This window comes from Sceloporus occidentalis, unplaced genomic scaffold (genome assembly GCF_023333645.1).
Source record: "Sceloporus occidentalis isolate IW3139 unplaced genomic scaffold, rSceOcc1.0.p SCAF_53, whole genome shotgun sequence".
Classification (NCBI taxonomy): Eukaryota; Metazoa; Chordata; class Lepidosauria; order Squamata; family Phrynosomatidae; genus Sceloporus; species Sceloporus occidentalis.
In genome coordinates, this window is record NW_028317033.1 from 6257458 (window position 1) to 6401636 (window position 144179).

The 144179-nt window shown below is 40.6% G+C and overlaps 5 protein-coding genes across 10 annotated transcripts in view; 1 reads left to right on the forward strand and 4 right to left on the reverse strand.

Annotated features, from left to right (window-relative positions):
• Positions 1 to 43155: 43155 nt before the first annotated feature.
• LOC149288293 (potassium voltage-gated channel subfamily E member 4-like) lies at positions 43156 to 43632 on the reverse strand. The gene has a single exon (XM_089492021.1). The coding sequence runs from the start codon at positions 43630 to 43632 to the stop codon at positions 43156 to 43158; it is 477 nt and encodes a 158-aa protein (XP_089348147.1).
• Positions 43633 to 59710: 16078 nt separating this feature from the next.
• LOC149288294 (fatty acid CoA ligase Acsl3-like) lies at positions 59711 to 91959 on the reverse strand. Of its 6 annotated transcripts, none has more exons than XM_089492036.1 (15): positions 91609 to 91959; positions 90209 to 90386; positions 81855 to 81964; positions 78513 to 78649; positions 74153 to 74163; positions 73297 to 73447; positions 69454 to 69577; positions 68265 to 68336; positions 67146 to 67285; positions 66290 to 66462; positions 65588 to 65662; positions 64831 to 65022; positions 63217 to 63331; positions 62666 to 62823; positions 59711 to 59868 (listed from the first exon to the last, which is right to left on the reverse strand). In XM_089492036.1, the coding sequence occupies exons 1-15, from the start codon at positions 91957 to 91959 to the stop codon at positions 59711 to 59713; spliced, it is 2145 nt and encodes a 714-aa protein (XP_089348162.1). The 6 variants fall into 6 exon arrangements, with proteins under 6 accessions (XP_089348162.1, XP_089348163.1, XP_089348160.1 ...); XM_089492037.1 differs by lacking the exon at positions 74153 to 74163 and adding an exon at positions 77039 to 77049; XM_089492034.1 differs by lacking the exon at positions 74153 to 74163 and adding an exon at positions 77579 to 77603 and having other exon boundaries at positions 73297 to 73439.
• Positions 91960 to 105123: 13164 nt separating this feature from the next.
• On the reverse strand, positions 105124 to 113449 carry LOC149288295 (diacylglycerol O-acyltransferase 2-like). Its single transcript, XM_089492040.1, has 7 exons — positions 113383 to 113449; positions 111877 to 111984; positions 110325 to 110395; positions 109562 to 109766; positions 107679 to 107853; positions 106259 to 106461; positions 105124 to 105278 (listed from the first exon to the last, which is right to left on the reverse strand). The coding sequence occupies exons 1-7, from the start codon at positions 113444 to 113446 to the stop codon at positions 105124 to 105126; spliced, it is 981 nt and encodes a 326-aa protein (XP_089348166.1). The 5' UTR covers positions 113447 to 113449.
• Positions 113450 to 124336: 10887 nt separating this feature from the next.
• On the reverse strand, positions 124337 to 128734 carry LOC149288296 (2-acylglycerol O-acyltransferase 1). Its single transcript, XM_089492032.1, has 6 exons — positions 128641 to 128734; positions 126606 to 126784; positions 125959 to 126163; positions 125528 to 125702; positions 124750 to 124949; positions 124337 to 124491 (listed from the first exon to the last, which is right to left on the reverse strand). Exons 1-6 carry the CDS (start codon positions 128732 to 128734, stop codon positions 124337 to 124339), a joined length of 1008 nt encoding a protein of 335 aa, XP_089348158.1.
• A 5818-nt stretch (positions 128735 to 134552) lies between these two features.
• LOC149288297 (phenylalanine--tRNA ligase beta subunit-like) overlaps positions 134553 to 144179 on the forward strand; it is a 21789-nt gene continuing 12162 nt past the window's right edge. Inside the window, exons 1-13 of the mRNA XM_089492078.1 lie at positions 134553 to 134610; positions 135291 to 135346; positions 135564 to 135718; positions 135948 to 136020; positions 136611 to 136726; positions 137568 to 137718; positions 138029 to 138137; positions 138743 to 138813; positions 138905 to 138966; positions 140072 to 140123; positions 140970 to 141031; positions 141510 to 141717; positions 143965 to 144045. Of these exons, the coding sequence (XP_089348204.1) occupies positions 134553 to 134610; positions 135291 to 135346; positions 135564 to 135718; positions 135948 to 136020; positions 136611 to 136726; positions 137568 to 137718; positions 138029 to 138137; positions 138743 to 138813; positions 138905 to 138966; positions 140072 to 140123; positions 140970 to 141031; positions 141510 to 141717; positions 143965 to 144045 (1254 nt within the window). The remainder of the gene's footprint in view (positions 134611 to 135290; positions 135347 to 135563; positions 135719 to 135947; positions 136021 to 136610; positions 136727 to 137567; positions 137719 to 138028; positions 138138 to 138742; positions 138814 to 138904; positions 138967 to 140071; positions 140124 to 140969; positions 141032 to 141509; positions 141718 to 143964; positions 144046 to 144179) is intronic.

Sequence of the window (144179 nt, forward strand, 5' to 3'; positions counted from 1 at the left end):
CTCATCTTTTATAAGTATAATTAAGAGAAGAATCACTAGGATATAATGCCTTTGGTAGTAAGGATGGCGGCTGTGGAGGGGCCTGAATGTAGCTTGACAGCGCACAGCTGTGTCTAGGACCAGAAGATACACGTTCTTCTTCCTTGTTGCTAAGAAGAATCACGGAGACAATGCAGTGGAGCCGGAAGCCTACTCTTTGTGAAGGCTCCATCGTTAAGGATTGATAAGTGGCTTCTTCACAGACACAGTCGCCATGGTAATAGCTGCTCCCTTAAGCCTCTGGCCTATGTTTCCAGGCATTTTTTATTGACATGTTAACTTGGCTGTACAGAGCATCTCCGAAAGGAACAATCCTGTGATGAAGAGGTGAATAGGTTAGAACTGAAAGGAAAAGCAATTTACTTTTTTAATTTCATTTTTTTAATTTACTCTGACATTGCTGTCTTAGATATTTTGCCTAAACCCATAAGAAGAGGTACACTACAGTGAGGGAGTTTAAACACACATGGGATAGGCATATGGCTATCCTGAAGCTAAGACGAGCCGAGAAACTGATTAAGGTTTGAGTCTTTAATGAATAGATCCACTTTACTTGCTTCACTATAATTTTGATACAAAACAGAATTTATGGTTCCTTAAGTCCCGGTAGGTTTTCAGGTACTGATGCCGCAAAGTAACCCCAAACCATGGTTCTGCTACTACCCACACTTTATCATTGGTTTCAGGTTCTCATTGTAGAATGCAAAATTTGTTTTTTGCAAAATCTAATGGCACCTATGTCACCCTAAGAGTTCTACTTTTCACTCTTCTAAGAAGGCTCCATTTGTGTGATTTTTCACAAACTTGTGAAAAAAACCAGGTCTGTTTACCAAGGTCTAATCTTTTAATCTAATTACACCAAAACTATAAAACTCCATCAATGGGCTTATTTTAATCGTGGGGCAATGATTTTCTCATGTCTAAAGACCATGGTTGATTACCTAGCACATCAAACAACAACCAACCTTGGTGCACTTTGTTCTCTCCTGTACTTGCGCTACTTTGACTCCTGCTACATATAACTACAAACCACAAAATGGTCAGTGCAAAATCAACAAGAAAAATCTAGAAACAAAATCATACAGGGGCAAATATTTATTTTTAAATGAGGGTATTAAGTAGCTGCCTATTGAGCATACACAGTAGAACCATCTATGCTGAAATATGAATCAATAGAAAAATTAAAGATCTACAGAAGAACAGATGATGTTGTGACAGACTGTTACATTGCTGCATTATGTATGGACGAGAGGATGCTTTTTGGCAGCCACATCATATATTTCTATTATAAACTAGATAAATAAGATATTAACTACCATTCAAAAACAAGCAACTATAAAGAACAGTCCCGGGAATGAAGACAGGTGGCAGGAATACATAATGTGGTAAAAACAATTACTCTTCCAGGGTACTACGTTAAGATCATCTGTAGAGCATCTTGTTCCTTCTGAAAGGTAGCAGATAAGGAACATATTAGCTCACTGAAACCTTTTTTATTCTAAAGAACATTTAGCATCAATTTCCATTTATTTTTGTTTAGAATTACATTTTCTTTTAAGAAAAATGGAATCCAGACTTGTTTCCACAGTCCAAATGCTTGGTACACAGTTTTAGTGTACTAAGTATGGTCAATGTTTTAAAGGATAAAAAACATGTGTCCATTTTTCATTTCAGGGGAAGATTAACAATACAGCAAATGAGGCAATTGCCCCAGAGCCCATGATGGCAAGGGACCCCCACTTGCTGCTTGCTTGCTGCAATGTAATTGAGGTATAAGTCCTCCAGGAAGTGGTGAATATTGTCACTATATATTTGCACCAAATGTATGCAGACAACACTCAGGTGTTTCAGTCGCACTCATTGCTAAAAGGTCTATAAAACCAAGCACATAGACAGCCATCTCCACCGACAAACACTGGCAGTAGACAGGGTCGTACTGAAGAGCTCAGTGACTTTAAACATGACACTTTTATAGGATACCACCTTTGGCACAAATGAGTTAAAATGTCTGCCCTGCTAGGCCTGTCACATTCACTGTTGTGAAGTGGAAGCATTTAGGAGTAAAAGAAGCTCAGCCAAAGTGGTAGACCTCGCGGCGCCTCTGTAGCATCATTAACTACAGAGTTTCGAACTGCCTCTGTAAGTAGCACAAGCACTTTATGTCAAGAGCTTCATGAAAAGGGTGCACATGGCCGAGCAGCTACATACAAGCCAACATCACCATGTACGATGCCTAGTCAGCTAGAGAGGCTGAAAAGGCACAGATTCCCAGATACACTCTCCAAAATCGTATGTAAAGTCTCCAACAAAGGGGAGGGGGGTTTGGTCCATATTAATGCCTATGGTTTTAAAGTGGGGTGTCCAACAAGCTCATATAGGTGTGATGGTCAGGTGTCCACATACTTCTGGTCATTTATTGTGCATACATAATTATTCCGGAGGGGTTCCTTGTAACAGTATTGCCCCAGTGCCCCACCTCAACGTGATGCTCCACTGTTCCATCTTGTAGCTTGTCAGAACTGCTTGCATTGAGCTATGGAAACACTGTATTGTATAAAATAATAATAGTGCTTTCAGATTGTACTTAATTTGATCAAGGTTATCTAGGTTTACTGCACAATTAGTCTAACAAAAACTCACTAGGACAAACTAAAGTATATTTGCTAAATTATTTTTCATAGATATTATGTTTATATAGTAAGGGAAGGCAAAGAGAGGATGTGCTCTATATTGCTGTTTCCATAGTGACATCAATTATCTGTCAATAAGTATTCTCAAAGCCAACATAAAAAGGCAGTTTACTGTTCACAAGTAACCTGAAAGTTTTGGCTTAAAATTATAACAATTATTACTTTATATAATTACTATTGGACTTGGCGGTAGAACTGGATGGAAAAGAGAACCGAAACAAAGGGCCTTGGTTTCTGGGACAGGGATGTAGAAATGGGAGAACTGCTGCTGGGCGGTTCGAGTGTGCCCCTCGCCCTATAGCATGATGGGCAGCTACGCATGTTATGGCCCTGGATTGTACGCTGCCAGATTTAATATTAATTCAGTAGAATTGCATAGATTTCCATTTTAAGTCAGCATGGTAGAATAACTGGTCCGTACCAGTTTCTGTAGAATTGTGCAGCTCTCAGTGTGTTATTACTGAACTCATAGGAAGTGATGTGGTCTGTTTAAAGAGGAACTCCTAGCATTTTTGGGGAGCGTCTTTATTTTGTCAGCAGGGTACACAGCAGTGTTTGCAGCATGTACCGTTATTAGTATTAGCTGATGTAGTAGAGCTATGCCAGTACTTACATATTTAGTGGACCATTTGTACATATACTATACATAAACCATTTGTACAAACATTGCGCTACTGGTGTATGCACATCCCGTATACACAGCACAGCAGGGCCCTGTTTATCTGAGGGTTCTCTCATATTCCAGATCTACTTTTCCACTGTGATTCTGTATTTCCACTGTAAAATCTGTATTAATTCCATATTAAAATAGGAGAAAAATTTATTATTTACAGATAGAAAACACTAACTATTTTTAGATTTTCTTTTTCTGCAACCAAAGCGATAAGCCCCTAATATTTTTAACTCACTTTGTGACCTGTTCTCACATTCTTACTATTTCTACAGCAGGAGTAATAATTTAATTTGCTTAACCCAATTAACCTGCTAGGCATGGATAGCCCGTCCAGCCACAAGCTAGAAGACCATTATGGGATCATCAGTCCAGAGCAGACAGAGAGCCAATAGTTGCATTTTATTGCCATTAGGTGCCATTACATGAATAAGCGCATGAGATAAGACTAAACCTCTTATTTCCTTTGCGTCACTGTGTGTTTTGATTCCAGTCCATTAGTTGTGGCCTTGACTTTTAGTGTTGTTTGCAGCAGACTCTCCAGAGACTCTACAAATTCTTACACCTCCCATATTATCAACAGCCAACATGGGATCAGCAAGTGATAAATCACCTACTAATGCTTATTCTTAACCCTCATGTTAATTCTCTCATGTATAAGGTAATAGGCAGGAAAAAACACATCCAAAGTATAATGGATTTATAGACTCAGATGTAGATGACACATGGATCCATTTAAACTGGTGCCTAGAATCCCCATTTATAGGGATGGATAGGAATGGACAGAAACTACAGGATGGGCCTGGACAGCTGTTGTGTTCACAGGTATTTTCCAATCCCATTCGTAATTAAGTGAACGGTCTAGTTCCCAAAATCACTTTTGTATTTTTTAATGCATGTTGGGGGTCTACAGTAGTGTGCACCTATGCATGGTACTACTCTCTCCAGCAGGACAGGACACAGAGCGTTTGACATAAAGTCAGTTTTATTTTTACTCTGCAGCCAAGATCACGATCAAAAACACATCTTTTCACACATAGGAGGGAATACAACTCACTTCTGTAAGTGTTCTATAGGCGATCCATCACGTAGCATCCAGTCCTCTCCCTTAGGCTCAAAACGGCAGCACCTTTTAAAACCCAAGCAAATTAAAACCCAGGCAAATTAGGAAATGGATCATTGATACAAAAATTAAACAGATACAATCGGAAACATATTTTGATGCAAAATATATAATTCAATTAAATTTCTTCACGATTACATCAGACGGCTGCTCAAAAAATTACAAATATTATAACACCCAACACAAGATTATAGGCATGGACAAAGTAGGGAGTGTTACCTATCAACTCTCCTTGGGAAGTCATTTCTTGAAGAAATCTATGCATTATTTTTAATAAAAGGAAGGAAGTGAAGCAAAAATAAACCGCATTGCATGCAAGTGACTATTAGAATGCTCAAATAAATTTGTCCAATAAGTTCTATATTTCTATATTTTCTAATGCTTTATATGAATTCAGAGCCTAAGTGGTGCCGCCAGCATATTTTGCACTTTTTGCATTGCACTGACCTCTAGTGTATAAAGAAAGTTACACATAATAGTACCGGTAAATCCTATCTACATTGATATTAGTGCTGATAAGTACGTACCATTCAATTATATACTGTATATTATATATTTTCATTTTCTAAAGAGAAATAATATTTTGAAAGGGAAATTATGTTATGTCTCCTTCAAGGCAACTAATTCAGTATAGTAACACTATATTTGGAAAACAGTGAGCAATCTCCATTACAAAAAATTAAATTCTTCACAAAATTTGATCCATGCAAAATTTAAAGGGACACTGTATAATGCATATGCTAGGTGTGTGACCGTTTTGCAAATGCATGGGGGGGGATTCCCTTTCCCTTTCCCCAGATACATCCCTGCACATGATCTGCTCAGCCCACTCTATTTCTGGCTCTGCTGAACACTCCAGGCAGGGGTCTGTCCTGACCCCTGTGTGAATGTGTAAAGTCTTCCAAATAAATTCAATTGGAAGCACATTTCTGCCACTGCTTATGCTGCCAATCAGTAACCGTCACATACTCCCATTCATTTTATTGGAATTACTTCCACTGATTGCCTACTTGGACAGTGGCAATAAAGGTTGGATTATAGGGAAAAAAGACTCTTTTTCCAGAATGGCTGCAAATTTTGTTTGTGGTTTATTTATTTTCATTTTGGAAGAATGCATATTAACCCCATTCAGGACCAGGACTTTTATTTTTTTACCATGTTTGTGCTAAAGGACCAGAGCAGTTTTTGTGTTGTTTGCTATGCCTTTATTCAACTTTATTTTGGAAAACCCTCATATGCCTGGTATTTTCATTTGGTAGTCTCTAAACAAGTATTTTTTCATAGATTTTGTAGGGTCATGTGCATTTTAATTTTTAAACTTGGAATTTTGACCATTTACTTTACTGGGTCCGTGTCTCATTTTGAGACACACTAAGGTTTTCAAATGAACCCTATAAAACAATATATTCCCTAAAAGCACACCCCTTGTATATTTCAAGACACCATACTTACCTTTCTAGGTGGCCCACTGCAACCACAAACAGGAGCACAGAATTTCAAGGTTTTTGTTCTACTTTTTCACATGCCAGGCTTATTTGGGGATATATGCTTCACATTGGGTTACCTGGAATAAAGTAAGAAAACACAAAAAATAATCTCCTACCTGGCATGTAGATACCACATATGTGTGGTATGTCAGCATTACACACAAGAGACCACGAAATAGTTTTCAGCATTTTTACATTTAAACCAGGAAGATGCACCTCATGTTTTGGAAGGGGTTAATACTACACATAAGCATAAAATAACCACAGAAATATATTTCCTGAAAGCACTTCTCTTGAGGATTTCAAAGACACACCACCTATCTTTGTATATTCACCACAAACACAAATATAATGGGAAAAGAGAATTTTGGATGGTTATCTGTACCTTTTCACATATCAGGTACATTTTTGGACAAAAGGTGCATGCTGAGATATCGGTAACTAGAAATAAACACAAAAAAAATCCCCTGCTCCTCCCGAGAACGTAGGTATCAAATATGCATGGTATGTCAGTGTTACACGGTCACAAGACACCCCCAAAGAGGTTTAATTCTATTTACAGCTGAACCAGGAAGGTGCACCTATTGATTTTGTGGGTAAAACTACCCCTCCCCAAACTATATATTCCTTGACGACACAAGGCCCTCAAAATCACCCCACTTACCAGTCTATGTTTACCGGCATGACCACAAATTTCATGGGAATATAGGAGAATACAGGATTTTCCTTCTACCTTTTCACATTTCTTGTATGTATCTGGATCATGATTTTTCTTCATGCACATGCAGCAAATGTTTTTTGTGTTGAAATTCATTCCCAGGGTTTTGAGGCAGTTTCTTATGTATTTGGTGTCTCTCAGCTCCCTGGGTTTGGGGGTAATTGTGTCTCTCCTTCCCCTGGTTTGGGGACATTTTATTAATGCTGTTTTTGGTATCTCTGCTTCCTTGGGTTTGGGGCTAAATTTTCAACTGTATTTTTTAGTGCCTCAGAACCAACTAGCACACAAAAAACTAACCTAATAGCTTAATGAACACCTAAGGGTTAGCTTAGCTGTTAGCGGATAGCGTAATGGGTAACACCAGGGTTCTGTTAGTAGATAGTGATAGGTACAGTTACGGTATAGTGTTAGTTATAGGGATGATGATCAGAGTAGGTGACTGGCTATTGACCAAGAGTGATCAATGATTAGTGACCTAAATGATCATTAATATATAGAATTAATTGCATAGCATTTCATTAGGTTAAATAAACGTTTACAAATAAATTGTAAAAAAACCAAACATATTGCTATCAGATAACTTGTAACTGAAAGGACCAAGAACAATTGGGTTGTGTTTCTTTAGAAGACCTCCATTTGTTAGGGTACCCCCCAAAAAATGTATGTTTAAGAAATTAGATATAGAGAATGAATAACATTTATAATGTACAGATACCCATGCTTAACCCCTTAAGGACCGGGCTCATTTTTCGTTTTGTACCCTGTGGGACCGAGGCTGTTTTGACACTTTTGTGGTGCTTGTGTTCAGCTGTAATTTTCTCCTCACCCATTTAGTGTACCCACATAAGTTATATATTTTTTTTTTCAGGACAAGATGGGCTTTCTTCAGATACCATTATTTTGATTGTATCATCTTATTTACTATAAAAAAAATAAAAAAAACATGGTGAAAATTTGAAAAAAAACACATTTTATGACTTTTATTTGAAAAATCTTTTACTCACCTAAAAAAGCAAGTAAAAAAACTAGCTAAATAGATTCTACTACTTGTCCTGAGTTTAGAAATACCCAATGTTTTTATGTTTTTTTGCTGTTTTTTGTAAGTTATAGGGCAATAAGTACAAGCAGCGTTTTATGATTTCCAAATCTTTTTTAACAAATCTGGTCATTCTGCCTCCATCTTCTCTTTGGAATATCTTTGAAGCCGGTTAACTCAATTTAACCCATTCAAACCATATATTTTTGAAAACTAGACACCCCAGGGTATTCCAAATGCTGTTATTTTAACCCTTTCCATGCACAAATTATAGAACTACACTTTGTCAAACTTTGTAATAGTAATTTTTTTTATTTTTTTTTTCACACAAATTGTAGTTTAGTTATAGATATACAGGTGCTGGTATATGTCACTGTCAAACAACCCCCCAATATGTGTTCAGGAACATCTCCTGAGTACAGCGATACCCCACATGCATGGGTTTGTCAGATTGTTTGGCTGGTAAAAGGCTACTTTTGGGGCATGCGTAATCCAGGTGGTCATTTGGTCATTCTGCCTCCATCTTCTCTTTGGAATATCTTTGAAGCAGGTTAACTCAATTTAACCAATTCAAACCATATATTTTTGGAAACTAGACACCCCAGGGTATTCCAAATGCTGTTATTTTAACCCTTTCCATGCACCAATTATAGAAGTACACTTTGTCAAACTTTGTAATAGTAATTTTTTTTATTTTTTTTTTCACACAAATTGTACTTTAGTTATAGATATACAGGTTCTGGTATATGTCACTGTCAAACAACACCCCAATGTGTGTTCAGGAACATCTCCTGACTGCAGTGATACCCGACATGCATGGGTTTGTCGGGTTGTTTGAGATTTAAAATGCCACATTTGGGAAGTGCGCTTTTTTTCTCCATTTTGGTCAGTCTGTACCTATGCCCTATCTTTGAGCTCGGCCACTCCAATTTACCCCACCAGCCATTTTTTTTTATATATTAGACACCCCTTGGGTATTTGAAGTGCTTTTATTTTAACTCTTTGTTGAGATTTTTGAGAAATTTTAGCACTTGCTCAAAATAATAAACTTTATTTTTTATTTTATTTTTTTAATACTTTTTTTATATTTTTTTTACACATTTTGCTGGTACTGGATGGTTCATCAAGTGACATCACTGCATAATTATTTTTAAATGTTAGCACATGTATTTTTTTTTTCCATTTTTTTTTTGTTTTTATTTTATTTTTTTGAATATTTTACTAATCACATAGTGATTAGAAAGCTGGGTTCCATTGACTTGCTTGGTTGAATGCAGTACCTGCAGCCAGAGTTCTCTAGAGGGTCTGGAGACCGTCTAGCGAACTCTTTCTTCTTTATTGTTTTTTTTCCCGGGCCGCCGCCATCTTGCTGATGACGAAGATCACCGGCAGCTGTGGCTGTGACCGCTCTCCGGAGCGGTCACAGCCCATCCAAAGGTAAGTGTTTGGTGTCGCTGGATGCCTCCTGATCGAGGCATTCCAGCGACACCATTTAAGTTTTAAAACGGCTGTTGACGCCCCGGGGAGGGGCCAGACATGGCCCCCGATGCCGATCTCGGCATTACTGAATGCCTCGACATCGAGGCATTACAGTAACGCCGTTTAAGCAAAGAAAGTGATCGTTGATCACTTTCTAAGCTTATTGAATTTTTTGACGGTTCAGGACCGTCAAAGGTCATTTAGTGACCTTCTTGTAATGACGGTCCTGAACCGGCAAAGGTCGCGAAGGGGTTAAAAGGTAGATATACATGTCATCACAGAGATGCCGGCATGCACTGAAAGATTTTTGACGTACAAAGTTCCCATGAAAATGGTCTCCAACTCACATATGTCTAGTTATATGTTGAAGGGCAGTATCTTCTTAACTCTTAAATTAACCTTAATTACATAAGTAGTAAGGATTTCAAAATTGCTATATTACCATATCGATATACGATAGTTTAAAAAGCCAGCTAACGTACATCCATCAGCATGGAACTCAGATGTCTGGTAGCGGCCCTCACAAGCAGTTTAGACATCTACAGTGTATCTGCGCAATGGCGGATCCTTTGAAAGTGAACATCGCAAGAAACTATTTTACTTTTAATATAAAGATTATATCCAGTAATATAAAGATTACTGTAAAGAAATTCCCTTTATAATTTTTGTTATATATTTGGAACATGGTTGAGGACACAGCTAGAGGCAGAGCTATTACTAAAACCGCAGATTTTTTATTGAACCCTTATCCTGAATGTTAAGGCTTAAAAACGTCTTCGAAATGTGACAAAATCAAATGGGATGACAGGTACATTTTCCATGTTGTTACTTTGTGTCGGTAACAAGGTTACCTTGGTCATAGTAATGTTGTAACATGCCACATTATGATCTAAATAAAAGCCACGTTGCCCTCACAAGTAAACTGCAAAGTGTCACTGTGCACTGCGAGTGTCTACAAACCAAGGGATTTATGCTTTGAAAAATCACTATTATAGGCTGGATGAACTAAGAATACTAAGAATACTGTATTAAACACTATATACTACACAATGAGGATTTCTAATTTTTTTGTATTTAAGTGCTATGCAAAAACCAAAAACTTGCAAGATAAGTGTTGAGTTTAAACATGTATGCGCACCCTCACTTTTCTACTTGTTTTATTGGATATTATTTTGGTGTGTTTGGCGGGTACCCACACCAGATTTCATACCATGTCAATGGGCAGTTGTTTGACCAACGCCACTTACCATTTAGCATTAGAAGCCATCTAACTGCTATATATCTGATGGCATCTCCACTCCTCCAGTGTATTTCTCCATGACTTGGCTTGCACCTACCAATGAATTGCTTCACTAGTGATTAAGCGTATGGATATAAATACCGTATATAATCTGGGAAATTACATTGTTGTAGTTTATAAAAACATTTAAAATGTTTCCACTTAAACAATAATGCTTAAAGCTCATCCTAGCTAAACTCTATGGGGCAGGGACCTTCTTTGTAAATGTACTTGTATCCACTGGACCATGATTAAAGTTTCTGCAGACTGTTGTGCTTATAAAATGACTGCAGTTATTGTACCTTACCTTTTATTATACTGTAAACTGCAAAGCATTAGGTACATGGTCCTCATATAAAGCCAAGACAAGGAGTTCTTGGATTCTCCGGCAGCATTGTTGGTCCCTATATGTCGAAAGCGTCACATCATCTACTTCAATGGACACCTGGTGTTGATTTCTTACACTCCTCTCATATAATAAAGCGTGTTCTTTAACTAGTTATCTTCTGCCATCAGTGTTATTTGTAAAATAGTAATCCATATAAATGTTTAAATTACTAAAATAAAACCTTTATTATAAATAGATGAAGATAAACTATTAATATCAATTTTAATGTATATATTTGAATGAATTATAACAGTGTATATGATTGTGGAATATAATATTTCAAAATATTAAAATATCTTAAAAGAATGTATGCAAAAAATATGTGCATATTAATGAATTTTTAGGATTATATATTTTCCATTTAACATAAATTATTAATTATTCAATGTTGCAAATTTATGTTACACCAACATAATAAAATATCCTCTCTCATAATAAATTACCTAAAAACAATAGAAAGAGAGTACAAAATAGTTAAAATAATATTTATAAAAACATTATTTTAATTAATTTGTACTCTCTAGCTGTTTCACCTGTTCTGTTGAACATAACACTTTCTTAACTTAATTTGGCTTTAGAAAAATCACCAGTAGTACAATTGAATTCCCAAACCCTACCCAAAAGTAATTATTTTTTGCTTGTCATGTGGCACAAAAGCAGGAACAAATGGCGATTAAATGTTTTTGTATTTTTTATATGGTTACACCATCAGAGGAAAGAATAAACTGGCAGATCTGCTAAGCTTTATTTGCTCAGATTGAAGTGTTCAAATAATATTTTACACAAATTGAACAGCTCTATTAACTGCTTTATGAATGGGCTACCATTTTACCCCACAATTTCTTAGTAGTAGCACAACCTCAACTTCTAATTTACTGTACCACGCATCTGATACATGGCTTGGCATACATTTTGATACATGTATAAATGTAATTTATCATTTAATCTGAATAAAACATAAAGCAAATGTAAGAAATCCAGAAAAATAAATGATTTTTTCCACAGTTTTTTAGATACTAATTTCCACACATTAAGTAACTGAAATATTACCCCAAAGTATATTGATTAACTTATATGCATACAATGTCCATGTATTCTGGGAATAATAGTGAAAATACGCACATCAGCCTTTTCAAGATGTAAAGTTTTTTTAAATTTGGTATGCAGGTACTATAACCTCTAGAGTGCTTACAGAATTTAAAAGTTTTGAAGCTTTGCAGACCTTCCAATCAGGGGGAGAGGACATCTCCAGAATTTCTGCCATTTTGGAGGTTATTGTAGTGCGAATTGGCGGGGTTCTCCTTAAGAATGTACTTTCTTGAGCTACCCGCATTATTTTGCCAGAATGAGAATGTATCAAGGGAGGTAAAGCCCAAGAGGCTGCCAGATAATACTTTTCAATATTAGGCAACCCTAACCATTGCAGACTTGGGGGACTCCAGAATATCAACTCTCACCCTCGCTTTACCCTGGATTATGACAAATTGGTGGAAAGTATTTTGAATTAATTGCAGGACTATACACTCAGTAGGGGAAGGGGAATTGTCCTAAATATATAGAGAAACATTGGAAGTACAAGAATCTTAATAGCGGCCACCAAGCCAAGTTATGATAATTTGTACCTACTCCACTTACAAATCTCTGCCTTAAACTGGCACATTGTTAATTTTAACTATACCATCAATATAATTACTTATACCAAGATATTTAATGTAACATGTACATCATTAGAAAGATAATTTGTTTTCAGGTGCTCTCCCAGATGGTCCCAACTCATTACATGATGTTGTGGGCCACAGTGATATAAACAACTTTACATATGTATCTTATTGATGTTATTATTACCTTAATTTCTCTAAATATACTTTATAATCAGTGTTCCCTCTAAGCTGTGCGCTTGTGCGCGCGCACATAGCTTTTTTAGAGAGCGCACATGTCCAAAAATTGCGCACAACATTTTTGCTCTGTGAAACTTTTTGCACAAGATACATTTTTCACACCAAGTAAGAAAAATTAGATGGAACATTGTTTATAATGCATTGTTTCTCCCTATTCTGAATTGAAAAAATGGTCTGGAACCCCACACATGTGCCGTATGCACACTAATGGCTATTATTTTGTTTTTTCCAGGGCCGGTTATGGGGCTGTGCGGGTGGCCCGGAATTCTAAGTGTTCTTTCAATGTGCATGTGTTTGAGAATTCCATAAACCCAGGTTCCATCTTCCTGTTCATTTCATGTGTTATCGATTAGTGCTATACGGTTTCCCTCAAAGGAAATAGACATAGAAACTTTGATTTTATATTAGATATTTATAAAAAACATATAACACACCCTATCTCATCACTAAAAACGTCAATGTTATGCAAACAACCCAATGTTTTCTACTGAAGCCACTAGGAGGCAGTGACATACAATCCTTGAAGAGGACCAGTTACATTCCCAGACCCTTCGTTCTACAGCTGACTATTTCTAACCATTTATGTTCCCATTGGTGGCAGGGCCAATTTTCATATTTTTGCTGTAGTTCCATTTCAGTGCCAACCATAGTAACAGCTTACACTATAACTAGGGAAACCAGCAAAACAGGACAAGTTACTCATAGATACGTAGTTTAATGTCACCAACAGGTTCACTAAAAAAGAATACATATTAAAGTATTCTGTGAGCACATTAATAGAAATTCTTCCAAAAACCAGGGAGTTGTTGGTCATGTAAGGGACATGAACGTGTGAGGTAACCTTAGGAGTGGAACTGCCGCAGAAATGCTGGCGTATGAGAGGAGGCACCTTATTAAAACAGCTCTTACCAGTTATTGAAGGTTGGCAGTGAGGGAATTTTAAGGCAAGACAGGAGGCTTCCTATTTTGCATATCTTCCTTTACTCTCACCAACAGCAGCAAAGAAAGAGTTAATAACACAAGTGAAAACAACCAATAGAAACAGTACACAGGTGGTATATAAACCCCTTAACTATCTTCCTCTTCCTCTTTCTTTGCTGCTCACCAAAGTTGCAGGTCAGGCCTCTTCCTATCTACAGTTATTGCTGATTTATTGAATAATATCCGTTTATTATTCATTACATATTGCTTTTTTCACCTAATTCTAGATAATTAGGTGGGTATGCACATTTATATACAGTATAGATTTTTGATATATATATATATATATATGTGTATATGTAGATTTTTTTTACTTGTCTTTCATTATTTATATTCATTATTTCTTTGCATCTGTGCATTTTGGGGGGATTTTTTCCCCGTCTCTCTTCCCTATCCGGGACCCCTTTTTTCTATGAGTTCTCTGTGCCTCACTGGAGTGGTTACAGGGTGAGCCCTGCATTATTTTCAATATTTGTTGGGAATTTTCTGGTTTTGCACATTATATACAGGCTGAGTCCATGTGGTGTTGCACATTTATATACAGGCTGAGTCCATGTGGTGTTGCACATTATATACAGGCTGAGTCCATGTGGTTTTGCACATTTATATACAGGCTGAGTCCATGTGGTTTTTGCACATTATATACAGGTTGAGTCCATGTGGTTTGCACATTATATACAGGCTGTGTCCCTGTGGCCTTGTACATTATATACAGGCTGTGGCCCTGTGGCCTTGCACATTATATACAGGCTGTGGCCTTGCACATTATATACTGGCTGTGTCCCTGTGGTCTTGCACATTATATACAGGCTGAGTACCTGTGGCCTTGCACATTTATATATAGGCTGAGTCCCTGTGGCCTTGCGCATTATATACAGGCTGAGTCCCTGTGGCCTTGCACAATATGAGGGCTGAGTCCCTGTGGCCTTGCACAATATGAGGGCTGAGTCCCTGTGGCCTTGCACAATATAAGGGCTGAGTCCCTGTGGCCTTGCACAATATGAGGGCTGAGTCCCTGTGGCCTTGCACAATATGAGGGCTGAGTCCCTGTGGCCTTGCACAATATGAGGGCTGAGTCCCTGTGGCCTTGCACAATATGAGGACTGAGTCCCTGTGGCCTTGCACAATATGAGGGCTGAGTCCCTGTGGCCTTGCACAATATGAGGGCTGCGTCCCTGTGGCCTTGCACAATATGAGGGCTGCGTCCCTGTGGCCTTGCACAATATGAGGGCTGCGTCCCTGTGGCCGTGCACAATATAAGGGCTGCGTCCCTGTGGCCGTGCACAATATAAGGGCTGCGTCCCTGTGGCCGTGCACAATATAAGGGCTGCGTCCCTGTGGCCGTGCACAATATAAGGGCTGCGTCCCTGTGGCCGTGCACAATATACGGGCTGCGTCCCTGTGGCCGTGCACAATATACGGGCTGCGTCCCTGTGGCCGTGCACAATATACGGGCTGCGTCCCTGTGGCCGTGCACAATATACGGGCTGCGTCCCTGTGGCCGTGCACAATATACGGGCTGCGTCCCTGTGGCCGTGCACAATATACGGGCTGCGCCTCTGTTCTCATCACCTACCTTATACAGACATAATGTCTCAGGATACTGTGCCATCCCAGGATGCCTTTATGGCCTGGTTAGGGGCAAAGTTTTCTAACTCAGTGGAATCCTTTTTCTCTAAAACGTCTGCCAATTTGCCCCAAGGGCAGCCTCCTGCTCCCTCCAGACCAGAGGCAATACCGTCTGAGTCAGAATCCGAGAAATCTGAAGGAGAGGCGTCCGGCTCCAAACGGCCTTGGAAGGGCAGTAGTGTTTCAGTCGGCAAAGGTACCTGCCAAACGCCCAAAACCCTCTGACACTCCTTTGCATGACCCATTATCTATAGTGGGCGTATGGCACGCGGATTCATCTAGTGAATCAGAGGCTTCAGCAAATCTGGTCTCGCCCAGAGATTTCGACTCGCACTTCGTCCGTGAGTATTTGGTGGATGAGCCCCACCTAGACGATCCCCAGCAGAACTTGGGAGCAGTCACCCAAATCCTATCCCTGGCAGACAGAGCAGTTCTATAGGAGACACCCCTTTATCCCAAGACTATCTGAGATTGGGCACTTTGTGTGGTATGCCTGTTGGGAAATGCAACAGTTTCAATCTCTTCTGTACGTCGCAAAGGCTACTCCTCATGGATCCCAGGTTGGCGGAATGGGGCCCTTAAGACCTAGGTGCAGCCGCTTACTGTTTGGAGACACGTTTGTCAAGGAATCAAACCGCCACGTATCCTAGATGACATCATGGAATAAGGCCAAACTGTCAATGAGGAAGGTCTTTCAGACTGGCCCTCGTCTGGGAGGGCTGGTCGACCGCCGGGCCACCAGCCGTTCATCCTAAGGCTCCCGGTACTTCCCTCAGAACTAGATGTCCTACAGGACTCCGTTCCAACAGAGGGCCTTCAACCCACGCGGAGACAGTAGAGGCACTTCCGGATTTCCCAGGGGACGCTCCGTTTTCGGTGAGCCCGAATGTTTCTTGTCCTTCTTTCCCTTCCCTGGGTTACTGGCCATATATCATCTTTTTCCACGACTGGGTGTGGATTTCGTCGGACCCTTGGATCCCCTTAACGGTACAGGTTTTCCAGATAGTTTTTCAGCTCTTCCCCCTTTCAGGTACGCTGACCGCCCACATCTCGGAGGGCATTACAGATCAGGCCTTAATGGAAGAACTCCGCACCTTACGCGACAAGGGGGCTATCCAGTGGGCAAAAGGATCAATCGGTTTCCTCAGCTCCTTTTTCCTTGTACGCTAATGCACCGGGGACTTCTGCCCAGTGATCAATCTACGGGCTCTCAATGCTTTCGTTTATCGCCACTTCAAAATGGAAGGGATCCGTCTCTTCTGAGACCTTATGTTGGAAGGCGATTGGTTTACACGGTTAGACCTCTCGGACGCTTTCTCTCCGTCCCGATTCACCCAGATTCCGGGCGATTTCTTCGGTTTCGCTGGGGCAGGCAGGTATGGCAGTTCAAGGCCCTTCCCTTCGGCCTAAGTTCAGCCCCTTGGTGCCTTACAAAGCTCCTGAAGCCGGTTATGGCTCTCTTCAGGTCCAGGGGTATCAGGTGTATAGTCTATCTAGGCATTCTGCTTTTCTCTAGCTGCCGGGAGACCCTGCTCGTCCAGACCGCTTTCGTGGTGCAGATCCTTCACCAACTAGGGTTTCTAGTCAATTCTCTCAAATCTGACCTGGTCCCAAGCCGCTTTCTCTTCTTAGGCTTCTTAGACAACATGTCGGCGGTTCGGTATATCAATCGCTTAGGGGTTCTCGGTCCAAGTACCTCAGAGGTAACAAAGGACGTTTTTCGACTTTTGCCTTGCGTGCAGCATACTCTGCAGGCAGGATACCTCCCGGGTGCCGAGGTTCTCTTGGCGGACAGGTTCTCCAGACACTGGCGGGATGCGAGCGACTGGAGACTTCTCAGTCAGGTCTTGCACCTGGACCTATTTGCATCCAGGACGAATCGCCTGACGGTCATTTCGAGGGTCATCCATCACCTGTGTTGGGACGGGGGGTCTTTGGTTCTGGTGACCTGCCCCCCTTCGGTGGCATGCTCAGCCGTGGTTTCCAGCCCTGCTGCGGGTATCTGCCCAGGATCCTCTGGAGATCCCATCTCTGTACTATCCCCTGATGGGCCCGGAGGTCCAGGTTCATCCGCACATCCTGGAAAGACATCTCCTCCTGGTGGTATGGACGATTTCAGGGGACCCCGAACAGTCTTGGGCCTATTGCAGGCGGCTCAGTCCTTGCTCCGCAAATCTTAGGCTCCAGGTACCAGTATGTCATACCGGACAGCTTGGCGAGGCTGGGCTCCTTGGAGTTTGGGACGGCACATGGATCCCCTTGGCTCCCTTAGTCTGCCACCTTTTGCGTGGTATTCGTTTATCCCGTCCTCCAGCGCCACGCTACGGTTCTCTGTGGGAAGTAACTGTCGTGTTAGATTTCCTTCGGGATGGCCAGACAACGATTCGCTCTCCCTCCGACAGTTGTCGGCAAACTTACCCTTCTGTTGTCTCATCATTTTGCAGGGTTTTGGATGTTAGCGCTTTGGATGCTCATGCTGTCTCTCTATTCTTCCCTGATTTGTTCTCATCTGTATCCTAGCCGTTTTTTCTAGGCGACCCAAATATGTGTCGCCAGGTGTGTCAGGACTTATCTGTCACGCACGACGTCGATCCGTCCGGTCTTGACATCTCAACTCCTCTCCTTTGTGAAACCTTTCAAGGCTGTTTTCTTCTCCTACAAGAGCATCGGTGCTCTTTCCGTCAGGGGAGCTGCGGCCTCCTGTGCCCTTCGGGCTGGTGGAGCTTTAGTGGATATTCTGCGAGCGGCAGATTGGTCCCGTGCCTCCACCTTTCGGGCATTTTATTTCGCCCGGTTTCTTCAGGGGCAATGGCGTTGGTTTCCGGCGTTAAAAATGCAAAATAGGAAGCCTCCTGTCTTGCCTTAAAATTTGAAATTATTCTAGCCTTGGTGCCCGAATAATTATAATTTTAATAAAGACAGGAGGCGAGTATTTTCCCTCCCTGCCCTCCCGATGGTTAGGTGTACACTCTGGGTAAGTAGGCCAGGTTTGAATTTGTTTTTTGGGGGGTTTTGTCTGCTCCGTTGCGTTTGCTAATTTGTGATGACTCGTTCTACTGTGTGTTACCATGTTTGTGAAGAATTTGGTTCTGTTATGTCTCTCTCTTTGTTTCAGCTTGATACCATCTCCGTGTCAGCGGTTCTGTTTCCCAGTTGGAGTGCATTGTCGCCTTGCTCTTGACTTTGGTTCCAGTTCGGGTGTTGGGTTCGGTTTTACATTGCTAGATGGTTTGCTACGTTCTTCAGTTCCGGTTCACAGCGGACGAAAGAGGAAGAGGAAGATAGTTAAGGGGTTTATATACCACCTGTGTACTGTTTCTATTGGTTGTTTTCACTTGTGTTATTAACTCTTTCTTTGCTGCTGTTGGTGAGAGTAAAGGAAGATATGCAAAATACTCGCCTCCTGTCTTTATTAAAATTATAATTATTCGGGCACCAAGGCTAGAATAATTTCAAATTATGGTGGAGACTGTCGAATGCTGTCCCGCTACATGCTGAGGTAGAAGTTTCCTAGCTGAATGTGTTCACCGTAGAGAAGGACTGAGCTCATCACAATATTGCTTTGACCTGAAGTCCTTAAAGAGAGGATGTGAGGAGATTAAGTAGATCAAGAAACATGTGGATACATGATTTTGTATTTACATGCCTAGCCATCAAAACTGGATGAGAAACTTATATTATCTACATATAACGGCTATGGATTACTGCTATACAATTTACTCCAGAGAAAGAAGGGTGGATAGCGGTACTGTGAGAACACCTATGGAGTCTACATATTTTATTTATGTTTACTTGGGATCTCTAAAAATTATACATATGATTTCTGACTCTTATATACATATGACTTCAGACTCTTATATAATAACTATAAGCTGCTTATTATCTCTGTTTGCTGGACTTTGCATTAGGAATATCTAATTCTATCGAACTACTAGTATTGAACCATTGATCTGTTTATCGGTATTCCAACGTTCACATTTTTTTGTCTCTGCATTTTGATACATTATGGCAGATGATATATAACTGCTTCACCTACTTTTATTGAAATCTTGTTTAGACATGGTCATATGAAGAATATTCAAACTTTCGAGATTACTAATATTGCATGAGTATTGATTCTCCGTATGAATTTAATGACTCACTTGATTCTAATTAAATTCATTAAAAGCAATTGATTTTTCAATAAAAATTCCCTTTCCCCTTTTTAGTTGATCTGAACAAAATATTAACTCATTTACTCCTTTAAAATGAAATGGAAGAAATGAAGTGACATTCTACTGATAAAATTGTTTATTTGCTTAAAACATACCGGTAGAACTGTGTCTGCTTTAACATGGATATGCAAATTAAATGACAATCACATGTCTATTTATGCCTGGAAAGGTAAATATAACCAAGTTCAATGATATCTGATAAATGATCATGCCCACGGATTTATTTATTTATTTATGTGATCTGGAAGAAATAATGCATTTACTCATTTTGATTAATTTTCTTTGAACTGAACTCTTTATCTATCTTATTGAATATTGAATATCTTGAATAGTGAATATCTATTGAATTGAGAAGATTGAATTAAATAATCTCATTACTACTTGTAATTAGTTGTTGAAGGAGTTGTTGAAATTATTTAAATGTATACCATGGACCCAACAAGATACATTTACAACAAATATATTTATTCATACAAATACATGGGTTCTGATTTAAAAGGTGAAATAAAAATTAGTTAAAAATACTGTATAAATTGTTAGTGCATAGACCCAGGGCCCTACCTGAATTTGATCCTCCCCTGTTCCATCATTTAGATTGTCAGAACAGCTTGCATTCAGCTATGGAAACACAGAATTGTTAATTATAACAATAACAATAATAATAATAGATAAGATTATCTAGATTTACAGCGCAATTAGTCTTACAATAAGTAACTGAAATAAACTAAAGTATATTTGTTAAATTATATTCCAGAGAGATTACGTTTATAAGGGAAGGCAAAATGAGGATGTGCTCTCTTGTCAAACATTTCTTAATCTAGTATTGCTGTTTCCACAGTGACATCAATTATCTGTCAATTATTATTCTCAAAGACAACAAAACACATCATCAGAAAAAGGCAGTTTACTGTTAACAAACTGAAAGTCTGGAAGTTAATTTATAGCAATCATTAGTTTGTATAATTACTCTTGGACTTGGCAGTAGAACTGAATGGATCAGAGATCCTTAATTAAGGCTCTTGCCATCTTGGACAAGGATGGACATCATTTCCGCTTCCACAACCTGAAGGAGGAACAAGAAAATTTCTGTCACCATATAATTTACGGCCCTGGATGGTACTCTTCCAAATTCAGACCTTATTTGCATGCACCTACCCAAAATCCCTTGTGGTTGTGGCAGCACCATGAGATTTCTGTGTTTAATAATGCTTCTAAATTCAGAGGAGAGAGACCTAACGTGCTTAACCCAGGTTCCATTGTACTATCAATACCATGTGTTATGTATTAATGCTATATGCTTGGCCTTCAAATTAAATAGACATAGAAATTATGAGTTTGACATATATTTTTAAAAACAAATATATACCATATAGCAAGTAGCAACCACTATCTATATCTTTAGAAAGCGTATGACACCACTAAAATGCCAACGTTATGGCAAACAATCCAATTTTTTCTACTGAAACCACCAGGAGGCAGTAACATATAATCCTTGGAATGGATCTGTTACGGTCAGGCACTGTTTAATTCCATGACAGCCCCACTTAAGAATAATGTATATTACAGTACTTTAGTATGCCTTCTTCCAAAGGGAAATAAAACACTACTCCCCTCTTCCCCTGCGGTCTGACACTTACTCCCACTGATTAGCATCTTCTGTTCCTAGTGATGTCATGGAGAATTTTTTAGCAAAAAGGAAATACCTTGTTTTCCCCACATCTCCCTCTAGCCTTTCCATAACTTTCCATAGATTTGCATTTGCCATCAGAAAGAGCAATTAAAGATGCCACCAGGGTCTGGGCAGTGACCTTCTGGAGGGTATCACCAGTGCTTCACACAGTAACCAGCAGTGGTGCTGAGTACCAGATTTGTCTCTGGTTGTTGAAAAGGCCTGGATGTACTGGTAGGTCCCAAGGACCATCTTGGCACCCTTTTTCAGACGTATCAGTTCATCTATAGAGATAGCAAAGTGTTAAACTAAACATCTTAAAAACTACCATATTTCCCCATGTATAAAATGTATTTGAAAAATGTGGGGTCTAAAAACTAGGTGAGTCTTATACAGTGGTTGTAGATTGCAGTTATTACTTCCCAGTCCCTCCCTGCAGTCAGACTGACAATCGGCCCCGCCCCTTTCTGATTAAAAGTCCCTCCCTGCAGTCACACTGATGATTGGCCCCGCCCCTTTCCTGATAGCATCCACCTGGCTAAGCAACTCATCTAACAGTAAGCAAAAAATTAATATTTGGGCTGCTGAATGTTAGGGAAGGTGGGGGTTAATTGAGGGGCAGTTATGGTTGATGGGGTCTTAAAGGTTAATTTAGGGGCAGTTATGGTTAATGGGGTCTTTAGGGTTAATTTAGGGGTAGTTATGGTTGATGGGGTCTTTAGGGTTAATTTAGGGGCAGTTAATGGATGGGAGTGATGAAGATGATGAGTATGAATTTTATGATAAATAAAACTTGAGTTTAATAACTATGTAATAATTTTTTTTTTTTTAAATTATGATGACCGTCTTATACATGGGAGCGTCTTATACATGGGCAAATACGGTATATTGATTGACAAACAAAAATCACACACAATATGTAGTCTCAATTGATTAGTTTACTTATCCAAAGAATTATGACGATGATGGTTTCTCTTTAAACCTATGCATATGAACCCCTGGAGCAATAGGTGGAGGGAGGCCATGACCACGAGGCAAAACAAAAAGCAGTAGGGACTGGTGTTTGGACAGACAATATAAGTAAGGATCATACTGTGGGCACTCCTCTTTTGGACAGCCCACAGATTAGACGTACTGCACTCCCACCCTATGTGTGTTGGTCATTTTCTCTCTCTTTCGCCCACATGTAATTTGCAGAATCCCCCAAATGTATTTGCCCATCCCCAAGATAAATTAACTGCAGGAGATGTATCTGGCCAAATGAATTAACCTGAATGTGATGTACTGACATGTAGTCAGACACAGCTGTACCCGTTTAAACTGTCAATCAAGCACATGCATATTCCCCCATTGATTTCATTGGAATTACTTCCTGTCAGTGACTGACAACTTAAGAAGCCAATCAGTGGCAAGAAGCTTTGGATCATAGAGAAAGTTCTTTGCTGAATTGCTGCAAATTCTGTGTCAGGTGTTTTATTTTTTTACTTCCATTCTGAAAGAATACATATTACAGTACTCACAGATGGTTAGGGTTACTCAGAGTATTTTAACCTCTTAAGGACCAAGCTGTTTTTTAATTTTTTGTACCTTTCGTGACCAAGGCTGTTTTAACATTTGTGCGGTGCTCGTGTAATTTTCTTCTTTCTCATTTAGTGAACCCACACAAATTATATATTTTCATTTTTTTTCAGAACAAGAAGTGCTTTAGATACTATTACCACCAAATATGAAGAAATATGAAGAAAATGCACTTTTTATTATTTTTTTTTCTTCTCTACAAAACACTGCTAAACAGATTATACTATTTGTAGAAATTCCCAATGTTTTTATGTTTTATTTTTTTGCAAATTATAGGGCAATAGGTAGGTTTTTATTACCTATTGTTGCCATTTCAAAACCATTATTTCCAAATCTGGTAATCCTATCCCCATGTCCTATTTGGGAGATCATTGAAGCAAACCAATTCAGTTTACCCCATCAAACCATATATTTTTGAAAACTAGACACCCCAAGGTATTGCAAATGCAATAAGCTCCTTTAAATTAGGCACCCACCACCATATAATATATGGTGGACGTTGCAGGAAGTTTAGGTGTTGCTGAATGTCTTCACATTTAGACATTACAGCAACGCCGTTTAGGTGAAGAAAGTGATCTTAGATCACTTTATAAGCTTATTTAATGTGTGTAAAATAGTTTTGCAGGACACAATTTTTAGGTACAGTCCTGTTTGTATATATATGTATACGATAATGGGGGCACATCAATTCTGGCAAAGGAGTTAATGGAATTCTACCATATATGTAAATAATTACCAGTATCGTATTCACCAACAGGTGGAAGTGTATGACAGAAACATTCTTACTAGTCTAGATCGTACTTGATACCACCTGTTTATGATTTTATAAAATGTTCCCAATAAGTTTATACTTGTGCAACTCTATTTATTGACATTATCTAATTTGCCTGCACATGATGGCAAGGCTGTGAAATCTTTGTTATCCTTAAGGCTTTACATAAATTAGGCACACTAAAACAAAGAAATATGTCCTGATTGGAAAGCAAAGACTCTAATCTAATCAAATAATCATTGTGTCCCTAGTTTGAGTACTTGGATACTTAAAAATGGATCTGTCCAGAAGGAAAAAATATTAGTCTGTAATCGAGAAAGTGCGTTACAGGAATTATTGTCTTTAATGACTATGATACCCTTATTAACTCACTCACTGATGCTCAAGTACTCAATATCTAGCATTAAGAACTTTAATTTACTTAAAGCGATAAAAAAATGTTCTATTTGAGTCTTCAATTTATACGAGTAGCCTATAATGTAGTAAATAATCTTTTATTTTATTTTGCTTTAGCCACAATAGGTTAGTCAGGTCTGGAGAGGTTTTGGAGAGCTCCAATTCCAATATGCACCAACCTTCTGTTATTGCTATTGTATTAAATCATAAAAAAATTATCTCGTCATCCGGACTAGAAATATAATATCTAAATAACAATAAAAATTATACCCAGAACTTGCAGTATTAAATATTTTAGGAACTTAGGACACCTCCATTCAAATATTAACCCGACCAGAAGTCGATTATTCGGGATGTTCTGTTCTTTCTGAAAACCACAAGAGACAAAAATAGTTTTTCAGTCTCCTAGCAATAAACGTCCCACTGACAACTTCAGATTTATTACATTACATTAATCTTTGTTGTACATTCTTTGTAAGTTGTGAGGGGCTGGTAGTCCCATTATTTTCTCATACATGTACAGTAAACATTTTATGAGGTTAATCATAGCAAGAAAACATACTTAAGTATATCTTCCTTTCCAAAGTGAAACCAAGAAAGCTTCCAGCATCCCATGGGCCAGAACCTATGTGCATTCCAGGCTTGTCTTTATTAATAAAGACTCACTTGTTGGTGGTGCTGTCAGTGCCTGGAGTATCCAACGGAGTAGACTCTTGTCTACAGTGAATGTTGGGCACATGAGTAAGCCCTGTGAGCCATTAAGGAATGTATGGGTCCTGAGCAGTTGGCTTCTTTGCTGTGCATTAAAGACAGCCCTTGTGGATTCTTACTTGAATAGAATCCATGTGAATAGCGCACAATAAATTTGAATTCCAAAATTGCTTGAAAAGTGACAATTTTAGTAGAATATTTTTAGTAGAACAGTAACAGATTTCCTGCACTTGATGGTGATGGCTTGAAAAAACCCATCACAAAATACTGGGAGACAAATTTATAATGCTCCATCGAACACACTAGAAGACCTTAGCAGACTGGGAAATCAAGGAGTCTCTTTATTAATGAATGTATGTAGAAACAGGACAGGTCCATATTGTCATATAGGTGCTTGTCTGGAGCACTAAGTTGGTAGGGGCATCACCATGAGCATTTCTTCTATCTTGATAAGTGCATTAACAAGCAGGTACCAGATATGTTCTTCATCTAGGACACTAGCCAGAAACCTTGGAGCCAGCCTTGTGTATGAGGTAGATTTCACTGAGCTTATAACAAACTATGTGAAAATGTTTTAATCAATTAAGACTGTGCAGAAGCGTTGTACAGCTAGCCCTATAAGCAAATAAAGTAACGCAATTTATCTGCACCGTCATACCTTCCATTCCAATAGAGAGTGCATGCTCTATATACCAACAAAGATACCTGGAGTTACATAAGCATGAAGATAAACTAGATATATGTTTTTATATTTGTAGAGATATGTAAAAGACAAGCAAGGACATTTTAATTCATTCTACACTAACCAGGATTGGGCGTATAAAACTTTATTTCCTTTCCAGGAGCAACTCAAAATTTTTGTTTTATTTTGCAGCTCGGCAGAAACATGGAAAACATTTAACTTTTCAGTAAGATATTTTTAATATAAGCTTGTTGCTGAGCAGAGAAACAACGAGAAGTCTTTGAGTTAGTAAATACATTCAATAGCACTTAGTCAGTGGCGACTCTAGAAACAATATATAGGGGGGGCACACAAGATACCACAGTCAAACTGGGGGGCATTCATAATTTCCACCATTAAATCATACCACTGAGAATATATATATATATATATATATAATGCCAAAAGTAATGTGCTATGGAATGATACTTTTGTTATTGGACTAACATAATACTCGGTCAGTGGCGTCTCCAGGTTTCATATTTAGGGGGGGCACATGGGGGGCCAGGGACCAAAGTAGGGGGGCCAATTATAAAACGGTACATATACACTATATATATATATATATATATATATATATACACACACACACACACGTTAGACGTGCATTTTTAACTACATAATATGCACTTATCTCTTTGAAGTAAAGACTGTGATTAAAATATGATTTCAAAATAACAGCTAAAGTGACAGTTATTTTTCATTATTTAATATTAGCCCCTGCTGACAATATATATAAATATTAGACCCTGCTGCAGATATATAGAAATATTAGACCCTGCTGCAGATATATATTAATATTAACCCCTGCTGCGGATATATATTAATATTAGCCCCTGCTGCGGATACATACTTATATTATACCCTGCTGCCGATATACATAGAAATTATACCCTGCTGCCAACATATATTAATATTAGCCCCTACTGCCGATATATATTATTAGTCCCTGCAGCCAATATATATAAATATTAGCCCCTGCAGCCAATATTTATTGATAATAGGCCCTGCAGCCGATATATATAAACATTAGTCCCAGCTTCCGATATATATTAATATTAGCCCCTGCAGCCAATATATATTAATATTAGACCCTGCTGCCAATATATTTGCCACACTGACTGCAGATCAGGGGAAGACAGTGAGAGTCAGTGCAGTGTTCCCTCCTTCTGACTGCACCGTGACATTGAGAGGTCCTCTCCCCTGTAATCATCCCCAGAGTCCCTTTGTCCCCTCATTCACTAAACCATAGCGCTCTTTTACTTACACCCTGTAGTTCAGGTATAGATCAAATAAACAACACATGGAAACAGCACATGCAACTGAATGAGATTAAAAAAAACCTTGTATTTGCAGGTATACATAAATAATGTATGGAAACATAGCATTGCAGGTATAAACCAACAGAACACACAAACCCAGCATTGCAGGTATATATCAACTGGAAATCACATGTACACTCAGCACTGAAGGTTTAGATCAAATAATCAACACATGGAAACAGCACTCCAGGTATTGATCAACTGAATAAGACATGCAAATCCTATATTTGCAGGTAAACATTAATAATGTATGGAAATATAGCCGATACAGATGAACAGAATGACACAAAACCCAGCTTTGCAGATATAAATCAATTGGAAATTACATATAAACTCTGCATTAAAGGTATAGATAAACCCCCCTAAATTACAGGCATAGATCACTGGTCACACACCCCAAAGCCAGCCCTGGTGTCCACACTGCCCACATAGAACCTGACCAGCACCTAAGTTACACATTATGTCAACTTTGTCCCCAAACAGCTGAACGTACGCCGTTTTTGTCCCATAAAGACCTCTCCCTCCCAATCTATCCTATCTACCCCCTCTCCCTCCCAATCTATCCTATCTACCCCCTCTCCCTCCCAATCTATCCTATCTACCACATCTCCCTCCCTATCTACCACATCTGCCTCTCTATCTACCACATCTGCCTCCCAATCTATCCTATATACCCCCCTCTCCCTCCCAATCTATCCTATGTACCCCCCTCTCCCTCCCAATCTATCCTATGTACCCCCCTCTCCCTCCCAATCTATCCTATCTACCCCCTCTCCCTCCCAATCAATCCTATCTACCCCCTCTCCCTCCCAATCAATCCTAACTATCCCCTCTCCCTCCCAATGTATCCCATCCACCCCCATCTCCCTCCCAATCTACCCCCTCTCCCTCCCAATCTATCCTTATCTACCCCTTCTCACTTCCTATCTACCTCTTCTCTCTAACCCCCTCCTAACTTTCTAACCCCCCCTTTGAAGTTCACTTACCTTGGGCTTGTCCAGCGGTGAGATCGCGAGGTCTCTGTATCCCTGGTTCTGCCGGCTTCACTGCTGGGCGCCGGATATGACGACATATACCGGCGCTCGGCTTGAAATGCCGGCACTGCGAACCAGGAAGAGGCCTCGCGGTCGCAGAGAAGAGTGAGAGGCGCCGAACGGTTGCTCAGAACTTATTCCTCAGCAACCGCTCGGCGCCTCTCACTCTCTCCTCCGGGTCTATTAAAAAAAAAAAAAAAGCCGGCGTTTCAATTGGGGGGGCACACCGGGGGGCACAGCATGATGTAGGGGGAATTAAATAATTCCAACTGCCAGGAAACAGATAACCAAACAGACACACCAACACGGGCTCTGTCACACCGACACCCAGACACACACACCAGGACAGGCTCTGTCACACTGACACCCAGACACACACACCATTACAGGCTCTGCCACACTGACACCCAGACACACACCAGGACAGGCTCTGCCAAACCAATACCCAAACACACACCAGGACAGGCTCTGCCACACCGACACCCAAACACACACACAGGACAGGCTATGCCATACGGACACAAAAACACACACACCAGGACAGGCTGTGCCGCACCAAGACCTATACGCACACACACCCCAGGACAGGCTCTGGTACACTGATAACCAAAAACACACAAACAGCAGGACACAATCTACGTCACTGACATCTACATCAGGATGGATTTTTCACACTGCATTGTTGTTTATACCCCCTTAGTGTTTCTCACCCTTGTGTATTGATGCCCCAGCCAGCACCCTTTTAGTATAGATTAATGTGGTGCCCTCACACCCTTGTATAATCGCCTCCAGCCACCACTATTTGTATTAATGCCCCCAGCAAGCCCCTCCTTTTATTATTGATTTATGTGATGGCCCATCACATATATGCATTAGACATGCATTTTTATCTACATAATGAGTACTTATCTCTTTGAAGTAAAGACTATTTCAAAATTACAGCTGAACTGGCAGTTTCGTTAATATTAGTTCCTGCTGCTGATATATATATAAATATTAGCCCCAGTTGTCGATATATATTAATATTAGTCCCTGCTGCCTATATATATATATACATATATATAATATATATATACATATATATATATAATATATATATACATATATATAATATATATATACATATATATATATAATTTATATATATATATATATATATATATTAGACCCTGCTGCCGATAGCAGGTATAGAACACATTAACACACAAACCCAGCTTTGCATGCATAGATCAATTGAAATTCACTTGTGATCTCAGCACTGAAGGTATATATCAAATCAACAGAATCAGACATACAAATCCTGTATTTGCAGGTATACAATAACAATATATAAAACGTAGCATTGCAGGTATAGATCAAATAAATACATGAAAACAGCATTGCAGTTATTACCGTATTTGCTCGATTATAAGACAACCCTGATTATAAGACGACCCCCCAAAATCTGAATATTAATTTAGGAAAAAAAGAAAAAGCCTGATTATAAGATGACCCTATAGGAAAAAAGTCTCCTATAGTAAATGTTAATTCATGTAAACTATTTTTTTTAATAAAAGCTATGATTGAGAAAAATATTTTGTTTTTAATTCCTTTTATTTTCCAACCTGCCCCCAGTTATGCACATCTGCCCCCAGGCTTGTCACTCTGCCCCATAAATGCCTTAAACCCCTATATGCCACTGGGCCCCATGATATGCCTTTTAACCCTCTAAATGCCACTGGGCCCCATGATATTCCTTTTAACCCTCTATATGCCACTGTGCCCCATTATATGCCTTTTGACCCCCTATGTGCCACTCTGCTTCCAGACATGCCTTATACCCCTATATGCCACTCTGGCATTTAGGGGTTAAAAGGCATATTATGGGGCAGAGTGGCATATAGGGAGGTATTAGACATTTCAGGAGGCAGAGTGGCATTAAGGGGGTTAAAAGGCATTTCTGGAGGCAGAGTGGCATTAAGGGGGTTAAAAGGCATTTCATAGAGCACTCTGCCTACAGAAATGCCTTATGCCCCCCATTTAACACCCCCCCCCAAAAAAAACTTACCGGTGCTTCTGACTTTCGGTGTGTTGGCCGGGCAGCGTGTAGACTTCCGCTGCAGCCGGAAGGAGGTGCGGCTAGCAGGGGGGTTGTCTGCGTCCATCGCGCAGACCTTCCCCCGCTGTCAGACAGAATTCCCCGGTGAGTGCCATCTTTGCCCTTCCACAATTACACATCTATGATACACACATACTCATTAACTCATGCTCTCCCTCATTCAGACTATTCATCTACATATTAACTCATGCTCTCCCTCATTCAGACAATTCATCCACATATTAACTCATGCTCTTCCTCATTCAGACAATTCATTCACACATTAATGCATACTCTCATGCATTCACACAATACATCCACACATTAATTCATACTCACTCATTAACATGTACCCCCTCTCCCTCCCTTATCACTTTCTACCCCTTCTGCCTCCCTTATCACATTCTACCCCTTCTGCCTCCCTTATCACATTCTACCCCTTCTCCCTCCCTTATCACTTTCTACCCCTTCTCCCTCCCTTATCACTTTCTACCCCTTCTCCCTCCCTTATCACTTTCTAACCCCTCTCCCTCCTCTTTCCCTACTCACCCCCTTTGTATTTCACTCACCTTTAAAGTCCTGCGGCGGGAGAACGAGGCTTCTGTCTTCACTCCTGAGCGCCGGATATGATGTCATATACCAGCACTCAGTATGAAACGCCGGCACTGCGGCGGAGGTAGAGGCCTCGTGGAGGAGAGTGAGGGGGGCCGAGCGGTTGCTATGCGTCCCTCTCTCTCCTCCATGTCCCCCCAAAAAATAAGCCTTTTTAGGCTGCCCAGGACTTAAAGTCCCATTGCGGGACTGTCCTGGACAATCCGCTGGATGGTTCCAAATTCGGCGGGGGGGCAACAGGGGGGGCAAGGAATAACCTAGGGGGGGGCAATTGCCCCCCCTTGCCCCCCTGTAGCGACGCCACTGCACTTAGTTAACTTTGCTAAAAGTCCTGCCATGGCTTTACGCCCTTTACTTTACACCCTTGTCATTAAATTGAGCAGGCCTTGTAGGGAAATACGATTCTCCTTAGTCTGGGCATATCACAGAGTAAAAACATGCTATTGAGTCATACATTTGAAATTGTTGAAATCTGTGTTATGTGTCAACGAGTCATGAAGCAGGATAGACCTTTACTGCTAAAAGCATCCATTATTTCCCTCATCACTGAAGTGAGTCCACTGTGCAGTTGTTGACAGAAGCTAAAATTATAAAGAAAATGACAGCGGCTTCTTAATGAGGCCAAGCAGCTGATGGTCGAAGACCTTGCACTAACCTTGCTTGGGTCCAAGTCTAAACCGATAAGATTTGGTGACCTGATTCAAGCATTAAAGTTTCCTCTAAGCCCCTTCACTGCGATATGGTGAACAAATATTTAGTGGACAATATCTTCTGATTGATGTTTCCAATCCAAAATTTCAATTTATCTCAGGAATAGTTTCTTGAAATCCTGTTATGTCTAAATACGAACATAGATTTTTCTTTTATGTCTTTATTGATTTTACATTTTAAAGTAGCATGCACATATCATGAATGGAATATGTATTAGTTGTAGTAAAAAGTGGCACACACACACACATATTTACGCAGACATGCCCCTTTTTCTCCTGTGTTACAAGACAAAAGCTATATATAAATAGCTATATATAGATATTTCATATAAATACATATGATTTATATTTGGGAAAAAACACCAGTAGTGTTTACATTGTCAGTTTTTTATTACTATGAAGCAAGCTCAGAAAATTCCTTATGCTAAGCAACTCAGTTACTGAATGGAAATAATGAGCTGATCAAATATTACAGCACAGTTTATACAATACGTATGTGTGTGATAAAGGGACCCCTTACGCATTTGAAGATATTACATTACAAATCAGCCATTTCCAATTACAATAGCCATTTACAACATTAAATACGTCTACACTGTATTTCTGATCTATTTCATGTTATTTTAATGGACATAATTTGCTTTTCTTTTCAAAACAAGTGACTTTTAAGTGACCCCAACCTTTTGAACTGTAGTGTGTGTGTGTATATACTGACTCTAACACTATACATATACACAAACACTCTGATAGTTGCGTAGAAACATCCTTGCTTTTGAAAGAAAAGCACATTTTGTCCATTACATGTAAATGACTATTGTAGCTGGAAACGGCTGATCTTTTAATTGAATATCTTAATAGGTGTACAGAGGCCAGTTATCACTCCCATCACTCCTGTGTTCCAATGGCACGTTGTGTTTGCTAATCCAAGTTTAAGTTTAAAAGGCTAATTGATCGTTATGTTACCACAGTTAGAAATTTTCTTGTTTTCCATGACGAACCCAAACTTTTGAACAGTAGTGTACATACATACACACACACTACTCCCCATCCCCCCACACTGCTGTCCCTCCGCCTATTCTTCCCCTTACCTCCCCGTGTGAGCGTCTATGCTGTTGCCTCCCTGCTACCAAGCACTCATGTAATCAGGGCCGGCCCGACAATGGAGCCGAGCGGGGCAACCTTTTCAGGCGGCACTTTTGAAGGGGCGGCACTTTGCCGCCCCAAGCCCTTTTTTTTTTTTATTTTAAAGCGAAAGAGAGAGAAAGAGGCGCCGAGTGGTTTTCGCTTACCAAGCTGTCAGTACCCGCTCGGCGCCCCTCTCTCTATCCTCTGCGGCGAGTTTCTCTGTTCAGTCTCGGTGCCGGCTTGTAATGCTGAGCTTTACAAGCCGGCACCGACACCGAACAGGGAGACTCGCCGCAGGACTGCTGAAAGGTAAGTACAGGGGGGGGAGGGCGGCAGGGACGGAGGGAGAGAAAGGGTAGATAAGGGGGGAGGCGGCGGCATTTTAAAATTCACCCCAGGCGGCATTTTGCCTTGGGCCGGCCCTGCACGTAATGCACGTTACGTGACCCTTCTGGGCTCCTTGATTAGCTTCCCCTACTTTATTGTGATTCACGGACCTGGTCCCTCCACTCATCAGATCTTCATCTGCTCTAAGCTGTATCTCATGCCCTTATTCAAGACGTATCAAGGGCTACTCCTTTCCTATGGAATCTCTTACCCTATTTTCAGACTCTCTTCTAGTCTCCAGTCCAAAAAAAATCTCTTAAAATGAACTTCTTAACTGCGAGGATCTGACTGCACGTTATGGACACACAAGCTTTAAGAAAAAAAAAGATTTACTTTTTAACAGAAGTTTTCTTATTTTCTGAAGTTTAATTGCAATTTAAAATTGTGTATAAAAAAATAGATAAAAGGTATATAAAGATGATATGGTGAGTGTATTCTAATTCTAAACCACTGCAGAAGAAAATGAACAGGGAATAAATTCCTATTAAGGAAATATTAAATATGGCAACGAAACTTTCACCAATACGCAATCCCACAGATAATGCGGAATTTTTACAATTAAAGCAAAACTACTAATTTACTATCTGCATTGCAAATATATAAAAAAGTGAAATTATGTATATAAATATGGAATGTTCTTTTCTACTGTTAGTCGTAATTCAAACACAATGATGCAGAGCCTCCCAAAATCTAGGGGTGGAACCATCACTGCATTTTTAGAAATGGGTATTTAATACCGAGATCTAAAAATACATTGGCATATTATGGTCAGAAATACACAGTTTAATTACAAAGTGCAAAATCCTGATGACTTGAATGCTTTCCCATGTAAATATTGTTACAATGTAGCAGGGAGTTTATTTCTGAGGAATGTAAAATAACGTTTTTGTTGAAAATATAATTTTTTGTGTGTTAGATTTTTTGTGTGGAATGTCTTAGATTGCCAGATGTTTATTTTTAGGGCATGTTGATAACTTTAAAGGCATGTTGATAGCTCAGAAATGAGAAGATATATATTGTAGGTCAAGAAGGTTAGGATTGCTTGCAGATATTCCTTTGCAGTAGAGCTCTGGAATAGGCAACGCCAGCTGGATATGCCTGGCATAAAAACCTAACGTGTGTCCACACTCTTGTGCCAGGGCCACTTCACCACCCAGTCAGACTCCGGAAAACATGGTTTATTTTTTAAAACGGTGAATTGAAGTAAAGCATGTCCTCTTAGCAAATCCATCTTGCTTTATAAAGCTTAGTTAGATCTGTAAGATTCATTGATTTTAATCTCACTGATATAACACTTACAAGGGCCATGATTTCTCCCGGCAGGAGACTGGCCCTTCATTATACATACAGTCGTGTGAAAAAGATAGTACACCCTCTTTGGATTCTATGGTTTTATATATCAAGACATAATAACAATCATCAGTTTCTTAGCAGGTCTAAAAATATAAGGAAGCGAGTTACATCTCACTGGCTCATAAGTAAAATTCCTAAAGTCAATTAACAAGAGCTGGCTGGCTGAGAATGATAAGAGCTACAGCCAAAAGCAGCCAGAGATTGCTTATTGGAAATCTCCAGTTTATTATTACAGGGACACAGTGGATGTTTTTTAATGTTGGCTTTTGTACGTCAACTAAATTGAGAATTTTCCGCTTTAGGATTTTACATTTTTTAATACTGCAATCTGTTCCGTGTTTCAGAATACAAGATGTTCTATAGTGCAAAAAATTTTATATATTGCAAAAAAATATATAGTTTTCAACCTAACAGGTTTTTATGTTTTTATGTGGTTTTGTGAGTGACCTAGCGTTGAAAAAACTAACTGTCTGTCCTCTGGGTTAAGTCATAGTTATCTGGCCACATAAAAACTTGTGCTGCCAGTCTTTAAAAATATTGAGGTCTCACAAGTGAATCCAAAAGATTTATTGGAAAGGATCAGCCTTTTGGTCCCGGCTTGGCCCTTTATCAAAGAACCCACAGCAATTTCCAAAATATTGAATTGCTTCCCATGTAATATACTAAAAACATAGTTCAAAAGTTAATTAAACCTAATACTGATGTAATTTTAAATTTATTACACGAGATCAACATATTGCTTGTGTCTTGGACCAAGAGTGTGCTCTGAAGCTGCTAGTAACATAGTAACAAATTATTTTGAGCAAATTACCTTAAAAATAATAACCGTGGTTTGTCTGATTACATACGTGGCTATTAAAAGGGTTTGGGCGTTGTAGGATTATGTAGATTAAAGGAGATCACATGACTGTGTATATACTGGAAAGATGTGTTGAATATATAAGTAATTTGTAATAATTAGAAATAAATATCTGATCTCAGTGATAGTAAATGCATATTGACCGGTGTGATATTGCTTGAAATATGCATATAGAAGAAAAACAACCCAAATTCCACGTGTGTGAATATAAAAATGTGACAATAATAAATAATAATGAATACTCCCCAAAAAGCAGCTTCCAATAACACTCTTCCTCAAGATGTTAACAACACAATATGACAACCATGGAGCGCATATATATGGGGAGAAAAGAAACAGCAATAATGGTGTAGTATGAACACACAAATGAAAAATAAAAAAGGGGTGTAAGTACCAATCACAATCACGTTGGATAAAGCAAGCTCATCAGAGGTTCAGTAGAATATCAGCAGAATTTAATGGCTTCTAAAATCTATAAAAACAAGGAGACCAAAAATGGTGCAATATCGTCACTGAACAGGAATAGGGAGGTCTGGATACACTTACAGTTGGAAGAGGCACAACTATACATTCTTCCAACTGTAAGTGTATCCAGACCTCCCTATTGCTGTTTCTGTGACGATATTGCACCATTTTTGGTCTCCTTGTTTTTATAGATTTTAGAAGCCATTAAATTCTGCTGATATTCTACTGAATAAATACGTATTTATGGTGTCCTGCCCGGGGCAGAATCTCAGTCTCCCATCTGGACTTACCATTGAGGAGGGTTTTTTCCTCGTGCCACTTGTCTTCTGTGTCGAGCTTGGGACATGAAGTCATATCTAAGAGCTTTCTTCCAGAATGGCAAGCAGGGACCTCCATCGTGTTAATGAGAATGTTACAAGAAACACCTCTGATACTATCAACCAGTCTATTGAGCAGCAGTATACTCGGGAGCCCCATCTCTAAGCAGGGCAATCTGCCCCAAAAATGTGGCACCGCAGCTGCCCCCCAAACCTCCTGCCCTAAACCATAATAATCTATGAATGCCATAAGGACCTATAAATACTTACCCTTTTCTAATCACAATGGAATCTAAGGAAACATTCATGATTATTAATGCATCCAAATGAGTACAAGTAAAAAAAAAAAAAGATTGAATAATATGTTCATCACTAACTCATCTAACGCAAGATGCTTATTGAAAAGCAAATGGTTGATCCATGTAGCCGAGCATAAATAAAGCTATGCTAGGATAAATAAAAAGCTAGAGAGCTAGGATTAAAAAAATATCTGGTTTTGTATTTATTTTGGGGCAAGCAGAATGGAAAATTATATCCAAAACATTTTCCTTCAAAAAAGGTCAGTGGTAATGTGTACGGTTCAAAGCCCACACATCCACAGGCCCTTCATTCTTTCAAATGTATCATTTCCCACACTTTTGCCAGGAAAATGTTTTATAGCATACTACCCTTAAATATTTTTTCCTTTCTTGCTATGTTTTTCACAAGATTAACTGAATTGAAACAATTTAGAAAATATGGTGAGCTTCGAAAAAGAAAAGGGTGTTGGGTAACATTTTTCCACACAATAGTTTAAGGAAACCATATAGTTATAGCAGGACAGGGCTGGCCTTAGCTGGCCTTAGTTGTTGTAGGTTTAGCCAACGACAAATCCTAGAGTGGTATGTCCAGTGGGTTCGCGGATTAATTATGCAGATTGTGAGTTAAAATACCTTTTATCCTGGTATAAATATATAAAATGGGTTTTAAACATGCATATGTGTTGTGTATTGTAATCTGTAAGCACCATTACATAGGTTTATTTAATGCCTTGAACTTTAAAATGTGGGATCTGTCAAACGTAGCAAATATGACTTAATCATTATATTTTCATTTATACATTTAAATTCTAGATTAAAGAAAAAGAGATTAGCTTTTATTGTCTTAAAATCGTATTGGAAACATCAGTTTTCTCAGAGTTAGTGGATGTGTCCTTTTGGCATTTATGATGTAATAAGTTGTGCTTTAAATATTAACATTGTTTCCTTTAACATCCACTAATGTTATTTGCTTGCTTCATGTTGTCATCAGTATTCGTTAGGTGACATTATAACAATCCTGTGCTATTAGTCCAAGGCAATAGGGCTGGTATCGTCCAGACTAGGTGCCTGTACAACTTCAATAGCCCATACTTCAGACATTCTTTCAGAATGATTTCCTTGAGGTTATTATCATAGAGAATACCTGCTCACTGTTAGTTCTTTGGCAAATTATTTATTTAGTGTTTATGACCACTAGGCATGAGCTGGCAAAGCTCAAATATTTCAAAATTAACTTTGTGAAGGATCTGTGGTTTCTGGTGTAAAGCTTTATTTTTAGTTCTTAGAATCAGTGCATTTTTTCTAGATTACAATCTTGACCCTTTCTGTTCTTTCCCAACACCTTACCATAGAACAGTTAACTAACAGGGTCGGACTGGGGATGACTTGACCAATGATGTAAGTGTGGCCACCGGCTGGATACGCGTGGCCGCACATTACATTGTTATACCTTTGCGGTGTGTGGTCGGACTTATCCAGCCGGTGGCTGCACAATGAAGCTCTGTTGGTCAGTGTGCAAGATGGCCAGTCTAGGTTTGTTAACTAATATCTTTAAAAAAATTTATTTGTGCATCTGATATTGTAAGTTCTTTTTTCTCACGAATTGTGACATATCTAAAGACCCAAAACATTTATTTCCATGATTCAAACTGCCTACAGGGACAGCCACTGTTCTTAAATGGTTGTAAATCTGAGAAACATTAAATCAGTTTATTATGAATGAAAAATATTTAATTTGAAAGGACATTTATTATCTCTTAATAGATGTTTTAATTAGTAACATGGTAACATGCCTGTCATTGTTGTCATCATTATTATAATTGTTATCCTCCTGGTTTCTTTAATCTCGTGGGGTAAAAAGCAGCTGTCCAGGGTTCGCCGTACCCCCAGGGGTTGGCAGCTGCCCATTTTGCTGTTTATGCTACACAGAGGTACAAAGGTTGGTCACTCTGCGGTATCTAGTTGCCCAGTCTAGGTTAAATCATTTTTAAACCTCTCTAAAGCTTATGAAACCTAAAAATGATTTAAATGAAGGGACTAAGAAACACGTTTGTCAGCCACGCTGGGGATAAAATCTACGGATCAGTTTTATTACAATATAGCAACTTTATTTTTTCCTAATATATTTTGCTTATCAGTACATCTGCTTTATTTAAAGAGAGGTTACCATTTATGGACTACATTTTACAATGGTATGCTAGTATGCTTTCCTAGTTGACCTCCCTAATCATCTTACTAGTGTGGACATCAGAACCATCTTTTATGCTAACAAAGTACTGCACCAACTGGCTTGCTTATGTAAATTATGTAAAGCAGGTACTGAGAAGGGGAATGTGATACCTGCATGTATCTCGTTACTAGTCTACCAGGGATGTTTGTCCCTGTCAAGTAAAATCTGTACTGCAGAAAGTCTTTTGCTGTGTTAAAGCAGATCTGTCACCAAATGCAGAATTTAAAAGAATTTATGGCACCTAGTAATACTTCCCCCATAGTCTGAGACATTTACTGGCTGAGTGCTGCCCTAGGAGTCTAGGACTGACCAGGCCACCTACTACTCACTTCTGCCGCCACTGCTGGTTCCCAGATATTATGTCATATAATGGTGCGCTGCATGTACAGTGCAGAGAAGTCTCACAAGACTGTGCTAGCTAGGCATACTGTTCTATAGTGTATATGGGCCAATTGGTCAGAGATCTCCCCAAGCTGTTCCCACAAAGTTGGAAGCATAGCATTGTGTAAAATGCCTTTGTAATGTTGCTGCATTAACTTTACCACTCACTGGAACTAAGGGACCCAAATGCAAAAAAACAGCCCCAAAGCTCCTCCACCAAACTATACATTTTAGTAGGTAGCATTCTCCCGGCATTCCCCAAACCCAGTCTGAGTTGAGTTGTTGGGGGAAGGTGCGCCTGGATTGATGTCTATATATATATATATAGGTTTATATACAGTATATAAAGGCTACAATGGTGTAATTTTTTGGTGCAAATGTTTGTGCAGGTTTCTGATATATGTATATTCAGTGTCAGATTAGGAACATCCTGGGCCCCTAGTCACTTACTCACACACATACATTCACATTAACACTTTACCGAGTGGTAGATAACTGAAACAGCCTCCCATCGAAAGCTGTAGAGGCTTATATAGTGTACAGAAATGTAAGCATACGTGGGATAGGCATAAACCTATGCTGAGAAAAGACCACTGATTTTGTCTTATTCTTTACATCAGGAAAAATGGGCAGACTAGATTGGTCAAATGGGTCTAATCTGCCATCAAATTCTATGTTTCTGTGTTTCCTATTTCCCATGAGTGACACCAGCTTTCCATGGTTTAGTTAGAGAGTCTTTAGTTGAAATTGTTACCTTTATTTATCTATTTAGAAAAAATATGTAATGTCATATAAGCATTCAGGACCTTAAATCTTTCTTCTTCAGATGGAATCTTCGCAAAGACTACCAATAAAATCTACAGAGTGATTCAAATTTGATGAGTCCTACATCAGCTAATAAGTTCAAAACCACCTAAGCCTAAAAGCTAAGGATGTATTTTTCCTGCGTCTCATCCTACCTTACAGTAATGTCCGGCGCTAGAGGAGCAGGCTCAGTTGGAGAGATCAAGGATCTCCCTCTTAAAGACAATTAATGCAGACCTCCAATCCTGCTCTCTTGCGCTGCGCACGGCAACTGATGCTGTGCGTCGGGATTTGATGTCATATCCTGGCGCACAACACTGAAGCCGCGCCCACTGCCTTCTGTGCTCACTGCACTGGAAGGACAAGACACAGAACAAGAAGAGCGAAGAGGAGGAGGAAAAGGAGCAATAGCAGGATAAGTGGCAGTGACAGTGGAAAGGTAGGAAAACATTCAGTGAGAGTGGATTAGTAAATGTGGATTAGTAAGTGTATATGAATGAGTGAATGAATGTTTGTGAATGAATGGATGTGTGATAGCATGGATGTGTAAGTGGGGGGGGATAGCATGGCATGTAATCACACTCCTATCATGCCCAGGTATATGTGTATATATATATATATTAATATTGTTATAGAATTTTTTTCTCTCCAATTTTGGTATGTTACTTTTAATTTTTTTATTTTTTTTTGTTTGTTTTTTAAAGTGTGTGGGGGTCATTTTCAGTTTTGACCAAGTGAATGCTGAATTATAGGTTTCGTCCAGAATTTTCATTTCAATGCATCCCTAGTATATACTAAACCAGACACTGAAGTGGTAGGCCTACACAACATCAATGTTTGGCTTAGTATATAGTAATAGGGGTTATGCGGCAGTATTGTCAGTGTCCGGCTCAATTTATAGTTATAGGGATTATGCTGTACCACTGTCAATGTCTGCCTCAGTATATAGTGATAGGTGAAATGCTGTACCACCATCAATGTGTGCTTCAGTATATAGTGATAGGTGTTATACTCTACCACCGTCAATGTCTGCCTCAGTATATAATGATAACAGTGATGCTGTACCCCCGTCAATGTGTGCCTCGATATGTAACAATAGAAGGTTATGCAGTTTTAAAGTGTGTGTGGGGGTGCCACATACAGGATCCGCCCAGGTGCCAAATACTCTAGGTACGCCCCTGGCATTGCCACTAAGCAGCTCAAGTATCCCCTTTACCTTGTGGCACCTGGGGCAGCTGCCCCTCTCGCCTCATTGTTGTGGCCTAAGTGGAGCTACTGCTATTCAGCCTATGGTAGTTTATCCATTAAAGCACCAGGGTCCCCAGAGTCTAGGGGCCCATAACCACATGCCTAATCTGCCATTGTGTATATAACAATATAAAATGTCTGCAGGCACACTGTACATTCAATAAAAAGAAGAGAATTAAAACCGAGCAAATAGTAAAAATGCTAACACTTTTCTTTAGCTTGGATTTTGCTTTCTCTCTTACTTCAAATTGTCTGTATCGTCTGTATTGTGTACACATTGGTAGACAAACTGTGGTACTCCGCCTGCCATCCGCCACAAGTTCCTGTGTACCCATTTCACACAAAGCCTCTGACCTAAATTATTTTCCAGAAACACTTGATAAAGTGATTCAAGTTAAACAAATCATAAACTGTTGTACTGCTTCTGTACATTTCATAACAAATGTATCTGTTTGAACAACTTTTCACACATGCAGGCAGATTATATAAAACAATAAACAATACTTCATAGAAATGTCACAAAGTTTATTTAAATAAACACATTGTTATATACAATTGCCTATGTCTCACACATATTATAGGATTTACCATGTAACTATGTAGCTACGGCTAAAACTTCACAAACAATGATTACCACACACCTACATTGTCACTGCTTTTCCAGATAACCCATTTTCTGGAGAATGGGAGAGTTTTGCTCCATCCTGCTCTTTGACCAACCCCTAATAAATCTACTCCAGGAAGAGTTTGGCTGTCCCTGTAACGTATAGTTAAATCAGTGAGGTTCTTGAAATTCTCCAGATTAAATGATGCATTATACAAGGCCAACTCAGCCCTTCTTGCAGAAGACATCTGCTAGTGTTGGCCCTTCATAATGAATAGTGAATTAAAGGAGTTGAATCCACAACCAGTTTAAAATGTTTGTTTGGGGGGATTATTTTCTATATAAATACTTTTTAAGCTTTTGATAATATGTCAGACCCTTAAAAATATAAATTCTAAAAGGTCGGCAGATGTCCTGATTTTGTAAAAGATAGGCCAATAGACCCTGCATGCCGTCAAGTTAATGTCATGCTGTTAGGATAGAGATTTTTTTATTTTTTTTTACTTCTTTCGGAAAACGACATTAGGAGTAGTTACAGGCGTGTTTCTTTTGGCAGGTCCATTACGGCCTGTGTTTTAGAAGCTATGTAATCTGTGCTGGGGAAGAAACTTTCCATACTGTTTGTACTTAAATTACTGCCTTTTCAACCTTCAAGGGAGCTATCAAGGGAGAAGATTCACAGACTGTGGTCTTTCTAGAGAAAGGCAAATGAACATTACTTTTAATAGCCTCATGCTATGTTTAGTACTGGTACAATGCACTATAGGTCATTTTATATGTACATATTTTTTTTGGTTTAGGATCTCCCAGGTCCTGCCTTAATCCCATTCCACATGCAGTAGTGTCCAAGTATTCATTCTAATGAATTACAAAGAACTAAGAATGTATGCCAGGGACCAGTTGTATATTCCTTTTTCCTATGTTCCAGCTCTAAGTAGATCAAAGCTTTTAAGCATTACCGAAATATTTTCTTGGATTTTATAGTCTGCACAAAGAGTTTTATCCCAAGAAACTAAAAATGTTTTGGACCATACTGTGTGATTTGAAATAATTTCACAGAATGGATATATAAGGTTATGCTGAACATAAAACAGAGCCAACACATGAGCAAGGAAGTTAAAAAGCTGACTGGAGCAAGCCGTTCTTATCTGACATTACTTTCCATGACTCTCTAGCGAGGCGTGCCAAATGTACAGCTGTTACTAAACTCTGACTCCCATAAGCCTTAGACAGTCATGAGAGGCTTGGTTGAAGATGATGAAAAACTACTTAAGAAAGATGAGGCGTAAAGGCACTGATGCAGATGTTACAATATCTATATGTACAATGAGAATAAACATGTGCTATAAGCTAGCTTGTATTATCACACCAGTAAGACTAAACCAATTAAATTCGCCTATTTCACATGATAACTTTGCTTGTTTCTAAGGAAGACAGTTTTTATACTATCTAACACAAAAAACAGTCCTTAAGAAACATTGTTTTATTTTTCCTATCTCAAATTCACATTAACAATTCCCAGTTCCGTTGTACGACATGCACATTCAGTTACAGCCACTGTGCCATGCTTTGGACCCTACATGGAGGGTCATCTGTCCCTTATCTTCTTGGGTCAAGTCCAAAAAGTGTTGTGAGGTCATATGCCTTTAGACTGTTCATTTCCGCACAGAAATACATATATAAACCTACACACACCCTTGCATGGTTGTGTACACTATGTAGTTGTACTGTACCTCAGCAGATGGAGCTTAGTGCACACCTTGGCCCTAAAAGTCAGGGTTAGTATTTCATTTACAGATATCCTATGGATTTCTGAGCCACCTTAATTTCTCAATTTGAGTTCAAAATCGCTAGGAAATCTGTGCCTTGTCCTCATTGCCTTCATGCTCTGGCCCCTCTTGAAGGAGGTTCTCTGTTGCTTCCTCCTGTATGGTAAAGTGTACCTCAGAAGAGGAGGACTCTGAGCTCAGACTACTGCCTTCCAAGTTGCAGGCTGTGCAGGAGAGAGCAGGACCTACACTTTCCTGGAGGACACTGAGTATATTGGTATTCTGTAAAGACCTAGGTACAGACAAGACAAAAGTGGTCTTCCTGTTCTCCATCCACTGCTTCTCCTCATCCTTGTAGAGCAGCATTAGGTTGGATTCCTTCTCCCTCCTTTTCGATCTCATGTACACCAGCATGATTCCCAACAGGAATATACCGTAGAAAGACATCACAATCAGGATGTAGAGGTATTCATGGCTGTCCCCATTCTTTGCTAGAGGGGTTTGTCCGTGATGTGAGATGTCAGCTTGTATAGCCATAGTCTCATTAGCTACTTCCATCCTCAACATTGGAACAGTGGTTGCTTCTGTCCTATTGGTGGATTTCAGTATTCTGGTTATAATTTACTGTGTTCTGAAAAGCAAAGCAAACTATTGTATTATTTCATTCATAGACTCTCAAGATCATTTGTATTATATTGTAGATGAGTTTTATGACATGGATTTATATAGCTTTGTTTTGGAACATGTTATTGGGCTACTACAGTCATTATTAACAGTAGAAATGGTCAATTTGTGCTCCAAGAAGCCTTGGGAGCCCCCTAAGCCTGTGTTATGCCCCTGCACTGATTTAAACCATGAATTTTGCATGGCCATTAGCAGACTCTAGGGTTAGTCTGTAAGACCTGGAATATTCAGATTAGGTTTTTAAAAAATGATTTACTTGCAGAACTTTTATTACTGTTGGAAATTAATTTGGATCAAAATTATAGTGGCAAGTCAAATTGTAAAGCCACTTAACTCATCTCTGATTAAACATTGCTCTAATTCATGGATAATTTCCAAGATCTCCAGAAAATGTCCAAATCTCCATGGGATACAGAGAATTCAAATAGTTACTTATTGCTATACTGCTTTATCTATGTCATCTACTACCTTTTTTCTTTTACCCTTTAGGTGATGGATGCACATTCTTAATTAGAAAGAATTTATATGCTAGAATGTTCTCTTTATAAATAGCATTCAAACTCATATCTCTCCTACTTTAAAGGAATGATATAAACCAGTTGAACTATTAGACCAGTATTTAGAAAACTTGGATAAGCTACCCTAAACGGAGAAATAGTGGTTATTAAAATCTATGGTGAGAAGCTGTTCAGCAAAAGTAAAACAATTTTTTACAAAATTAGTTTTCTTCGAAACAATAGGCATTATGTTAAAAAAAATCACAATAGTAACTTTTTAAACTTTGCACCAAAATCAAATTTTCATATAACATGGAATACGTCATATAACATACACGTAATAAACCTTTTGTGTTGTAGAAGGGCGTGAGATGCTAAAAGGTTCAAAACTTGGAATCAAACATCTTAGCCTGTGGAATGAATGCCTTAAAAACATATATATATTAAGTAAAATCATATCCCTAAACATGTTTTTATTGATCTCACCAGAGCAAAGTCTAGAATATTTACCGTACTACTTCAACCTAACATCTATTAAATATTTGGTATTATTTGTTTTTAGTTTTGTCTCAAGCAGCACTCATTTAAAACAAAAAATACAGCTGTCAAATAATCATCAAATCTTTAGATTGTTTCAAGTGCCCATTGGTTAACGGAGACTGAGTCCATTGATCATAGAATAGGAAAAATAATTCTGCGAGAGCAAACTTACTTGGGAGAAAGCGAAGGCGTACAGAAGTGGTCTTGGTCTAAGTGAAGAATCAAACCGGCTTCTGGCTGATGTTCTAGAATCTGGCTGGGCTGTACTGGGAATAAATAGGCAGCTGTGGACGTCTGTGTGACATGTTACACAAAGAGGAGGGTGCAGGCTAGGGCTTGAAGTAAGACAGGACATCCCACTGAACAGGAGAATGACACTAGAGGATGTGAGCAGACATTGCACGGGGAAAAGAGAACATAGAAAAGACAAAAAGGGGAGCCTGGGGAAGGGAAGAGGATTTCTTTCAATTATAAAGATTCTGGCCATGATATTTAGGGGGAAATAAAGAAAAAATCTAAAATAAAAAAAAGGAATTTTACCAAGTGTATGTTTTATGAATTTGTTGATACATAATTTTTTTAACCTTTAATTTATACAATAATCTAAGTTAGCCCGAAGCAGGCAGATATTTCAATAAATGTGATGACTTCTACATGCCTTGCCACCAGGGGAGAGCTGACACCATCTGCCCCTATCCTCCCAGTCCTAACCGTCTTTCCCCCTGCCTTTGGTCATTCCAAAAATCCCACTTCCTCCCATATTCCTTTAGTTCAGCGATCATATTATTTTACCTATTGTGTAATACACCCTAACTCCCTCTAGATTGTAAGTATGGCCCTTCTCACCTGTTGTGTCTTGAAGTCAAATTGTTATGTTATATACCACTTGTTATGTCCTGTCTACCCATTGTACAGCGCTACGGAATTTGATGACACTTTATAAAACAATACATAATAATAGTAATAAGGGAAGGGCTGTCACTTTTTTGGCACGGGGCAAGTACGTCCAAGAGCTACCCAACCAGCCACCCCATTTAAGCTGCATTTAGACACACATTCTTTATTACTCATGCTCTCATCTAAACACTCATCCACTCAATTACTTTTTACCCTACCTTTCCCTTCTGCTTGCATGTGGTGCAAGCAGCAACACTACTTCTGTGGACCTGCATAAAGTCCTGTTACGTGACCCTGCTGAGCGTATGCCTCCCAGAGAAGGCTGATTCAATGTTAGGGGTCATGCTTGGCTGGCCCTGCTTGAAGAATTTGGTCTGGCTAATGTCCAGCCTACCCCTGTTGGCTAATCTTGACAATAACAAGACCCTATTTTACTAAGGAAGATGGGGTTTACTGTATGCACACTGTATGCATATGGTTACTATCATCAGACAGTCAAAGTTCACTCTGTGAGGTGTCACTGGGTCAAATGAGACTGTGATAAAATTAGCATCTCCATGCAGAGTAGGATTTGGGTCCTTACAGTGTCTTTCTATGTCCATTTTACAATGTCACACTTTATTAAAAATAAATATAAATGTAGTAGGATAACTAAATTTATAAAACTACATATAGTTTATTTTTTTTATTTGCCATTCTCTTTATTATTTGGATCATACCTTGAGATATAATGTCTTACGTACATGCTTACCCATTTCCTTATCCCTTCTCATAAAGGCTGCCTGAACCAATCAACATGGATCAGCAACTTAACAGCTCAGAGATAATTTAATGCAGATAATAATGCAGATTTTCTTGAAAAGGAGATGAAATGAAGATACCTGCTCGTATGGTAGGATGATATTATGGGTTTTTAATGAGCCCTATATCTGAAGTATGTTCAGTCTGTTTCTTATGGTCTGAACTGTATCAGGGATATATAGTAACGCTGCTCCCCACCCAAGCCTCAACGGAAACTAATCTAGTAACTTCTCGTTTAATGCATTTATGTGCAACTAAAGGGAAAAAAAGCTAAAAGCTTAAAAAGTTAATCCTTTGGGGAGAAATATGACTCCACCTCAAAAGTTTTCTGGTACCAAACTGGTTAATTCTTTATTTAGAAAGTTGTATATAACAGAGAGATACAGAGAATTGTATCTGCTAAATTTAGTTTTTGCAAATGAGCGATTTACTATATATATTTATAACAAAATGACATATTTTATCTAGATATCTTTAAGTGGATCTGGTTAAAAACCATGGGTCTTTCCAGTGTAATGTAAAGTTGTTCTCAGTTCTAAGCAACTGTCATTGTATATACCACAATATACGTTTCAGACATACAATATAGTGGAAAATCAATAAATCACATCCCATAGCATTAAGCAAGTGCTTAAAATGTACACATAGATAAGTATTCCAAACGATGGAGTTTACTACAGTGTCTTTCAGCATATTACGTATATATTCTTCATTCAGACTACTGGGGGTAAGGATAATTCAATGAAGTATGTATGTATGTATGTAATTGCATATTTCGTTAGAAAATAGATGTGTAACAGAGGCCCCTCACCCTGATATAGGGGGTTAAAAGGCATATCATGGGGCAGAGTGGCATATAGGAAGGTATAAGGCATTTCTGGAGGCAGAGTGGCAAGCCTGGGGGCAGATGTGTATAACTGGGGGGAGGGCAGGTTGGCAAATAAAAGGAAATAAAAACAAAAAATATATTTCTCAATCATAGCTTTTATTAAATATATAAACATTTTTACATGAATTAATATTTACTAGCAAAACTTTTTATATTCCGGCTTTTTCCTACATTAATATTCAGATTTTGGGGGGTCATCTTATAATCGAGCAAATACGGTGCGTGTGTGTATGTATATATATATATATATATATATATATATATATATATATATATATATAGTCCCGAAATAAATAAATAATGAAAAGGTCTCTTCCGACCATAAAAAAGGTAGAAATGTCCCAACGCGTTTCGCCCCCATTTCAGTAAGTCTGTAGTGGTTTCATCAGGAGGTATCAGTGTGCCACATGGCCAGTCTGGGCCTGGATGCAATATATCTTCTTCTCAAAAGAGACAAAAAATATTTGCAAAAACCCTCATTTGTATTGTAATAATTGATAGTGACAAATTGTTCAGGTCAGATGTCTGCTTTGGAAACTTCTTAACAATCTTAGTGTTCATGTTGTAAGAGGGCACCAGGCATTGCTCAATGCTTGGCCATGTACTAAAAGCAACAGAGCTAGATAATACCAGCTGACTCGAGCAACCAATGTTTATTGCAAATCTGTTCCTGGCCATGGAGTTGTTTTTTTAGGATTCTTAATGTTCTTGACTAGTTAGGAATATGACGCTTCTCGTACAGACTCAGGCTCTCTCTTTATTTATATCAGGCTGGCTCGTGGCTATATCTTAAGGAATACAGCCTCTGTCATGGAAAATATGAGCTGTTTTCAACACAAAAGACCAGATGAAAGCAGCGTACGCAGTCTGAAACAATACGCACACGTCTTTATCCTTCACATTTAACCCTTCAAAGGAAAGAAAGAAGTAAAAATACGTCTGGGACTCACATCGGTTAAAAAAAATAAAATAAAAAAAAAAGCACAGGCCTTTGGCAGCAAGTTCCCATAAAGCATAGGTCAAGTTAAAGTGGTAAACACAGGAAATATGCAACGTCGCTTACACACATATCCTAAATCCATACATACGTATAGAGGGCCGGCCTGCAGGAAAAGGGCCTTGTGCAGCCAACGTGAATGGATGTCTCTCATCAGCCAGCTGCTTGCAAACACCAATGATTGGCTGCTTGAAGCTAGAATACACTTAAATGAAAATTGATGGGAGTGATTTCTGGACACTGGAGAGGGGGGAAATCTCCTGCACAAAAAATAGGTGGGGGAGCAGATTACTCCCCTGCATTTAAAAAGGGGGGTACGACAACATTTTAAGCAACAAAGTGCATAAGATTGTAAGCTTGCGAGCAGGACTCTCTCCACCTAATGTATCGGTTTGTATTAGTCTGTCAATTCTCGTCTTGTCATATCCCTTCAATATATGTATTGTATAAAGCGCTGCGAAAACTGTTGGCGCTATAAAAATAAAAGATAATAATAATTATAATAATATGATAATTACTGGAGAATCCTTTTAAGTCGTTTGTTAACGCTAGTCTAATTTAATCTGTAGCTGAAGAAAGTCTGGTACACAGCATCTTGCCTGAAGGTTCTAAGTATATGGCAATGTTTTGGCCATGACGGAATCTTATTCATACTAATTCTAGAACTATTACTATATCATTTTATTACACCTAGTAGTATCAGTAGAGCGCAGGGGCGGGCTGGGCCGGGGGGCAGGGGGGCAATTGCCCCCCAGGCCGCCCTAAATCCGGGCCGGTGGGCCGGACGGACGACCGGCAGACGAGCATTCAATGCAGCCGCAAAGTCAAAAACTAAGCGGCCGCGAGCAAGATTGAATGCGGCTGTCATGCCAGTAGCGTACCTGGCGGGGGGGGCGGTCCGCCCTGGCTGCCGCTCATCTGAGGGGTGCCACCATGCCGGCACGCCTTCAGAAACGATGTGCGCGGCAACTGTGGCTGTGCGCCGGGACTTGATGTCAAATCCCGGCGCACAACACTGAAGCCACGCCCACCGTCTTCCGCGCTCAGTACACCGGAAAGACAGAAAGAAGAAGAGGAAGAAGAAGAGGTAAAGTGAAGGAGGAGGAAAAGTGAGAGTGAAAGAAGAAAAGGTAGGACAAGATTCAGGGAGAGTGGATTAGTAAGTGTGTGAGAGTGATGGGTGTTATGCTGAATGTAAGTGTGTGAGAGTGATGGGTGTTATGCTGAATGTTTGTGAATGAGGGTTTCAGATAGCATGGATGTGTAAGTGTTGGGGGATAGCTTGGTATAGGGAGTCCATAATCACATTCCTTTCATGCCCAGATTCCAGCATGTAGTGGCTGCCTAGGCATGATAGGAGTGTGATTGCTGTTATAAATTATTTTTTGGTCCAACTTTGGTGTATTAACACTTTTATTGGACAGAATAATTCAATGACAGTATTAATATATATATAATTGCAAACAGCAATCACACTCCTATCATGATAAGTCAGCCAGCACATGCTAGAACCTGGGCATGATAGGATCGTGATTGTTGTTATATATATGTGTGTATATATATATATATATGTTAATATTGTTATTGATTTTTTTGTCTAATTTTGGTGTTACTTTTAATAAAGTATTTTAAAGTTTTTTTGGTTTTTTTTTTTCAGTTTTGGCCAAGTGAATGCTGAATTTTATGTTTCAGTCCAGAATTTTCATTTCGGTGCATCCCTACTATATACTATGCCAGTCACTAAAGTGGTAAGCCTACACCACATCAATGTTTGGCTTAGTATATAGTGATAGGGGTTGTCAGTGTCTGGCTCAATGTATAGGCACACATTGACGGTGGTACCGCGTAATCCCTAAGCATATAATGATAACAATTTTACTGTACCCCTGTCAATGTTAGCCTAACCATAGAAACTATGCAGTTTTAAAGTGTGTGTGGGGGGTGCCACATACAGGATCTGCCACAGGTGCCAAATACTCTAGGTACGCCCCTGCATCATGCGGCTGTCAGACCCAACGGCCATGCCTCAGCTCCTCTTCCCACGTCTTAAAAGGGGTGTGATGAAGAGCTGAGGCATGCGGTGTGTGCACACCGGCCACTTTAATTTCATTAGGCGCTGGTGGAGTGACTGCCGCACGACGGCCGCTTTCAATGTCGCTCGCAGCCGCTTTGATGGTGCAATGGGCCAGTTGACTAGACTTACCCCCCAGACCTTAGGCTGCCAGCCCTCCCCTGGTAGAGCGTATGGCAGAGGTCTGGTTCTACATTTTTGTAAGGGGAATGGTAGTCCAGATTTGTATCATCAGCACACATAGTTCATTTCCATTAACAACAAAATACTCCATTAATGTTTTTCTTCAAGGAGGAAGAGAAATGTTTGACCCCCTCCTTAAAAAAAGAAGAAACATAAATCACAATTTTGAGCTTTACTTTGCGCCTGAAAACTTAATCGCCTCTAATTCGTTCTGCTTTGCACAGACCCAGGCGTGCCGGCACAGCCCATTGTTTCCACCGTTTGATGCAGAATCACAGTACATAGCAGTATATACAGTGTCTAGTCTAGCTACTATGAATAAAATCCCGTCACCCTCAACCAATTCGTTATTTACCATAATGGAAGTTACAAACCATAACAGCTATATTTATTACAGGAAGTGAAAATCCCTCCATTTACGGACCTTTTATAAACACCTTGAAATCCTAGCAAAATAATTGTAAAAAAATACACTGCCGTACTTTGCAATTGCCGTATTTGCTCGAGTATAAGACACTTTTTTCAGAGCAAATGCTCTGAAAAATACCCCTCATCTTATATTGGAGGTTGTCTTATGTTCAGACCTCAAATAGAGGTCTGACTACAAGACTAAGATCCAGATCCCCCGCAGCACTGCAAGGACCCGGATCCTCCTCTCTGCGATGCGTGCGACCTCTACTTCTACAATGGATTTGTGATATAACCTTCTGGTGCTCAGCAGAGCTTGTCTACATGCATTGCGCAAAAGTTCAACGGCTGCCCTCACTAGGCACCAGGGAATCTGGAGCACAGGGAGCAAATCTGGGGATGCATTGGCAACTCTAGGAGAGGCAAAGTGGCATATCAGGGGAACAGAGTGGCATATAGGGGAGGTATAAAGCATATTCAGGGGGCAGATTGGCATATCAGGGAGGCAGGTTGGCAAATAAAAGGAAATAAAAACAAGAAATGTATTTTTCTCAATCATAGTTTTTATTAGACTTGGGCGCTGGCCAACTCTTCGTGTTCATCTTCATGTTCGTCTTCATGGGGGGAAAAATTATTGTATTCCGCTAATATTCGCCTGTTCATGTCTTTGGTTCGGGCGAATATTCGTGTGCATTCTTCGTGTTTGTTTTTTTCTTATTTTTTCCTGTTTTCCCCCCGAAAGGGTTAATTCAGGGTTAACGCTGTACGGACTACGCAGCAGCTTTGGCGCCAGGAGTTTAAATGTCCGTACGACCAACTCTATTGGTCGCCTGCAGTACACCTGTACTTCATTGGTTGATGGCAGACGAGCCTCTGCTGGCGACCAAGAGTCGCTCGTACAGACTTTTAAAACCCTGGCCCAGCAACTTGACCGACAGAGACCACGGGTCTCACTGCTACAACAGTTAAAAGTCCGTACGAATGACCAATAAAGTCGCTTGTACAGACCTTTAACTCTTGGAGCAAGGAGACCAGTGGTTACCCCTATCGGCGAACCTACGGATTTCCCCTCTCGTTATCCCAGCAGCATCGCATGGAGCAGATATCCATAAGTTCGCGTCAGGATTTAAAAAGGCCGTGCGAGTGAGCCTATTGGTCACCTGCAGGTAGAGCCCTGCGTGGGACAGCTTTTTTTAATCCCGCTCCCGCAGTTTTTTTGCCCAATCCCACCCGCTCCCGCAATGTGGGTGTTCCGCTCCCGCCACATTTGTGGCCAATCCCCCCGCTCCCGCCACATTTGTGGCCAATCCCGCCCGCTCCCGCGACATTTGTGGCCAATTACGCCCACCTCCTTACCTGAACTGCAGATTTCCCGCGCAGTCCCGCAAGGCTGCCTTCTCGCTGCTCCCTCACAGTGTCTCTTCACTTGCTCCGCCCACATCATGTGACTCAGTTTTGTTCCTGGGCGGAGCAAAAGGGGAGACACTGTAAGGGAGCAGCGAGAAGGCAGCCTTGCGGGAGTGTGCGGGATTACCGGGACCCGCAGGTACGGTGCCTGACCGCCCGCAGCACCAGCAAGACCGCCCGTGCCCGCAAGTTTTTTTGGCGGGTCCCGTGGGACCCTCGGGACCCGCCTCCCAATGCAGTCCTCTACCTGCAGGGTCCTCCTCTGGCATCAACCAATTGGTCGTTCGTATGGCCCCTTGGTGAACCTACGAATTTCCACTTCCACACCCTTGAGATACTGCGGAGATAAGGTAGGCTAGATGGGGAAGGGAGCAGGGAGATTAGTAAACTTCATGTTGTGTGTCTTCGTCTTTGTGTACGTTTTACCGCCGATATCTTCGTTTCTTCGGGAAGAACATAGAAACGCACTCTTCGTGTTCATTTTCATGTTCGTCCGAAGAGGAACGCACAAGTCTAGTTTTTATTAAATATGAAAAATAGTTTTTTAATGTTGATTAATGGAATAAATTAACTGCAGCAATAGAGTCCAGAGACAGAAAGGGTTAATCTAGCTGATTATTGAAAGAGCCAGTCGGGATGCAGCGTGTCTGTTGCCATCACAAACCCAGCTAACATTTACTGCGCATGTTGTGGATACAAGCTGCAAATGAGCTGCCTTTAAATATTATCTCTAAATGTGACATGCCTCTTCAAAACTAATTTTCAGTTTAATAAATGCTCTTTGCGTCAGGATATAGAAAGCAGATGGCTTTGTTTTTATTTGACGGATATCCTATAGAGCCGCGGGCAGTTAAATCCTAGAGGTTGCTGATCTAGATGGCAGTTGCAAAAGTAACCAAACAGGCACATGTTACATAGCAAATGGCACTGAAACCCGGTGGATACGTTTAAAGAAGTGATCCAAAAGCTAATATAATTATAATATATTTGGATTATAAAAGCGGGTTCCCAACGTTTCACTAAATGCAGGAAGCATACTTAAGTACATTTCTTGCAATGGGGAGCAGATAAATAGTTTTCACTTGTGGGCCACTACCTGAAGCCTATATGTTTTACTTGCAATTCCACATGTATCCACTAGGCTGCCTAGACTAACACGGTCTTATGACCCCAGGCTGGATCATTTATGCGCTGCATTTATTGCAATTTTTTATGCATTCCCTTTCTGTAAATATGCTTTGGGCAGGACAATATATGTCTTATAATGTGCGTTAATACCTTTCACAAATACTTATATATTTTGTCATTCGACTTAAAAAAAATGTTTTGTTAGTAGTTAAGTGGTAGATCTGGAAGGACGATGAGGACGCTTGAGAAAACGCATGGCTGGGTAAGAGCATAAAGAGCTGTGTAAAAACACATGGCAGCAGCTGTAAGAATGGTTGCACTGGGACTAGGCTGATGCAGACGCTGATGCTGGTATGGACTTCATGTCTATAATCTGCCATGCCTGGGAGGTGAAAGCTATACATTAGAGGAAGTAGAAGTTGTAGAGTTGATAGTGTAAACAGATAGTAATCAGAAGCCAGGGTATGATTTACTCCGGAATGTCGTTGACCTGTTGCTGATGTGGGCCAAGCAGAGCACTGGGAACGTGGGGTTATGTGATGATAATCTAACTCTGGGGGCCATTAGGGAGAGTTGACAGGAGAGTTTGCAGAAGAGTTGTATTTTACAGTGCTGTGAAAAGGATTTTTCACAGCACCCCTTCTGATTTCTTTTTTTTTTTTTACTTCCTTGTAACATTTAATTATTTCAGATCATCAAACTGAGTAAACACAAAACACAGCTTTTACGTGATAATTTCATTTATTGAAGATGAAGAGTTACTTGCGTGTGTGCTTTGGATCATTGTCCTGCTGCATAACCCAATTGTGCATGAGCTTTTGGTGATGAACATTCTTGTTCAGGATTTTCTGGTAGAAAGCTGAATTCATGGTTCCATTTATGGTTCCCAATTATGGGAAGCCACCCAGGTCCTAAAGCAGCCCCAGACCATTACACTACCACCACCGGAGGCAAGTGATGCCTGCAGTTAGTCTGGGTTATTTTGTGAACTCCTGGATGAATCGTCAACGCTCTCTTGGAAGGGCCGGTGACTTCAGGTTCGCTGCAGTTCCAAGTTTTCTCCATTTGTACATCATGGCTCTCTCAGAGCCCCAGAGCCTTAGAAATAGGTTTGTAACAATTTCCAGACTGATGGATATTAATAATTTTGTTTCTCATCTGATCTTGAATTTCTTTATTTAGCAGCATCTTGTGCTGCTTTTTGGGACATTTTAGCCTAATCCACTTTGCAAGACGGGTCCTACTAAATTGCTGTTTAGATTCAACAAGGCTGGCAGTAATCACGCCTGGGTCTGTCTAGTGGCATGAAAACCAATTCATTTGGTTAATCAACTGATTTAGTAACTAAGGGGGCAATTATATTTTTACATTGCGCCACAAAGTAGGACAAAAAAAATTTAGCAAGTAATACTTTTTCTCAGCACTGTAGTTCCTTCACTTTGCTACACATTTTAAAAGGGCAAACCCCAGAGAGCCTCTACTGCAGGACAAGCTTGGATGGCCCTTCATAATGTATAGTGAATACATATAGTGAATGTATTATTATTTTTTTTAAACTCCTGACCTTTCTATGAACCTTTTAACCCTTAAAAAAGCTGCTTACTACCTATACTTGTCCCCACAACTTCATGTCAGCCTGCCCTATGGTTGCAGGCTTTATCAGACTTGCATTAAAACTGGGATTTGGGCAGCCAATATTACTGGGTTACTTGAAGTAAAAAAAAAAAAACAAAAAAAAAAACCTCTCTGAATCATTCAAATCATCATATAAGCCCTAAATAAAATTAGTCTACAACACTCATCCTAGGAAATATTGACGGGAAACTCATCTTTTATGGAAGGATTTAACTCGTAGCATGATGTCCTAAAGACTACATATAGGATAACAAGGGTTAAGGATTCCTGTTCACGTCTGCCAAGAAGAATCACCAGGGACCTCCTCTGATATTTTTGTAACTTATAGATTTCTGACGCCGTGTAGAAAGCCGGAGTCGGAAGACTCCCAGCCAATTAAAGCACAATTAGCCCAGAACCTTGGTAACATGTAGGGATGGAAGCAAAAACAAAAAACAGCTAGTTTTTCCATTAGGTAATGTAATACATAAATGTGTGTGCACTACTCCGCATACTACAATGCAATTACTGCAAGGACTATATAATTATATTATATCTATGTACTTATATATATATATATATAACAAAGAATAAACATTACTTGTATTTTGTAACTAAGGGTGTATGATACATTTCTGAATATCAGTTGTACCCTTCGAAAAGTCAAAAGCGGACGGGAAAAAAATACAGACTAAAGTAGGATTGAGGGCATTACAATGAAAATACAGATAAGTGTCTATAAGCGGGAGTTCAGTAACGACTAGAATAGCACTAACAAAAAATCTTCCAAAATGGGCAACGAGCTCAAGCAGGAAATTAACATATCTGAGTGTCAAATCAAACTAAAAATTAACATTTTGCCAAGTAGAAATACAAGGTTACAGACTATGCACACACACACACATATACATATATATATATATATATATATATATATATATATATTACACGGTACTTGTGTTCCGTAAGAATGAGAGCTGTGCCCATGTACAGTTGAAAATTCTAACTACAGCTGAAACAAATATACTCCAAATGTCAACTGCGATCAAATGCGCTGGACACCAAATGTATTCACATATCCAACTGGGCACAAACATTTGCTTTTGCTCCAAAATGTTGGATACATGAATAAATTTGGTGCATCTAATAGCAGTTGGTGTGTGGAGTCTATTTGTTTTTCCTCTGTTTCACATATAGAAGACATGCTCGCCAAGCATAGCTGAACTTGGTCTAAGCTCAAGATGTATTCACCTAAGGTCCTCTAGAAGGGGAATTATTGAAATATCAAGCAATTGCTAATTTTAACATTTCATCATTGTTGTTCTATATGTCTAGTAATAAGCAAAAAGAGTGCTTTAGTGCATCTATTGAGGTCATATAATACACTTGTGTAGCTTTTCAGTATTTTCCAGATTTGTCTGTAGCTGGTACCCTGGGACACAGAGGCCGCATACAATGCTGCCAACTACTCATTCATGTCTCTCCCTTATAGACAAACATTTGTATATGCAGAGTAACATTTTTCTTACTCAAGTGAGCTTATTCATTGATATAAAACAATGCATTTTGAAAAGATGTGTATAGTGATACGTTCTGTATTGCTGTATGAACATGCACATTAGTAGCAATATATGCTGAAACAAAACACGACAACATGATTCGCTCACTTAGTTTATTGGAAAACCACAAACCATTTAAAGTTACAAATAAATAAACTGAAAACCAGAGAACCCAAAAGTGACATTGACTTTCCTTTCAAACCCATCACAGGCAGAGGTGATGACCGGCCATTAATGGTGCTAAACAGTCATCAAGTCTACTGGCGCAGAGGTCCAAATGAGAGAAGAAAATAATCCACATTTAGAAACATTAACAGACACACAGAGGGTTCAAAACGGTTCACATGTAAGCAGATTACAAATATAAGTCGGTACTCTATAAAACAGTTTTATTGGTTTCCTAGAAAGACGCACTGCAAAAATCACCCTCTTCATTTCCAAGTTAGAATGCCATTCCCTAAGCAATGTAAAGGAGCCACACAAAGCAATGTGGGACCTCGACACCAAAGCTGTTAAACGGCAATTTCAGAAACATGTAACGCAGGCAGTTCCACCAGCACAATAATAGCAGATGAATGCCAAGACCGTTTATCGGCCACGGAAGCATAGTTGCTTCATAGAAGCTCTAGAACATCACAGTATCAACAGGATATCATACAGGGAAGAGGATCACTTATACGCAGTATTGCAAATTCTGTCATGCTATACTTTTGTAAGGACACCAGATGTTCAGTCAGAGTTATCGACTTCATTTTTGTAACTGGAGGTACGGATTGATACAAGCGTGTTACAAAGCTTGTAATAAGCAGGTAATCGGAAGGCCAGTCAGCACACTCTGAAACCGGTCATTCTGTTATCTAGAACAAGAGGATTAATACGCGGAACATATTCCGCAGTACCAGCGCTCGTTAGAGGTGTTTTCGGAACTGCTTAAGCTCCGTAGTACAGCAGAGGCCATAGAGCAGCTTCTGTATACGGATGATAACATATTTTGTACTATTATAGCGTATACATTGAATCCAGTTGGATTGGAGTTTATAAGGAGAGACATTAGGCTTTCTAAGTATTGTCTTACTTTGCCCAACAATTTGAGTTCAGCATATTAGTGATAGAGCAGCTATTCACGAAAAACACTGCACAATGATTTAACATTTTACATGCATGACCTCCAAATGAAGTAATTTAAAGGAACATTCTATTCTAGTCTCCAGATATTCTAGTAAAATAACGTATAACGATTGCTAAGCCAGGTTGTAACGTGAAACAGATTATATTAAATAGCTTGCCTCATAGAGAATGATGTTCTAAGCGTGCACCTTCCTGATCTTGATACGTTTGGTTTTGTGAACTGGAAATACATGTTTATGGGGGTTCTATGACTGCCTTATCACAAAACTGGCCTCCACTCTTTATATCCAGCTGAAAAAAATTTAGTGTCACACACCCCTACTTGAACAACCGCTACAAAGCAAGACTTGCCACTGAGGCTCAACCCATATCATGCAAGCATTAGTGAAGTTATACTAACATGCCTATCTTCCATAGTCATGAGCCCAAAGCAAATGGCAATATGAATAATAGAAAAAAAGAACAAAAGATAAAAAGATTCAAGCATGTGTGGAACCGAACAGAACCAAGTTCCCAGATGGCCATTTATTCTCAAAGATCAGCCTTTCTAGGCCAGACAGACTGCGATCTTTGTTCATTCATTCGCAATAGATTGCTTACAAAAATAATAAAAGCAGGCTGTTACTATATAGAATGGCATCAGATGTATTCATTCTAAAACTGGTTGTGTATTTGGACGGGCTTATTTTTCAGTTCCCTGATGTAAACAAAGGTAATTTCTTAAATTACACATATAGTAATGTACAAAGAAGCCTCAAGTAGCAAGAACATGTTTACATACTTTACACCTTTCAATTCTTGTTCAATTGGCCAAGAAAAAGAAGAAAAAAATAAGATTAGGGATTCATTTGCAGTGATTCTGATATTATATATATGTACAGATTTTACACAAAGGCATCTGTTGCTAAGGAGTGAGCTGATTTTAGTGTATTTGTTAAAGTCCTTATTTGAAGAAGCAGTCCGTACTAATGGGAATATATGGGATCCCACGTAACAAAATGTGACTTATTCTACAATTTTATTTAAATAGGAAGAGTCACATAAAAAAAATATTACGTGTCTTAAATTGAACAGCAACGTGGTTGCCATATTAATGCAATGGACCAGAACTCCCTTCGCTCTGCAGTTGACTGCAGTCTAACAGAACAGGAGCCCACCATGTCCATAAAGCACTTTACTTGCCAAAAATCCTTAAATCTTCTGTATGACTTATTGGATATGTTCCAGTCCCCACGCCATTCAATATCTTCTCAGAGAAGCAAGTGTACCTCTAAAATATCTACTCTGAAGAAAATATTAGCGAAGGGAGGATAAGGTGTATAAAGTCAGTTAAAAAGAAATCATTTACTAAATTTAAAATTGGGATTGGTCTTACTGTAACAGGCTGCTGCTTCAAGTTAAAAGATGTTCGGCTTCTCACCCACACGGACGTAACAGACAGATATCCTTAAAGTGAACATCCTTCATGAACCAACAAACTGAGGTTTCACAAAAAGGATTGTAAAAGAACCTGGCCTGTGTGGTAGAGAAGCTATCAAGAGACTGATAAAGACAGCTATACGGAGAATGAAAAACCTTTATACTGAAAGTCAACAACAACAATGATGACGAACAATGGTGTATCCTATATTTCACTAGACAGTTTTTTTCCCCTTATGGGGTTTGGGTATAATAATTCTGGGAATTTCAAGTTTTCCATCTCAGGTCCAGTGAGCTGTTTGAATGTTTCAAGGGCTACTAGACCCCACAGCTGCAAGAGAAGCCTGCAAAGAGAATAAGTTACTAATCATTCCAACTGCTAAATCCAAGATGCATCGGGAGGGCGTGTAGATCTCATTTCCCTCCGTACATCCTCTCTATATCATCTTGGTAATGGCTTTTGAGTTCTTTGCGTTTCAGTTTAAAGGCATCAGTCACCAGTCCTGTCTCTGGAGTCCAGGGTTCTGCTACTAGACGGATCTTTGCTGGAACTTCAAACTTTTCAAGGGTAGCTGGCGAGAAACGAAAGCAGAGAATTAAGACTCGACGCAGGAAACTTCACAGGAGGTGAAGTCTACTATAATCGCCTATAATATAGCTGCCTATTGACACACTATACTGTGTGTGTAATATATAATTGAAATAATGCTATTATATATATTTATATTGTAGACTTTTTACTTAAGTCCATCCAGTACTTCACTTTAGTGAAGTGGCTAACTTTAATTGGTGCCAATTGATGAGCATGGTTGATTAACCCCTTCGTGACAAAGGCTGATTTTACTTTTTGTACCCTTCGTGACAATGGCCTTTTTAACATTTCTGCGCTGCTCGTGTTTAGCTGTAATTTTCTTCTTACCCGTTTACTGAACCCACACACATTAGATATTGTTTTTTTCAGGACAAGGGCTTTCTTTAGATGACATTGTTTTGATTGTATCATATTATTTACTATTAAAGTATAAAATATGGTGAAAAATTTTGAAAAAAATGACTATTTCTAACTTTTAGTTGAAAAATCTTTTACTCATCTATAAAAGGTAATGAAAAAACCTGCTAAATAGATTCTACTATTTGTCCTGAGTTTAGAAATACCCAATGTTTTTATGTTTTTTTGCTTTTTTCTACCCATTATGGGGCAAAAAGTACAGGTAGCGTTTTGCTATTTCAAAGCCATTTTTTCCAAATCTGGTAATTCTTCCCCCCATGTGCCATTTCGGGTATATTTGAAGCCGGCCCACGCAATTTACCCCATCAAGTCATATATTTTTGAAAACTAGACAGCCCAGGGTATTCCAAATGCTAGTATTTTAACCCTTTCCAAGCACTAATTCTACCATCAGCCTTTGTCAAACTTCATGGTAGTAATTTTTTTTGCATTTGTTTTTTCACACACATTTTACTTCAGGTTTGAATAAACAGGTTCTGGTATATGTCAGTATCATAAAACACCCCAATATGTGTTTAGCAACATCTCCTGAGTACAGCGATACCTCACATGAATGATTTTGCCTGGCTGTTTGGGGGCAAAAGGGCCACATTTAGGGCATGCACATTTTCAATGTTGAACTTTGGCATTTGGGGATCCACTGCCCATGCCCTATTTGGTACATCTTTGAGCCGGGCCATTTCAGTGTGCCCAACAAAACCATATATTTTTGAAAACTAGACACCCCAGGGTATTTTAAATGCTGGTATTTTAACTCTTTGCATGCACACATTTTACCACCAGCATTTTTTCAAAGTTTGCAGTAGTATTTTTGTGTGTGTATTTTCCCCCCACACAGCTACTTTATGTATGAATTTACAGCTCCTGGTTTATGCCGCTGTCACACGACACCCCAATATGTGTTCAGCAACATCTCCTGAGTACAGTGATACCCCACATGCATGGGTTTGTCATTTTTGGGGGGAACTAAAAGGCCACATTTGGTACGTGTGCATTTTTCTAATTGGAAATTAGATGTGTTGCCATCCTTCCCCCCATGTTATTTGGGACATTGTTGAACCCCGGCCAATTCATTTTACCCCATCAAATCATAAATTTTTTAAAAGTAGACACCCCATGGGCATTTAATATGCCAGTATTTTAACTCTTTCCATGCGAGAATTGTTTTAAGCTAATATGCTAATTTTAGGACTTGCTCACAAAAATATATTTTTTATATATATATATACATATATATATATATATTTTATTTTTTTTGCCTTGAACTTGAAGGTTCCCCTGACATCAGTGGGAAATTATTTTTACATTTTACCGTTTTTTTTTTTTATTATTATTAATTTTATTTTTTAATTTATTTTTACTAATCACACTGTGATTAGAAAGCTGGGCTCCATTGACATGCAGTACCTGTATTCAACCTGCAAGTGGAGCCAGAGTTCTCTAGAGTTCTCGTTGATCGCCTCCTAAACGCTTTTAAAATGGGCGTCCGCCACCATACAATGTATGGCGGATGTTGACGCCCCGGGGAGGGGTCAGAGATGGCCCCTAGTGCCGATCATGGCGTTGCTGAATGCCTCGAGGTCAAGGCATTACAGCAACGCCGTTTGGGTGCAGAAAGCGAAAGTAGATCGCTTTCTGCACCCGTTTAAAAACGTGCCGGTCCTGGCACGTCATTTGTCCTTAACGACTTGATTTTCCGTGACGTGCCCGGACCGGCAATTGTCATCAAGGGGTTAAATAAATTGAAATTTAAAAACATAAAAACAAAACAAAAGCTCCCATAGTTTCAGGGAAGCCGGCTTGTAATTTCTGCTTCCAGTACTGGGGAAATCTTCAGTTTGGTGGAACCTACAGGCCACGGCAATTTTCAACATTTTAAGTGACAAGTTTATAAAAAGTTAATCTATTCAGAAACATACAAAGATTAAGCCAAACTGTATACCACTTGGTATAATGGTACTCCTCCCTTATACTAAAGCAAATAATCCAAGTGAAGTAAATAGATTTCTGGGGTTATATGCCATTATTATACATAAAACACAAATGGAACCCTTTCAGCGCATCTGGGGCGCCCACATTTCAGTTACAGCTCTTCTAGAACACAGGAGCACAGGTGGCCATTCTATTATTTTGAAGAAAGAGAAGAGAGAGAGAGCGAGCGAGCATGAGAGTGAGAGACAGAACTTTAAGCTCTCACAAACTTACTTCTTGCAAAAGTAAAGGAACACATTTTCATTCACAAAATGCCCCACCAGAAGAGTTTTTATTGCCAGTTTCTCCTTAATGAAAATAGAATAGCATCTGGTAGATATACTTGAATACATGTTTAGGGTCACTTGAGGTTGCAGATGGTCCATTACCTGCAGCAGGAGACTCTTTCAGAGCCTTTAGCACTTCCTTCTCCATGGCAGGGTTGTTACAGAGCGACTCAAAGCTTCCTTGCACTCCTATCTTCCCTGCCAGGCTCAACAATTCCTTTTGGTTCGGCACCACAAATCCGATCACATAGGACTGGTCGCTAAATGGATAAATATCAATTGTGACTATAAATGCAGCAGGAATATAAATCATCAAAATGTCTGGAATGGCAGAAAAACATGATTGTGCACGACATGGCTAACTCTCAACATAGTAGCTGCTCCTTCATGAAGCAGATTATTAAGGTCTGTCGAAACTATTGCCCTTTGTGGAATCTTTTCATTGATTGTATTCTGCGGTTCATAGTCTTCATTTTTCCATCTTCCTGGTTACCTTAGACCCTACGTGACATTATGTCTTACTCCTTCACCTTTTCTCAGCATTAGGTGGGAACTGTGTCTATCACATGCTATAGAACTATGTCCTGCTAGCTGCTTATTCCACTTATTTACTTTCCTCCAAACGACAGACTGACAATAAAGCTTTTCGTTACCTGTTTGCATATGCACATATGTTGTCCACGACAGGAAGGTTCTTCAGGGCAGCCTCCACTTTGCCAAGAGAGACATATTCTCCAGCCTGAAGCTTCACCAAGTCTTTCTTCCGATCTAGAGGAAGCAGGTTCACACAAGAAAAACGATTTCTCACCAGCTCTACCAATCCGTTCTAAAAGCCATTCTACTCGTTACAGGTAATTATGCCTCCTATCAGGATATGTTACGGACGCAGCATTAACCTCTTAGACCCTGATGAGTTGCTCTTGTGGGAAACATTTAAGAGATTTTTACTCCCCCTCGCACAACCCAGGGAATGAAACAAAAGCAGAGAATGTTCGGTAGAAACCTGAATGTTAATGTCAGACCAGATAAGGATTTGTTAATTTGTACTTTTCAGATGTTTCCTTGTATATTTTTTTATAGGTTTTATAGGTAATGTTATATAGCTTTTGTCTGTCCTATTCTTTCATTCATTTAAAGCAGATGTTTCCTGAGGTTTCTGTAAATTGACAAGATTTTTCTATAGTACTGGAACACAAGACAAAGCCAGTTGTCTCATTTCAACCGAGTTCATCTGCAGTTCAAACCATAGATTCTGCAGAAACGACTTCAAAGTTTCACAAGCCAAAGTTTCACAAGAGTTGAAAACCCAGGGTCAAAGGTGTTAAGATTTTGTTAGTAAGAGCGGTTATATCCTATTCATTACACAATGCTGCTATGATTAGCAGGAGCTAAGGAGTTCAGGCAAGCTATGTCACATGAAGTAGTGTCTTCATAAACAGACTACCGGACAATCAAAGATGTTATCAAGCTATAGAAGTGCTTTGTACCTTAAACCTTAAAAAGGTGTCAGCGTAAGAAGCAAAACACTTATTTGCTGCGTTTAATATTTCAAGCTAAAAACAAGAGAACATGGCCTTATTCAGTACAGGCATCCTCTCTTCACAATGAATAACAGGATCACATAAAGAATAAAGAGATAAAAGCAGTGACAGTGTTTATTCAAAAGCCGTCTAGGGTGGCAAATCTACTTTGCTGTATTTGGACAGTAAGCAGCTCGATGCCTTTCAGACCAACGCATGGCTTCAAAGGCGATCATGCCATGTGCGATATATATCGTCGTAAACCTCAGCATATCAATGACTGGAGAATGGATTTTCACTTTAAATTCTCCTACAAAAGAACTGCTCAGTAGAAGCAATATATTTTCGGAGTGAAGTAGATTAAATTTTGTATTTTTTATCTTTGGTGCAGAAAAACAAAACAAAACAAAAAAAATCACATTATTTGTATTAAGGCTATTATAGTTAGTCTAACATATTTCTTTACAGACCAGTTTCAAATGAAATAAAATTTCACTGAGATGCACCATCGCTCAATCACTTCCCCAGATGCTGACCCAATAAAACAGCACTGAGTATCTGGTGCTTCCTATACATTCATCCTATAGTGGCTGCTTTGAAGACACAGCCCAGAGGCTTCCGCCATGCTGCTGCCTGACTAATGTAAAGATGCAGAGCATTTCACATAGAAACTCTCTCTGAATACAGGACATGTTTGTTTTAAACAAATGGAAATATGAGGACAAGCAGTTGGCCACCCAGACTCACCAATGATTTTCAGACAGCCATCTTCATGAAACTCCCCAATGTCTCCAGTGCAGAACCATCTTTGTCCATTTTGGTCAACGAAAAACTCTTCTTTGGACTTCTCCTCGTTTTTGTAGTATCCCAGCGTGACATTAGAGCCACCGATCAGAATCTCTCCGCGTGGACATGGTTGATCAGTGTTAAAATAGCCACCTATACCAGACAGAGTATTGTTTAATGCTTTATCTTTACAGTTGCCAACTAAATATATATTTAGTAATTTAAGAACCAAAAGGCTGCATTGACCGTAGATCAGAAAATCTAGTGCTTTTTTGTGTCATATTTCTTTTACAATCCACAAGGAGGTGGAGGGTACATAACAATAGAGGTGAAACTGCAAATGTTTGAGGTGGATCAACAGACCCAACTACCTTAGAGTAAATATTGTTTAAATAAATAAATTAATTTACTGGGCATATGTACAGCCCGACAGCAGCAATAAGGCTAGGAAAGGTTTAGTGGTAGGTGGGCAAAGTGGATGGGGTAGGATAGGGGTTCTCTGCAAAAATGGGTCTTAAGGGACATTAGCCAAGGGGAGAGTCCGATTCCAACTGACAGGGGCAGCCCTTGAGAAGTCTTGGATACATGCACGAAAGGTAGAAATCCGAGCAGAGGACAGGAAAAGACCAGATGAGCGTTGGGAGCGAATAGGTAGGAGGTAAAGAGACAAAGGTAGGGGAACAGCAGAAGATATTGATCGATATGTTTGGCTTCTTACCTTCTTCCCAGTTCTTGAGTCTTATTTCACAACAGACCAGTGGGGCTCCGACTCTGCCTGTACTGTAGTCCCACACTGACAAATAAAAAATGAGTATGCTATTTATTATTACAATGTGATAGGAAGAACCTGCCTTTAGACCATGCACTTCTCTAACTCCTATCCCCCCATAAATAAACTGTTGTCTATTTGTTTTTAATACTTGTTTTTTTCCCCCCAATTAAATAATGGACCAATTTGCTTCTGGGGGACAACAGCTCCCATTAGCGTAGAAGCAGGTACGCCAGAGACGCAAAAGGGTTGGCATGTGCATTTTCTATCTAGATTTTGTTTCTTTAGCTTTATTATCAATTTATAGATAGGGTTCCGAGGCTAAATAAAGTTGTCAGCGAACTATAACTAAAGCAAAAATTGACCCAGCTTCCCACAGAGGAAAAAAAGTGCCTGACCCCTGGTTAACCAGAATGGCAATGAGATATTTAAAAAAAAGTCAATAGCTAATCCACACTTAAAAACCAAACTCACAGAGAGCACAATATTACGGAACTTAAAGTGATAAACACTGTAGCCAAACGTTCAGAATATCAAATTCTTTGGGAAAGTTCAAGTGCGGTTACTCATGTGATATGGGCATCTTGGTACTTCTGGATAAAAAGGGTTTCAAACACCCATAGAACAGACAGCGTTATATATTGTACTCACTTTCTGCAATGGTACCAGCTCCGCAGGTCTCTGTCAGACCATAGCCCTGGCCCACTGGACAGCAGAAGCAGATGTTCATGAAGCGTTGGGTGGCAGCAGAAAGCGGCGCTCCACCAGACAGCAAAACTCGCACCTTCCCCCCTAGTAACCGCCTCACCTTCCGAAACACAATCCTAGAAACAGTGATGGGGAAGTATTATGTTGATGTAATTTTTACAGCTTTGCAATAAAAACTTTTGGCTGTACAGATACCCAAAGAATTTTCAATCTTCTTCCAAAACATCTATGTCATTTTCATTTGGAATGACATTTGGACAGAAACTAGAGGTTCTGTATCTTATTTACTCTCACACAAGCTTTCTGTGTATATTTCTAACATCTATCATCAACTACTAAACTAGCTTTTGTGTTTTACCATAAACTTTTTGGTGAATGACACAAAACAAACACACTACCAGTAGACCAGTCTTTAATGTATATGGAGTTCAGCCAAACTTAATAGGAGCCTCACCATGCCTTGTCTTGTCTTGGTAAACTTTTAAACTTATACCAATTAGATTAAAAAAAAAAAAACCTTTATTTTGGTTAATTTATTTCCTCATTTTGCCTCCAATAAATCTCTCCAAAGGGAATTCCACTAGTATACAAATAGCACATTTACATAGCCAGAAGGAAAGCGGAACAGGAAGTACTTCCATGAAATGTCTGTCTGTAATGGATCCATCATATGAATATTGTATAAATGTTGGCCAGAAAGACAGTCATCACAGTCTTTGGCTACAGATGTCAAGATTCATACGTGCACCAAGAAGAAAGAATGAATGAATAAATGAATGAATGAAGCATGGTGATGTACCTATCACACAGCGGAGTGCTGTAGCCCTTGGAAATCTGCTTCATCTTGTAGTTGTAAGCCAAAGAGAAGAGACCTTTCTGTACCGGACTCATAGCAGCCACTTTGCTCATGACGTTCTTGTATATACGGTCCATGATTTCCTGGAAATAAATGAAAAGGAATATTGCTGTGTTGGTATGTGTGTGGTAATTTAGCAGATGGCAAGTCAAATAGGACTTTAAATTCCCTTTACATAAATTTTTATACAGGGACCTCTTAAAAACTTGCATGACCATACTGTCCCACCAATAATCTCATCTAATGTCTGGAGACAGATGAAAAGAACCAGCGATAGAGAAAAATACGATCTTAAAGGAATTGTTATCATATTCCTGACAAGGATTCAACAAAATGCAAACAAGTATGGTGACTCTTCAAAGCCATGGATCAGTCACAAAGAAAACATGCCGAATTAAAAATTTGAGTTTTTGCCATAAATAATCCCAGCTGAAGCTACATGGCTACCGGCAAAATGAAAAGTTCTGATCTAAGGGATGATTTGGCAACATCTCACTCCCACTGCTGAGAATATTGGGAATTGAAGTCCAACAGCTGTGAAGCCCAAAAAAACACAACTATTACAATAACATAGCTTTACCCTGAAACAAAAACGCAACGGGAAGTGGTTAGTGGTCTACATATTACAGTTAGCAGATTTTTTCATTACGAACCATACACTGATCATACCAATAACACTGATGAAATATCTGTACTATCAAGCGATTCTAATAATCTGATCATTACCATGTCAGTAAAGTAACTGAGGGAAGTGGGGACTGATCGTTGTATTGCTAGGATCTGTTTATTGCACAAAGCACTTAAAAACCCTTCACTCCTATGGATTTTTATTCCTACACAGCAAAAAAGTCTCAGAAACTGAGGAGAGCCATATGATGCATGTACCGCAGACAGAGCCTTCGTCCCAGGCACTTGAATCATATCAATGTAAATATTTGTACCTGCTTCTTTTCACGCTCTCTCCAGAGGCTGGGAACAGTGAGTAAAGCCAGCCTAACGTCAGCGCAATCTGGAGTCATTTACAGTAAGAAAGGGTAGGTCACTGGGCTTGGAGATACTTACAGGGACAGCTGCCATGAGGGTCGGCCGAAGTTCTGATGCATCACCCTTGCTGCCCCTCTTGATTTTTGTTGACTGTATTTGAGAAAGAAAGAAAGAAAAAAGTGCATATGTTACAATCAAAGTGCCAAAAATCCCACCACTGCTGTCAGAGTATGAGTAATGATACATAAAATAAGTCTAAGAAGACATGACGCACCAACCCAAAGACATTACCTGAACCCTGGACCATATTTAGACAGATAAAACCAGAACACGTGCTTGTTTATATGGCTCACTGTTAATCATAATTCTTGGAGAGGTAGGAATTCAGCAAGAATACATCTTTCAATGACTAAATTTACAGAGTAACAGGAAAAAGGACATCTATTTATATATCGAGAGATCTCAATGTTCCTCCAGCTTTTCCATACATTTTATATGCCCAAAGTCAGACTGCCGGTGTGAAAAGGCTAACATTCTTTTTATGGTTGGGCCGTGGACGCTGCATAAGTGTACATAATAATCATGGAGTTCATAAGGAAGGGGATCCCACAGTGTTCAATAATACAAGAGCCTCCCATCAGAAGTGTTTGTTAGAGGCTAATACAGAGAGGGAATATAGGAATACAGCTATTATGAAGACTAGACGGGGAGAATGGCTCTACCACCAAATTCCATGTTTCTACCAATTCTCTCATAATAGTGAAAAAACTGTATATTTAAACATTGATATAATATTTGATTCTAAAGGACTGAAAATCAAAAATCGGTAAGTTGGCATTTGTTTTGTTTTGGAAAAAGTAATTAAACTCCAATATATTGATTACATATTCAACCCCTCATACTAATATTCAGTAGAACCAACTTTTGGTCTTTTGTAGCAAGTATCGGCTCTGCTCCCAGTTCCCCTTCCCCTATCTATAGTCCTCATCACACTGCAGTCCACATATAGCAATGGGACTATATGTCCTACAGACGACAGACAGCAGCAGCGGTAACCGGTGGGGGCAACTGGGGCTCTGTCTTGGGTCAGACCTAGGGCAATACCCAGCCAAGAAACGCCAATGACCCTGGCCAGTTATTTGAAAGAAAGAGAATCCCGACTAAAAGTTTGCTGAAGCGGTATACTCCACCATTGTGAGATAAAAAGAAGCCTATAAAGTAACATTACAGGAGTATATGTTGCATGAGCCGTTCAAACCATGTATACCTGATCTGAGAGAGTTTGTGGTGATGAGTACCCAACACGACAACCACGCGAAAGGCAGACAAGTTCTGCACTCAGCTCCAGCACATGGGCCAAGGGCAAATATCCAATGTATGTATCGGTTTCCCTGTAACAAAGAACAAAACGGTCTAAATCAACCTGGAAGACATCATTTAGTGCAAAACATCTATTACAATAACAGGAAAGGGTGATATTTAATTACAGCCCGCGTCTTTAGACAAAACCTGAATAGGATAGAAGAAAAGAAATTAAGGACATCCCTCAGAATAAATGCTTCTAATGCTGATGGAGATTCACAGACTAAATCTTATACAGACTTATAGAAACATTTAGTATTTGGTTTATATTCATATCCAAGGTGGCTAGTATAGAGAGATAGGGCATATGAACCAAATCTCTAACTTTGTTCCCTACAGGCATCCTGATAACCAGTACATTTTCTCATATCTGTTGAGTAAATATACTTTGTATTTAACATGATTATTTTAAGTATATTCCATCATTTTGTTATTGTATAAGTTTACCAAAATATGTAATTTGTTTTTACTGAAAGATATTCTGACATGTAATTTGATTTTCATTTTTTGAAACCTGAATTTACAGAAAGTAGACAGAGGGCTTTCAAAAATTCAAGTAACCAGATGGACAGAGTTCAGACCCCTCTGGAAAACCAAAAGAACCTGGAAAATATCAATGTGACTCTTCGGCAAAAGGATGATATATATACAAAACCAAAGTCAGAATAAACACCAAGTGCTGGGATGCCAATGCGTTACCAACAAAGTTACCCCATTAGATGTTTCTACTTGCTATTTACCCCAGTATGGTCCTACTAGTTGTGTGCGGCCCCCATACCATCTGAAATAATGGGCGTTATATAAATTAATGGGAGGTTTTAGAACTAGTGAGAACAGTTACCGCCGGAATAAATATATATATTATATATATATTGTAGGGAACAGCTCACGCACGGGGCGGCAATGACAGTATTCACACAGGTTTCAAAAGTCAAGCGTGTTTATTTGGCTGCTGTAGGCACAGAGCACCTTGAAAATAAAACAAACTCTAAGCCTGTCCGGCTCTAACTAAACATCCGGATACCTCTCTACAAGCCTAAGGTCTGGCACAAAGCAAAGTAACAGGTTGTCCATGGGTAAAGCTTCATACCTGGTGGGCTGCAGCGCTGGCTGTAGCTGCTCCCTGCCTCAGTCCCTCCTCCACCCTGCAAACCCAACAGCCCTCTATTTTAACCCCTTCAGGACCGGGATTTTGATACTAACGTGTCGCTAAAGGACCGGAGCCGTATTTGTGTTTTTGCCATGTCTTTCTTCAACTGTAATTTCTCTCTTATCAATTGGTGCACCCACACAAATCATATATTGTTTTTTTCAGCACAAGTAGGGCTTTCATTTGAAACCATATTAAGCTGGGTAGTACATTGTTTTGTTTGAAATAAACTGGAAAAAGTGGGGGGGGGAAATGAAAAAAAACCCGCATTTTTTTAGTTTTGTAAACATACAAATTGTACACACATTGAACCAATGGGAAAAAATTATCCCAAATATATTCATTAAGTTGTCCTGATTTGGAAACCACCCAACATGGCCAGGATTTTTATCTATTTTGACCAGTATAGGGCAAATATTGCAAGGCACGCATCACGTTTTTGAAATGTAATTTTTTTCAAATTTGGCATGGTAGTCTAATAACTGCAATAGTTGTCACAGATACTGATTACCCCCCCAAAATTATATGTTTATGAACAGTAGATAAGTCAAGGTGTACAACTAGGGTCATTTTGACACTTTTCAAACAGGGATTTTATCGCCAATTGCTGCCAAATTTTGAGGTATTTTTGTATTTTTTTGGTTTTTTTTGCATATGTTGCAATGTTGCTTTAGATTTTATATAGAATATGTGCAACTGCACAAAAAAACACCAAATTGTGTTCACCAACCGGTTCCAACAAGGCCTCACATGCATGGTTCATGCATTTTTTGAGGAAGCTATGAGGGCAAAACTGGAACATGCGCATTTTAGTTTTCAAATTTGGAATTTTCAGAAATTGGTTTCCTGGGCCCATATCCCATTTGGGACATTTTGGAAGCCCCCCCACTGTAAATTACCCCATAAAAGTATATATTTATGAACAGTAGATGAGTCAAGGTGTTCAACTAGGGTAGTTTTGACAGTTTTCAGCTAGCCTTTTCTTCACTGATGTCTGCCAAACTTCACAGGGAAATTATTTTACTGCTTATTTAACACATACATTTCAATGTTGCACTGAATTTCTTGCACACCATAAGTGCAACACCACATTTTGTTCACCAAGATCCCCTGATTCCAACAAGACCAAACATGCATGGTTCATGCATTTTTTGAGGAAGCTATGAGGGCAAAACTGGAACATGTGCATTTACATTTTTTTTTTTATTTTTTTTTTCATCAGATTACTTGTAAGTGACAGGTTTAGGCCGCTGACATCAATCAGGGAGACCGATCAATAATCAGCGACTTAAAATGTCACCGACAAGTCATCAGGTAATAATTATGATTATTTAATTTATTTATAATTTGTGTTTTTTCATAATTACCCTAGATGACCCCTCTCTCTTTGTAGAGCAGGGTCATCCGTGGGCTGCCATAATGATCCGATCACTCCTATTGGCCAGGAGCGATCTGATCAGCCCAGCCCAGCATTTGACCTGGAAGCACCCTGGACTTTCAGGTCAGTGCTGTTATTTTTTTATTTTTTATTATATTATATTAATTTTTTTAAATTTATTTATTTATTTTTTTAATTATTATTATTTTTTACATTTTTTTAACTCTTTCAATGCTGATGCTCCATTGAAGCACAGCATTGACTGATATTTAGTCCCCACAAGCTTGTGGGTCATACACAATCGCAGCATTGAAGGGGTTAATTGAGGAAGAGGGGGGGTAGGGGTTAACTGAGGAAGGGTGGGGGGTCTGGTCTCCACACTCATGTGGAGACCAAAGAACCCTGTCTCCCTGTCCCTGAAGCTGCCTCTGGCAGCTGGGACACAATCTCCAATAGACTGGAGATTGTAGGGGAGGAGTCTCTCTGATCAGTCCTACAGGACTGATCAGAGGACTTCTGGGGGGTCGTTTTTGCTGTTGCTGGTCTGCTTGGGCTTCAAAACGGGAATTAACCCCTTCAATGCCGCGATCGCAGCATTGAAGGGGTTAACGCTGCACTGACGCTCTCATGGAGCGATCAGGCAGCAGGGGGGTGTTGGATCAGGTCCCCATACTTGTGTGGGGACCCATTCAACACCCCCCCCTTCCCTGAAGTTGCCTGTGGCAGCTGAAACCGCCTACAAAATCACTCCGTGGGAGCGATCGTGGGCTTGGGGGCGGGCTTAGACAGGCTGTGCTGTCTGCCCAGGAGTCCTGGGCAGACAGCAGCACCCCCACGATCACCGCGATTGTGGTGATGTGGGGGCGTTTTTTGGAGGAGACGTACCTGGTACGTCCCGGTCTACCGGTGACTGTTAACCAGGAAGTACCAGGTACGTCCCGGTACTGAAGGGGTTAAGGCTTCCTCCCCAGTAATGAGCTTAGGAAGCCTCACCTGAGGGCTCCTGGGTTTGCTACCGTGCCTGGCTGAGGAAACCAGGTGAGATATATATCCCATCAACCACTTTCCCACAATATATATATTACAGAGGTGCATAAATTACAGCTAACAGCCCTCGGGAGGTGAAGGAACATTATTAATGTATCTACAGATTAATAATATTGACAATAATCATAATAACTCTATCCAGGCCCAGCCCTAGTTTATATAATGAAACCTACCCCAGATTGTTGATCCTCTGAGCCATGCCTGTGATGCCAGCTATTAGGTTACTGTGGGAGATCATCACTCCTTTGGGAATGCCGGTGGAGCCACTCGTGTACATGATGACGGCAATGTCGTTCGGTAGCGGGGAAGACTGTCGCTGCTTTGCTGTAGAAAGATCTCAGAGTTTACCGAGCTATAGCAACAATCTGGTGTATTATTATTATCATCATCATCATCATCATCTTTTATTTATAGAGCGCCAACAATCTACGCAGAGCTTAATACAATACATATATTAAAGGGGTCTGACAAGACGAGAACTGACAGACTAAGACAAACCGATACATTAGGTGGAGAGAGCCCGGCTCGCAAGCTTACAGTGTGTATGAATCTATTCAATTTATACAAAAGCACTATTACTTGAAGTTTTCCATTTACAAAGAGGATCTTCAATATAGAGTTTACAACGTTTACTATTATTAAACAGAGCACCGTTCAAAGATTTTTTTGATGCTTTTTTAAAGCTGTTCTAGAAAAAAGTATCCCAGCATTACATTGACCAACTGTTTTGGACAATTTTAGTAACCAGTAATCTGGGAAATTTTCAGGGGAAAATGCACATGCTGGGGTTACGCAGAACCCGCCTTTTTTGTGAGGGGAACACCAAGATAAGTTGTCTAAGTCTTAAGCATCAGTTCCATTGGAATAATGTAAAGGGCACGGGATACGTGGGGGACTTTCCAGATAATGTTTCCGGGTCTTTCCGCTTCTAATAACTATTTCCACTTTATACAAGAGGTTTTCTGTAGCCACGCACTCATGTTAAATCATTCTGATATTTTAAGTGAAACGACTACCTAAACTGTTCACAATATGAAACACTGCCATACTTGACCCTGTGTGATAAAGAGTCATGTCTTGGAATCACACAAAAACCACAATATATTCTACCAGCGGGCTTCTCAATCTCACAAAATATCAGTTTATACTCTGTGTGAGAAGGCACTGCAGACGGAGACTTCAGGCTTCCTCGCCGGTTTCAAACGGGACTTTCCTCTTGGCCAAAGTGGCGACTATTAGTAACTATGAAAATGGATCTTTGAAGCATACGGAGGAGCTATCTCTAAGACAGAGAGTGTGTTTAACCCCTTCGTGACAAAGGCTGATTTTACTTTTTGTACCCTTCGTGACAATGGCCTTTTTAACATTTCTGCGCTGCTTGTGTTTAGCTGTAATTTTCTTCTTTCCCGTTTACTGAACCCACACACATTAGATATTGTTTTTTTCAGGACAAGAAGGGCTTTCTTTAGATGACATTGTGTTTATTGTATCATATTATTTACTACTAAAAAAAGTATAAAATATGGTGAAAAATTTAGAAAAAAATGACTGTTTCTAACTTTTAGTTGAAAAATCTTTTACTCATCTATAAAAGGTAATGAAAAAACCTGCTAAATAGATTCTACTATTTGTCCTGAGTTTAGAAATACCCAATGTTTTTATGTTTTTTTGCTTTTTTCTACACATTATGGGGCAATAAGTACAGGTAGCGTTTTGCTATTTCAAAGCCATTTTTTCCAAATCTGGTAATTCTTCCCCCCATGTGCCATTTCGGGTATCTTTGAACCCGGCCAATGCAATTTACCCCATCAAATCATATATTTTTGAAAACTAGACAGCCCAGGGTATTCCAAATGCTAGTATTTTAACTATTTCCATGCACCATATCTACCACCAGTTTTTGTCAAACTTTGTGGTAGTCATTTTTTTGCATTTGTTTTGTCACACACATTTTACTTCAGGTATGAATTAAAAGGTTCTCGTTTATGTCACTATCACAAAACACCCCAATATGTGTTCAGCAACATCTCCTGAGTACAGCGATACCTCACATGAATGATTTTGCCTGGCTGTTTGGGGGCAAAAGGGCCACATTTGGGGCATGCGCATTTTTCAATGTTGAACTTTGGCATTTGGGGATCCACTGCCTATGCCCTATTTGGTACATCTTTGAGTCGGGCCATTTCAGTGTGCCCAATAAACCCATATATTTTTAAAAACTAGACACCCCAGGGTATTTCAAATGCTAGTATTTTAACTCTTTCCATGCACCATATCTACCACCAGTCTTTGTCAAACTTTGTGGTAGTCATTTTTTTGCATTTGGTTTTCCACACACATTTTACTTCAGGTATGAATTAAAAAGTTCTCGTATATGTCACTATCACAAAACACCCCAATATGTGTTCAGCAACATCTCCTGAGTACAGCGATACCTCACATGAATGATTTTGCCTGGCCGTTTGGGGGCAAAAGGGCCACATTTGGGGCATGCGCATTTTTCAATGTTGAACTTTGGCATTTGGGGATCCACTGCCCATGCCCTATTTGGTACATCTTTGAGCCGGGCCATTTCAGTGTGCCCAACAAAACCATATATTTTTCAAAACTAGACACCACAGGGTATTTTAAATGCTGGTATTTTAACTCTTTGCATGCACACATTTTACCACCAGCATGTTTTCAAAGTTTGCAGTAGTATTTTTGTGTGTGTATTTTTCCCACACACACCTACTTTATGTATGAATTTACAGCTCCTGGTATATGCCGCTGTCACACGACACCCCATAATGTGTTCAGCAACATCTCCTGAGTGCAGTGATATCCCACATGCATGGGTTTGTCATTTTTGTGGGAACTAAAAGGCCACATTTGGTACGTGTGCATTTTTCTAATTGGAAATTAGGTGTGTGGCCATCCTTCCCCCGGTGTTAATTGGGACGTTGTTGAACCTGGCCAATTCAATTTACCCCATCAAATCATACCTTTTTTAAAAGTAGACACCCCACGGGCATTTAATATGCCAGTATTTTAACTCTTTCCATGCGAGAATTGTTTTAAGCTAATATGCTAATTTTAGGACTTGCTCACAAAAATATATTTTTTATATATATATATATAATTTTTTTTGTCTTTTTAAAAAAATAATTTTAACATTTTTTTTCAACTTGGAGGTTCCCCTGATAGTGACATCAGTGGGAAATGATTTTTACATTTTACTAGTTTTTTACTATTTTTTTTCTAATTATTATTAATTTTATTTTATTTTTTAATTTATTTTTACTAATCACACTGTGATTAGAAAGCTGGGTTCCATTGACTTGCATGGTGAATGCAGTACCTGTATTCAACCCGCAAGTGGAGCCAAAGTTCTCTAGATGGTCTGGACCATCTAGCGAACTTTTAAAATTTGTTGGTTCCTGTTACAGGGCAGCGGCCATCTTGCTTGATGGCGAAGATCATCGGCAGCTGCGGCTGTGACCGCTCTCCGGAGCGGTCACAGCCCATCGAAAGGTAAGTGTTTGGTGTCGCTGGATGCCTCCTGATCGAGGCATTCCAGCGACACCATTTAAGTTTAGGAGGCGATCGTCGATCGCCTCCTAAACGCTTTTAAAACGTATGGCGGATGTTGACGCCCCGTGGAGGGGCCAGAGATGGCCCCTTCGTTCCGATCGCGGCGTTGCTGAATGCCTCGAGGTCGAGGCATTCAGCAACGTTTTTTGGGTGCAGAAAGCGAAAACAGATCGCTTTCTGCACCTGTTTAAAGAAGTGCCGGTCCTGGCACGTCAATTGTCGTAAAGCACATGCTTTTCCGTGTCGTGCCAGGACCGGCAATTGTCGTTAAGGGGTTAATAGTGCTTCTACTATATATTTATATTAGAAGCATTATTAAACACTCATCTACAGACACCAGACAATCCAGGAGGCTTGTTTTTCCCTCATACACACACATAGTATATACAATATAAAGTGTTATTAACATTGAAACACTATTACACACAATCTTTAATGTTAATTCTTAAGACAATTTTTTTTTTTTTTTTTTTACGTTTAACAGTAGAAGATGTCCATTAGATTCATTAAACTCTAGTATTCCCTAAATATAGCCCTGAGACGCTATGCGAAGGTAACCACATCCCGTGTTATTTCTTTTTAAATTTTTCTGTATATTTAAAATTCCGGAAGTAGCATTTTTTAGGCAGTAAATGTATTTTACTCGCATAATTTGTGGCACTTTGGATTTATAGTAATGAAAGCGAGCGTACGGGACACCCAACCATCACATAGCGGTACAAGTGCCTCAAGTAGCAGCGGACGGTGGGAAAGAAAGCCCCGTATAATCAGGCTCAGTAATTTGCAGCAGATGTATTGGGCCCGAGAGTGAAGCGTCTCTCAGAAAACCTTCTAAGGCATCTGTTCACATGGAAAGAAAATCCCCCAACAATCTAATAAAACACAGGGGGGGATGGGTGAGATGCATCTAATTCATCATTATGCTCCAAGAACGCTAGATTTCCTGCTATGTGGGGAGGAGATTTCAATTGGGGATATCCTGGTTTTTAAACTACTGGGAATTAACCCTGCATTAACAGAGGATGAAGGGATAGATGAGTAAGCCACACGGATGATACGGAGACATAGAAATTAAATTACTGAACAGTGGTAAAAATAGACTCGTTACAACTGTAGGTTAAAAAAGAAAATCACAAGTTCATAGAACAAAAGTAAAATGACAAACATGACAAGCGGCAAATCTAGTCATTTGGGTGCTTTTAAAGTCAATTACATTATAGGTTATAAATTGGTAGACCCCATGAATAAAAAGGAAGGTCTTGTGTGGTAGATCTAAGATGAATTAGGAGATAATGCGCAATAATACCGTAATATTCCTTCATGGCTATTGTTATTTGCTGGAGAAAATGTGCAAACAGTACCACTGGGGGTCTGCTGCTTGCGGCCCAAATTATATTAAAATGTTTATTATAAAAGTACTAAAAGAGGAGAAGGAGCATTCTATTGGTTACTATGGTGATAAGGCCACATTTCAAATAGTGAACCAGAATCATTATTTAAGATTGCCTCCCTTCCTCTCCATCATCATAACTCATGGATTGCTTGGGGAAAAAAATACATATATTAAAAAACAAAAATCACAGTTCTGGGTACCCAGTAATTGTTTTATTATTTATGTTTATTCACCGTGTGCCGATTATATAATTTGTGACCCAGCCGATATGTCGTTAGGTCCTACTACATAGAATATGGAGGTCTTCCCATACATCATCCTCTAGTATCCGTTACACTTGGGAAGCCATCCTGGATTGACCAGAAGCACAATATGTACAAACATTAAGGTGTGGCCACCATGATAAAACGGAAAGGCTGAGACTTACATTGCTTTGCTCCCAGTGCCTGCACGGTAGCCATGCTGTTCACAGTAATATTTTTTGTTAGATCTGCAGGCTGCGTGCTGGTGCCGTCCACAAGGATTATGTGTCTTAGAAGAGGGACTTGAGGAAGAATGCCCTAAAAAATAAAAATACGAATGATATATATGGTTATATTTAACCCCAGCATCAACCATAGTATCAGGAACAGGCCAGTTTCTCTTAGAAATATTAAACATAATTACACATCAGAAGTAAACAGAATAAGACATGCTTTGATGCTGTGCAAGGTGTAAGACATGTAGGTTTAATTAATCATAGCTATGCATTTCTGTTTGGTCATCTAATTCATTAATTACTCAATCATGTTTGCGTCATAACCAATTTTGGGGACATTTTAAATTTGAAAGTAATGTACCACTTCTTCATAGATGAGTAGATCTATCTTACATTTTCTCAGGTTCCACTCATGCAAAGGCTTCCAGAACCAATCAACAGCAACTCAACAATGGGAGAGAGAACCGGAAGCCAAGATGGCTGCTCCGTTGCTTTACAAATATGGTGGGCTCTTAATATACTTCCTATTATAAACTGGAAACACAGTAACATGACTTTATAAACTGAAAGGTTTGGGAAATTATACATACTTGCATCCAAACTCAATGATCTCACTAATCATTAGCCACCCTATAGGTGCCCATTTTCTAGTGCAGATTACGTTTGTTCGGTTTAGTCCTGCTGTATATATAAATTGCTGGAACCCACGTTTGCTTATAAAAAGAAAGAGCCACTTTCACTGTTGTTCATTTGAAGGCAACCTCAACTGTGTTTGACATCTTCCAGTAGAGAGTCTACTGTGATGGGACACGCCAAGTTACTCGTTGGACACAAGGTCAACAACATAGATTGTACACAAACAGAAGGGCTGCAAATGATAAGGAGAAGATTCTGCCAGAAACACAAAATCAGTCAGCATAAGATAGGATTGTATATATGGGCTGCTAGAACATTCAAGTCACAAGTATATAAATAAACAGAGCACAGCTAGCACCTCCAGATCTGTACACAATAGCTGCATACATGGAGCCAGTTGATCTTGGAGGCTGCACTGAGCACGTCTCATAATTTACCAACAGTTTAGCTTATGCAACTCTTTCGAAAGATGTCCTGTGTATCCAGAAAGTGTACTAGACGTAGTATTAATATCAATGCACGGCCTGAAATAGACACCTTAACTGCAAACCCCTTGCAATAACTGCACAAATCCCATCCAAAGAATAAAAGGAAAGTTTATTATGTGTGCAGTCAGTGTGATGCGCAATCTCACCTACAGCAAGCCCATCACAGGTGAGAGTGCTCCCTGACCCAGACGCCTGAGAGAGGGGAACGTGTGTGTGTGTGTTAGACCGGTGTGTGTGTGTGTGTGTGTGAATACTGTGTGCTTTAGTGGGGCTGATGGTGCTTCATCAGGCTGTTCTCATAACATGCCCCCCTTCCCACTTGTAAACACAAGCTGGGGAATTCTCCCATGTAAAGAAAAATGAACCTCAGGCTCTGCAATGGTTATTAACCTAAAAGCGGACAGCACGAACTGCCTGCATGCGGAGCAAGTCTGGACGCTGTCTGGAAGACTTAAAAGCAAACAATGAAACGGCAGCATACTCATCAATAAACTGACAGCATTTCAATAAATACGCCTCAGACATATAGATAGACTGTGACACTGGCATCGCAGAAGTATCTGAAAAACTATTATCTTTTATTTATATGGGAGACGTAGAAGCATTATTAAACACTCATCCACAGACACCCGACAAGCCAGAAGGCTTGTCTCCTGGTGCTGCCAAAACCACAAGGGATTCTGGGTATTCAACAATAATCACCTTTTTGCCTCTATGGCAGGGGTGCCTCGAGGTGCGGCCCGCGTGAGATCAGCAGCCAGGGCCGCCCTGCTACTTACCTGTGGGAGGGTCTTCTGTACTGCATAGAGGAAGCGGAACCTAGCAGAGTACACGTGACATCACATGACTCTGCTCCAGTCCTGCTTCCTCTGTGCCTTACCAGAGAACGCAGAGGGAGGCCACGCCCTCCCCTTAAGAAAAATTACTGCAGTTTTTTCTGAAGTAATACTGCAGTTTTTTGGACATGAAAAAACTGCAATACTGCACTTTTACTGCAGTATTACTTTTTTATATTTTTTTATTTTTTTATACTGCAAACCTACAGTTGTACTTCAAAGTACTGTAGCTTAATTGCATTTGTACTTCCGTACAAAAATAACTGCAGAACAACTGCAGTACAGTGAAGTACAAATGCAGTAAAAGTGCAGTAAATGTGAAGTAATACTGCAGTAAAAGTGCAGTATTTTTTTTTTTGTAAGGGTTGGCCGAAGTCTGAGCAGCATCGAGGAGCTGCAGTGCAGGTAAGGGGGTGGGGAGGGTGTTTGAATGAGTATGCGTGATTGAGGGAATTAATCTGTGAATGGATGAGTATATGAATGAATGAATGAATGAAAGTGTGTGTGATAGCATGGACGTGTAAATGCTGGAACCTAGGCATGATGGGACTGTGATTGCTGTTAGCCAGTACATGCTGAAACCTAGCTAGCTGCCCCCCTTGTGTATTGATGCTGCCAGCAGTATGGGGTCTGCACATCACTTACAGCCACCCTGTACCAGCATGTACTGGCTGACTTGGCATGATAGGAGTGTGATTGCTAACAGCAAGCACAGTCCCATCATGCCTAGGTACCAGCATTTACTGGTTGCCTGGGTATGACAGGAGTGTGATTGCTGTTAGCAATCACACTCCTATCATGCCAAGTCATATTGCTATTTTTTTTGTCAAATTGTGGTGTGTTACCTACTTTTATTAAAAATGTGAGTTTTTATTATTATTTATGAAGGTGGGGGGTCATTTTTGGTTTTATCCTGAATTTGTAGTCACAAACCTTTCTAGGCCCAGAAATCAGTGAGAGGAAAAGTCAAGGTTTTGTGTAATTTACTTTATTTTAATCTGCATATTTTATTAAAGGCCATATTTTCTCACAGTGAAAAAATGAGTGCGGCCCTCGCACGTATACAATTCTGATGAAGTGGCCCACTGCAGAAAAAACTTGGACACCCCTGCTCTATAGCCACTTTATACATGGATCCCTTGAAAGTAATCGCCCGTTGTACAAGACAGCCTTTAGACAAAATTCTGGTTAACGACAATTAACGCAGCGCTTAATACAATGCATATATTGAAGGGGTATGACAAGACAAAAATTGACAGACTAAGACAAACCGATACATTAGGTGGAGAGAGCCCGGCTCGCAAGCTTACAATCTTGAGGGAATTACCTTCAGCTTGGTGTTGAGGAGCTCCTTACTGGTAATTATGTGAGTAACCTCTGTTTCTACAAGTCCATGGACAATGGCAGGTCCTCCTAGTGTTGAATACAGAGTGACAACTGCAAGGAAAGGATAGGTGGAGTAAATAAATACAATTTTTGCGATGTTCGTAATTTACAAAAATAGTAAGCTGCAATCAAAATGAAAATTTCCACGAAGAACATGTTACGAAAGGTTCTTTCCTCCAAGAGTAATGCAGTGAAATTCAATCATTCACGCTGCAAATCACGTGTACAATTTGTGTTTGAGTTTACTTATAATTACAGACATATTTCATTTGGCTGGAAAATACAAAACAGGTATAATAGAACTGTAGAGAGTGCAGAAATCTACACATCTTTAGACGTAAGCAAACAACTAAGAACACCATTACGCAGGGAATGTGCGGACAAACGCTTGCACTTCACTGGATGATTTTTCAAGGCTGAAGTAGGAACGCGTCTTATAATGACATCCAACGACTTGTAACAGATTAGAACACATGGACACGAAGGCAAAAAGCCAGAACTTTCAGCAACATACTTAGAAGGGCAACCAACTCATTTATTATGGAATATTCCCTTTAGAGAAATTGGCTTGGACAGCAGAATGAGCTAGGTAACCTGGAATGGGCAAGAATAAAGAAAGACGCCATATAGGAGAGCATTAGGAACCAAATACCTTCAGGCTCCCGTTACACTATTGTGCACTAGTAGTTTCTTAAGCAATCACAGACTTGTGCATGCGACTCCTGATGTGCATTCAGATGCCTGAGTTCCTTTATAAAAGTTTCCTTGATGACTAATTATCTTGCGGATCTAGAAATCCTTTTGCTCTGAAAAGAGAGGCCTCATAGGTAGGGTTTAAATAAGGTTTTTAATAAGCTACGGCAAATTGTACCATGAAGTTAAAGAAATATTCCTTCTCTGCCCAAGCGTGCAAAACACACACACATATACACATATATATATATATACATATATACACACGCACAGGCTCCGTCTACCATTGTGTTTCGGACCTTTCAGCTCTAAAGCTTTGTACAACAAACAAACATTCAGCCATTTCTTAAAAAATACAAACCCCAAAAAAACAAAATACAAACATTGTTGTCTGGAAAAGTGCGTGTTCTGTGGTTAACAGATTTTCGTTTGCTGTACAAACGACAGAAAGTGTTCTTTTTAAACTCTGCCTTGTAAAACCTTGGGAACGAAGTGTCTGGGTGCTGTGGTGGAACATACTTGAGCTAATGCGGACCAGATGCCTAAGTTTCCATTCATGGATCAGAAGAAAGTAAAGGCCTTCTGGACTTTTCTCCAACAAACCGTGAGGCTGTGTTGGCTACTTTCCTGCTGCCCCACAGAGAGGAAAACTCCAGGGGACAGCAGCTGTGGATGAGAGCGGGAGAAGGAACAGCACACTCAGTGTTCTACCGCGCCGAGCACTCGGAGGTGACAATTACCAGAACTGCTGCCAACTGCCGGAGATAGGTCCACATGCCACAAGTTGACGTATGGTAAACAAAACGTTACAGTAGCTATGCTTATAGTTAGTTGCATGCTCTAATTCTTGCACAGCCTACATATGAAGTACAAATTTTGGTACTATGGTACCTAGATTGTAAGCTTGTTGAGAAGGGCCCTTCTCGCATGTTTCTGTAAGTTGTATAGTTATGTTATACACTACTTGTTTTGTCCCGTCTACCCATTTTTCAGAACTGCGGAATATGATGGCGCTATATAAAACATATTAATTACATTAACATTATTAATATAATAATTTTGCCCCAAGGCTCGCTTTTATGTTAAAATGTGTATTAATAATCTTTCAGTTGGCATCGAAAGCTACAACTCAATCAGGGGATTTGATCAAACTGAATGACAGGACGGCAAAGCTGCAGAGGAGTTTTAATATTGATAAATACAAAGTTAAGCATTTTGGGGGGAAATAAATGCGCTTAAATGGCGCCGACTTAGGGAAAAATCATTAAACGAGCAGGACACGGGAATCATTATAGACAATAAACGTAGCAGCAGAGTATGTCGGTAAGCTGCCGCAAGGGCCAGTAAGATATTGCTTGATTATGCAGCACGGGTTATGTGTTGATAAGATATCAATATACAAATACATACAGGAAAATACAACCTGTTCTCTGATAACCTGTTTCATGAGTCCAGCCATACAGGCTTAAAGAAAAATAATATTCACCTAAAGCAGTCAGAAGAGTTCCTTACAGTAAGAACAATAAAGATATGGAATTCACCACCCAAATAGGTTGTCCTATAAAATTCAACTGATGGCTTTAAACATGGGCTGGAATAAATAATATATTGAATGTTCCTAAATAATATAATATACAGGCATTTAGCAGTTATCAGAAACATGATGAATTACAGCTTGTTCATTAAGTAAGAAATTAGTCATGTTGGAGTTAGGATGGAATGTTCCCCTTTTTGAGGAACAGCTGTAAATCATTTAATTGTGGGGGTCGCCTTCTTCTGAATTGAAGGCAAGGTTGAACTCCGGACTTTATTTCCTGCCTACAGCATTCCAAGTTTTATAAGCGTTTGAGTTCAACATGCTAATAATGCCAAGCAGGTTTGGAAAACAAAGTGGTTTTGATTTGCCAGCCATATCCCGAGTCTCCCATTACCCATACTGTCAGGTATTCTAGAAGCCCAATGCTTTAGAACTTTATAGATGACTCAGTTTTAGAACTACCACATCTAAGGCCATTTTCCTTTGCAGAAAAATTGCCTTTAACCATATTGTTGAGCCTACAAAGGCAATAACCAGCTCAAAGGGACCAGGCATCTTAACGGATCTTTCATGGGAAACAAAGTCTAGTCAAAAAGGGAAGTGCCCAAGGCTTCTTCTCTCATTGTCTGCCCACATTTTATACGGTTTCAAGTGTTTCCCAATATTCCCAAGAAAACATTACAAGAACTCATGATGACATCTGTGAGCGTTAACCTATTTTAATTTAGATGACCAATACCTGAAGTTGCCATAAAGCTTCACTAGGCTACATTACCAGAAGACATCCTGCAGATACAGTAATCTACAACCCCTAAAGATAGGGGAGTAATTGTTGGCAGACTCTGGTTATTATTTCACCAACTCCAGCACACACAATTCACTTTTATTTTATATTCCGAGTCCATCGCTACAGGGCAATTAAGATGGGAACATTTGGCAAATACTTATGCATAGCAATTTTCCTCCCTGCCTCGTTCTTTAGCTCATGGGATCAAGCACAGAATCAGCAAGTGCTTGGGACGCAGTTCCCACAAGCTGTCTAACTCCCTCCGCTGACCTCAGTTACATAAACAATTAAGCATTGAAGCAGGCTTTGCCCTGTTTTTACAATTAACCCTATACCATGTGGATGCATCACCCAATTTATTAACACCACATCAAGGATAAGACATCACTTAACGAAGAACAAAACTGTCACGACCAACGGTTTTTATTAAGCCTTGGGATAAACAGATCTTCATTCCAGCTGCCTTTATTACATTTTAAAAGAGAGAGATCGCGTTCTGGTGGACATATACATATTAGTGTAAAATAACTTTAATACGTGTAATAATATGCTCTTTCGTGCCTTCAGTATATATGGCAAAATCAAGAAGTTTTAAGAAACTGATGTACCTGTAAAAAAAAAAAATGCATCAATGTACCAACAATGATTTTAGATGCCAAATACAGAAATAAAGATATTAATGTGATGGCACCTTCAATATCTTAAGAACTGAAGATTGAAAAGCAAGGGGGAACTTGGGTTCTATATTAAGTCACTGATAATAAATCTCCCAAAGTATCATTTCAACCAAAGTATTTATTTTAATAAATTCCATGTGAAATGGAAGTGATTTAGACACTAGACCAAGACATAAAGTGATGACCAACTCGACATTGCTGGATAATATTTACCATTTGATTGTCAAACATGCGTATTCTCATATTGCTTAAATTATTGAACTATTTAACTAGCATGGCTATGGCTATTAGATCTTCCAATAGAGTCGTAGGTTATAGTGACATGAGAAAGTATGTTCCTGGTGGTGGTCAATGCACTTTATGGGGGAATATCGCAATAAACACCATGCCTATTTACTAAAGCAGTTTGTTAGGGTATCCTGATAATCAAGACTGGGCAGATCTATTCTATAAAGAACCCCAGCAACCTAAACAGTGCCTGCTATAAGAGCACAGGCGAGTTTGTGTTATCTACATATGGCTCTAAGCTAGAGGCGTAAATGGCGGCCTTTCTTTAGGATGTGTTGGTCATGACATCTGATTAATGGGTCCTGGCAAACGTTGACCAATTAGAGGGGACATTGGGGTTGAGAATGACCCAGATAAAAAGGAGCCCAACAAACGTGAAGATAACGTTAGACAACACACTACAAAATGATACCGTGAGGACAGAGCTCTGCACCTCCCAGAGGTTCTAGAAATACAAATATAGGTTTGTGTGCTACATCTTTACAAAAATACAGCTATTAATGTGCAGCACTGGGCCAGCCTCTTCGGCACAGGCGAGGTTAAATGGTCCGACACGTTCATGGGCTTGCCAAACACATTACATTGACGTCAGGGGCTTGATGGGACGAGAGAGGGAGCAGCTGTAAGCACCAAGCGCTGCAATCTGCTGAGCTCTTGCCTCTCGGCTGAGGTGCAGATATCTCATATTCTCAGGACCGTGTTCGTGTGGGAGCGCATGCAGGGGACCCATTCTCCCCTAAGGGATAAACAAGCATGCTACAGACTTCACGGACAGCCTTGAACTTTCTAAGAAAGGGCTAGGACTCACCAGAAAAGGACAGCCTGCGTCTGGTTGTCGGTACTATCCACCTGGACCCGTTACAGAACTGCCAGAAGTACAGCCAGTAGAGTCTGCGTACCGACTCAATGTGTGCAGTAGTATGGAATACTAAAGTTTCCTAATTGGCATTAAAGATTTTGTTTTTATTTTCAAAGAGGGAGTACAAAGATAAATGGCAATAGATATCTCAACAGTAAAGTGCAAAGATAGACGGTATGTACAAATCATATCTGACAGAACATATTACCGCCCTTTGCGATGTATCGATGGTTACACATGGTCAGATATTTTTGCTTGGGTTATGTTAACAGTAAATATTACCCATAAGAATAAAGGAGACAGTCCATGTTATGGTTTGTCTCTTCAGCAGCATCCAAAAATATCAGAAATATGCTTGGGGAGCCTGGTATCCATCTCTAGGTCCCCGTCTACCTGGTATCCATCTCTAGGTCCCCGTCTACCTGGTATCCATCTCTAGGTCCCCGTCTACCTGGTATCCATCTCTAGGTCCCCGTCTACCTGGTATCCATCTCTAGGTCCCCGTCTACCTGGTATCCATCTCTAGGTCCCCGTCTACCTGGTATCCATCTCTAGGTCCCCGTCTACCTGGTATCCATCTCTAGGTCCCCGTCTACCTGGTATCCATCTCTAGGTCCCCGTCTACCTGGTATCCATCTCTAGGTCCCCATCTACCTGGTATCCATCTCTAGGTCCCCGTCTACCTGGTATCTATCCCTAGGTCCCCATCTAGGGGTGGAGGGTCAGGCAGCAGGTGTTTACCTCTCAGCACCTTCATGTTGGAAGGCATCTCGGATGGAAATCCCAACTGCTCCATACAAAGGGGTTTTCGTTGAGGATTTCAACAACAAAATTAATATTTCTGTCACCCAAAGTCTTCTATAACCTTTCAGTTTCTCCATGGGAAAGTGAGATTATAGTGCACTCATCAACGTTTTGCAACGGGCCCTGAAGTACCGCTGTTAACTTAAGAACCCTTAATGCACTATTTGCGACGGCTGCCAAAAAGTTGCTACCAGTTTATACAAGCTTTGGGAGAGTGGATTAAACAGCAGAGCAAATCCAATTGTACCAGATAAGATTTAAATGTGTATAGAAATCCAATGTAATAAGCAGTGGGCCATCCAACAGTGCTATTTGGCAAACAGCAGCAATTTTGTTTATTCCAGGTATAATATATATATATTACACATATATACACACACATACACATATTCAAGGGAATGTTCTTTTTTGCGCTTTTTTTTTCTAATTTGTAATAGGTTTTAAAAAATGTTTCATATGAATTCAAAATTCATACATCTTGTATCATTTTGTACAATAATGCGTAATTTAATCCATGCATTATCCAATGATTATTCACTCTTTAAATTTTATTCTGTGCAGTGTGAAAAGATGATTCAAACAAACAAAAAAAAAAAAGTCTGTTCATAACGGGGTACAGTAAAGTTAAATTATCCACGCTAAAGAGGTAGTTTGCACTGTAACATCGCCTGCAGAGTTGGCTTTGCAGATTATGCATTATACAGGGGCTGCCCAGCCCTTTCAGGAGAAGCCCACTGGGATTGCCCGTCACCATGTATAGTGATATCAAGGAGTTGGAATGTTCTGCTCTCCTGCAAACTTCCTTTGTAGGGAATAGGTTCCTATCCCAACAATTCCACACCCATACCATACAACAAAGTAAAATACACGCACGTCAACTGGTAACATGCACGGTATGCGATATATATATATTATATATATATATATATATATATATATATATATTACACACACTCTACCGTCACTTAGGACATCTAGATGTTTTCATGGGGAACACTTCTAACATAATTGCAAATAAAATTATCTAACGTACCATTGGAACACAGGAGTGATGGGAGTGACAAAGGACCTCTATATTTCATTAAAATCCATTTCATGTTATTTAATTGGACAAAAATTGCTTTCCATTCCAAGACAAGGACGTTTCTAAGTGACTCAGGGCTGGCTGTATAAAGTGCAAGAGCAGCAGTTGTGAGTTGGGGGAAAGGGCAGGAGTGAGACGCTGCACGTTTCAAACAGCCAGATCAGGCTCGAAGACCCCGTGTCCCAAGTACACGGCTCTCCCCCTCACATCCTGCTGCGGGCCATCAAGTTGATGGGAAAACTGGAGTGGGGGTGAAGAGAGGACCGGCGGTTTGTTTACATTGGATAGTCAAGCTTCTGGATTTTGGAGTGGATTGGGGGAAGGGGGTCACGCTGAGGTTCCAGTTAGCGGTAGGTAGGGAATTTACTGTATAAGCAGTATGTGTAATGGGAACCCCTGTGACGTGCCAGCAGGTGATGGCTGATGTGTCACCCCAGAGCGACTTTACTGTACATGACATCAAATCTTCAGAGGGTGCACAATAAACAAATTATGGAAAGGACGCGAGTCAAAGGAATCTACAAACAGCCAAACATTTACTGCAAATACACGATTATCCAGTAACACCACGTGGAATGCTATGGGTGAAGCAATAGTCTCCGAGTGATTACACCAACCACGGGCCCTGGAGGTCTGTAATAATACCAGCAATGCTAACTTGGATTTTTTTTTTTCTAGTTTAAATTGAATGAAGAGACGGCATAAAGACGGAGTATCAATTAGGGGCAAATTAATAAGAAAAAACAGAAACATAGAATTTGACAGCAGATACAAACCATTCAGTCCATCCCCTCGTGTAATAGATTATTTTATAAAGTAGAAATTAAAGAACTGAAAATTCACCAACAATATAAATGCTTTACTTTTTCCCCCTAATGATTGCCTATAAATAGACCATGTACGATGATTCCAGTACATACCTTGGGGTGCACGTCCGATTTTTTTTTTCATTAAAAGATAACATGTGACACAAGCATGGCTCATACATGGCGTGCAAATGTACAGATATGCACAAGTTAACAGGGTTTCAAATCTTTCACGCCAAGACAAAGAACGTACTCGTCTGACTGTTACTCCGGCAGCGGGTGAAAACACAACTTGCCTCTTCCAGGTGGCTCTCTGATACGGATGAGGGCTGATTGGGCGAGTGATGTTGAGTGCAGTGCATACGTGAGGAATGATGTGCGAGTGTTGGAATAATATAAGAGCGTATGAATCCGAGCTAGCCTCGTGGAGGATATCATGTAAAAATGATGCATGTGCACCTTCTATTCTTACATATTATTTGTAACAAAGTAAGAAATAGGCGGGTTGGTTATAGTCTAACGTCAAGTAGCTACTAGCAGCACAAAGGGCTAGGTCATAAGGCGGCTACAAATGGGAAGGCAATCAACACAAGAGGACAACAATCTGGTCCCGGGATCTAAACAAAACTAATAGTTATGCATACATTCATGCGGCGTACTAGTTTCCGAGAACGATCCATGTTTTGCTCTGCTAAGCGTTGACCAATAGCTCCAAAGCCTGCTGTGATTAATTTCCTTTAAACGCGTGCAAAGTACTCACGTGGGAAGTTGTGCATGAAGCAGGCCTGCGCGGCCATCATCCACTCTGCTCGGGTCTCACAGAAAATCGCAATGTTCGCTTTAGGTTTCTGTCCGAGCGCAGCAAGTCCGTTTCCAAACTGAGACGCTAGCAAGTACACCTCCTCGTAGGTCGTCCAGTTGTATTTTCCCAAGATCACCTGGTAACATGTAAAGAGTAGCAAACGATCAGAGAAAACAACACTTTTTTTTTCTCTTTTTCAAGGGGAAAAGTAGACTAGTCAATAGACGGCTCTGCCTGCGTGTAAATGTTGTGGGTGCTTTAGTGCGTACGCATATATCTCCCATTTGTGCATAGTGCGTTTGTACATCTGTCTTCCTAGACCAAGAATGTCTAACATTCTATATCGAAACAAAGGAGTTAATACCGATATTAAACAATTAGTAAATAAAAACAGATGCAGCATGACAAGCAGTTTCTTGTAAGATTAAACACCTCTATTCAGAGCACTGCACTTCACAATGCATCAGAAAGGACACTACTGCCCCTTAGTGGAGAGACTTAAAACTGCAGACAGCGGCGGACTCTACTAACACTGACTGCACCACAGACCAAACCCACTGAGCTGGCCCTGTATAAAGGTATAGTTAAGCTCACACTGAGTTTACACATTGAATTAAAGATTATACAGGGCCACCTTAGCCCTTCATAATGAATACTGAACCACTGACTCTCCGTTTAGTGAATAAACCCCACAAACCAACCAATAGAGCAATCAGATGCTACACCATAAACTATTTTATCCACCCACATACATGGTAAGAAGCCACAAAGAAGAGAGTAATGAAGATACAGTATTCTCAGCCAAGGACTGTCTACCTCAATAAACAAGAGGACGCTTAAAGCTAAAATTCTAGATGGACGAGGACTGGGATGCAGTACAACATATAAACATAGAGATTTAAATCTCATTTTCCACCTAGTCTGCTGAATGGAACATTTTGTAACTAAATGCAGTATTAGAAGCGTCATTCTGGGCACTGTTGAATGTCGAAGACCATAAATAGCAGCTCTGGTTCAGCGAGGGTTGCTGAGGGGAACTAAGAAGACCCCCTATGCACAGAAAACACTTTCAATAGGAGTCCTTTTCTACCACTGATTGACTGATCGTTGCCTGAAACATCAGACCACGGAGGAGATGTTCTGCTGCGTACACACAGTACCTTAACATTCATTCTTCGTTTCGTTGGCTGCCTGGGATATTAGACAGTCCTTTCAATCAAGTTTTTGCTGCAAACTCTAAAATTTACACTGAAACTGAAAAAAAGCTTCCCAAAATTTGTTTGTGACCTTCTAGGGAACAACAGATAGACCAATTAATGTTTTGTCTCCCAAACCCAAGCTGTACTCTCGAGACTCACCTTTTTAAAGACCTTTCCATTAGGCTGGACCTCATCCTCTTCACTCAGTACCTCTCTGGTTCCAAGGCAGCTCTTGTTCTGGAAAACGTCAGCAGCATGCTTGAAAACTTTCTCAAGAGTATCACAGCCCGGATACAAGGAGGATGCTAGACTATGGAAGCTGTCCACCGACCGGAAAGGACTACCAGGAGTGTCATTGATGGGTCTGGCCTTCACGCGGTTTGCACGTATCTGCCGCTGTCTAGCACCAGAGAGCAAGAACCACGGCACGAAGCTGATGACGTCGTACAGCCACATCAGGAAACGTAAGAGGTAGAGAAGAACTGGATTTATATCTTCCTTTATCTGCATTTTAAACGGTTGGCGTTTGTGGAGGGCGGTCACGTGAACAGCTAACTTTACCTAAGGAAGAAAACATAAATCGATATATTAAATAAAGCACTGTAACACAAACGGTATCCGTCCATTAAAGTATCATAAATAGCCACAAGAGATAATAAAAAGGCAACATTAGGGAAATTCCAACATTATTAACAATGCTCAAACATTTCAATGGTTTTTACAGCCACACAAAATAAACTGCTTCTTTATGTCATTTTGTTATATACTACTTGTTATGTCCTGCCTGCCCTTTGTACAGCGCTGCGGAATCTGATGAAGAATAATAAATGATAGCTCTGAATATTACCAACTTTATTATATGATCCCATGTTTAGCCAGCTGGTGGTGCTGGGATGACATTTAACAGGAGTAAGCAAACATACTACTGCACACACATAACACAATACCAAATCATTTCACGGTCTCACGTGATGACCCCGGGCTATCCGGTTTTACGAATTCTTTAAAATTAGTCAGAGGCCAAAAACCGATTAAGGTCTGAATTTCTACATCAGGAAAAATGGGCACAATGAGTCTTTTCTGCTGTCAAATTCTATGTTCTATCTGCATTACTCCAAAGTCCAAAGAAGATGCAAGACATTTTAAACATGAGGGTCTAGAGACAAAGCTATGGACACCAAATCAATGTATTGTACGAGGAGTTATTCCATTTGGTACCCCTAGTAGAGAGCACCCTTGTGACACTTACACCGGCACCATCATTTTGCACAAGCACACTTGTGTTTAATCACTATGGCAGAGAGCAGCATCTTTCCTTCTGCTGCATACACACCTAGTAGTAACACAAACACCACACTACACAATAAATATGCAGAAGAAGCCATACAAAAGGCAGATGTCCTTCTGCCTGTGAAACGTGTCACTGCCGTTGAGTGGCAGCAGATCTATCTGAAAGCTTTTGGACAATAGCTAAATGCAGATGCCTTTTTTCCCCACCAAATCCATAACTTCTTTCTAATCAGGATCTATTTGTCAAAGTCATCCCTCAAAGCTAGCCAGGGAACGAGGGGTTATATCAGGTTGCATAAAACCTGTTTCTGCTGGCAGATGAGTGGTAATTGTTTTAGCTTAGATCTGCAGGGGATGAGCGTGATCCACGGCCTATTCTCTTCGTACTTTACAATGTTTTTACAGTCTGCTAGACAAATATTTCATTAATGGACCAACAATACCCATCAAAATTGCCATAACTTAAAGAAACAGTCTAGTTACGCCAAATTGTATTTATATTTTCAAAGCCTATTTGAGTGTCGTGTCCACTGAAGCCAGGAGCATACTTAAATACACCTACTCACACCCTGTAGCAACACTGTAGTCAATTGGAGCTCAATTCCCACTGAAGTCAGCCAACCGCATCACCAGCAAGCGCACATCTATCTCTCGCGTTCAGTCCCATTGACTTCAGCCGATTGCTTCTGCATATGCGTAGAACGTACAGTATTTCCCCATGTATAAGACGTACCTGTTTTAGAAAATTAGGGGTCTAAAAACTGGGTGCGTCTTACAGTGCAACCTGCTGCTTACCTCTGTGTTGCTCAGCAGCGTCTCAGTTCCGTCGAGACAACACAGAGGGAAACAGGGGCCCCACAGAAGTCTGCGAACGGCACCAGATCTGCAGTTCAGGTAAGAGTGGGGGAGTAAATGAATGAGCGTGTGTGTGTGTGTGTGTGTGTTAGTATGGATCCGTGTGTAGTGGGCACAGGGAGGCTGAAAGTGATGTTCAGCCAGCCAGTACATGCACATGATAGGAGTGTGATTGCTAACAATTTCTAGCAGCTAACATCAATCACACTCATATCATGCCCAGGAAGCCAGTACAATAACTTTATGTAATATATATTTTTTCAAATTTCAGGCCCCAAAATTAAGGTGCGTCTTGTACATGGGAGTGTCTTATACTTGGGGAAATACGGTATATGTAAGTATGTTCCTTTATTTCTATTGAGCCCGTTGGGGTTTTATTTAAATCACTTAGGTTGTTTGAGAGTCCAGTAGAAAGTCTTTGTTTTTCCTATGCTGGTGCTCTACAAAAAGAGAAATCCTTTACAACTAGCAAAAACTCCAGAGAAACGCATCAGTGAAATACAACACCAGCAGATCCCTCAGCTGCAGACTGTTCTGTTTACCTCCCTGATGGTGTCCTATATATACAGAGCTACTCTATGCCTGCCCCAGGGCAACACCCACCTCCTAACAGACACGTGGCCCCTTTAGGCACAGGCTCCATAGTGTAAAAGGGCCATATGGGGAGCCCAGTAGGGTAACTCCCCCTTTGTAATGAATCCCATAAACCAAGGAGACATTACTGCTAAAATCATTTGGCCGAAAATTAAAAAATGTACTCGTTTATGATCACTTCCGTTTAACTGGAGATGGACTAACTAAAGATGTCCAGCTCTGCCCCATAATACTAAGGTTTTAATTGTTTGCCCTATACCGTATTTGCTTGATTATAAAAGACGACCCTGATTATAAGACGTCCCCCACAATATGAATATTAATTTATGAAAAGAAAAAGCCTGAATATAAGATGATCCTATAGGAAAAAAGTTTTACCAGTAAACGTGAACTTCCCCAGGCTTGCCACTCTGCCCCAGAAATGCCTTATACCCCATATATGCCACTTTGCCCCATGATATGCCTTTTAACCCTCTAAATGCTACTGTTCCCCATGATATGCCTTTTAACCCTCTATATGCCGCTGTGCCCAATGATATGCCTTTTGACCCCCTATGTGCCACTCTGCCTCCAGAAATGCCTTATACCCCTATATGCCACTCTGGCATTTAGGAGGTTAAAAGGCATATTATGGGGCAGAGTGGCATATAGGGAGGTATAAGGCATTTCAGGAGACAGAGTGGCATATAGAGGGTTAAAAGGCATTTCTGTAGGCAGAGTGGCATTAAGGGGGTTAAAAGGCATTTCAAACAAAACTGCCTTATGCCCCCCATTTAACACCCCCCTCCCTCTCCCAAACTTACCGGTGCAGCATGTAGAGGTCTACGCGATTCGCAGAGACAACTTTCGCTGCCGCCGGAAGGAGGTGCAGTTAGCAGTGGGGCTTGTCTGAGTCCATCGTGCAGACCTTCCCCCAGTAGTCAGTGATCAGATTAGACGTCTACCCGCTGCCTGGACAACACACCGGGGAGTCACTAGCACCGGTGAGTTGGGGGGGGGGGGGGGCCATAAGACAGGAGGATCCGGGTCCCCTGCAGCACTGCGGGGGATCTGGATCTTAGTCTCATAGTCAGACCTATTTAAGGTCTGATTATAAGACGAGGGGAAAAAAACCTCGTCTTATAATGGAGCAAATGCGGTAGTTATAGTGAGACCTAGAAGAGTATGGGGACATATGGGCATTCCGGTGCCGTGCACTGCATTCACAGGGTTAATGTGCTTTCACATAGCACTGCCACTTATATCTAGGGCTGCAATAACGAATCGATAAAATCGACAATAATCGATAATAATCGTCGGATTATAACTCTAGAATCCAGACCCCCCGCAACGCTGCAGGAGACCTGGATCCTCTCTGCCACCCGGTGAGTGTCTGTGCAAAACGCGCAGACATCCTCCGCTTCTCCCCTCCACTTCCGCCGGGGTTTCTATTACTGAACCCGTCGTCACGTGACCTTCCGGTGCGGCTTCCATCATGGAAGCCCCAACGGAAGCGGAGGGAAGAAGCGGCTGTCGAAGAGGATCCAGGTCCCGTGCAGCGCTGCAGGGGGTTTGGATTTTAGTGCGCGATGTGCACTGTGTACTGCCACTTCCACCTGCCCCACCAGGGGTTAATATATCAACAGAAGAAAAACAAGACAAGTAAGCAGCACTGGGTAAGTATTATCTTTATTTTTATGCTCATTTGCCCTGTGTTTCTTCTGTTGATATATTAACCCTTGCTGGGGCAGGTAGAATTTTTGCGGGATCTATTAATTATGTGCATTCTTTAATTTGTGTTTTTTTATTTTTTGATGTCTGTAATATTTGATTTATTGTTTATATTGTCAATATATTTATATATATTTATATTGCATTGTGTATTAATTTTTTTTGTCTATATTTAATAAATATAAAAAACCTATTTTAGCGATGTCAGTTTTTCTTATATCGGGGGGGCATAAGACATATCAGGGGGCACAGTGGTATCAGGGGGGACAGTGCCATAAAGGGGCTATAAGGCATATCAGGGGGGACAGTGGCATAAATGGGCTATAAGGCGTATCAGGGGGCACAGTGGCATAAAGGGGCTATAAGGCGTATCAGGGGGCACAGTGGCGTGAAGGCACTATAAGGCGTATCAGGGGTCACAGTGGCATAAAGAGGCTATAAGGCGTATCAGGGGGGACAATGGCATAAAGGGGCTATAAGGCATATCAGGGGGCACAGTGGCATGAAGGCGCTATAAGGCATATCAGGGGGCACAGTGGCATCTCTGGCATATAGGGGTAAAAGGCATTTCAGGGGGCATGGTGGCATATCAAGGGTAAAATGCATATCAGGGGGCATGGTGGCATATCAAGGGTAAAAGGCATATAGGGGGCTATAAGGCATATCAGGGGACAGAGTGGCATATAGGGGGTATAAGGCATATTAGGGGACAGAGTGGCATATAGGGGGCTATAAGGCATATCAGGAGGGGTATAAGGCATATCAGGAGGGGTATAAGGCATATCAGGGGACACAGTGGCATCTCTGACATATAGGAGGGTATAAGGCATATATAGGGGCAGAGTAGCATATAGGGGGTATAAGGCATTTCTGGGACAGAGAGGCAAGCTAGGGGTGAGATGTGCATAACTGGGCAAAAATAGTTTACATGAATATTTACTAGTAAAGCTTTTTTTGGTATTTTTGAGGTTCTTAAAATATAGCTTTAATTATTATGTCAGTAAAATAAGGCGGCAAATCGTGAAATGCCATTGTAAATTATAAGTTTTTATTTTAAATAAACGAAAAATGTGCATATTTTTTTTTACCCGATTAATCGAAAAAATAATTGGCCAACTAATCGATTATGAAAATAATCGTTAGTTGCAGCCCTACTTATATCCAAACCACAGTAAATGCTTCTTCTGTGCTTGGAAGGACACGGAGCCGTGCCATCTATTTAAAAGTCGTTACACGATTCCCCATCACCAGGGGTACGTCATGGCTGTGCCATGAATAGAGAGGTTTGTTTCGACCGCTGATGAGTCCGCAAAGGGATGGCCTCCAGTGAACTTCCAGGTCTTTTTGTTTTTAGGGAGGTGGAAGCGAATCTCAGCGACTGGTCTGGTGCCTGAACGTAAACGTCACTGAATCCTGCAATGCACACAGACGCCTGTTACCCGAATCCACGTCAGCACACAATCACGGACCCGTCCATCTCTCCAGAGCCCGCATGCGCAGCGCAGAAGCACCAAGATCACAAAGCTTCATCAGAATATATTTTATTTATGTGAAACGAGTCAACTAAACACCATAGATCAGCACTCCTGCAGATGCTTTCAGCCAAGCCATTCATTTTCCTGATAAGAGATCTGAGGAGGCGCTGAAATACGAATCAAGTTCCCAAGTTGGAAAAGTTTTACCAGTTAATGTAATAGAAGCAATGGCATCCCGCAAACTTCTCATATTAATGCGTATTATACATATATTACATAATACACTAGAAAAGCACATTTTGTCCATTGAAATAACATGAAATAGATCAGAAACAGCGCAGATGGTGTTCAGGCTATAAATGACTATTGTAGCTGGAAATGTAATATCTTCATAGGTGTACAGAGGCCCTTATAACTCCCATCACTCCTGTGCTCCAATGGCACGTTGTGTTCACTGATCCAAGTTTAAGTATAAAAGCGCAATTGATCGTTAGAGAACCCGTCCGCAGCTAGAAGTGTCCTTGTTTCCTATTAAAAAAAGTTATTTGACCTATGCAGTATGCAGGGCCAGCTCAATCCATGTTACAGGAAGAACATGGCAGGGTCGGCCCTTTATAATTTGTAGTCAAGCCTGTGAGGTAAAACCGCAGCACTCCTTTCATGCTCGCCCACAAACTCACGCTTTACTGAATCGCCCAGGGTGACAACAGAAAGACTGAATAGGAGAACGTCACGGGATGGGCACTGTGACCGCTTTCTATTTGTTCCTACAAATAAACCAACAAAAACGATAAAATAATATCATCAGTGACAGAGTTACGGGAATTGAATACAACGTGATTAGCCTGGATCTGGATGTCAGCCCAGAAAAAGGAACACAAAAGATAGCTTGCTTCTTATTACAGAGCTGCACACGCACCAAGACCGGAGCCCAGGAGCCCAGCAGCCGGAGCAGCCCAGCACATCCCATATTCTATACGTTTCCCAAGGGAGCCGCCAAGCGCGGTTTTTATCAGAGAAAAAACGTCGAATTTGCTAAAGCGCACAGGGCTTTTGCCTGAAAATCTCTCCTGGTCCAGCCAGAGCCCCCGAGAGCAGACCGCTCACTTTCCTAGATATTAAAGAATGCAGTAGCAATACATGAGATGTTTCTATACGGAGAGTGCGGTGAGCTCCTTTATAGTACGTACAACAGACCCGTGGGCAAAGGGGAGCTGCGGCCCTCATCCGGCAGAGTTTCAGTATAACTACAATCACATTTATGAGAAGCACCTATAGCTCATGCCATGATGTACTATAGATGTTTAGATTAAGAAGATGATATACACATTAGGTGGGTTTGTAACAGGTATACCTTATCACATAGAACTGTACAATAATACAGCACAAATCTGCTTTCTGCGGTATTGATGAGGCATGCAAGGAGAATCCAGGGAAGACTGGGAGGGGAAAAGTTGTAGTTTCATCATGAGGGGTCAACATTGATAGATTTCTCCAGCAAGAATGGCTGAACTGGCCCTGTATAATGTATCATGTATCATGTAAAGGGTGAAGGGAGTGAAGAAATATTAACCGGGCTGGACCTTGAGAACATATAAACGGACTCATCGAGAAACCACAACTCTCCCTATAGTGAATAAACCTATGTGCATACTCCAGATAACCCTGGGCACAAATTACATTAACTGATGGAAGAGTGACCATTCCAACCACGCAGAATTGGTTTCAGCTGGTATAATACCATGATATCCCTGGGCACAGGGACAGGCTGGCATTTGGCGGATAAGCAGAAGAAAGGTGCTACCCTACAGTATATATGATGAACCAATTCCCTCCTGGGAGCTTATACATTACACATGGTACAGGGCAACACCTTACATTTGGGAACTTGGGAATTTGTCTGTGTGTCAAGGGAAGCCATGGGTAAAACCGGCTGACACCCGCTACACCTGGCACTGCTGGATGCATGATGTTGTGGCGTTGACACAGTTGAAACTGTTTTGGGTAGCGCTGTACATGGAGAGAGAAATCAAAACACACTACACGGTCTCATTTTAATCTCCTTACGGTGCACAAGCAGCCTCAAAGTTGTGACAGATGGCATTTTAAATCAGTTTAACCATTTTGCAGCAATACTGGAATAAAAAACAAAAACCATTAAATACCAGCTAATAATTTCACTTTGTAAAAAACACAACTTGATATAGATACCTACAATAGCAACGACGGGGAGGCGTTTCATGTTGGCTTCTTCATAAAATAAGCTCCAACTGTTGTAAAGTGTAAGTGTTTACTGCCCTATAGATTGTGACCGTATAGCAGAATCGGTACGCAGAAAGTTTCAAAGCCGGCATTGCTTATCAGCCCTATTCGCAGTGGTCAGTTATAAGAGTCCGCTCTTCCCTGCGACTCTGATTTAATGTACACGACAGGCCACCAAGCAGATTTTCATATCCTCTGTGGAAGGACTAACACGGTCAAAAGCGTGGCCTCCAGCGACATCACAATGTTCTGCAGCAATTGATCCCACGTGCAGGTTAGGCATATACATCAAACAGTCATGCCTGGTTTATTAGACATCCATGTGTATGATAGACTTGCCTAGACTGCTTCAGTAAATGATGAATTAATGGCTCCAGTTAGGGGACTGATGACCATTTCAGAAGCATTTGTCCCATCAATCTCACAGGAGAACACAACCATCCTTTCAGGACAGGCGACAGAGAGGTATTGTTTCTATAAGACTTCATCTGATAGAAGCCTCAGAACAGGAAGAGACAAAAGAAACCTAAAGATCACATAGGGGTCCCTCAACTGTAACCAGCGAGAGCAGCTGGTGAGAGCATCTCATAGATGATTAAAACTAGGCCTTGTGGAGTATGTGATGGAGTGCGACGCTTTCCTGGTACCCAGCTGAGCTGCTGCAGCACAAGGGGGGCTTTTAGAAGCACTAAAGGGGCAGAGATCGCTAGCCTTCAGCTCTGCTCCATGTGCTGGAGAAAGGAACACAATGAGGGCCTACAAGCCTTTGATGCATTTATCATACTGGTGATTAAGGCCTGAATAAAGTGAATTAATAACTTGCACTGAATAAGGATGAGATTCCAAAGCCACTTCACTCGCTATGTGAATCCACATGTGGAATATTACATTTTGGAACACAAACTTTGATATAACATGATTACTGTATATAATGATGGAGATCGGTCCTTAAAAGAAGTGCGAGCCGGGAATTTAACGTGTGTAGGAAGCCATTGGGCAATGCCGCCATCGTATCAGATTAAAAATATGTTAAGATTGTGAGGAAAAAAGTACAAACATAGTTCACCATAAAGTAGTACCACTGGACAGCCACGGACCCCCCACATTAGTACTGGAACTGCATTAGAACGCACAGCACCACCAGCCACTAGTCGGCCATGAATGGCGATCTATAGCTTCCTTTTGATTTTCTAGGGTTTCGCTGAAATAAGTTCCAGTGGCAAGTAGGGCAAAACCCATTTGATCAGATCTGCCCTTAACTTTTATTATATGACACAATTTTTTACCCACTGTACTTCGCTGGATATGACGGCACTATATAAGGGGGGGATCTGACCAGTGTTCACTTACTTGAAGGTTATGTTACAAGGTGAGGGGTTTTCCCTAGCAGAATGGCCTTGGTGTTGGACCTAAACAAAAAAGTGATGCCACGCAACCCTCCAGTGGGCCAAGTCCACACCTCATTACCTAAACTTTGCTACATAAACCACATTGACATCCCGGGGAGGAGGCGTTAGTGGGACATGTGTTTGTGTAAGGCAGCCAATTGCTCTCCCATTGCCCAGGAGGCAGAGGAAATCTCGTGATTTACTACATAGGTATCCTCTGTATTGCATACCAATGTATTAAAAAGAAATCCTTTGATACTGGCAGATAAACACGGAAGTAAATGCAGAACTTGGCACTAGCTAAACATTACACGTCAGGTTCTGGGCTGCAGGCACAAGGAGCAATACATCCGACTCCAGAATCACCATCACACATATTCTCTCATTTACAGAGCCCATTGAAACTCAGAGGATAAACTAAATGTGATGGGCAAGCAATAGAATGATGTATATCACTACCTTTAATCTAACTTCCTGGAATTCACTTTAAGTCGAGGCGGCAGGGCTCGTGACTCTTTGTACCGTTGCGTTAATACGTGGCTCTAAAGCTTAGAGACGCAACGAGTAATGATCAAATTTGGCCCACATCTGAGCCAAGATTCCATACTTTACAACAGATGGCCATCTGTAGCATAACTAGAAGCTGTTATGGCTAAGAAAAGAAACTACTTGTGAAGAAAAGATGCAAACAAATCTAAAATAATACAAAATTGATATAACGGTCACCAATAAATCAGATCACATTAGGAAGCATTTTTTTTGGTTTGTGGCAAAAAGCATCCTAGACATGTTTGGTCTGGATCATGCCGACAGGCATTAGAAAAGCGTGTTCCTAGAATTGCGTGGTGCACGCGTATGAATGACGGGGTGCATGTGTATGAATGACACGTAGCCCCAACGCTATCTCACCACTTTAAAGAGGAGGACCTATCGCTTTCCAAAGCCACAGACTATTTAACGTGCTAAAGCAAAATCCTATATACCGTAATCTTGGGTTGAGGATTGATCCAAACTGCTGATTACAGATTAAAAAATTAAGGCAGCACATACATCCCACAGATATAGGGCTCTGGGCTACCTAACTAGGAATATTTTATATATGTTCTATAAAATCCAACTGGTTTCCAGTTCACTTAACCCCCGACTCTCTGAACCTACACCCACCGCACTTCATACATGAAGATGAACCAATATGGCTTCTTCCCATTAACTGGATCACCATGGTAATTCTATTTCTATAGATAAAGCCGCTGAAGAAAACAGCCCTTTTATTGTTAAGAAGCCGGTGAGAGCCATGTATACATAATAGCCAAGGACTGTAGACCTTCCAAGCGTGCGAACATTTGTTTACGTGCTTTAAAGTATCAGATAAAAAAAAAGAAAGATCAGAAGTGATTATAATAGAATAAAGATGAATGTAGCATAAATATTCTCAAGCGTCAGCTGCAGTAAACACTCAGACCATGTTTAGTACTTTGTCTTGTCTTAGATTTGGGATAGCTTTATGCCTATCCCATGCATGCTTAAATTCAATCAGCCGATTAGCTTCTACCACTTCTGATGGGAGGCTGTTCCAGTTATCTACCACCCTCTGGTAGATAAATGCATTAATGTGCCATTTTTACATACACTTTGAGATGCGTTCTGAATTAAGCATTACAGTTTATCATCAAATATCCAAATGTAACAGAATACAATCAAAGAAACTGGTTAATGAAACATATCAGGCCCTCTACTAACTGACAGAATTAGACTTGCTTACGAAACAATGAAGGCCAAGAGGACAAGGATCTGGCTAATCAACAAGGCCTTACTGCATGGGGATCACATGTCCTGATTTCTAGGACAGACTATAATTTCAAGACACAAAGTATTAAGGAGGGAGAAGCCATGGGGAGTCTGAAGGAGGTTTTTTTAATTATTATTCAACAACTGAAATCTTTATCATTGTTCAAAATTGTGTTCTGCATCAATAGGTCCTTAAAGGGATAAGACACACGCGAATGCATCATATCTGGAAATATAACGCGTCAGATACAGAGCATGAATCTATATGCGCTGTGTGACGTCTTAAAAAAACGACGCTTGGTGTAGAGCGTCAAGAGCCAATGAGCTACAATAAGGCACCTAGGCAGACAATAGGGGCGGCCGCATCGACGAATGAAATAAGACGTAGACTTTAGCGCGTATCTATATAGAATTATGGAAAAGATAGCGTTAAAGCTGGTCAGGTGACGACCGGAAGGAGAGCAACTTACCGCGAAGGCGGGAGGGCAAGGCGCCCCGGCTGCTGATAGCTGTTATAATGATGTACGCAGGACACACACGCACAAGGTGCTGGCCGTAGCCGGTGACACTGCCGTGAAATCGTACAGTCGAGCGTGACGCACAACCACGCCTCCTCCAGCCAATCAGCAAGCAGCTTAGTAGAGGTGTGCCCCTTCCTTCCATTGGAACGCGCCCCGTATCGTTCTACTTCCTTCCTCCTCTGTCATTGAGACCAAGATAACCTGCGTTTGATTGGACGAGAGAGAGTGGCGCGTTGAGAGGCTAGCTTGTGACGTAACACCGGGGCGATCCAGGGGTTACTAGAGGTTACAGTCAGAGGAATGTTTCAGGAATACATTGGAGTGTTTGCGGGAGAATATTTGCCCTTTGTAACGCAGGTCGCGCGTGGACGGGATTGCACCTCAGCGGAATAAACTATGTCTTATATGTCCGCACTTGTTTTGTTTGTTGTGTATTTTTTTTCTTTTATTCAAACCAGGACGCATGCATTTAGCCGGGAATCAGGAAATTATGTAAATATTTGAACACTGGGTCTCTGAAAAGGATTTGAAAGTTTACTTCGCTTTTTTGGCTGAGATCAAATGCAAACTCATAAATCACGTGTGCATATATATGTGTGTGTGTTTTTATGTCACTGTAGTTTATATTTATATACATTTTTATAGTTATTTAACTAGGAGGTGTTAGCAGAGCTTTACAATTATTTGATGTTCTTCTGTTGCTTTAATTCCTATAATGGCGAACTTTTTAATGTTGCCAATTTTATGTGTTTGCCTGAGAAATCAAAAGTCTATAAATGAAAAAGGTGACTATATCATATGCCAGGCACTGGAGCCATTTATAATAAGAAGCACACTGGGATCCCCGAATAATTAATGGTATCCACAGAGGGCCTGGCATCGCAGGAGAGTCTTACTGGGCTCACAGTAATGCGGCCCCACTGGTTAGTATTAACCCTTTGTAAGGGAGAGAGTTCAGTCTAGGTGCTGTCACCCTGTGGTTGCTGGAGCCTGGCTGCTTATAAAGTGACTTTATTGTGGAACCGTCAAGTTGTGCGTCTTTGTTACTTTCTTTCCGATGTAGTTTGCTACTCCATCATATTTCACGTATACCCTAATAAATACTTTAATCGCTATCCACAATCATAGCCAAAGGTAAAATGATCAGAAGGAGAAGCTGAAAACATAATGATCCAAATATGCATACGATAGCAGGGTGTCTCCTTATATTTTGTTGTTTTATTTTTAAATATTTTATATATTTCAGCGTGTAGCTGCATATATGATCAATCAGAATTCTTTTTACTCATTTATCCATGTTCCCCACCCCTTGCCTTGCTGGAGATGTATGGCATCATTTGCTGCGCGTGTTGGGATTCTCACTGGCACCCAGCAGTTCCCAATTTAATTTATACATCATTTAAGTTTCAATTTAATGACTCCTTTTAAACAAGTACAACACAAGCTAATCTTGCCGTTTAACCTACATTCAACAGAACCACAGCAAAATGTTCATTAGTCACCGGTACGGAAGTCATGAACAAATACCCACAACAAGATATCTTTATTGTACACATTCTTACATTTGTATTGAGAAGCTCAATATATTAAACACATAACTTGGCAGGAGAATAATAAAACGGGATTCAAGGGGCAGGTTATTGCGTTTGTAGGATTGTTTTGTTATCTAGGATTGTTTGTTATTCATAGCCCTGTTATGAGGACACGGTATCTTGACAGATTCCTCCAGTAGAGATTACAATCTTTGTGCGCTGCACTGATATTTGCTCCATTGATCCGTCTCAGTAGCTTTCAAACCAGTATTAAAGATTCTTCTTGCCGCAGACCAAAACATTGCTTGTGGGTATCAAAGAGCTCCTGCAGAGAGCTGACATACAGAGCGTGGTAGGTGTCAACCTGCTGCTCAGAGGGGTTTTCTAGTTTAGGCACCGGGATGGGTTTTCCAACTGAAAGGCAATATAATGATTAAGAAATTAAGACACATCAGCCAACACTTCTCTCCGCCTTACCTGCTCAGTCATCCCAAAACACAACCGCCAACACTTCTCTCCGCCTTACCTGCTCAGTCATCCCAAAACACAACCGCCAACACTTCTCTCCGCCTTACCTGCTCAGTCATCCCAAAACACAACCGCCAACACTTCTCTCCGCCTTACCTGCTCAGTCATGACGTGGGGTACATAATATGTTTCCCCATTCAGCCCATCTTTTTCCTGCTATAAAACATTACTTGATCCTTGGTCTTGTCTGAGATTTAGGATAGGCTGCTGCCTATGTAATGCACATTGAAAATCTCACTGTATTAACCTGGACTACCTCTGCTGGAAAGCTGTTCAGTGTAACTACCACCCTCTACGGAACGTAAAACTTCCTTACATTACATCTTCCTCTGCGCTTGTTAGCGTGTATAAAGATCCCTCAGGCCTTGCAAACAAAAAAGCCACACATGGGAATTATGCACAGACTGAGACTTCTAGTTTGTATACAAGCAAATAAACAAAATAGGGAAAACAGTGCTAGCTGAAAATGAAAATCACCCACCGAAAGGCTCCTGAAGAGGTCACCATACAAATTGCACCACTGATTTAGGAACACGAGGTATGCAAATGTATGAAATCAACAAATTTCCATGTTTGATTATACCATATGATGCAGTTTTTTTATTCTTTCTCCTAAATGTCCAATACACAAGCAAATCTACCTAAACGTACCTCCACCGTGGCACCTGTCACTTTTTTGAGTTTCTTCACAGTGAAGCCACTGACCTCAGGGCTTAATTACTAATAAAAAAGTGTATGGCACCCTAGTGGAACTAAGGATATTAATATGAAACCCATTTAAATTTCAGAAAGGGCTGTGGCAAAACTCTGAGAATCTTTTCTCATTGTTTATTAGATTGAGGAGCTGGAGATGAAATAACACTAACCCACTGTGTTGATGGCCCTACGTAACGGCATGATTCCTCTGGAACTGCTGGAGAAAATCCCTCTTCCAAAGAAGATGCAGGGAGCAAATCCCACAACGTGCAGGAATGATTCTTGAAGGCTTCTGATCCAACTTCCAGCTTCAAATTGGTATTGATGAAGCACCTCATTTTCTCCGAAAGAATACACAGGAACCAACGAGGAACTGTGGAGGAATGAATGAATAAGAACGTCTGAATGGGCCAACAGCGCATTCTTATTTGAAATGTTCTTTGAGAGAAATACACTGATATACAATATTCACAATATTGATGTCTTCTGTAAGAAATCATCCAGCTAGACTTTTGCATCATGCAACTAGGTCATATCCTATCCTACACGATAGAATTGTGATAGTGAATGAATTACAATTTATTTATAAGGCACCAGCATATTCCATTGCACTGGAGAGAAACTTTCCTTCTTTTAAGAAATCGCAAAAAGTGGAATAAAATGTATGTCTCCAGTGGCAAACAAAACGTATAGTGTTTTATTTTTTTTATTTTTTATTTTTTTTTCAATCTCCGTTTTATTGATAAGATGTGAACAGTGCGTACAGTCGAGGAAAAGATACAACAGGCGTCATGTAACAATAAACACATCTTACATCAGGTAAGTTACAATCAAGAGAAGGGACAGAGCTAGAGGTTATGCTATACAGCAAGATGTGCCGCACGAGCGGAATAAAGACGCCGACAACGGAATAACATAAGCAATGCCACAGTCGCAACGCACCGAGAACAGCCTGCAGGCAGCATCATCCCGGAGAGTGTTAAGTACAGAACAAAAGTAAGCAAATAAAACAAAACAAATCAAAACAGAACAAAACAAAGCACGTAATTGCAAATATACCAGTGATTGCATATGTGGATGCCCGGGCGGCTGAAAAGGTGGATAAGAACGAAACGGGCAGACAGGTCGCCGTCTGTACTCGTCCATAAAAAGAGAGGAGTGTAGCGGACTGACTGTAGGGTCAAAAAAGGAAAACGATGGAGAAGCCCGGAGAAACCTGCGGGGGGGGGGGGCAATACTGCGCAGAGAGGAAACCCACTTAAGTGATGCCTGGGTCAGGGGGGGCATCGACAAGATCGCCCAGTACAGTGCGAAATGATGGAGAAGCCAGGAACATCCTCCAAGGCAACCATTTGAGCCCATTACAAAACGTATAGTGTTTTATTAAACGTTTAAAGACACTGAGGTCTTGTCATTTGGTATAGTTAAATAATAGCAGATAGCAAAAATTAAACATTAAAATTGAAAATGTACAAGTCAACAATAACACACTTTCTGGTACAGAAGACAGCACTGTAAGCCTACAATCTACGGTATTAGACACTGTCATACTGGAAACATTTGTGGTTTAACACTTTTAAAGCTTTTTACCCAGTAGTAAGTGCCTTCCTGATGAAACCCTTTCTGTTCTTCAGTGTGAGTATATGGTGGTGTTTGGAGCACTTTAAAGCCTCAGAGGCCCCTCCAACTACAATCACCACCGCATTGCCAAGGCCGTTGTGTGACAAGAGGTAGTCGATAGACGCATGGGCCACAGAGCACATTCCTGCAACAGAAAGCAACATTGTGACAAGTGACCATGACAAGCCCACACGTGGTTCATCCCAAGGCTAACACACACTAATTATGTTTTGCTTACTGCTGTTCTCCAAACTCAACTATCTAAGTGACCCCATTAGATTTTTAAACATTGTCTTAGATAGTTGTTGGAATGTCCTTTGTTCCAGGCAAGGATATTAACAGGAGTTTTTAGACAGAAGGCTTGTGATTCAAAAGCAGGCATGTACCTCTTCTACCGATGAGGTAAAGAAATAGACTTTTACTTTGGCATTCAGACCATTTAGTGAAAATTCGGCAAGAAATTATGATTGAACTATTAATGTTTGATCATGATATTCACTTCAGTGTATATATATATATATATATATATATATATATATATATATATATATATATACATGGTATCACAACATCAACTCTTTCTCTGGAAGGTATGACGTACCAATGCATAGGTTGCCAAGGTTGGTTAATATTAAAGGAACACTACCCCCATGGTTTAACTAAAAATACACATTGGAGCCCATTATACATCTTTCTTCAGGCAAATTAGCGCATGTATTTATTTTTTTAAAATGCATTCCAAAATGGGACTTCTGTACATAGTTCAATACATATACATAGGGCTATAAATAAAATAACATTAATATTTTAGAGCTTCTTGATCCAAGGAGAAATCCGATTGCCTCTTGGAGTCAAGAAGGAATTTTTTTCCCCTGATGGCAGAATTTGAAGTAGCTTAATTAGGGTTTTTTGCCTTCTTTTGGATCAAGAATAGAAAGGTTAGATAGAAAGGTTGAGCTTGATGGACTATGTAACTATGTAACATGTATGTATTATACATGTAAGTGTATAATAAGCATTATAGTAAGCATGCATGTATGTATGTGTAAGTGTTTGTGAGCATTGATGTGTAAGGTGATGTGAGTGTATGTGTAACTGTGTATCACCAAGGGTGTGAATATGTAAGTGCATTTTAGTGAGTATGTGTGTTGGCATGAGTGTGTAAGCCTTGTGCAAATGAGTGCGTGTAAAAATATGTGACACTGCTTATGCAAGCTACAGGGGGAGAGGCAATGGAGATATGGGGAAAAGATGCCAAATGTAATGAATAAGTGTAGAGATAGGAAAGAAATGCATATGAGAACAAAGGGAGAGATAAAGAAAAATGAGAGGTTGAGATACAGAGGAGTAGAGTTATAATAAGAGACGGGGAGAAAGGGGAGAGAGGAAAGGAACTAGAAGAGGTAACGAGAAGGGGAGAGAATTAAAAGTGGGGAAAGGTAAAGAGGAGAGATAATGAAATGGGGGAGAGATAAAGAGATTATAGAATTAACACTAGAGGTCTCAAGCAGATAGACTATATTTCACAGAGGTTGCTGGAAATGATTTTATAAATCTTTTGGAAATATTTTTGTGTGTATATATGTCTACAATGTCAGCACTCAGCTTAACAGTCTCAATAAATTTAAATACACTCGTTATATATATATATATCTATCTATCTATATATATATATATATATCTATATAGTGTACGCAGCGACCACTCCCAAAGCGCACTCCACTGCTATCAAATCTGCCGTTGGCTCTAGTCCCACATCTTTGGGAGACCTAGCACCACCCCTGGTTCTGTATAATATGAGTGTGTAAATCCACTGTACCCTTCCCGCCCAATGTATTTTATAGAATGTTTACCTATAGCCAGAAGATAATCTCTATAAAAAGGCACTTTAAAATTGCCCGCTAAAGTGGTTACATATGGCCTCAGCTTGGGGAAAAGCTGTGAAAAGCCTGTACTCTCTGTCAGAAAATTACAGAAGACCCCGACGCTCATGATCCCGTGTGGGTGGTATCCGAATATATAATTTTGATTTGGATCCAGATCAGCAGTTTTATGGAGCTGGGGAGAAAGAGAAGAAAAAAAAATCTGTTTACTTATTACAGTTATATTTTGTTATTACTACCTATATAATCCAAGTTATTTGTTTCAATCCCTCATCTAGAATAACTGGTATATCATAATCATTAAAACCAAAGTCACTGCAGTATAAACTACACACACATATATATATATTGAGGCACTCTGGAAATACAAGTGACACTGTAAATAAAAAGGGAAAATGTCATTTAATAACTACCTTAATGTGTAACATTCTGATTCCGATTCCAAAAAGAAAAGAATGTGATAAAAATCAGTTTTAGTAGTTGTGAATTTTTTAAAGCATTTACACTATCATTTCGTCCAACGGTTATATGTTTTTTTAATAACAAGCAGTGTTGGTGTTGGAGTTCTATAATGGTTGAGAGGCTCACTGCACCAGTGGCCTTGGCTCTAAATGCACTTCTTTTTCTATATTGCCCTTGGTGATGTTCACCGCCTTTTCACTGGGATAATGTTCACGTCAAAGAGTGAATGTGTTATGTACAGAACACGGGTTCTCAATGAGTATAAACAAACCTTTACTGGAAAATAATCTCTGAAATACTTCCAAATAGTCAACTGACTCATCCACTGACATCTCCTTCCACCTGTAATGAAATGGAGGTCATTCTGAAGTCGGAACCACGCGAAAGAACAGAGAACACAATTTCAGAGGGAACGATTAAGTGGAAATGTGGTTTCGAGGGGGCTGGTTCAGAAGACAGGATTGGAAGCCAGAATCAGGAGGGATATACACACAATTTAAAGGGAAGAGATTATAAACCGCTACAACCTGGTTCAGTATGGCGATGCCTGTAATATTACACGGAAATACAAGTTCCACCGAATACTGTTTATGATTATTTATGATATAACACGTTTTAAGCAAACAAGGTAGCATCAAACACACAAAGTGCAATATTTATCGGTATGGTAGACCAGGGCTTGACAAATTTGTTGTAAATGTAGGCGCCAGCTAAAAAAGTTAGGAGCCAATTGTGGAATTGAAGGGGTTAACGCTGCACTGTCGCTCTCATGGAGCGATCAGGCAGCAGGGGGTGTTGGGGCTGGCCTCCACACTCATGTGGAGACCAAAGAACCCTCTCCCCCTATCCCTGGAAGCTGGGAAGCAATTGCTGGTCTATAGACCAGCCATTGCAGGGGGGAGTCTCTGATGACTGCTGTAGGCTTCCATGCCTACAGGAATCATCAAAGGGCTTGTGGGGGCTCATTTTTGCTGTTGCTGGTCTGCCTGGGCTTCGAGGCAGACCACCAGCAGCAGAGCCCCTTACAAAACGGGAATTAACCCCTAAATGCCGCGGCATTGAAGGGGTTAACGCTGCACTGTCGGTCTCATGGAGCGATCAGGCAGCAGGGGGATGCACTGAACCCCCTTTCCTGAAGCTGCCTGAGGCAGCTGAAAACGCTATTGCTGGTTTTGCAGCAATCGCGGTTTCAGCCTACAGGCTCACTCCGTGGGAGGGGTCTCAGGCTCGGGGGCGGGCTCTGAGTGGCTGTGCTGTCTGCCCAGACTCCTGGGCAGACAGCAGCAGCGCCCCCGTGTGGTGACGCGGGGGCATTTTTTTGTGGATGTAAGAGGCTGACAAACGCTCTGTCGAGCCCTGTGGTAGACTACGTTTAACAATGCAGAAATATTCAGTAGGTGACCTAAGTTACCCTTTAACAAATACCATCCATGTCTGCCTATGGTTATTGCATACAGAATATTATTTTAAATGTAAAATATATTTTGAGATATAAAGCATTTAGTGTGTGTTGTAAAGAAACGAGCAGATGAAATCTGATGCAAGTAAAATCATGAAGTCGTCTAGATTTGTTATTAGACCGTGGCAGAGGCACACGTCGAAAACAAATCAGTTATCACTCTAAAGGGATTGACATTATATACCGTATGTGATTGACATTATACAAATGTTGCAGCCAGCGGTACCACCTGCCTCTTAAGAGGTCAGTGATAAAAGTAAAATGACAAGTCTTTGAATCCCTGTGTAGGTAATTGTGCTATAAAGCAGGTTTGTGGCAATGTATATGAATGTACTCATTAATTTATGTGCGGGTTTTGCCTTACCTCTCTCTGGTGTATTCCATTCAGATATCATCCAGATGGTGTAGAGTGCAAGCAATGGCCACAGGGAGCTACATACAAGACAGATGATCAAGAGGACACAAACTGGACCTGGGAATCCAACAGGAAAGTCATCAGTGCTCACACTAGGGAATGCATGTAGTTTAGATATGCAATGAACCTAATAATTACTAATAAGGTGATTTACTTTTCTCTATTTAAACAGAATGGCCACCATGCTTCAGAAGACTTCCCAAATGCTTATGCAGAATGTCCACTGTAGGACTGCATGTCAATCAATGCAACCGTTCATTCTGCTCTCTTTATTGAAGTCCCCAGTTAAATAGGTCATGTGATCACAGTACAGTATGGACTCCCTTCATGCAGCCTGGGTGACCTACTAAAGGTATTATTAGTAGCAGTAATATTAGCTTTCATTATATAGAGCCAACAGATTCCAGAGAACTGCATGGCAAGGTTATATATAAAAACCTAAATGCAGATTGGTCATTATTATAGCAATCATATAAAACAAAATGGATTGTCTTATATAAATAAAATTAAAGTGGCATTTATTTACATTATCTCATTCAGGTGAGGATTCCATCTCTTTCCGGTGATTTAATATATTAAATGCACTCGAGCGCTTTTTATGTTACCTAAATTAGAATACTGATGAGACTGATCAATATGCGAATATGATTTAGATAGCCTTATGTTCATGGTCTTTAAAATAATAATAATAATAATATATTTTTCAATAAACTGCCTTTTTCTGTTTCGTTGACAGGCAACAACCATTTTGTGGTTCTCAATTAAAAAGATTTTTTTATTCAAGTCTGTTCCTTCAACTTTTATTAGGCAGAGTGCCCCGCTGGGTGATTAAGACTGAGTCATTCGATTGTTTACCATCAGCAATATAAAAAGGAGTCAGGGTGTTTATATTGTAGATGAAGCAAACCTAACAGAGTTAGAACACATACAAATGAATAATAGGCAGCTACCTGAAAACATTATCTTGTGTAAAACAGGAACCATGTAGGCGACTCATGTGTTGTTTTGTAAAATATGCTTTCCCTCCCTCCTTCAGTCCATACCTTACATTATTTTTTAAAAATTCAAAAAGATACAGGAGATACCCAGACCCAGCCAGACTGATTGTTGCCTCCAGAATATGCCACAGTAGTTGCACTATCCTGTAACAACAGTCCCCCATCTTTCTTCAAAAGTGACGAATATACTTTTTTTCCTAAATGATATCTGCACATTAATTAGATCATGTTACTTAGTAAAAGCAACTGCCACATACATACGTCCCGCCATTTCCTGCGGACACATTTAATTTGTATATGTTGCTAAGCACCACCTGTAAAGTACTTTTTTGTATTATGGTGTATTTGTATTATAACGCGATTAACAGATATTTTGTTTTCTTTTGTATACATACTGCCTACAGAGTAGGTCCATTGTTGGTGGAGTCATTTATATGGCTATGGTAAGTATCCATACCCAAGAGCAGGATGGTCAGGATCCACTGCAATACGGCGAGAATTTGTAGGAGCTCAGAGAACATCTTGGTTTTTTCAATCACTCCTGTCTACATAATACAACAGAAATAAATGTACAGGTATACAAAAGGAACCCCCCCACACACAGGTACAGTTAAATATATTTAAGTGTTCTCTTTTGCAGATGTTGAAGCTAGGTTTATGCATAATCACTCTTTAAATTAAGCCAAGGATATTAAGTCTACACCTAAGTAGTAGTTCATAAACATAGCACATATAGGCATTAAACCAGAAAGTGGATCCATAACTATGCAGTATAAATGAAATATAAAAAACGAAAACAACTATTGTACCCACCCAACATGCAGCGTCTTCATGTTGGGTGCACCCTCTTTTGAAGCCTTTTGTATTTTGGCTTCATGCTACCTAAACTTTTTCGGGGTAGGTGTGGGAAACATCAAAAAAGATAGAACTTTCAGAACCTCTGTGGAACGTTCTACCTTCTACGACTGATCCCAGAGGTCCACAGGGTAAGGGCTGGATTTATTACCCCAGACACAAAGGCCACTGAGGCTCCAACTCAAAAAAAGTGACGTATGTCATGGTGGGGTAAAGGTGACAGAAAACCCCTCCACTTAAAATTAAGAGGGTAGCAGAGGCATTGTTAAACACTAATCTGCAACATACAGACAAGCCCAGAGAGGCAAAAAGGTGATCGTTGTTAACCAAATTTGCACACGCCTACCCAGAACCCCTTGCAGTGGCGGCAGCGCTACAAGGTTTCCATGGGAACAGCAAGTCTCTGTCTGGTGGTTGCAGATTAGAGTTTAATAATGCCTCTGCTATAGCATAAAAAGCAGAGCATGATGGGTAAATGTAATTAGTAAATTAATTAGAGCAAGGGTGTCCAACCTGCGGCCCTTCAGCTGCTGCAGGACTACATCTCCCATACTCCTCTGCCAGTCATTGAGCTGAAAGAGAATTATGGGAGATGTAGTCCTGCAGCAGCTGGAGGGCCGCAGGTTGGACACCCCTGAATTAGAGTATGAGCAGAGTGGGTGGGGCTTACATGCTTAAAAATAGGGCATTCTGGATTTTGTGCTACATGCGCAATCCCCTCCGAAGCACTGCCGTGTGAAAGTAAATGTACTTCAGGCATTTCCTTACATTAAATTTAATTAATAAACGGGATATGAACAAAGAACTGACTTCAAAACCAAAAAAAAGGGAGGCCAAATGACAAGGCTGGATTAGAGGGTAACAGGCTCTAAAAATACACATTCCAGCTCATTGTACGTTGCCATGGTGATAAGACCACTTTTTAGATTTTGTATACATACCCCTCGTAAGCACCTCCAAGCATTGGCTCCAATGACTTTTCCACACTGGTGCCCCCGCTTTTACCATATTAAAGATAAGAAATGCTTCACATGGTGTCTTAAAGACTTCTATAGATCTTACCTGCTGTACGGAATCCATGGGGTAATGGGGTGACGAAGGCTTGCCCATTACACTCAACTGCGGTCAACATTCAATTCCTGGAGTTATATCTTGAACATGCGCAGATTGACGACACCTTATAATTCTCTTGGATGGTCTCAAAATCAAGTGAACACTTGGAATGACCTACAAAATAGTATAGTACCATGTGTTTGGGTGTACAGTTATTAAACAGGGATTATAGAACTTTGTTGAGCAGCCTCGAACTCTGTGAACAATAGGAATTACTTACATGTAATAATATGGCTCATAAGAATGAAAGGTGGCCACTTTACTCAAAATAAACAAGTCATGGTAAAAAAAAACACTTTGCACATATCAAAATCAGAAATCTTCAGCAGAAGGCATCATTAGCTTTACCCCAACATTTTAGGTGTCCTGAATGGGACATCTGCTTTTTGGGGGGTCATAGTTATAGGAACGCCAGGCAGGCCAGGGGCACCTAGTTTACTTCTCACGAGGTAATAAAGCCGAACACTGGGATATGACAACATAGCCCTGTGCACAAGTTCCCTACATCGCGAGGAGACCATGTCTGAGCTGAGATCGAGGTCAAGGCCGCAGAACACAGGGCTGAACGATCTCACAGCTCATCATAAGATCCTCAACCAGTGAAAATCGGGACTGTCCTGCAGAAAATGGGACACTTGAGATGTATGCGTTTGTGTTACATTGTATGCGTAAGTGATTTTTACTTAATCCCATACCTCCACTACCATAGCAGAGAAGGAAAATTCACACTAAAACTGACAATATTTAACACATATTGGCACAGAAGAAGTACCAGCTTCACAGAGCCAGCTTGTGCATAAAGAAGTGTAGGGGCTCCAATTTTTTATGAAAATACCTTTTTTTAGCTTGAAACAAATCTGGATTCATTTTATTTTAATCTGACTCATTAGACTGGGGGCACAAGGTAAGGCCTGAGAGCGTGCAGCTGCAATAGGGATGACAGCGTGTAAGAGGAATGCGGCACATGATTATTTACTTTAACCAGAAATTCTTGGTCAAAAATAAAAACACCTTCAAAATCATTCTGTATAAGAGAACACTTTGTAACACAGATCAACAGCTAAACACGCCGTGGCTGGGGGCAGAGCTTCACCGAAACATCATGTGACTCTGACATACGTGGCTTTGGAATTAACTAAGACATTAAAATAATGAGGGGCTTTAGATACATAACCTAATCTAAACATATATATATTCTGCTGTTTATATACACAAAGTTGGAATTAATAATTGGATCCTTAAACAGAGGTATCAGGCAGAAAGAGTGACAGCTGCCAACAGTCCCAAATTTGCCAGCAACATCCAGATGACTGGATGTCTTGGCTGTCCTGAGGTACGTTACGGGTGGACTTGGCAAGGTGTCACGCACCCTGAGGTGCTGGTATGTTCTGCACAGATAGTCTGCCTCCTGGATCCAAATTTCCATGGCTCCCAGGGACCACAAAAAAGAGCTGGTAAGTATTAAAAATACCTTAAAAGACGGCACTCAGGTTAATTAACCCAGGAAGTGGTACTGCGCATGCCTACTCTGCCCACTCCCAGTGCGCTGTTGCCTACTTCAACCTACTAAAGTCTAACTGGTGCTAGCCCTGCCAACCTTGGTAGCTAGCCACAGCTCCTACATTTAGGTAGCCAAACATGAAAAGTTCACAGGGTACTTGTGTGAAGTATATGACCCAAAGTATGTGGACACCTGGCCATCACACCTATAGCTTGCCATTCCAATCCATCCAGTGAACTATGAATACATATGGAAGTACTTTTTATGTTCCTTCATTGGTATTCATTTTACCTATAAAAGGAAAATATAAACAGAAAGGGAAGAGATAGAAAGGAGAGATAAGAGAAAAATGAGGAGAAATAATGAGAGGGGAAATCAAAGAGAAGGGGGGGGAGATAAAGAAAAGGGGGACAGATAAAGAGAAATAGGGGAGACAGGGAAAAAATGGAGAGATAAAGGGAAAGAAGGGGAGAGCTAAAAAGCAAAAGGAGAGCTGAGATAAAGAGAAATGGAAGAGATAATGAGAAAGGGGAGGATCGAGAGGAGAGCTGAGACTGAGAGGAGACCACTGAGTGTGCAAATCTCGTGGGTGCAATCCAGTCGCTGGGGCACGTCCTTGTGTACATATTATATTGAGTTAAAATTGGATGTCTTAAGCAGATAGACTTGGTTGCATATTTTACAGAGGTTGTTGGAAATGAATAAAAAAATATATATATATGTGCAGCGTGCGCAGCGACCACTCCCAAAGCGGACTCCGCTGCTATCAAATCTGCCGTGGGCTCTAGGTTTTGGAGACCTGGCAGTGCCCCTGCTGGCAAGATTATGTAACGATTGCTTTGCTGTCTCACATTTAACTCCTGTGCAAGTGACAACAGTGACCATAGGGCAAGAATTTATTAAAGTGACCCCAAGGTTGCAGATAACCGGGGCAGACTTGCCTTAGAAAGATGCTCACAGTAGAGCAATCTATTATGGAGCAGGATATATGATGGGACAGAGCGGTGCATCCAAACGACACTTTACCAAGTGGGTAATAAATGCATCAGGCATGTAATATGTTCTGGGCTATTATTTTCTTATTGTTACATTTGCTCCAGGATTGGAATAGACAGCGTGTAATGTTTGTTAAATACTTAAAATTACTAATTTATCACAAATCTCCAAATGCATTTTCCAGATAGCAAATAGCAGCTCTTTCTAAGGAGTGTACTTTGGCTTTCTCTAGGATATTTACGGTTCAGTCCCCCCCCCCCCCGTCCACACATCCCTGTACATTGTATGAGGGTGACTCCAGAAAGGTTGTGGTGGCAGAAAGTACTTCACCACAGGCTGCTCTTTCCTTTCATGCTTATTCTTCTTCTGCAAAGCCTTTGATTTCTGTTGATTCTTCTCTCAACTTTGATGACCCTTTTGTAGTTATATTTTACACGGAATCTTTAAAACTAACAGAATACTCCATGTGGAGCCAAAGGAAACAGATCCCATGCTGTGTATCCATTTTTTATCATTGGATCACAACAGCAGCAGGAAGCAAAGCCAGTAGGATACTAGGTTGCATAGGAAGGTATTAGTAGCAAGAAGAATGTACTAACGCCACTGTATACATTGTTGAGACCTCATTTAGAAGGACATAATTTAGAGAGAAGTCAAAGAATGGCCATTTGGCCTCTGGGGTGGGCTGTACCTTCTGACCCCACAGCCGGTAAAGCCAAGTAGCCCCATGGCCTCTTGACCCATTTCCTTGGGCAACTAACATAGGAACTAGCACACACATTTATACCCTCCGTCTTATAATTCAACCTCAAATAGAGGTCGCACTATAACACTATGATTCAGATCCTCCGCAGTGCTGCAGGGGACCTGGATCGTCCTCTTTGGCAGCCAGTGAACTTCTTTGGGATGCACGCAGACATCCTCCGCTACTGCCCTCCACTTCCGCCGGGCTTCTATGATGGAGCACCATCATAGAAGCCCTGGCGGAAGCACCAGCCAGCCGCAACGTTCGCCGGCTGCCAGATTGGAGGATCCGCCGCAGCGCTGCAGGGGACCTGGATCCTCCTTTCTGGCAGCCGGTGAATGTTTGTGCGACACTTCCGCATAAGGCACATATGGGGGCAGAGGGGCTTATCTGGCCTACGAGGTTTTCGTAGCAGTATAAACTCACCCTATTGATCTCACCCTATTGAGAGTGTGCCTTGACGTGGCGGGTGAGCTTAATTATGCTTTGGCCAATTCATATAACCAAAACCTCTCATTTATATTATGTTTATATATTTGTTGCCAACTTTATCAGGGTGAGAAGCGCAGACGGTTTTTGTTTTTTTGTATACATTGTACAGCCAACACACTGTATTTGCAGCATGCTTACACGTGTTTGGTAGGCCTCGCATTATACATTTGTATTACCGTATTTGGAGGTGCGGGATCTGGATCTTAGTCTCATAGTCAGATTATAAGACGACCCCGATTATAAGATGAGGGGTATTTTTCAAAGCATTTTCGAGCAAATCGAGCAAATAAGGTATTTGAGCCTGAGACTAGCTTAGCGCACCGAAATGTTAGGTGTTTATCACTTTTTGTGAGCTGTCATTTCCCCCCCCCCAAATGAGATATAGCAGGACTGCAACCTTAGTAGCGCCACAAAAGTACAAGCAAGGCTAATTCACAAGGATCTCTCCAACTTTTATGCAGCCATTTACCAATATCTCTGTACAGCCCCTGACAGGAAGAAATGCCGACCTTTATTATTATTCTTTATTTTTATTTATTGTTTCATAAAGCACCATCAGATGCAGCAGCGCAGAAAAAAAGGTAGACAGGACATAACAATTAGTCATTTGCTCACAGAGGGGAGATCAGGGGCTTCAAGCAGTGGGAATCAATGAGGGAACAAAGAGGAGCGGGGCGGCTGCAGCAAAAAGGCTTCATCTCCTAGGTCAGGTAACTATTTTTCCCCGGTTCGAAGCGAGTACTTTAATAAGCATTCTGCTTTACTGGGGGTATCAGCGACATAAAGCGGCCCCTTTAAATAGCAGTTCTATCATCGCATCCTGCAGCCTGAAGGGGTTAATGTGGCCTTGCACCTGTCCATGGCGGACATTTACCGGGGTCAGTGGTGGGCGATTTAATGACATTCTATGGAGCTTCATAAACCTCGCCACGGACACCAGTGTCCCCGTAAGGACACTCCGCCTATCCCAGGGATAGTGTGAGAAAAAGCCACCTACTGCTAAATTACCAAGTTTAACTCAGAAAGAGTAATACATATATATATTTTATATATATATATATATATATTAAATACACAGTATATCATTAAAGATAATGAATCCACAATTCTTTTCATTAGTAGTATTTACCATCCTCTCTTCAGCCCTCTGTGTAACAAAGGGGTACCCCTGGGGTACAGCCACTATAGGTTGGTTCATTGTCACAATGCCCCCCAAAAATACCAAAATGACTTACCTACCCCCAGGAGGGGGAGGCATTAAACCCCAGGCTCCCGGAGCTGTCATTCACAGAGGCCACCCACGGCCAGAGCACGCAGCGGGAGATGCGCGCCCGCTTTCCGAATCAGGGCAGATGGAACCGTCTTCTGGTCCTCCACATGGAGCTGGATGCAAGGCGCCTCCTGATTTGCCACTTTAGTCTATTCTGATTGGCTGGGGGTTTCTCCATCCCTGCCATCCATCCACTAGTCTCCATAATGCAGGGGGAATCGGCGGGGGATTAGCCTGTGCACCACCGACAAGTATTTTACGGCCTTCTTCTTTCCGATCGGTAATATTAGATTTTTTTTATTTATAGCAACAATTTAACTGCAATGATGTCACAGGAATACAGACTATTTTTTTATGTTTAAAACAAGGAATTAACATAAAAATGGCGACTGCCATGTAGTAGCCTATTAACAAAACTATGTTAACCCCTGCAATAGCCAGAGCTATTTCCCTCATTTATCTTATTTAATGTATATATATATATATATATATATATATATATAGTTTTATTTTTACGACAAGAAGGCCCTTTAAAGCATATTCATATTTATATATATTTTTTTAAGAATAAAAAATTAAGTGATTGTTTTCTTATTATTAATAATCCACATTTAATGCAAATGAAGAAAAGAACACCGTATACCACTCCTACACAACAGTTTTTAAAGTTTTATATATGGTTTTAGATTATTAGTTATTTAATTGTTTTTAACTCTAACAAATTCCCCACAAACTAACCACATAATAAAGTAATAAATACATATTATGGTCGAGATAAAAGAAAATGATTTATATATATATATATATATATATATATATAAAATGAGAAGGAGAGCGGCAGAGATCTTACAAGCCTTGCCTTTGTCATCTGACTGTATTGTTGCATTTGTTTTAAATTATGTTTTTACATTTAACTGCATTACTTTTTCCTTTTTGAGTTAACCCTTTAAGTGCGGGAGGCCAGGCCAATTTTCATATTTTTGCTATAGTAACAAGTAAGGTATATATTTTCCTTTTATTAAAGTTATTAAAGTTAAGCTATTTATAGATATCTAGTTTAACACATCACCTAACAATATATAGTGATCAAAACACAAAAGAAACACTTAAAACATAAACAAAAATTCAAACCGTATAGTAAAAATGATGGAAGCGAAAATCTCCCACCCTTCCATAGTAAATGTATCCAGTAGAGTTGGCTGTTCATATATGTAAATTGCACACGCGGCCAATGCAGTTTAGCGACACAGGAGAAAGGGGTTAAATTCGCTCCTTAATCCACTAATGTTATAAAGACATTGAGTAAAATAAATAATATATACATTATTTATTTGTGATAATTGTCACCATGCAGCCTTTTTCATACCTGTGGACTTTTTAAACGAGCTGACCGTAGAACTCTTGAAATATTAACTCTTTAATAGCCCACTGTGAGGTTTCTATGCAGTGATTTGCCAAATATGTTGGCTCATGGAAACCTTGACATGATATTATTTAAAGACACACTTTATTAAGTCACCTGCATTCAAGCAGGGATATTATCAACCATAACATACTGGTAGCAAAAGCACCTATTTACAACAGCAGTGTAGAAGTGTAGTTCCAGAGAATCTGCCCCATTCACCCTGAGATTGAGGCAAAAACCCTGAGAGTTCCCAGCTATGCTTATACTGATCCCCTCGGGCTGTGTCCCTTCCAGTCCGAGTGCCCTCAGTGAGCCAGCATTTTAGCAAACATAACATTGCGCACAAGCGGTATATTTTTATTATTCGGGGGGGGGTTATTCGAGTTATATCCAACTTTAGTAGTAGTTGAGTTCTGAGCCCTTGAGAAGATGTGATTTACCCTTCTGTAAAGTCGCTTAGATTTGGGGTGGCTTGGCTCAATACAGCGCCCCCAAAAGGCTACATGCAATGCAGCCAGTTGGTTAGAGGACACGGCCCTGGGAGCACAATAGGTTTTCAGGACACATAACGCGTTGCTCGGCAATGCCCAATATTACCCTTTTTCTTATTTATTTTCCTATTATAAGTGGATCAGCCTGGGGAGTCCATGCATGACGCAGATTACCAGGGCTCCAGGAATCAGGGCATTAGACTTTCCTCATGCCCCCTGGTCCCCCCAAAGCCCTCATCTCTCTCTCCACGCTCCCGTAGTTAGCCGTGCCTCCTCCAGCTGCCACGTTAAAGAGGCCTTCCTGACCCTGAGCATTTCCCAGGTAAGTATTGTAATAAGACTGTGGCTGACCACAAATATTCAAAAGACCCCTTCATGGAAATTAAAGTTTTGTTTGCAAATGTAAATGTTTTGTATTAAACTATTTCCTGAATGGCAGCACACTAACCACACACCCAGACCAGCACTTTCTTCCGAAAGCTAGCGGCTTCGATTCATTTCATGGCTTTACCGCTGCAGAACATTTATGCAGAACGTGTTGGTAGGTATGGAGGGCAGGTTGTTTCCATTCTAAGTTCCGTGTTTTGTGCCGGGGTTGTATAGTGATAACACTTCTGATAATCCTGTGGAAAGGACTGACTTCATCATAGACATTTTCCTAAATGTCCTTTATGCACCTTGGACTTCCGCACGCCTTTTAACAGATACCGGTGTCCTTCTGCTGACACTTTACATACCCCCTCGTTCAAATGTCCCCCTGAGCTGCTGATTTTTTTGTTATATTTTTTCCACTACCAGAACCCTTTTAACATAACAAACATTTTGACATCAGATAAGAACCATTCCACCAATCTAGTCTGCCCACTTGCTTTGAAGAATTGGTCTTTAATCTCATCTTGGATTCAGGATAGCCATATAAAAGCTTTCTGTATTAACGTCTCTTCTGGTGGGAAGCTGTTCGTCCTACAACCCTCTCCGTAACTTTGTTGTGTTTTACGTGCATTCCGCAATTAGACAAAGCGGTATAAACAACAATAATGACCAGGAATTAATAAACATTTAATAAACAGTAATTTATTGTATAACGCATGACACACATCTCCCCCCCCATTGATTATACAGCCCACTAAGTATGCAGTGTTTAATATACAGAGGCAAATAACACACGACAATATATAAACTGTTCACCAAAATATAGATTTTTACATAAAAATATATATTTATATCCATATAAATAGGGTTGCGTTCCTGAGCTTGGCAGACTTGGTCTGTAAATGTTAGGTGTCCTGTAACAAACTGGACGGGAGTGGAGAAAAAAAACCAAAAAACTACATCCTCCATCTAAATACAACTTCCCAAAACGAATGCCATTACGAAACACGGTATACGGTTTAACTATACCTGGGAACGCACCCCATGGCCCCGCTCCCAGCCCATTTCCCCTTTATACGGAAGCGTTTCCCGCCATGTCCTGGCCGCGTCCCGTAGGGGGAGGCTCCGGGTAGCCAGAGCCAAGAAGTTCCCAGGTAAGCATTTGACAGACACCTCTTTATACGGGGAATCAGTATATAGCAGCGCCCCTCAACGCACACCTAACAGTCCGGGATTTAGGTATTACTCAGGTGTATTTAAGGTGGCTTGGTTTATTTAATGGAGAAACACCTTAGACACACCTGAGTAATACCTAAATCCTGGACTGTCAGGTGTGCGTTGAGGTGAGGGTCGAGGAGCCCTGCCCTATAGGACACCATTTTATATAGTTATGACCTTGATTTACCAGTGTTTAACCTTTTGAGTGCAGGATGCTTTTAGAATAGGCTCAGAGCAAGAAAAGATAACAGTACGTGATTACATGCGGGTGCAATAAGTATAATGACGCATAATTACCATGATAGCAACCAGTTCAAATGCCATGAATGCCTCACACTGTTGCATATAAATAAAGGTTACACTGTACTGTTATTGGCATTCAAAGTCATATTTGTTTCCTAGTACATGCCACGGGCTCCCAATCCAGTCCTTAATTTGAGATAGAAGATTCATATACAACAGCTCTTGGGTCTCAAAATGGCTAATGGGCAAGGAATATCACACATATTTATAAACAAGTCTTTCAGTCCGGAGTACAAAGAGGATATGACCTGGTAACATCCTAAGAATTATGTTTTTGTGATATTAATTTAAATATTGACTATTTATTGATGATTAAAATTATTAATGATGAGACTTTATATATTATATAAATATTTTGGCATTTACATTTGCTGTTATATATTAGATGAAACATTTCAAAAGAAAATAGGCTAAGGGAAAAAAATAAAGCATTAACCTATATACTATGACAGATGTTAAGTGATGATTATCTTCTGCTTTAAAGAAAGCCATGATGAGACAGAATTCACATACATAAGGCGGCAAACAAAAGCCTCTTTCAAGAAAGAAGGTCACAAAATGATTTGACCGGGTGCTAGGGTGCCAAGGGCAGATTGCGGCTTCAATCAGGTGCTTCCATCTAGTGGTGCTGCTAGGAACTACATCTGGGGTCACGTGAAAATGAGGGACTTGTGTTCAGGGATTCCATATTTCCCCTTGTTCTCTTCAAAGAGCTCTTGAAGCGCATTAAGGTACTTTTGATGGAGTGACTCAATTTCCTCTTGTGTTGGGTTTGACGTTTGGGCCACTGGGATCGGTCTGCCGACTGTGAAACACAACAAAATGTGAGCTACGTAGAAGGTCATTTACACTTTCTCCAATTATTTCACAGGAACTAGCCTTTATGACTACTTTCTTGTTAAATTACACAGATAACTATTTCACTTCAACACAACAAAATATTTAAAATCTTTAAATATTTAACCATCATCGGACTCATTATGCTGATAATTAACCATAATAAATTAATCCGAATTTCCCTGAGAATAATTTTTACTTAAATATCAGGTCTTAAATTACATACCCACAGTGTGAATGGGCTTCCGGTATGGCATTAAACCGAAGCTGTACTGGAAGATCCCGCGGGCATGAAATAGCGGCATAGAAAATCCCATGATTTTCTGCAACTTCTCCTGGACCGATCGCAGCAGGGAGCCTTTTGGGTTAGGCACTTGGTGGAAGAGCTCGTTCTCCCCAAATGAGAACACCGGTACCAGATGAGCGCTGCGAAGAAACAGAATAAATAGGATTAGTTACAGGTTAGTTGAGAACCCCTACTTATTTCATTCTGTTGGGGAGCTAGCACTCAGATGGGATCTGTCCAGTCTGGAGGCAACATCTCATAAATAAATAGTAGGATGATTACAATGTGACTGCAACTATTTTATTTTACTAAAGACTAACTGTGCAGAATATAAAAAAGGCAAAATATGCCAATTATCTAGACACATACTATACTCTTCCTGGCCAGATCTGAGAAAAAAAAATCCTGTAGCACCCAGGTAATACATTTTTTTTAAGTTCAAAATTGCATTCACCTTCCATAGTTCAATATTATATATATATATATATATATATATATATATATATATATATATATACACACACACACACAAATATATATACATACTGCTACATAAGTATTAAAAGGTATCACATTAATGGACTTATACAAAGTTACAAAGTGTTTGGTAATTCTGTTTTTTTTTTTTATATTGTTACGTGGAAGTGCTAATGCGTCGTCTTAATGAATTACTCCCATTGTTTAGAAAAATGGAAATACATTTGTTAGGGAAACATACCCCCGCTTCATGGCTACTTTGATGAATCCTTTCCTCTTCAAGATGTGGAGTGTTAGATTTCCAGGGTGTGCGTCCAGAGCCTCCTCGGCTCCCCCGATCACTATGATAGCAGCATTGCCTCCATCCTCTTTGGTTAATACATGATTGACGCTCTTCTTAGAGGCAGAAACCAATCCTATGAATCAATATACAGGATTTACATACGGTGTTATCTGGAGATTGTGCAGTGTGTTCCAGATCAATACACAACATGCATTGTTAATAAGCATAACATAAAAAAAAAATGTTAAACCTCTATTAACGTGAAATCTAAATAAACTATCCTGTTGTAAATTTCATGTTTTACAAGGTCACATGTTGGAAACCATTATAAAAAGAGTCATGTTGTTTCGAGTGAGGTGTAGAGTTTCTGGAGAATCCCCATCTCTTACCTACGCTCATGATATACTCTCGGAAGAAAGGACAACGGAACCAGAAGGGAAGGATGTGCAGGTAGGGCGTCAGGCCTGGGAAGAGCTCTGCGAAGCCCGTGTAGTTCGTGCAGAAGTTCGCGAAGGCACCGGCGACCAGGACTCCGTGAGGATGGAACCCCATCAGATAATTGTGCTGTGGGTCCAAATCTGCACTTTTTACAAGCTGGGGGGGAAAAGTAACTTAGTGCTCTGCTCTGAGAAAAGGGGGTGATCGGATATTTATAACATTCTGTTATAGTCTTATTATATACACAGTTATTGTATTTATTTTAGATTCATACATATATACATTTCATGTGTAAGGTTCAATCAGATCTGTTTTCTCCCAAAGATCAGCTAAGCAATTCCCCCCCTTTCCTCCTTCCTTCCCTAGTCTTTAGAGGGGCATTAAGAGAAGAAAGCCTAATGGAGGGTCTATTTCTCCTACACATGGACACTTGGGAGGTTATACTTTGGTTTGTTGAAGGAGGCAAGGGCAAATAACCATGTGACCTGAAGCTTGACCTGGTGACAGTAGTGCTAGCCCCATATGGCTGTTGACATTATATGGTTTTCAACAACAAGAACATATTTTAGGGTCACACAATTATACCAGCTACACTTACCTTAATTGGGAAATAATCCTTAAAAAACCTCCACACAGTCCAGTTTCGTACCCACTGGCATCTCCGGCCTCCAGTCTGGGGAGTCTCCCAGTCAAGGTAGAGCCAAAGAACATACAGAGCCATCAAAAGCCATAACCTTGCAAGGACCAGCAAGAGGAAAATCCCCACACAGCACTGTCCTGCGGAGTGATATACAAAGGATATTCAACAAGGGCAACGTCAGCGGGGGAGGGCTGCTAAGGACTTGTGTCTCCCCCAAAGCTCTTCGCATTTCTTGTACTGAGACTGAGTGAAACCTCTGTGGGTGCTCAGATTTAGAGAGAATTTCTGAGGAGCACACACTTCAAACCAATTTAATGGTTGATTTATCCTACCAGAGCCAGCCCTTACATAGGACCCAGGCGGCACTTTGACTGGGGGAAGGGCTGCAATTTGCTGCCCCAAGCATTGGTGGATCCAGAGGAGGCAATTGGCGTTACCCCCCTCTCCCCAAGAAAGCTGACAGCATGCTCCACAAGTAGCGATAAAGAGATAAGTCGTGAGTCACAGACTTACTTCTTTATGGCCCTATTGTCAAGAAGAAGGCCGGGTTGAGCAGGGTCACCTAATATCGTGTTGCTGGAGTACCGCGGCAGCCAACTACATGGAAGGTAAGACGGGGTAAGTGAATTGCTTGTGTCTGTCTGTCTATAATAAACATGTTAGCCCACATGCTAACATACCCAGACACACAAATCCAGACAGAAACGTGTCATGTGTATCTGGTTGCGTGTCTGAATGGATTTGTGTGTATGTCAGGGCATCACAGCATGTAGGTATACGTATGTGTTGTCTGTCTGGGTTTGCATGTACGTGGGTATGTGTGTTGTCCCTGGATTTGTGTGTGTGCGGGGAGGGATGTGTGTGTGTGTGTGAGCATCGAAGGATGTATATCTGGGTATGCATGTGTGTGTGTCTGGATTTGTGTGTGGAGTGCATGTATGTTTGGGGGTGGTTTTGGTGGTGGGGTGCAGCATTTCATCCCTGGACCCAGGCAGCACAATGTCTCGGGCTGGCGCAGTATGAAGGCCATCAAACACTCATACAATAACATCCAGGCGGTAATGGTTTGCTCTGATTATATACTTTGAGCCCTGTTCCTTTCCTTAGATCGTTGTGTCTATCAGATCAGTACAATGTCCGTAGTGACCTGTGCTTTTGATTGATTTTTTAATGCTGTTTTTTTTTTTTAAGTGTTTGGTGGGTGGCAGAGCCATTGAGAAGTAGGGCACCGTTTAGACTGATTATTATTATTATTATTATTAGGTAGGGGGGAAAACTAGAACACTGCTGTTTCACTTATCCCATCCAAGACACCTACAGCAACATTACACGCGGTGTGCAAAAACGTATTTTTCCTTCAGTGGCAAAACAGCTGCATGAGAAGTGGCCCTAGTGAAGTACCCTGGGGCCATTTACTTTTGTATGGAATACAAATTAATATATATTAGGTTCATTTTCCTCAGTTTTTTTCCTTGTAAAAAATATTTTTTTGCTATACATTATATATGGCATGAAAGACAGACTTACTATATAGCGTAGGAACAATACATTAGGACGAGACAACTTGTGAGAAAAATAGCAAAATGTCAGTACAGGTCTTAGGGATACCAAATAATCTTATTCAATGAAGGGGTTAATACTGTACTGTGAATTACATTACCAACATCAACAATCGCATTTTATCTGCGGGTTATTTATCTGGGAAGTGGTCTTCTAATAAATGTTATGCGGTTGGTGCCAGAAGCCCAAGGAACACGCTGTCCCTTCTATTTATAACGCCGCTTGGAGTTCATGGTAATGCGGGCTAAAGGTGAGAATCAAGTCACCTTGGAAAACCACAGAGCCACAAGCTAAATAATGCCAACCACATTAACTATTCCACTGCAGACCTCCAGATCCCATAACACACCTCGGCTTATCTACTCATGCACCATTCTCTAGAACCCTGCTCCATATTACTCTAGAATGCATTTCATTCACTAAAAGCGCTTACCTAATAACAAGAAGGAGAAGACCCACTGGAAAACAGCAGCGGTCTGCAACCTCCGAGTCAGAGGAATGTTGAGAGGGGCAAATTCCACCTTCATAATGTATATTCTCACTGCTTCATAGGTGTCTCGATTCCCGAATCAACCCTACTGTCACCTGCCAAAAAAACGGAAGACCACATTAGCAAGCGGTACGATGAAACAGCACAGGATTTACTATTGTCTCAGATTATGGACCCGCAGGGGACATCTCAGGGCAGGCTACCAGGAGCTCTCCCTCTTTCCAGTAGCGCTTTGTCAGGGAACGGTGCCAGCACTCCGTGGACAGGACTAGCCAACTGTGCGGATGGTGCTAGCCCCAAGAGTAGGCACTAAAGTGGGTGGGAGAAAGAGGAAAGTGACCCGGAGACTCTGGGATGCAGGGCTTCGCTCTGGTCAAACATGGTCAGGTATGATTATGGGGAAGAAAACAATCACCTACCTGTCAGAGAAAACTGTTTAAAAAAAACTTGAGAGGTCAGTATAACAGCAGGGTAACAGAATTATAAAAACTACACATACAAGCCATGTGGTAACCAACAGGGTCGCCAGCAGAAATCTTGGGACCCAGCACCGGATTAATGCCTCATGCCAATCCCATTACCTCGCCCCCCCCATGCCATTCCCATTACCTCGCCCCCCCCATGCCAATCCCATTATCTCGCCCCCTCATGCCCATCCCATTGTCCCGCCCATTGCTCCACCTTTACGATCCTCCCATAAGCAGACCTAACAAGAGCAGAGGTGAGCCTAGGGTTAGTGGGGCCTAGGTGCAGTATTTCTTTAGAGTCTCTATAACTGATGCACATACATACTAACATGCAAACTCCCACCTCACACTTACACACTGACTACAATACTACACATTATATACAGTATATTATATATCAGTGTGACTATTACCTATAGTGTTAGTGTGTATAAAGTTGTATATTTTACATACACACTGTAACACAATAGTACAGTATATACAGAAACCCTCTACTCCCCCTTACCTCATCATGCAAGCATGGCTTACCTCACCGGCCCCCCTCCCTCCAAGATGTATGGTTGGGACTCCAAGCTCCTCCTATACATACACACAGACAGTAACATACTAACATATTTACACACATTCTAACATACACTTTAACACACTAACATACATTATCATACTTGCACACTAACATGCAAATACTATAACATCCTTCCACACACACTAACACACTTATCCACACTAACACAACCTCCCTTTGTTGGCTCAGTAGGGGGTAGGCAGGTGGCAGATCATATTGTGGCGCTCAGACTCAGCGTGCTGGGCTCGAGGACGGGCAGCCCTCCGCGCCAGCCTGGCGGTATGCATGGGTGCGGGGGTGGCTGTTGGAACTGGTGTTGGGGACCATGGGGGCCTATGTTATACCAATGTCTTTACTGGCACTGGCCACTTCGGGGACACTAGTACAGGACATCAGCCCTGATGGTAGCCCTGGTAACCAATCCCAACTATTACTGCGAAATAAATTACCGTATTTTTCGCTCCATAAGACGCAGTTTTTTTCCTCCCAAAGTAGGATGAAAAATCAGCCGCGTCTTATGGAGCGAAGATGCAGGCAGGGAGGGGGGGGGGGGCAACGATATACCGTATTTATCGGCGTATAACACGCACTTTTTTAACTAAAATCCGGAGCTTAAACCCTACCTGCGTGTTATACGCCGATAAATCCGGGGTCGCAACTGAGGCAGGCGGCGGCGGCCGCCAGCAGAGGAGTCCTGGATTTCTGCCAGTCAGGGGGGCCCAAGGGGTGCCGAGCGGTTGCTGAAGACAACCGCTCGGCAACTCTCGGGCCCCCCTGCCTGACAGATATACAGGAATCCTTTGCTGGCGGCGGCCGCCGCCACTGCCGCCTGCCTCAGCGCTTCAACTCCTGTGTTGGAAGCGTTTGTCTCGGGTGCCGGCGCTTTACGCTGGGCGCCGGCATATGACGTCAGACGCCGGCGCTCAGCAGTGAAGCGCCGGCACCCGAGACAAACGCCTCACGCTTCCAACACAGGAGTTTAAGGTAAGTGACCGGGGCGGGGGGGGGAGATCCTGAGAAGGGGGGGTTAGGGAGTTAGAGGGGAGATCCTGAGAAGGGGGGGTTAGGGAGTTAGAGGGGAGATACTGAGAAGGGGGGTTAGGGAGGGAGGTCTTACTGTGTGTGTCTTACTGTGTTTGTGTGTGTGTCTTACTGTGTGTGTGTGTGTGTGTCTTACTGTGTGTGTGTGTGTGTCTCACTGTGTCTGTGTGTGTCTTACTGTGTCTGTGTGTGTCTTACTGTGTGTGTCTTACTGTGTTCATAGCTTATTCAGTTATTGTAATAAATATTTTAGCCCATTTTTTAGCTCAAAATATTTTTTCCTTTTTTTTCTCCTCTAAAATCTAGGTGCGTCTTATCAGCAGGTGCGTCTTATAGAGCGAAAAATACGGTATCTCAATTTGTATAGCAAAAGAGAAGAAAGAGGAGCTGTAATAGAAACGTTCAAATAAACAAAGGGATCCAGGGAAGTACATTTTAATAGAGGGGAAACGTTGCCATAGTCTAAAACTACATGCAATGTATATAAGTGGATCAGCCTCCCAGTAGAAGCGGTAGAGGTGAATACAACGAGGGAGGACCTGTTTTTACTTGTATTGCTTATAACTTTTTCTTTTATACCCACAAGTATGACAATATTTAGCCCATAGGTATAGGGGGCCAAAAACATATGCAGGTGGACAGAATGCAGGTCGGTTTCATGGGGGCAACTTTGTTAATGCGACGCTATTGCCGGTACTTTTTGTGCAAATGGATGTATAGTTGTGTGAGTGAGAATACATGCACCAGTATTTGAAGAAGAGTATCGGAAGTCCACCTTTGACCTCCACCCCAGACCTTCTACTCTAGCATGCTTGTCCACAGGTGTCCCATTAACTTGAATTCATTTCTGGTTATAATGTCCTGTATGTGTTATTGACTAGGCTGAACAAATATCTCAGTCATAAGTTGCAAAGCGACAATAAAATACAAAAGTATGAAGTAAACGCTGGCTTATATTGAAGCAGCGGGAGACACTTTACTGAGCGTATGTTAGGGGGCGTATTGGTATATTTTCAGGGGTGTTCAGGATCTAGTCATTAAAGTAGTAGTTGGCAGGAAAGTTTGCAGTAGAGCTGGTGTTTGACCTCCTTGAAACCAGTACACATCCCTGGCACATGTCTCTGCTGAGGTGGCCCTGCATAATGCATTATTCAATCATTAAGACAACTTTCAAGAAATGCCACTGATTTAAATAGGATTTATACAAGGTTATCCAATACATTCTAGCAGCAGAGGCATGATAAGGAGTTATCCCTCATAATGTAAAGTCAGAGAAGAGGAAATAAACTGCAATTCCTCCTTAGTAAATAACCCACTGTTGACTTCCCATAAAGGGAACACATGCGCACCATGGAACCAGAAGGCCTTCCACATACCTTTTTATTGGAACACCTGTGTTTAAGCAGGAACATCTGCTGTACATTTTATTTTTAATCACGGGGTTTCTGCCATGAATTACAAGGCATAGGAATGTTCTGAGACTGTAAAACTGTTTACAAACACAGAACACAAAAGTAACAGTAAGCAACAAAACGAATGACCATGAGAGGAGGCCCCAGGACGCTAGACCAATCACGTGTGTATGTGTGTATGAATGAATATGTATGTATGTAGAGTGATGAAGTGTACAGTTAGTTGCTGGCACACCCTGTTACTAGGGCATTTCCTTACACTAACCTCAGAAACAGCAATCCCTTTTCACACTCGGATTCAGGCGAAGGTCTCATGTACCCCCAGTGTGTCTGTAATGGTTTTCAGGGCTCTTGCCCTCTTTCTCCTTCTTTCTATCAGATGGAAAGGACAGAAAAAACTTTCTGCTCCCTGAGAACTGACACCAGACACCAAGGGCGGTGCTCATCGCCGAGCACACTGCGAGCTTAACCCCTCCCATGCCACACATTGTCCAAACCGCAGACCATTGCAACACACCATCTATTAACCAAAAAAGGGGACATGACAGATTTCTTAAACCTTGCCCTACTATAGTTAAAGAGACACTAGTCCAGTGTTCCAAGGTGCCCCCTAAGCAATGGCTGCATATAAAAGTATTGGGGAAGTACTTATATGTATTGTTCAAAGCTGCAAAACATGTACTTACCATGTGAAGCTGGAGCTCCACAGCTGCAGCTTCCTATCCCCTCAGCCTAACACATGTCCTCCATGGGAGCAAGGAACAAATGCATACTGGGGGATTCTGCAGCATCACTTTATGCATTTACACAGGGGGGTCACTGTAAATATGTCCATGGAGCTCTCAGCTATCATGTACATTAAAATGTATATTAATGCTTAAGTAAATAAAATAAGCCTATCATTGGGCAATGTACAGAGAAGGGTAGATTAGGCTTCTCACTTTTTTTAAAACTCATTCCCTTCTGTAAAGAACACAGACCCTACGTACTATGTAGGCAGAGCTTTTTGGAACAATGGTAAAACTAGAGCCGGCTTTTGGCTAGTCTGTATCTAAGACAAGATCGGGGACTGATTAACGTCTTTATATCAGCAAAAATGGGCAGACTAGATGGCCGAATGGCTCTTATCTGCCGTCAGATTCTATGTTTCCAAGTCCAGGTTCTCAAAGGAACATATAACTTTTATATAGGTTGCTTCGGCTTAAATGGCAGCGTGTCCCTAGCCTTCTTGTCTTCTGGCTGATTCTGTTAGCCCGTCTAAATGATCAGTGTGCCAATAGCACACTGGGTGCGAGCGGCTTTAGATGCAGTTGAGTTGGCCATAGGGTTATTGATCCTTCAGAAGGAATAAAAATGACAATTAATACCATTTTAAAAAGCTTGACTAATACTTAGTCTAAACTGAATTAACAAGGAATTAGCACCAATGTGGTTTAGCACTAAAGACAATTTGGTGTTCTTCCAATTTGGTCCCATAAACTCCCTTTAATAAACAGACCTGGAGGCTGTCGTCGTCATTGACGACCGTCATGTGAAAGTTTGGGTAACTTTATCTAGTTAAAATCACACCAGCTCATTCTTTATGGTAATAAAAGTATTTTACTCAGCAGAATTTCATTAGTCAGTGTCAGTTTTGGTGTGATTAAGACAGAGTCATTCCATTGTTTACCACAAGGTAGTATGATAAGGAACAAATACTAGAACAAAAACACATAGAAATGCCTAATATGCAGTTTTCTGAAAATAAAGGATTATAACAAAATAGCACCGTTTGAAACAAAAAAACCAATAGAATATTTTTGGAATATTAATTTTAATGGGATAATTGTAACAATAAACTTGGCAGGAGTTCCCCTTAAATAATGATTATTTCAACGTTATTTCTAACTGGATTACCCAAATTAATCCTGCTGTCGCCCCCTAGTGACACTCACGGAAAATGTCCCTATCCCTAATACTACGTCCAAAACTATAATTTTCTCCCGCATTAAAGGGGTAAAAATTCTGTCACAGGACCCACTTTCCAAGCCTCGTTATAAAAAATGAAGACCAGCCCTAGGTTTGGCTGGATCAATAGCCCTTTCTGATTGGCCGCGGGATATGCGCGCATGTGTAATGAAGAATGTGATGCAATGATAATATAGTTGTCCGCTGAACTGCCTGTTGCAAAGGTCATTATATAAATAGGCAGTTCTGTACTTTTTATTCGTCGTCAGTATTAATTAAGAACTAATATTGTTATTAGTGTTTATTAAATATTTTCAGTCGAGTAATTGGCATGTAGTTTGTAATTCAGGCGCCGCGGGCACCCATCAGCGTGTAACCGGCTTACTACTGATTCTACGTTCCTTTCGAGCCGGTGAATAAGCCATGCCGACTGTCAGTGTTAAGAGAGACCTGCTGTACCAGGCCTTGGGCCGTACTTACAGTGAGTATTATCGTTATGTCCAGGGAGCTGGCGCAGAGCACACCGGTTGACTGAACGGGCGGCTGCTTCTGGGTCTGTGACCCGCAGCTGGTTAGTCTCCAACATGTCAGCTGCCAGTTACATAAGTTACTCAGTTTTGGAAGATTCTTTTGCCAGTTTGACTGTAATTGTGGATCAGGAGTCACCCCCCCCCACCCCTTGCTTAAATCCACTGGGCAGTGTTAATGTACACTTATCAATTGTGTAATAATGTCCTTTCCTGTTGTGTCGCTGAGGTGTGAAACACAAATCTAAAGTAAAGTCACCGGGAAGCGCTACGTTAAACGTGTTGGCTGTTTTAGCGTCCACAATGACAGCCGTCGCTCCGGTTTCCCTCTGCTTCTTGTTAGTGTGTATGAAATTGGGCAATGATCAGCGACAATAAAGCTTTCATGTGTGATAAACTAGATGAATTTTCAGTTCATCAGATGTGTTTGGCAGGCACATCAGCCAGCGGGTTATATACTTTATGCTTTATGCGGGTCCCCTCGCGAACTCTGCAGACAGGGATCTGTTCATCCCGTGTGAGCGTGCATGAGAGAGGTTGATATTTCCATGCTGTCTGTAGCTTTAAGGGTTTTAAATACCGCTGCGATCCGCAAGTGGAATTAAATCAAATACTTACAATTTCTTTCTTTCAGCTGATGAAGAATTTGATGAGCTATGTTTTGAGTTCGGCCTGGAGTTAGATGAGATTGTAAGTATGACAATTAACATAATAAAGTGGAAGGTATGTGTGTGTATATATTTTTTTATATATATATATATTTATATATATATATAACTTGCAACCTTTTTTATTTACTTTGTTGCAGCAACAATATAACCGGTTAGTATTACAAACTTCACAGGCGCTATGTAAATAAAACATTCATTTTCTATGTTACATTTTTAATGTCCCATTTCTCTTCCAGACCTCAGAGAGAGAAATTATTAGCAGGGAAAAGGGTGATGTAAAGGCAGATGGGGCGTCAGATGTCATTCTCTTCAAGATTGATGTACCTGCTAACCGCTATGACCTGCTGTGTCTGGAAGGGCTGGTGCGGGGGCTGCAAGTCTTCAAAGAAAGGTAATGTTTGCTGTTGGAACAATTGGCCGCATAAATTAATAGTGATAATCTACGTGTAAAACGACGAGCAAGTCCCTCCTTGTGTATCGACTGGTTTGTCTTGTATACTGAGTTTATTGTTGGCACTCTTTAAATGGTTAATAATTTGTATACAAGTTTGATTTATTAACACTTAAGTCCCCAGAGCCAGAAACCATGCAGAATATTCAATATTTTTCTTCTTCTTCAGGATAGAGGCACCCAGATATAAACGGATTACCCCGAATGATAAACAGCTGCAAAGACTTTTTATCACAGAGGAGGTATGTTCCACTTGGGATTTCAAGTTACATACATTTTGTAATTCGTGCTGTATTATAACCAAACATATGCTTCTATGAAAATTATCTTAAAATCCCTAACTATGTATTCGATTTACCCAAATGTTGTTTCGGTAAAGGATAATGCTCAATTTCTTTCTTCATCCTTTCTTTGGCTAAATTTGTCATTTTATATTACTTAGAGGGTGGTAGTTAAGTGGTACAGGTTCCCAGCAGAAGTGGTATAGTTTAATACAATGAGAGAATAGAAACCTGCATGGGATAGGCATATGGCTGTCCTCATGAGTCCACAAACTAGATTTACCAAATGTTGTGTGTCTATGTAAAGTAGTTCAGTAATATGTCATGATTTGTGATAACATCCTATGCTCTTCCGAGAGGTAACTCCAAAGGCATAACAGCGTTCTAGTAATGCAGGAAATAATCGGCTTCCTCGCTGACATGTTCTGTATGAATATTTCCTCCTGTACCTTCTTGACCGATAACGCCTATATTGTTCATTTTAGGGCACTGCATATTTTATACGTTTAGGCTGTTTGGCTTCTTCTGGTTAATTTGTCACCGTTTCATAGACCTCTCTAGTTCGCCCCCATGCCGTGGCTGCCGTGCTAAGGAACATCACATTTACGCAAGAGAGATATGAAAGTTTTATTGACCTGCAAGACAAGCTTCACCAGAACGTCTGCAGGTACGATTCCCCTTCCAGAACGTAAGGTCTATCACTGCCTCTCTTATAAGGACTAACAGGCAGTTATAAGCCCGTGCTGTGAATCCAGGTATGTGGGGCCCGTTGAATGTTAAGCCCCTTTAAATATCGACATTATGCTTTTTTTCTTCAAATAAAATATTACTTGACTGGAAAACCTGAAATCTAAATCTTATCGCTTTGAGCAAAGAAGAGTAAGAGGGGATGTGATAGAAACATTTAAATACTTTAACAAAGTACAAGAGATTATTTTAAATGATGTTGAACACGAGGTCATGGTCTAAAACTAGAGGGTGGGAAGTTTAGATGTAACATAAGGAAGTTTTACTTTAATGAAAGGATGGTAGATAAATGGAACAGCTTCTCATCAGAAGTCGTAAAGACCGCAGTGACAGAGATTAAACATGCATGGGCTAGGCATAAAGCTATCCTGAATCTAAGACAAGATCAAGGACGGACTAGATGGGGCGAATGGTTGTTTTCTGCTATTAAAGTAAGTATGTGTGTATGTGTGTGTGTGTATATATGTGTGTGTGTATATATATATATATATATATATATATATATATATACATATACACACACTTTTTTTTTTAACTTGCTTGGTAACTATCTCGCTTATAAGTAACCATTAAAAGACATGTATCCCTAAGGATTTATTTTTTTTTGGTTTAGATTAAATAACATTGGTTTTTAGGTTCTTAAATATATGGGATTCTACCTTCTCTGGTGTTTAAGAGGTGGCCACCTTCTGTACATGTTAGAGATATTTTTCTTCACTTCACTATCTGGTCTCTAAATCGCGTTTGTTAATGTTTTGCAGGCGGAGGACATTGGTGGCCATCGGAACGCATGACTTGGACACCATCTCAGGGCCTTTAATTTACACAGCTAAGCCACCATCTGAAATCAGATTCAAGCCTCTGAACCAAAGCAAGGAATACAGCGCCCCGGAGGTGATGGAGCTCTATAGGGTGAGTTAGTGCATATCAAATACAGAATGCCTACAGCCCGGGATTTCACTCCATCAAGGGGAGAATTAGCTTTTATAGCTTAATACAGCAAATGGGCCATATGACATTGTTATATTATTATTATACTGTTCTTGAAGTGATGGCTTGTGTTCAATTAACATGCGAAATGTAGCACATTTTATAATGATTAAGATTTAAATGAGAAAACCAATGAAGTCAGTCCATGAATTCAGCGTGTGTTCATGATCTTTTAACACTACTGCTGTTTTCATGTACGGAATAAACATTAATGTGATTATTTTGCCCCCAGACTGACAGCCATCTCAAGCATTTCCTGCACATCATCGAAGATAAACCAGTTTACCCTGTAATCTATGACAGCAACGGGATTTTACTGTCTATGCCACCGATAATCAACGGTAAGAGAACTGCCTGTAATTCCTTGGTTCCACGTGAAAGCTCCTACAATCAGACATCTTAATGTGTAGGATATGTAGTGATCTGCATGTATATTTAACCATTTACTAAATGTACCCGCATACAATCTTCATGTATAGAGTTAATATTTTGCCTGGTTAGTGGTGCCGAGTCTTCCATCTTTATAGCTAGATTATTTGTAATCCCAGGACTCCCTTCTTGAGTTACAACAAGCTTTAAGGCTGCAGTCACTTTGTTCTTATCTGCCTTTTTTCCCCTGATCTAATGAGTCAGACCTTCATTAGTCCTCGGTCTTGTCTTGGATTCAGCATAGCGTTTTACTTGTCCCATGCGTGTTTAAATTCCCTCAGTTTATTATGCTTTACCGTTTCTGATGAGATGCCGCACCACCCTCTCGGTAAAGAAAAACTTCCTTACATTACATCAAAAGGAGTTGCTCAACTTCTGTTTCTCTGCACAACATAACGGCTCAACTTTTTACACTTATAAGGCAGGGCAGCATCGTGACTACGGAGCCCCTGAGGTTATACTAATCTTTTTTTCAACTTCAGCATATCTTGTCTAACTTTCTTGTCTTTTAATTCAGGCGATCATACGAAAATCACCTTGAATACACGGAATGTGTTCATCGAGTGCACTGCAACTGACTTAACCAAGGTACCAAGCCTGACATCCTGACGTGTCAATAACAGCACTGTTTTACGTTACATGTGTGTTTTAAATGCTTCCTATCCTCTTGCTCTTCTAGGCTAAAATAGTTCTCGATATCTTGGTTACCATGTTCAGTGAATATTGCGACGAGCCCTTCACGTGAGTAAAAAGCACTTAAAGCAGCTTAAATGAAGAATTTAAACTCCATGATCAGTATCGATCGATGTAGATATGTGATTTAAAACTATGACTTATCTGAGATGATTTCTGAATGTGAAACTAGGGTGCTTCCAGGTCAATTCGCTAAAAAAGTAACAATCCACTCGTGTCCGTGGAATATTCTTAACTTAGAGGTATGGAACAGTCATTTGCCACTTGGAGCCTAATGCTCCCACTTTTGATAAATACAGCCCTTCTATTGTGTTTTAATGGCTCGTAACATTCATTACTTTTACCATAAAGTCCCAATTATAATCCACGCGGCTTTCTCTTATTTGGGCTGTTTGATGAAGGGGCAGGCATTCTAGAATCACAGGATCTGACAGCAGATAAGAACCATTCAGCCCGTCTTCACTCATGTAGAGGCTTGGACCGTAATCCTTTTATTTCACAATAAAAAGTTCATCTTCAGTTATTACTTGGGCCTGCTAAACACACTTTCGTGTCAGTTCTCAAATGTGCCGAAGCTTAGATCACATCCGCATTTAACTCATCGCACAAAAGCGTGTGTTTAGAAAATAGGCCACCAGGGGCGACATAAACTAATATATTCTAATACTGTAGACTATAATGGGTTAACATAATAAACATTTATCTGCCATATATATTACTTCTAGTACCCCCACATTCTGTTTCCACCCCATAAAACTCTCCCAGCCACTGACTTCTCCACATCAGCCGCTCTACAATATTGTCATCCTCGCCCCTGCTGTCCCTCTCCTTCAGTCGCCGAATAGATTGCAAGCCTGCAAGACAAGAACCTCTTCTCCTTCTGTATCAGTGTTGTATGTGTGCTCGTGTTATTGCTAACTTTTTGTCAGTCTTTGCATTCTCTCTCATTGAAATAACGCTACAGAATCTCTGAACAGTCTAAGAACGACTTGATAAAAATCTTAATGTCCATTTGCATCTCATAAACACACTTTTTAATGAATTTTAATCTTGCTTATAAGTCGTTATTTCGGTTTGCATCATCATTTATTGCACTTGCTATCCCTGCCTTAATATTAAGTATTCTTCTAACATATTATTTTTTTCTTATCAGTGTCGAAGCGGCTGAGGTTATCTACCCGGATGGAAGAACATGCATTTATCCGGTAAGGGGGTTGCATGTGTCAGTGTGACATCACATCTGAAGCAATCTAATATAGTATAATATATATATAAAGATATTAATGTCTTCTGTGAGCCTTCACAGATATGTATGAATGTTTCCACCCAAACCCCGTCGCCACTCCGTATCTGTCCTCAGTGGGATATGAGAAGCCGCTTCATATTGAAGTCTTTGCATGATCTTAAATTGCATTAGGTACAGCAACTGTTTCCATACTAAATGCATATAGAAATCTATATTGCGTGGATTGCATCTTCTGGCATGAAGCAAGTGCAGGCGTTCCTTAGTTACTAGAGTTCTTCCGTCTCGTTTAACTTCTGCTGGAGGCAGGGTGGCGTTTGTATCTATATCTGTAGCACTCGTCTTCTGTTTACTGATTTTCTACGGCACTGTACAATGGGTAACGAGGACATAACGTTACATCATTTTAACTTAAATAACCCCAAAAACGTAGGAAGAGGGCTCTGCTCAACCTGGCTTACTAGCTAATAGGAGCTGAACTCTCGTTGAAGTCACTGTGCATAGCAGCAGCCAATCACATACTAGCATATCATTTCAATAGGAATGCTGCTTAGCATGCGCGGTAAGTACACTACCTGCATACACTTCCTGGAGTCAATAGAGGCAGCCAGGGGAAGAGTTTAATGAGTTACATTTCTAACAATAACTAAACAATCCATGGATCAAAATGGACTCCAACGTGTATTAAAAGATTCAGACGCAAGTTGGGGGACTGGGCTTTTCCTTTACGGAAATTCTATGTTCACCTTTGTCCAGATACTCAAGGAATGCACCTGAAATCACTCATCGTTCTTTTTTTAAATTGCAGGAATTGTCTTATCGTAAAGAATCTATACATGCTGAAAAAATAAATGGTAACATCGGAATCAGGTAGGAAGCGCGCACATCATCATTGGACCCCTTTAAACTTCTGGGTTTTTTAATTGAAATTAAAGACCGTGAGAAATAGACAAAACACCGAATGCACCCTCCAGTTTGTAATAAATCTTGGAAGATGTAGCATTTTGTTCTTCCCGCTGAAGGTTTAATCGCTATAGCCCATGACCCTCTTCCAATACGTTAACTAACAAACTTTGTAAGTCATGGTGCCAAAATTACGGAAGGTGTTTTTGGCATAGGTGTTTAACAGACTCTGGGTTAGTTTAGTGTTTAACACCCGTTTAACTGCAAATCAAGTGCGTCTACAAGGAGGGAAATACTCCCTTAGTTCTTTCTTGATGGGGAAAAAATGAAATCCTAGGTCATCTGTATAAAACATGAATGGATCCATAAGCAGTAAGAGTCTTCAGCCAGTTTCTAGGGGTTAATGGTGATTGATAGTGAGGTTATTTCTGTTTCTCCATTCCAGCGAGACACCGTCCAGACTGGCAAACTTGCTCACACGAATGTGCCTGAAATCCGAGGTGCTGGAGGACGGAAAGCAGATCGAGATAGAAATCCCCCCAACGCGAGCGGATATCATTCACGCCTGCGACATCGTGGAGGACGCGGCTGTTGCGTTCGGGTTCAATAAAATTCCGAAGGTCATTCCGAAAACATACACTATAGCAAATCAGGTGAGTCCGGCTAGTTCGAGTAAATATATGAGAAACTGGGTATTTTGGCTTCTGAGAGCATTAAGTTATTATCAGCGCAGCGGTTGAAACACCTATGAAAATAGTTTTTATTTGATTTTAAATCAGAGTAGTCGGTCAGATTTAAAGGCACGCGTTGAGGTATACCCTGAGCATCTTGCCGTCCATGGCAGCGGACTTCCTTGGGTCCATCAAACGGGGAATGCTCTACCGCAGCCTGCTCACCCACTACAGAATTGTATTACTTTCATTAAGATGACCTAGATGCTTCGTCAGAATTCACACGGCAGCTGTCCTCTCCCATGGCCAAGCGGAGGTTCTAAAAAAAAAAAAATTAATAAAGTCAATGGCACCTCCTGCTTTATAATTAAAATAATAAAAATGGGTTCTTTTCATTGTCCAGTTCTCTCTAGCAAGTTTGGGAGATAGTGTCGACTTCGCTGCGTTTCATGCAGTAAATGGGATAGATCTAAAACCTACTTTGTGATATTTGGGTTAATATTTTGCATATAACGTCTGTAGTTGTCCCACTTGTGATTTAATTATTATTTTTAATGATGGTTCATACGAATGAACTGGACATGTGGATTACCAAGCCCATTCTACTCTTTGAAATTAAACAATTGTACTGTGGGAAGTTCTGTGCCTTTCATAGAAGACTCAGGAGATTGGATAGCCCAGCAGACCTGAGGGATCCTTCTATGGCTTTTTCTATTTGTCTCAATAAGATGTTTGAGCTAGCCTTATGTATAAAATGCGCACTCGTTCCATTTTCAGCTAATGGTGTCCATAAACCTTATAAACCCGCTTGTTGCGGTCAGTGCAGGCGCCAGCTGTGCCCGTGGCAGTTGTGCCTGTACCATGCTGTTGAATCCTCGTTAATAAGTGAGATTTTGTGGGAATCAAGCCGTATGCGTTTGCCCCGTGCCGGAGATGGGACTGTAAACCATCCCATTAATGGTATTTAGCCCTCCACACTTTGAATAATGTACGTACCGTATATTAAGAAGTTGGATAACACTAGGGCTGCAACTAACGATTATTTTAATAATCGATTAGTTGGCCGATTATTTTTTCGATTAATCGGATAAAAAAAACAATATGCAAATTTTTTGTTTATTTAAAATTTAATGAACTGGATGTTAAAAAACAACTTAAAATTTACATTAACATTCTTATTTTGTTATGATGTAATAAAAAAACAATATGTTCAAAGTACAAAAACCCAAACACAATATTTATGAAACAAAATAACCCCAAACATTCTGAAAAGAGGTGGACTATTACTGTTCAAGAAACTTTGCACCCAGCCCTGGCACTTTGCACCCGGCACTTTGCCCCACCCCTGGCACTTTGCACCCGGCACTTTGCACCCGGCACTTTGCACCCGGCACTTTGCACCCAGCCCTGGCACTTTGCACCCAGCACTTTGCACCCAGCCCTGGCACTTTGCACCCAGCACTTTGCCCCAGCCCTGGCACTTTGCACCCAGCCCTGGCACTTTGCACCCGGCCCTTTGCACCCGGCACTTTGCCCCAGCCCTGGCACTTTGCACCCAGAACTTTGCACCCTGGCACTTTGCACCCAGCCCTGGCACTTTGCACCCAGCCCTGGCACTTTGCACCCAGCACTTTGCACTGTGCCCCTGCACCCAGTCTCCAACTCTGCCCTGCCCCCACACTCACACCCTGCACCCACTCTGCCCTGCACCCACACTCACACCCTGCACCCACTCTGCCCTGCACCCAGTCTCCAACTCTGCCCTGCACCCAGTCTCCTGCCCTGCCCCCACACTCACACCCTGCCCTGCATCCCCACCCCCACTCTGCCCTGCACTCAGTCTCCTACCCTGGCCTGCCCCCCCACCCCCACTCTGCCCTGCATCCCCTGAAACCCCACCCCCGCGAATCGCTCTGTGCGAACGGAGCCACACGCAACTAAAAGAAGGCGGAGAGTGCAGCGGAAGCGGGGAACGCTCGCGGAGGTAAGTAAAAGGAGCCGAGTGCTCCAACAACGAATCGATCACTCGATTAATCGATAACGGAAATTGTCAACAACGATTTCCGTTATTGATTATTATCGATTTTATCGATTCGTTGTTTCAGCCCTAGATAACACTGATGTAGCCTATGCTGCCCAGCTTGCCTACACTGACTCTTACTGTTGCTTATCAATAAAATAATCTCTTCCTAACTTGTTTTAACGCATCAATGTCTTTTGCCTCTTTAGTTGCCCCTGAATAAGCTCACAGAACTACTGCGTCAGGACCTGGCTGCTGCCGGATTCACAGAGGCACTGACATTTGCCTTGGTACATTTTTGCTACTTTTGTCTATATCATAGATGGCTAAGTGTCCCCTTATATTTCCCCTCCCCCTACTTTATGGGAATACTCTGCATACATTTGATCTGTTTCCCTGTCCCTTAGCCCTTTGTGTTATATTT

Bases quoted from the DNA above. Each gene is read 5' to 3' on its own strand.
- LOC149288294 (XM_089492034.1), bottom strand. From the start codon at position 91,959: ATGCAGATAAAGGAAGATATAAATCCAGTTCTTCTCTACCTCTTACGT. The intron at 77,604-78,512 runs GTCTCAGCCTTT...ATGATGAATTAG, and splicing joins CTGGGAGCAAAGCAATGTAA to ATGCATCTCACCCATCCCCC. The intron at 67,286-68,264 runs GTAAGTATCTCC...ATTTATTTCCAG, and splicing joins CCCTCATGGCAGCTGTCCCT to GAAATCATGGACCGTATATA.
- LOC149288295 (XM_089492040.1), bottom strand. From the start codon at position 113,446: ATGTTCTCTGAGCTCCTACAAATTCTCGCCGTATTGCAGTGGATCCTG. The intron at 107,854-109,561 runs GTAAACATTCTA...TTTCTGTTGCAG, and splicing joins AGATTATCTTCTGGCTATAG to GAATGTGCTCTGTGGCCCAT. The intron at 105,279-106,258 runs GTTAGTGTTATT...ATTGCCTTTCAG, and splicing joins TAGGGCCATCAACACAGTGG to TTGGAAAACCCATCCCGGTG.
- LOC149288296 (XM_089492032.1), bottom strand. From the start codon at position 128,734: ATGAAGGTGGAATTTGCCCCTCTCAACATTCCTCTGACTCGGAGGTTG. The intron at 126,785-128,640 runs GTAAGCGCTTTT...ATCACTCCGCAG, and splicing joins CTTCTCCTTCTTGTTATTAG to GACAGTGCTGTGTGGGGATT. The intron at 126,164-126,605 runs GTAAGTGTAGCT...TTTCCCCCCCAG, and splicing joins AGGATTATTTCCCAATTAAG to CTTGTAAAAAGTGCAGATTT.
- LOC149288293 (XM_089492021.1), bottom strand. From the start codon at position 43,632: ATGGAAGTAGCTAATGAGACTATGGCTATACAAGCTGACATCTCACAT.